The sequence below is a fragment of the Haliotis rufescens genome, unplaced genomic scaffold (assembly GCF_023055435.1).
Source record: "Haliotis rufescens isolate VD_foot unplaced genomic scaffold, xgHalRufe1.0.p SCAF_93, whole genome shotgun sequence".
NCBI classification, from domain to species: Eukaryota; Metazoa; Mollusca; class Gastropoda; order Lepetellida; family Haliotidae; genus Haliotis; species Haliotis rufescens.
Genome location: NW_025964387.1, coordinates 275098 through 382359, shown reverse-complemented (window position 1 = coordinate 382359; position 107262 = coordinate 275098). Strand labels below are relative to the sequence as shown.

Sequence of the window (107262 nt, the reverse complement as noted above, 5' to 3'; positions counted from 1 at the left end):
ACATTAATAAAACACCCTAAAGTGTGGGACTGAATGTATGAACTCTACATTAATAAAACACCCTAAAGTGTGGGACTGAATGTATGAACTCTACATTAATAAAACACCCTAAAGTGTGGGACTGAATGTATGAACTCTTCATTAATAAAACACCCTAAAGTGTGGGACTGAATGTATGAACTCTACATTAATAAAACACCCTAAAGTGTGGGACTGAATGTATGAACTCTTCATTAATAAAACACCCTAAAGTGTGGGACTGAATGTATGAACTCTTTACATTAATAAAACACCCTAAAGTGTGGGACTGAATGTATGAACTCTACATTAATAAAACACCCTAAAGTGTGGGACTGAATGTATGAACTCTACATTAATAAAACACCCTAAAGTATGGGACTGAATGTATGAACTCTACATTAATAAAACACCCTAAAGTGTGGGAATGAATGTATGAACTCTACATTAATAAAACACCCTAAAGTGTGGGACTGAATGTATGAACTCTTCATTAATAAAACACCCTAAAGTGTGGGACTGAATGTATGAACTCTTTACATTAATAAAACACCCTAAAGTGTGGGACTGAATGTATGAACTCTTTACATTAATAAAACACCCTAAAGTGTGGGACTGAATGTATGAACTCTACATTAATAAAACACCCTAAAGTGTGGGACTGAATGTATGAACTCTATATTAATAAAACACCCTAAAGTGTGGGACTGAATGTATGAACTCTACATTAATAAAACACCCTAAAGTGTGGGACTGAATGTATGAACTCTACATTAATAAAACACCCTAAAGTGTGGGACTGAATGTATGAACTCTTTACATTAATAAAACACCCTAAAGTGTGGGACTGAATGTATGAACTCTTTACATTAATAAAACACCCTAAAGTGTGGGACTGAATGTATGAACTCTTTACATTAATTAACATCCTTAAAGGTGGGACTGCTTGTATGGACTATGTGCATTAATAAAACGACCTAAGGGTGGGACTGAATGTATGAACTATTTGCATTAATAGACATTCATGCCATCCACAAACGGACCGACTCAAAACACCTGTGGGATGGTGAGTGAGTGAGTTGGGTTTATGCTGCTTTAAACTGTGTTCCAGTTGTATCAGTGTCAGCTTGATGTGGGAGGAATGCCCGAAGTGATGGAGGTCTCACATCTTCACCAGTTAGTTGTCGAGTAACCTAGAAACATGATCAGGGTGAACTAGGATTTTCGAACCCACAATCATTGGTATCTGGTGTGCATAAGGGAAGCAACTCTGCACAGTGAATTGCTGTCAGGTGGTGAGTGGGTCCTGGGTATTTAATAGGGATGTCACAATTGAAAAATACACCGATGATATTCTCATGCGATGTGCTAACTTATTTGTATCAATTCATATCTTCCTCCTGTACACTGAAATCAAATTATGAATGCATATCTGAGGTATTTCGTAAAAGGGAAATTGGTATTGTATGTAATTGGAAAATATTAGTTACCATTTTTTTATATATCTGAAATACATTATTGATTGTTATTTCAAATATGAGTCCAGATATTCAGAACGTTTAAGCCTTCTTAAGTGTTTATGCCCTATGGAATATATAAAATTAGGAAAAATTGCCACAAATGTTGTATCGTGACATCCCCAATGATGAGAGAGAAGTGACACTGAAAGTCTAAAAGTCAAAACCCATGCCTTTGAATTTCACTGATCAATGACCACACAAGCTTTTTAAAGACGAAAACCAATATTTGTTTAGGAATTCTTTTATTACTTGACATATCCCACACACAACATTCATTGGTCGATCTTACAACAATCATTCATGCCCTCAAACTAAAACAATCTCTAAAGTTCAGTCAATAATATTAGTTTAACAGATTCCCTGCTGGGCAGTAAAAAGTCGTAACAAAAGTATCCTATGTAGGAAGCGATTTGATTCAGCTTGACAATGGTGGTGAGACAATATTGATTGTGATCAAGATACCAGATACCCACTGATAATCAGGTACTTAATTCTCACCGGCCATATTTACCAAAAGCATTGCTTGCTGATAATAATTTAAAACATTTGCATTGAACAATTGTCAGACACCATTGTTGTGCTCACAGTTCCATCTCAAAAGAAATCTATAAAATAAATCATAAACTTACAAAATATAAGTGGATTTACAATACCCATGTATTACAAATATGAAACCCTCAGGTGCCTCAATCAGAATGAACCCAAATCAATTAACCTTACAATAAAGACCAATCACAGCACATTGTCTATGAAGAGAGCTGACTCAACTTCTTCAGTCTTTGCCCGCAAAGTTTTGGTAGCAATACAGGTACGCGATCAACAGCTGGGTCCTACACTGTCTCGTTCTAGATGAGTCTAATACAAGAGTATGCAATGTAAATCCTTAATTTTATACTACTGGTACATTACCACAACAATAACTTATTATGATGACAATAACAATAGTAAAATGTAACCACAAGAAGATAAAATAAATGCACAATACTGACCAAATATTGTAAGCAAATGGAAATTACCACTCCTGCATTTCCAGTGTGAAAAAACAATTTTGTAAAATATTACTATTCTACACAAATGATGAAGAGGCAGTATCAAACATGGATACCTATTTGTCATGACCAAAACTGTGACCATCGCCACTTATTCTGCTGCACATGAAGAAGTTCAAACAACAGAGGGGCCTATCAAAGATTCATGTTGATAAATTCAGCAACAAGTGTAATCCGATGCAAATAAATGACCTCATGACAACTAGTTCCAAAACATCCTTACTCACAGTGATAGACAAAACAATGGGAAAATATATGGCGACTTCCTTCATGGTCTTTGGTAAGCTCAGCTAGCAACACACGTACATCGATATGCTTATATGCATATAACAGGGCTCGATTTAACTATATAAAACGTCAGTGCAACCTATTATCGAAAAACGCAACCTAATGTTCATGTCTACATGTACCAAATGCATGTAAAAAAGAAATTGTGTCCAACTAATCCTTGTCCACACATCAATCTTTGAACACTCAATATCTCCTTAGCTTTATTTACCTTATTACGTCACTAATCCGTGTTGTTTGTAATTCATGACACGGTCATTGAGAGATCCGAGATTGTACATATTCAGACTAGTTTATGCACCTATGTTTCAAATTTGATCAATTTATGGATCAGGGTGCAACCTGGTAATGTCTGGTGTAACTTATTTTTCATGTCAACACGCAAGTTAAATCACATTCCTGAAATCGAACCCTGTTGTAACGATCCGTGTCACACAGTACCCTGTCGTAGCTGGATATTTCAAACCAGTATTACACAAAACAGTGTAAGTCTAGGGACATATTTATGTTTCACTTCTAAATAGAAATTACAAACATGAGATCCCAAGGATTCCATAAATTGTAAAAAACATGAATTTCACAACATATGGGAAAACACATGTTGCTATCAAAATAACAATCGGAAGCAGAATCACCAAAGCATTAGCCATCCTGACTGGTAAGATTCTCTCAAATTAAGTGTCGCTAATTAGTCATTACCACAAACAGATGGGCATTTGACAACCAACACCAGCTCTACCTCCCTGTACCAGCATTAGGCAACCATGGGCCAAAGATCACTCACAGAATCAAAGTCAGCGTGTTTTCTTTTCAGCACCTGTAGTGCAAGCAGTGAAGTGGAACGTTCTGTTGTATTCAAGTGATAACCTTTCAGCAGTTGTAAGACTGGTGCACAAATCTCAAGTTAGAAAAAGATTGAAATCAAGGAAAGGATATGTTTGTTAAAACGCTTAAGAGTAAATGACAAAATAAAACATTTGCATTAGATTGAAAGCTGGATGCATAATTCAACCCAAATCACCAACTTAAAGCTCATCCCTTATTCTCAGCTGGAAAGATGTCAGAATATTTAGGCGGTTTCCCAACTGTTCTTTCTTTTTGTCACTGACTTTTCCGTCCTTTAATTTTTCAACCCGTTCTATTTCTGAGTCAATAAACCCTTCCCCTTTTTCTAAAACCTTTTTCATTGTTTTGACATAAATTTCAGCTGAGGTTTTCTCGCTTTCATTTGAGATTGCCTTGGCGGAGGCCTCGGACTTCTCGATCACCTTCTTCTTGGCGTCACCACTAGCGGCGTGGAACTCCTTCACCAGCTGATCAAACTCCTCCAGGCAGGAGGGGAGACCCAGCCACAAACCTGAAATTCAACATTCAACATATTAGGCTCATTGTTTACTATTTTACGATGCCTCCCAAACCTTTTTGTCGCGAGAGAAAAAGAAGTGTGTGTCAGTTATGTCAAATACACAGATTTCTTGCATCGGGATAAACCTGTACTTATATAAAGACATCAGCATGGATTTTTCTGGTGCATGTGGAACGCCTACTGTCCTAAAACGATGTGTTCACACTGATTTTTCTGCTGCATGTGGAACACCTACTGTCCAAAAACGATGTATTCATACTGACTTCTCTGCAGGATAAGCACAGTCTCGCTTTACTACAATGCTTTGAAAATCCTCAAAAAATTATCCGTCTCCAATTCTGGGGCCATTTTAAGGACTTTTCAAGTCTCCTGCACACAGATTTAAGGCCCTAATAATGAAAAACATATTTCTAATTGTTGCCATGTTCAACATTCTCGTCATTCTGGCAAAGTCTGAAACAGCCGAGGTGATTTGAATGGCTATGTGGAAAAAGCCATTTGATGTGAATGGCATGCTTGAGTTTAGGCTCCTGTCCTAGCTGTCCATCTCGTAGCTGATGAATTGCCTTGTGTCTAAATTCCGGGCCTTTTCAAGGTATTGTGTAAAAATCCCTGGCCTTTTCAGGTTAATTTTGCATTGAGACTTTTTCAGACAAACATCTAAATTCCAGGCCTTTTCAAGGTGTGTGCGAACCAGGTATATTGTGTTGAAGGTAAAACCTGTTTAATACCTACCAGACTCCTTCATGATGAATTTTTTTACATCATCTGCTTTCTTATCTTTTCCCAGGAATGTGAGTGGCTTGTCTTTCCCTTTCACAAACATCTTGTAGACAGGATGATCCTCCTTCTTTATGCCAAATCTCTCGCCCAAGTCAGCGTTATCTTTGTCACCATAATCTGATAAACATGAGTCGAAAATGCTTCATTCGAATAATATACTTACATGAATATCGCCGATATTTTGTTCAACAACAAAGATTTATAAGGGACTATTTGCCGATCCACAGGGACTGACAGTCACATGAATTACCAGTCCAAGCCCTATTTCACCGGTAGAAATCTGGTAATTACTGGTAAATGGGAGCACTGATCTATGTTAATGTATAGGAGTTACGATCACCTTAGCACAAAGATCGCTTTGTACAATGACACCCTCGACTATAGATAGGTGGGTACTGACCAGGGACCAAGCAGTCATTCCTACACTGTGTGAAATCAATGACGTACCTGCAATTTGAACCTCTGCAATAAGGAGGTCCGGCTGGGAAAAACTTGCTTCGGCAACCTTCTTGAATTCATCTTGCTTTTCACCATAAGGATAGGTTTCATCAAACTTGACCAGAACAACTTGATGTTTGCTGATGATCTAAGAAAGGAAATGTCACTTTAAAAACTATATTGCTGTAAACAACAGAAATATGTAAAATAAAAAGCCCAGAATGATATTGGTGAGTTGTAATAATGAAACTCATGACGTTCTTTAACCCATCTGAAGTCAGTCCATGAGGCTAACCTGATTGGTGACACTTACTGGGTATGAAATTACCTCAGTCTAGAACTGAGACGGGTAACTCGGGTACTCAGTTCGGGTGGGTACTGAGTAGTACCTGCGTATCGACAGGACTACCCGGACCTATGGTCCATAATAAATCTAAAAAATTCACTATAACACCATGGTTACACTACCAGTCACTAATGTACACATTTATCTCTGACTATGCACGCAGTCCTTCGGAATTTTATATGTCGGAATACAGATAAAGCTTCAGTGTATGTTTGACCAGACCATTTTATACATGTACAAGTATCTGGATATATTTTGCTGGGGCTCATGGTGAAAAATCACAGGGAAGGGCTAGATGTTTCTAGTCCAGTAATGTCACTTTGGCACATTCATAAAAGAATGGGCCATTCACAAAAGAATTCAGCACCACAAAGTTTACAAACATGTCAGAATACCCTATGACGTAATTTGTGAATTTTGGTTCCAGAACACACCGGCAAAACAATGCCCTGTGACGTTGGTCAACAGAGTTGCTGGGGTCATTGAGTGTGCATAAATACCTCTCAATGATCCATCATCTGTACGCGCACTGTCAGTGTGTAAGCCCAGCGATGTTGAGTTTTCAATATATATTTGTTGACGAAATATAGCTTGTGGCTGGCAATTAATAGCAAGCGCTAGTTAATGAAAGCACTTTTATTTTCAATTAATACTCAATTCCAAAAGTAACGCAAACCCATGTATGGAAGTCGGCATCTGAGATGTAGTGCTGATGTATCGTGTGCCGATACAGGTAGTAAAGTACTCATGGAAATGAATAAAACCTGTTTTGCTGGATTTAATAATCGACACAAAGCATTACGTAGATGTAAATACGAAATAACAAAACAACTGGAAAAGTACTAGTTTGGATTTGCTAGTTTTATCTCAGTGTTCATTACAAAATGTACTTTACAGAAGGTAATTTGTAGGCACTTTCAACATTCAAAAATTAAACTAAGTCCAAATTGACATGGCAGAAACAGGCTATAGGCATTATGCAAATTAGCCTGGAAAAAGGTTATCAAAACAAGAAATAAAAATAACAGCTATGTTTATGTACATAATAATAATGACATGTAAGTTGTTTGAGAAGGGAATATGTTACTCTTACGTTCTGCTATTTTGACGATTCACTATCCCACAATGCCACTCACAAATCACTAACAAATCACATGCACGTGGGTTTCAAGCACCTGTTTTCACCTGTCGTCAAGGTGTCATAGGTCATGGACATTCACCTTGTTCTACTGACACCTGGTTGTGCTCAGTTTCACAATAGTCTGTTTTGTTCATATTTTTACACACTTTTATGTGTAAAAGACATAAAAACCTTTGATACGCTGTATTTGTGCCAAGGCCCAATTAGTACTAATTGAGTTGTTTGAATATTTATATATTTTGTATATTAACTGCATTTATTTAAAATCTGAGATAAAGAAAAAGAAGGTTTTTTTCATTTCCGTGAGTACTTTGTCTATAGTGCTGATGTATCGTGTGCCGATACAGGAAGCAGTGCTGATAGGTGGCATTTACACAAGTGAGAGTCATACCAACTTTGATCATGCCCAATACTTGAAGACAATTGTTTATGCCCAATCCGGGCATGGTGCATTCTGTGTCAATCAAAGAACTGACGGACATTTGTTGCCACATAACGCTTCTATGTGTACCTTTAACATTAAAAGCATGCATGATGTTCTCAGTATGGGCTCAGAAAGAAATGCACTGGCTAGTCTGTCTCTTGGATATGACGAGTCTATATCTTCAGAACTGAATGCAAAAAAGGATGAGCTGAACATTTCAAGACACGTTATTCTATCAATGTGTCTTTTGTTGTGCAATCAAAAATTTATTGGATATTGAGATCGGAAGTTGCAACATGAGACATCCGTTTCTTCTGGAACTTAGTACATTGTATATATTGGCTTCAGCTTCATTCATGGCACTAAACATGAGAACTAACCGTTAACACATGTTATTTTACTGATTCTGTAACTTTTATTATTATATACAGGAATGCAATTTATTAGGTATATAATTATTGATGCTGTACATCACGGTTGGAACACTATCAACCATGGGACATCTGTTGCAATAGTTTAAAAAGTTTATAGTATAATTTATAGGCTCTGGTTTTGTTATGAAAACAATGGTTAAGATCTGTGCTGGAGGTATAAACATTTGCTAAAAGTGTTGTACATAAATTATTTGTTTTAATTCTGAAACTAGTTTATAGGCTGTTTTGTCATGAAAACGATGGGTAAGAATTGTTCCAGGGGGTCTAAGGTGGTTGTACCCCCTTCTCATGTATTGTAAAGGATGTGAGCTCAAACACTGACATGGACAAATAAATGAACTTTTTATGTAGACTAAAGTCATGAAACACCATGACAACCTGTAACCTTCATAAGTGTCAGTCACCTATTCGACCCTTTCCGTTCATTTCTGTAATGTCTTAGGCATGACTAAATCAATTCAGATAGTCAGTTAGCATGGTTAGCTGCTGGGCTAACATTGCAACAACCCGAGGGTCGCGAGTTCAACAGATGTTCACAAAAGCAGGTCATTTGTCTAATTAGTGAAAGGTGATCTACGGCCGAGATCATCCTCACAACATGTTGTGGTGTTGTATTCTAAAGGTGCTCCAAATAGTAGTGGGATGATGCATCGGTGGATGACGATTCTTAAACTTCTCAATAAAAGTATAGATCACAATCGCACACTTAATAAAAATATCAATCCTTACCTTAAAAGTATTCTTTAATAAATGTTACACCAAACATTAATCACTAGCGAAAATGAGTTGTGAAAACTTAAATATGTTCATCTATTGTGCCATACTGCCAACTGTAAATCGTTAGTGTGCCAGGTTTTTGGCCATCCTGTGTATGAAGGAGATGGCTTATGCACCACAGATAAGAGCACATGCAAGCATTGTGATAAGGATCGGACCTTGAACACGGTATCATGAGTATCGGATTGTCCCAGGCCTAGCTCCAAAGAATAAAACTTAATATTTAAATTTCTTTTAAATGTAGCAGGAACTTGTAATGTATTTATTTCAACTTTTATTATGTGAAACCAACATCTCCATGAATCTTAATACTGGTAACTGTTCGGAGGCAGTGCACCATTATTTTACCCAGACACTCTCCAGGCCTTTGTTGAATTGTCCATTTAGCCTACCAACATTTGAAGTAACCAGGCCCATGTCGAGTATAAATACCATTTTTCATCTTCGAAAACACCGCTACATGAGGAAGTGGCCACACACATAATGTAGGTGTTACCCGTGCATATATTGCCGAAATAGAAGCAAATACTCTTCATAAAAGAGCTACAGCAGACGGCATTTCGGGTGTGATTATCATGATTACAGAATATTTTTGCGCCCAGCCCATAAACTAACGGAATATTGCAAAAATGCACAAAGCAAAGTTGGACAAAATTAACAACTTACTTTGTCAAACACTCCTGAATTAAGCGGTACCGAACCTTTAACAATGTCGCTTTGCACAAGGTGCAAAACGGTCAAAAATATTAGGAAAACACCGGCACACATGTTCATGTCAGCCATGCTAGTCTTGGCGATGAGGTGGCCCAATCAGAAGTCCGCTTTTATAGATAATGACAATACGCGTGCACTTGCCACGCCAGCTAAGTTCGGAGTTTTCATTGGTCATGGAGTTGATCGCGTATAAACCAATGGTTAGTGTTGTTAGGTACGCACAGGAAGTGAATACGTAAAGGCCGCTAACTCTAAAATTGACATTCCACAAACAAACTGTTTCAAAAGACTTTGTCGATTTATGAAAATCTTTTTGTCTTTAAATTGTTCGCACGTTCTTTATTCGTCAATGGCGAGGTGATCATGATTGTAGATGCCAGGTAAGAGGGATAAGGGCAGTTGCAACAAAACACTGGATCGAACCGATCAGTGCATGTTTGATCTGCGCCAACAAGTTTTATCTGGTCAAGATTTGATAACTTACATTCCACTGCAGCTTGTGATTTCGTTTATTCTTTATTCATTGGTAATGATTGATGGATGAAATGAGAGACACCCATAACTGCTCTTGGTGCGCTGTAGGTATAACCTGTATCATTGTGCGTCAAATCTCAACATTTGTGCGTACTGGATGCACATTTGTGCGCTGCATAAAACACTAATGTAAAACTTAGCGCTATTATATGGCAGTCTTCACACCATACCGGGTTGGGGTCGTACCCTTTTATCATATATCATAACATCAAATTATATTGGCAAGTATTTGCAAATGAATGCAATACATTTTCGCCTAGTTTGCAAGACATTGTCGTCGAAAAATCAGAAGAGCTGACTAAGTGACGTAGCTCTAATTTCCCATGATATGACAATCTTTTTGATGGCTCTATTGCATATCCAAAATGCCTTATATCAGTAATGGGTATATGACAAATGATAATAATCCCCTCATAAAGATTTCCATGCCCCATATATTACTAACTATGGCATAACACACCATTTATCCCACATTGATAGGGATATTGTGATTATATTGTGTTGTTACAAATGATGTGTGATCCTTTTGTCAAATTGTCAATAAAATCTTATGTACATTTCACAGATGACGACAGTTGGAGAAAATGTCTTTGACAAGAAGTATCCGGGTCTGGGTGAAGGCCGAGCCATTCAGCTATGGTGCCCTTCCGGTGGCACCACATCCCAAACTCACTCACAGTGTAAGATCAGAATAGTACAGGACACACTCCAAGCCCAACAGTCCGTCAATTTGAACAGTGTTCAGTTATGCCTCTGCGTGTCATCTTGATTGAGAAGGGGCAGTCTAGTGGTTAAAGCGTTCGCTCGTCATGCCGAAGACCCGGGTTCGATTCCCGACATGGGTACAATGTGTGAAGCCAATTTCTGGTGTCCCCCGCCATGATATTGCTGGAATACTGCTAAAAGCGGCGTAAAACCATACTCATTCACTCACTTGATTGAGAGGAAAACCTGAAGTGATGCAGATCTTATACATCTATTAGTTAAGTGAAAATGGTGCAAACAAACATAATATAGGAACATACTATGAATCAGGGAAAATCAAAATTCCATCATCATAGGTTCCTGGTGCACCCAAGGGAAGCAATCCTGCACAGCAAGTTGCAGCCTTAGATAACTGGGCCATACACCCTTCATGTCACTAGACATCAAGTGAAAGATATTACACTTTTTCACTCAGAAGTATGAATGTTATTTAGACTGCATCACCTCACCCCAATCAACATTGATAACTATAAGTCATCTTCCAAGGCAAGGGAATTAACTGACTATAAAAGTCCAGGAATTCTTGGGCTCAATCGTAGTTCCACCAGTGGTTATTACGGTTTATGTCCCTTCTGTGTCCCTCCTATTGACCAGTCCGATTCCACCTCTCATATCACTTGCATTTGCTTCAAACAAAATGGCGGTCCCCAATCAAGACGATCTGATCGATAATCAAAATCTATTTTGTAATGTTAACGGCTTTACTTCATGAAGTGCATCAAATCATGTGATCACCTTGATTAAAAACATGAAAAGATTTGGAAAATATCTGTTGACGCCAAATTGGCAGGACATGTTTTGCAATTGCAGCTTCCGAACCGAATGTCAGGTTTCAATACACAATTTTGATTGGACTATGCATAGACTCGTTAGTCCAGCCAAAATATGACTCCATAATTCCGGCCTAGTTCAGCAAGGGTGGATACTGGACTTTTATAATCAGTTAACTCCCTTGCCTCAGGAAGATGTATATAAGTAAAATTATAACACCTATATTTATTAATAAGTAACTTGAGATCTTGAGATATCTGTTAGTAATTTTCATGAGATATGTTAAACCCTGAATGTAGCATTCTAAACTCAAAAGATGCTGTTACAATGAGATGAAAAATACCTATCCTTTATTGTGTTTTCTTCCATCCAAAATTTGCTGATTAACTTTTATTTTCAAAGAGAATTAGCCAATTTATTAGTCGCAATTATCATTGATGTATGAAGTGAGCAGTTCTCTTTTAAAGTAACTTAGATTTAGTTAGAAATTTTGAAGTAGGCCAAAATAAAAAGATATTGGTTTGTATAAATTATTGGTTATATATATAGAGAATCTCACCCGAGTATCTTTTGATATCAAATATATCAACACGAGTTGATAAAAGTGGGAAAACTCATGAGGGTGAGATTTTATTTATTATTCAACATCATTCTTCCAACTTTTTCAGTTTGTAGACAGTAATAAGCAGTGTCTTCAGTGTAAAAAGTACTGCTAACAACTTCAGTAGCAGAGCCATTAGTGATGTTATTTGATTGTGACGTCATGGTAACCAATGACGTCACAATGGTCTGCAAAGCATTGTGATGCAATTTCATTGCAGCGATATCTACAGTATAGATATCGCTTGATCTCAACCTAGCGATATCTCCTGTGGGAGCCAGTTTTGGATGATAAATATAGTTGTCAACTGTCATGACATTCTTAATTTACCTGAAACAACAAACAATCAACATGGTGCTATTAATTGATGTTAACCATAGTTAACAAATCTGTTGCTATCTGGTTGCTATGGAGAATATCATAGCTCAGGAACCTTTTGACGACATCGCATAACTTGCAGGTAAATGTTTGACAGATGAACCTTGAATGAATGTTCTTGTCTTAATCCATATAATGATTTAATTATAAACATGATATATCATATGGGTTTTCTTGTCATATTTTTGACAGAACATCAAGAAGATTGTGATCTATGCAAAGAACAAGGGGTCTCCAGGATTTCCAAACATCAGGTACACTCATACAGATTAGAGATTTCTTTGCTGTGTGTTGATCAATTTAAAGGAATATTTAAGTAATTGTAACTTTCATTAAGTCTGCTTACAATCTCATTATAATCAGATCTAAGTTCTCACTGCCGCTAAACAAAGAACTGAGGACATTCCATTACGGGTCATGTCAAAACGACCTTTCGCGAACTTTGACCGAGAACTGAAATGACTAACGAGAAGTCGACATCAGCCAATTAGAAAGCAGCTTCCTCGAGCTTTACATCACTCGTTTCAACCAGGCGACTTCCATTTCAGACTACGCTTGAAAAATATGTTGACACAGTTCTCGATTAAAATTTTGAAAACTGAACAAACCAACATTCCGGAATGTCTAATATATGGTTGAGATTGTATGGCAGTGCTTCCCTAGTTCTGTGCAACGCCACTTCCGTTCAAATGTTTATCCCACAGAAGCGAGAGATAGATGATGATTTTGACGGAATCAGTCGTACGGGCTGTAACTGTCGTTCGGAATACCCCGTGTTAACGTTTTCGAGGTTGCATGATTCGAAAACACATTCCGACTGTCACTTTCGTGATCTGGTAAGCGACATTTTGATTGGTCGGATGAAAGGTTGTTCTGACGTGACCCCTAATGGGATGTCCTCAGATCTTTGTTTGGCGGTAGCGAGAACTAGGATCTGATTTTAATGAGATTGATCCGTGTACAACATTATGATCGATATCACATGACCTATTGTTGACTCTCAATGTGTGCAAAATGAAATGAATCAGATTTGTTGCAAGAGCAGAATTTAAAAGAATTTCTTGTATCTTGTACAAAGAAAAGACATTAAAAAACAATACTAACGAAAAAGGTATTTATTCAATGAGATTAGTATGCAGGTTATAGTTGTATTTTGTATTGTTATAAATCAAAACTATAAAATTAATTTTGTGTTTGGGCAAGTAGTTTAAAACTTGTTTGGAACAGTTCTTTCAAGGGATGTTATTTCCAGTCAGGTTTTCATGAAACAGATGAGAATGCAATATGTAATGCAGGTTAAGTATTAATATACAATAAAGTAGATATTACTAAACTGAATGTTTTCTTCCATTGCCAGCTACTCCGTATGGAAGCACATTGCCTGCAACAAGCTCCATCTCTCAGAAGACCTGGCCTGGATGTGAGTGGAATGTCAGCCTCATAATATCCGATCTTTTACCCCGAAACGTTACTGCTCTGCATGTAGATCTAAGGGCGCCTCCATAGGGGGTCTCGTTGGGTGAACTTTCTAATCAGCCAATCAGTGTTGAGGCTCCCTTATTCTTGGTACCAGTGAGTAAAGCATTCAGACCAGCATATATGATTTCTGTATCTTGAAAACGAACTAAAACTACAAATTCTGAATGTAGATAAATAAGGCAGTGCCAGTGGTTTGCTGTGGATATGTCTTTTCTGAGTGCCAGGGCATCGGCACCCAAAAGAAATGAAGCCCAATCATTTTACAAAGCTGACATCTGATTGGATGAAGAACCCATACAACCTTTATTTCAATTTGTTGCCCAAAGTACACTCAGGGTTAAGAGGTTGAATGGAAGAATGGGAAAATGATCAGGTGTTATTGAGTATTTGATGCCCATTATTATCATGAATATTATCTCTCCCTCTCCATGCATATTTTCAAACACTGTTTATCAGTAAATATGAGCTTCTGCTCCTGCTGTTAATGCACAGGTACTTCTCCCTGTGCCATCTGTTGTGTGATACCAAGTACCCCGTGGAACGTCTGGAGTGGGACGAGACGTACCTCACAGCAGAGTCGCGGTCAACCAGAGGTAGGAACTGATCGTCTCCCCGTGGGGATTCCAGGTTAGAGGTGGTCCCAACCATCCTGGTTCAGTGGGGTAGCCTAATAGTTGACTATCCACCCTGAAGGCCTGGGTTCGATTCCCACATGGGTACAATGTGTGAAGCCGATTTCTGGTGTCCCCTGGGGCACAGGTGGCCCAGTCGTCTAAGGCGCCGCGATTCGCTGTGCAGAGTTGCATCCCTTGGGCACTCCAGAAACCTATGATTGTGGGTTTGAATCCCGGTTCGTCCCGATTATGTTTCTAGGTTTGTCAGCACCATACCCGTGCTGGTGAGTTTCACCGAAGTGGTAAACGTCTAAGACCTGCAACACTTCGGGCTTTCCTCCCACATTAAGCTGATATAACTGGAATACTGTTAAAAACTCACTCACTCACTCTGGTGTCCCCTGCCATGATATTGCTGACATAGTGCTGAAGCGGCATAAAACAATACTCACTCACTCACACCCAAGCAGCCTATGTTGGTTGTCCAAGGTGAAATTATGGATCGGGTGGTCATGTTCAGTGACTTCGTTGATGGAATGAAATTCCGAGATAGTGTTGATTGTTGCTCATTATGTCAATCACTGGATTATCTGGTCCAAACTTGATAAATAAGTGCTGCTGATACAGTCGAGCAATTAGTTGGAGCTTTATTCATTTTTGAAGCAAAAACTAACCATAACTTTGTTCTGTTCACCAGAACAATGCCTTGATGAAATCAACAAAAAATACATATAATTTACATTTTTTGCTAAGATTCTGTTTGCGACTGATTGTAAAATAAATAAATAAATGTTATGAATAGTTGATTGTCGTGTGAGGTGCTGACTGTATCAGTTGGTCAGTTTCAGCAGTTTGGGGGTGGCGGAGGGAGTGGGGGCAAACATGAAGCCACTAGTGTGATTTTTTTTTTCTAAAAATGCGCCGCCGCTGATCTTGCCCCATGTTCCTTCAAGACTTTTATCAGTAGTTTTTTCATTATTTTCATCTTCTTTGGAACTAAACAGGTAATGTGTTTGCAGATGACCTGCAGAGCCGGCTGTGTGTGGACACGTACAAGTTTGTGTTGTTCTTGTACATCCAGCAGCTGTTCCGGGTGTCACTGAGGGCGTCGCTGGTCGCAGGAGACGAGTATCCTTACACAGACCCACCTTCATGCTATCACCCACTGGTTTGCTGGATCCAGGCTGGAACATATTACATGTACTTTGTAATGAACTCTGCTGAATAACACTTGACTATGGAGAAAAAATGTTACTTAATTACTCGTCTGACATTGGTCTGGCAACGTGTAACTGATGTGATTGTCCAGCTGGGAATCTGTTGTTTAGAACTTTTTTTAAGAACATTTCATAAAAGAAATAAACGACTCGTGGTCGTTGTTTATCGTGCAATAAAACACTGATGGGAGAATAAACCATTCTCCCTGCAGTGTTTTATTGACAATAAACAACGACCACGAGTCGTTTATTTCTTTTATGAAATGTCAACATGTACAGCTTCTTAAGGATATTGATAATATGTACAAGCTTTCAAAATATTTACCCGTATTTAAATAATGATGACTCCCAGAATACAGGCTGACTTTTGCAATGTCGGATATGTCCATTTTATGAACAGGGGGAGTAAGTTTGGTATTTCCCAAAGATTTTCACAATTTACACGCCCATTTTCTGTACCTTTTCTCCCCAATACAGATTGTCACATCTCTCCCACTTTGGCATGCGTTAGTTCTGCTGTAGTGTTCATTTGCCTTGGCCAGCTACAACTATGGGGGACAAATTATTGGACACTTCCATCTAAAAAATAATGTCCAATTTACAACGTCATCAAGTTGCGAGCGCATGTTCATGATAGGACCATGTTTTTTCTGCCCCGTGAAGATCCGGGTACACTATAGGTCTTCAGCAACCCATGTTTGCCATAAGAGGCAACTATGCTTGTTGTAAGAGACAACTAACAGGATTGGGTGGTCAGACTCGCTGACTTGGTTGATGCATGTCATCGTATCCAAATTGCGTGGATCGATGCTCATGATGTCAAACACTGGATTGTCTGATCCAGACTCGATTATGTACAGACCACTGTCATATAGCTGGAATATTGCTGAGATAAACAACAAACAAAAAAGAAAATATTTTTTCATAAAGAAAACCATGCTGCGTTCTTCGTTTGTTCTTTCCAATTTATCGCATAGCTATCTTATGTATGAGTATTAAATATGGGAATAGATCTTGCAGTGTATTTAATAGTCCCTGAAATGAATAAGAGCAGACTCTGGATTTATCTAGGATTTCAAATTTTGTGCCTTTAGCAATTTTGTGCAAAATTGGATTTTTGAAAAAGTTTTTACTTCTTATATTCAGGGTTATTTTGACATTGAATGCAATGATATAGTGACTCGTTCTCTTTATTGGGCCTGTATAGAAGCCACCTGTACAAAGATTTAACATTGGTCAAGACTTGGGAAATGTTTAATTCCATTTCGGGAAATTGACTGATATTATCTTCAGACTTGGGACTGAATATTGTCTTTGAACTGGATAAATCACAGCAATATGAGTGTGAAATAATCCTTGACAAATGCAAGATGGCCGTCAATGACTTCCTCTTCTGAGTTTGAAGGCCGATCCACTCCAAGAGGAACAAAGGTAGGATATTTCAAACTCAAGTGTTCAAAACTGACAGTGAAATCAAGGAGTCCTTGTCTGCTATGTTAAATTTTCAATAAATCCCATGAAGTAATTAATATTTTATGATCTCATTTTATATCTTCCTTGTGGTTAGATGTGACGTGCTGATTGTGGGTCGTCCGTCACCAGCTACCTGGTTGGTGCTCATTCTATCGATCACTGGTTTGTCTGCTCGGGAGTAAAACAACATTTACATTTGAGTCAGGGATTTTGTGCTGTTTTCCAGTCTCTAGACGACCACGGCCACATGGTGTTTGTCCTGTCACATCTCCCAGAGATTCTCGAGCTACTCACAGAACATGGTAAGTGGATCGTTTAGAAGACTGAACAAAGTGATGACAAATTTGTACAGTGAAATCCAAACCCCTCCCTACCCAAGACTATATTGAATATAACAGGACTCCAGATAAATGTTTGAGCCCTTGAGTATTTAATCACATGTTATGATTCATTTTGGGTATTGCTAGTTTCTTTGGGTAATTGATTATTTTTAAACTTATCCTATCTCACACAATACATTTCTCTTTCGATTTTGATCCTAAGGGGAAATGTCTCTGAAACAAAGGTTTCCAGGTTCTAAAATTAATTCACCCGTACGTACCTCCCATCACCATGGTCACCTCCCAACATCTAGGTCACGCAGGCCAGATACGTTTCCACTTAGGATCGAAAGAAGAAAGAGAAGTGCACGGTGTGATAGGAAGAATATATAAATAGGCAATTTATTGTAAAGTTTTCAATTATTTTATCCCCTTGGGTCCATCTATTGGGTATTTTTAAACCAATGAGTGAACCTTTTGTAAATATATTTCTGGTTGAAACTGTTTTGGGTGACTTCTAATATATAGCTGTTCATTTGCTGCCATGGACAATCACTTCAACAGCACTGGTCCTGTAGTCCTTACCAAACTCCCCAATAGTTAAGGTATCATATGGACTAATAGAAATGGATACAATGTGTGAAGCCCATTTCTGGTATCCCCTGTCGTGATATGACTGGAATATTGATAAAACCTCACTCACTCACTCACTCACTCACTCGCTGGTGGGCCGTGTATAACATTGTTTCTCCCTACAGAGGGATCAGGCCAGCAGGGTCTGGTTACTTGGCTGTGTATAACATTGTTTCTCCCTACAGAGGGATCAGGCCAGCAGGGTCTGGTTACTTGGCCGTGTATAACATTGTTTCTCCCTACAGAGGGATCAGGCCAGCAGGGTCTGGTTACTTGGCTGTGTATAACATTGTTTCTCCCTACAGAGGGATCAGGCCAGCAGGGTCTGGCTAGTGGGCCGTGTATAACATTGATTCTCCCTACAGAGGGATCAGGCCAGCAGGGTCTGGTTACTTGGCCGTGTATAACATTGTTTCTCCCTACAGAGGGATCAGGCCAGCAGGGTCTGGTTACTTGGCTGTGTATAACATTGTTTCTCCCTACAGAGGGATCAGGCCAGCAGGGTCTGGCTAGTGGGCCGTGTATAACATTGATTCTCCCTACAGAGGGATCAGGCCAGCAGGGTCTGGTTACTTGGCCGTGTATAACATTGTTTCTCCCTACAGAGGGATCAGGCCAGCAGGGTCTGGTTACTTGGCTGTGTATAACATTGTTTCTCCCTACAGAGGGATCAGGCCAGCAGGGTCTGGTTACTTGGCTGTGTATAACATTGTTTCTCCCTACAGAGGGATCAGGCCAGCAGGGTCTGGTTACTTGGCTGTGTATAACATTGTTTCTCCCTACAGAGGGATCAGGCCAGCAGGGTCTGGTTACTTGGCTGTGTATAACATTGTTTCTCCCTACAGAGGGATCAGGCCAGCAGGGTCTGGTTACTTGGCTGTGTATAACATTGTTTCTCCCTACAGAGGGATCAGGCCAGCAGGGTCTGGCTAGTGGGCCGTGTATAACATTGATTCTCCCTACAGAGGGATCAGGCCAGCAGGGTCTGGTTACTTGGCCGTGTATAACATTGTTTCTCCCTACAGAGGGATCAGGCCAGCAGGGTCTGGTTACTTGGCTGTGTATAACATTGTTTCTCCCTACAGAGGGATCAGGCCAGCAGGGTCTGGCTAGTGGGCCGTGTATAACATTGTTTCTCCCTACAGAGGGATCAGGCCAGCAGGGTCTATCTAGTGGGCTGTGTATAACATTGTTTCTCCCTACAGAGGGATCAGGCCAGCAGGGTCTATCTAGGGGGCCGTGTATAACATTGTTTCTCCCTACAGAGGGATCAGGCCAGCAGGGTCTGGTTACTTGGCTGTGTATAACATTGTTTCTCCCTACAGAGGGATCAGGCCAGCAGGGTCTGGCTAGTGGGCCGTGTATAACATTGATTCTCCCTACAGAGGGATCAGGCCAGCAGGGTCTGGTTACTTGGCCGTGTATAACATTGTTTCTCCCTACAGAGGGATCAGGCCAGCAGGGTCTGGTTACTTGGCTGTGTATAACATTGTTTCTCCCTACAGAGGGATCAGGCCAGCAGGGTCTGGCTAGTGGGCCGTGTATAACATTGATTCTCCCTACAGAGGGATCAGGCCAGCAGGGTCTGGTTACTTGGCCGTGTATAACATTGTTTCTCCCTACAGAGGGATCAGGCCAGCAGGGTCTGGTTACTTGGCTGTGTATAACATTGTTTCTCCCTACAGAGGGATCAGGCCAGCAGGGTCTGGTTACTTGGCCGTGTATAACATTGTTTCTCCCTACAGAGGGATCAGGCCAGCAGGGTCTGGTTACTTGGCTGTGTATAACATTGTTTCTCCCTACAGAGGGATCAGGCCAGCAGGGTCTGGTTACTTGGCTGTGTATAACATTGTTTCTCCCTACAGAGGGATCAGGCCAGCAGGGTCTGGCTAGTGGGCCGTGTATAACATTGATTCTCCCTACAGAGGGATCAGGCCAGCAGGGTCTGGTTACTTGGCCGTGTATAACATTGTTTCTCCCTACAGAGGGATCAGGCCAGCAGGGTCTGGTTACTTGGCTGTGTATAACATTGTTTCTCCCTACAGAGGGATCAGGCCAGCAGGGTCTGGCTAGTGGGCCGTGTATAACATTGTTTCTCCCTACAGAGGGATCAGGCCAGCAGGGTCTGGTTACTTGGCTGTGTATAACATTGTTTCTCCCTACAGAGGGATCAGGCCAGCAGGGTCTATCTAGTGGGCTGTGTATAACATTGTTTCTCCCTACAGAGGGATCAGGCCAGCAGGGTCTATCTAGTGGGCTGTGTATAACATTGTTTCTCCCTACAGAGGGATCAGGCCAGCAGGGTCTGGCTAGTGGGCCGTGTATAACATTGATTCTCCCTACAGAGGGATCAGGCCAGCAGGGTCTGGTTACTTGGCTGTGTATAACATTGTTTCTCCCTACAGAGGGATCAGGCCAGCAGGGTCTGGCTAGTGGGCCGTGTATAACATTGATTCTCCCTACAGAGGGATGAGGCCAGCAGGGTCTGGTTACTTGGCCGTGTATAACATTGATTCTCCCTACAGAGGGATCAGGCCAGCAGGGTCTGGTTACTTGGCCGTGTATAACATTGATTCTCCCTACAGAGGGATCAGGCCAGCAGGGTCTGGTTACTTGGCTGTGTATAACATTGTTTCTCTCTACAGAGGGATCAGGCCAGCAGGGTCTGGCTAGTGGGCCGTGTATAACATTGATTCTCCCTACAGAGGGATCAGGCCAGCAGGGTCTGGTTACTTGGCCGTGTATAACATTGTTTCTCCCTACAGAGGGATCAGGCCAGCAGGGTCTGGTTACTTGGCTGTGTATAACATTGTTTCTCTCTACAGAGGGATCAGGCCAGCAGGGTCTGGCTAGTGGGCCGTGTATAACATTGATTCTCCCTACAGAGGGATCAGGCCAGCAGGGTCTGGTTACTCGGCTGTGTATAACATTGTTTCTCCCTACAGAGGGATCAGGCCAGCAGGGTCTGGCTAGTGGGCCGTGTATAACATTGATTCTCCCTACAGAGGGATCAGGCCAGCAGGGTCTGGTTACTTGGCTGTGTATAACATTGTTTCTCTCTACAGAGGGATCAGGCCAGCAGGGTCTGGCTAGTGGGCCGTGTATAACATTGATTCTCCCTACAGAGGGATCAGGCCAGCAGGGTCTGGTTACTTGGCCGTGTATAACATTGTTTCTCCCTACAGAGGGATCAGGCCAGCAGGGTCTGGTTACTTGGCTGTGTATAACATTGTTTCTCTCTACAGAGGGATCAGGCCAGCAGGGTCTGGCTGGTGGGCCGTGTATGACGGAGCGGGCTGTCGATGCTCTAGGCTTCCTGCTAGCAGGCTCCATGGACAAGTTCAAGTGAGTGACTCCATCACATCTGTACAGACACTTATACATTTCTTATGATATACCCATGTAGGGATTCCGGGTTACAGGAGGTAGTATACGTAGACGATGGGGTTCTGCCGCAACCCACCCTGGACCAGTTCCAGCTCCTGAAATTGCTTCCATAGAGGTCAGCAGAATGTAGCAACTGCTTAGAATTTTGCTACATTTTGCCACATTTTGCTACATTTTGCTGACCTCAATGGAAGCAATTTCAGGAGCTGGAACTGGTTCAGGGTGGGTTGTGGTCATCTTCCCGAGACAAGTGAGTTAACTGACTATAAAAGTCCAGTTTCCACCCTTGCCGAACTAGGCTGGTATTATGGAGTTACATTTTGGCTGGACTAATGAGTCTATGCATAGTCCAATCAAAATCGTGCACCGAAATCGAAATTCGGTTCGTAAACTGTCATGCAGATTTCAGTCGATTGCAGGATTTGCAAAGCATGTGCACCGCTAACTCGTTGTCAGCAGATAATTTCCAAATCTTTTCATGTTTTTAATCAAGGTGCTCACGTGATTTGATGCATTTCGCGATGTAAGACCCGTTTTATCACAATATAGATCTTGATTATCGATCAGATCGTCCTGACTCAGCGCCACCATTTTGTTTGAAACAAACGCAAGTGATGCGAGAGGTGGAATCTGATTGGTCCATAGGAGAGGCTTAGAAGGGACATAATTGGTAATAGCCACTGATGGTGCAACAATCGAGCCCAGTAATTCCTGCCTAGTTCGGCAAGGGTGGAAACTGGACTTTTTAAGTCAGTTAACTCTCTTGCCTCAGGAAGGTGGGTTGTGGTAAGAGTCCCCATCGTCTATACTACTCAGTAGGTCCCCAGCAACCTGTGCCGATTGTAATAGATGACCAAGTGGATCAGGTTATCAGGCTCTGTGACTTGATTGGTGCATGTCAGCGTATCCAACTGACGTTGGTCATTACTCACACTATCAATAACGGGATTGTTTCATCCCTATGTATCAAATTAATATGATTATGATTGTTTGGTAGAACATATGTGTTTGTGGTTCCAGAACTCTCTCTCCACTGAAGGACATAGCATCGCTACAGACAGTCCAGTCAAGCAGTGGATACTCTAAGGCAATTCTACACTTAAACATTTGATGGTTTGATTTGTGTAATACACTTTCTAAAAGTGTCTTACAATCAGCAATATCACCCGGCTTGAGTCGATAGAAGTTTGAATGTCAAAGGCTCATCAAGATGTTTTAAGCTTTTTTAACGAGTGTTAATATATTTGATATCAAAAGACACTCAGATATAATTTTTAACTCTTTCAGTTATAACTAGTGTCTAGAGTGTCAAAAGTACAGCTAATCAGCTTCAGTAGCTGGGAGATTGTTGATGGCATGGTAACTGATGACGTCACAATGGTCTGCAAAACATTATGCTGCAATTTTCATTGCAGCAATATCTCCTAGGAGATCCCATCCAGGCAATATGTCCTGTGGGAGCCAGTTTTGGATGATAAATAACTGTTTCAGATGACCCGAGCCTTCACGGTGCGTCTCTTCCAGACCTGGATCAAGGACTGTCTTGTCCAGAACCCATTCGGAATCTCAGCCTGTATCGCCACAGGGATGAGGCTGTCCTGGCCATTTGCAGGTAAATACAACATACAACATAGCTAGGTGTAAAGACAAGTTCTCCATGGCTGTCCCGGCCATTTGCAGGTAAATACAACATACAACATAGCTAGGTGTAGAGACAAGTTTTCCATGGCTGTCCTGGCCATTTGCAGGTAAATACAACATACAACATAGCTTGGTATAGAGACAAGTTCTCCATGGCTGTCCCGGCCATTTGCAGGTAAATACAACATACAACATAGCTAGGTGTAGAGACAAGTTTTCCATAGCTGTCCTGGCCATTTGCAGGTAAATACAACATACAACATAGCTAGGTGTAGAGACAAGTTTTCCATGGCTGTCCTGGCCATTTGCAGGTAAATACAACATACAACATAGCTTGGTATAGAGACAAGTTCTCCATGGCTGTCCCGGCCATTTGCAGGTAAATACAACATACAACATAGCTAGGTGTAGAGACAAGTTTTCCATGGCTGTCCTGGCCATTTGCAGGTAAATACAACATACAACATAGCTTGGTATAGAGACAAGTTCTCCATGGCTGTCCCGGCCATTTGCAGGTAAATACAACATACAACATAGCTAGGTGTAGAGACAAGTTTTCCATAGCTGTCCTGGCCATTTGCAGGTAAATACAACATACAACATAGCTAGGTGTAGAGACAAGTTTTCCATAGCTGTCCCGGCCATTTGCAGGTAAATACAACATACAACATAGCTAGGTGTAGAGACAAGTTTTCCATGGCTGTCCTGGCCATTTGCAGGTAAATACAACATACAACATAGCTTGGTATAGAGACAAGTTCTCCATGGCTGTCCCGGCCATTTGCAGGTAAATACAACATACAACATAGCTAGGTGTAGAGACAAGTTTTCCATAGCTGTCCTGGCCATTTGCAGGTAAATACAACATACAACATAGCTTGGTATAGAGACAAGTTTTCCATGGCTGTCCCGGCCATTTGCAGGTAAATACAACATACAACATAGCTAGGTGTAGAGGCAAGTTCTCCATGGCTGTCCTTGGGTATAGCAACTTATGCTTGTAGTTGACAAATGGTTGTCCTAATTCAGGGTGGTAGTGAAGTGTACCATTGGTTGTCATGTGACAACCTCCAGACCAATCAAGAGCAATGAAAATTATTTATCTGTTGAACGAATATATGACCACTGGTCTAACGTCAGCGTAACACAGTCTGTTTGTTCCCAGGCGAGGAGGGCAAGGGAGACGTCCCTGCACGGAGCAAACGCGGCAAGATTGCAACCAACGCCAACATTATTCCTAAAGAACATATGAAAGGGTAGGTAGACTTTCAGGAAGTAGGTTGTGGCAATATTACTGTTTGATCAGAAGTTAAAGAAAAGGATTATGTATGATAATACTTAGGGAAAATGTTATTTAAATTTATTATCTATTCTGTGTACATTTGGTCATCTATTAATTTTGACTAATTGTTTCAGCAACAAGATGATCATAATGAGTCAAGTCAGTAAGGAGACCATAGCAAGGGTAAGTTGTCAACAAAGTGCTTTGAACGTCATCGGGTTATAATTGCAAGGGTCACGCCAATCTCATTAAGATCAAGGGTCCGTTGAACAAAACGATCTTAACGCTACAACTGTCGAAAGCCATGGTTAAAGTATGGGAGTTACGATCACAATAGCGCTAAGATAGCTTTGTGAAACAGGGCCCTGATCTTGAATACCGACTCGATACCTCTGTCACCATCAAGATCCGACAAACCCTTGGTAAATGTCCAAGATCTGCATCACTTTTAGTTTTCCTCATCATTAGAAGTAACCATGGAGCAGTTATTCCAAACGCTGCTTATCCCATAGTGAGGCGGACTTTCATATCACAGGGTTTATTTCGCCTTAGTCCCAACTGGTAGTTATTAAAACTGGGAATGCCATTGTGAAGTTTGTTTGTTTGTTTGTTTAAGGCTGCACTCAGCAATATTCCAGATATATGACGGCGGTCTGTAAATAATCGAGTCTGGACCAGACAATCCAGTGATTGATATCATGAGCATCGATCCACGTAATTGGGAGAGATGACATGCATCAACCAAGTCAGCGCGCCTGACCACCCGATCCCGTTAGTGGCCTCTTACGACAAACATTGTCGCCTTTTATGGCAAGCATGGGTTGCTGAAGACCTATTCTACCCCAGATCTTCATGGGTCTGAAGTTATCCAGATCACATTTTGGCTCGTGATGATCCGCGTTAGAATAGGTCTTCAGGAACCCATGCTTGCCAGCACTATTGAATTCGGACCAGTGCATGCAATTCCACATGCACAAGTGAAATAATTTTGAACATGAAGATCTGGCGCGGAATAGGTCTTCAGCAACCCATGCTTGCCGTGAAAGGCAACCATACTTGTCCTAAAAAAGGCGACAAAGGGATTAGGTGGTCAGGTTGGCTGACTTGGCTAATGCATGTCATAGTATCCCAATTGCCTAGATCGATGCTCATAAAGTCAATCATTGGATTGTCTGTTCCAAACTGGATTATTTACTGGTTTAAGCATGTTTAACAACAATCAACATCAGCAACAGATTGCATGTAAGTGGATCTTCCAGACAAAAGCTGTGTTTGAGCTGATATGACATTGACATGACTAATGTGCTGTTGAACCCAGTTCACTATTCAAGTGTCTAAAGCTGTGTGTATTTCTGACAGAGCTCCAAAACCCTGGAGTTGAGCAGCATGAAGATCCATCGCAGTCACCACTCCTATCTTTATCTGCTGTCACCCTTAAGGTAAGTAACCATGATAACACAAGTATCATGGTTCCCCCAAGTCTTGGAATCCTGGAAAAGTCGTGCAATTTTAGTTTGAGCTTCCCAGGTAAGGAATGGTTTTAGAAAATAGACAAATATGTCTGCCAGTGTGGCCATGTTTAAAGTCCGAATTCTGTGGGCAAATTTAACCAACCAATGGTATACCACCAACAATTTTATTACAAAAATCACTAGGTTTACAAATCAGTACATATTATTTCACAGCAGTTGGAATGGCAGTACACAATGGAGTGTAATACAATATTCAATGTTAGGGCAGTGGAAATGATAATGACAGGATTAATAATCACCTCGCTGCAACAGTGATCAAGCCTCCGAGATAGGCCTAGGCTGGGAATCAGGAGTGATAAGTGATCTTCACATGAAAGTTGGTCTCAATGTAAGGTCAGATGAAATGTGAGATGACACAGGCATGCACCCGCTCCACTTATATAGTCTAACTAGCTTCCAGCACTTTCCACACAGTGCTTGACCAGTCCAGTGTCACAAGAACATCACAGAATATTCTACATGTTTCTATAACGCTTGACATCCATCCATGCTATTCCATGGCCAGAGGTTAGCAGGTAAATCGTGCATCTCAATATGATTACTTCCTCACCAGTGCTTACATTAAATAGTACTACATTCCTGACAACTAATCATTGTCCAAATACAATGCAATGAACTTCAACTGAATCTTAACAGAAACAATGTAATACAGTTACAATCATTGTTTTATAATGAATTATATTTCCATATAATGCTCTGTATGAATGATCCCAGCTGTAGCGTCTCTGAAATTGCTTGCAGAATTCCAATATGACTTAAGACATTATTTATTCACAATTCAGGTGAGCTACAGAGCTTTGTGGCTTATTTTGAGATATTACTCACCAGGGGTTTGGATGAAGCATGTATTAAATGGAACATGTACTCCTCGGTTTCAAGGATTTAATCAGCATTTTCTGTTACAGATCAGTGACGATAGAGAAGTGTCGGAATACTACCGTTGTGTTGGGGCCGGTAGAGTCGTGTGTTCACCTGAGTAACTGTGAGAACGTCACAGTCATTGCCGTGTGTCGCTCTATCATGGTCAGGTGAGAATGTGACAGTCATTGCCGTGTGTCGCTCTGTCATGGTCAGGTTAGATGTTTGAAAACGTAACAAATTAAAGATTTTTAAGACAGTTAAAGCAAGTAGGCTGTGGATGCAAGACGACAAAACTAACACTCGCATCAACAGGGTTTATTTCGTGACGTTTAACGTAGTACAGTTTATAGTTAGAGCCATGGCTTTAGGAACAATTGGTGACAGTTGATGACAACGTCGACAAGTTGATGAGGTTCAGAAAACTACAATAAACAATAGCTTCCTGTAATTCAGAAACATTTACCAATTTTCCTAGAATTTAACACATTCAAAATTACATCCAAATGAAGCAATAAATACATTGACTACATTGAAATTAAGCAAAATTACCAAGCACACATTTGCAAATATAATGTAACAGTTGTGTGAAATATCTAAACATTACATTAAGTAATACGTTACCACTGTTATACCGAGGCTGTTGTTTCCCACAACTGCTGCTATAGCGAAATCTACCACAGAGATCTCAATTACCTCATGCAGCACGTGCGTAGCTGCCATGTGACACCCTTCACTCTTGTCTCTTTCGTCTGCGTAGCAAGACGTGTATACCTCCTGCTGAAGCGTTCCTTGACTATTTGGTGATATCTATTATAGTCTATTCTCTAATAAACTGCTTTTATGGGGCGTTACGGTCGCTACGCTTGGTTATAATTTTCCCGCCAAACGGAAAAATTTTCCCGCCCTTTTTTATATATACTTGCGGGGTTTGCGTATGCACGTTGTGTGTTACGTTTCCCCTGTTCTTGTATGTTTTGGGGGTTAACATAACTTATTTCTTTAATAAAAGTTATATTTGTATGTTATATGTTCACATTGCTCGTTTATTTTCTTGTGAAAATGCTCGTTTGTGAATCATTGTGGTGCGTGCGTTGTAACCATGTTTTGTTCTTTGTTTATAGCAAACAAACAATGTCTGACATGGATATGTCCCCAGTCTCCACCCCCTCTACCCCTGCTCCTCGGAGTTGCGGGGTGTGCCGAAATTACATTAAGTAATACGTTACCACTGTTATACCAAGGCTGTTGTCCCCCCCAACTGCTGCTATAGCGAAATCTACCACAGAGATCTCAATTACCTCATGCAGCACGTGCGTAGCCACCTAGCTGCCATGTGACACCCTTCACTCTTGTCTCCTTCATCTGCTTAGCAAGACGTGTTTTCTCCTGCTGAAGCGTTCCTTGAAGATTTGGTGATATTTATTATAGTTTATTCTCTAATAAACTGTGCTTTTATGGGGCGTTGCGGTAGCTACGCTTGGTTATTATAATTTTCCCGTCAAACGGAAAATTTTTCCCGCCCTTTTTTCTATATACTTGCGGGGTTCGCGTATGCACGTTGTGTTTTACGTTTCCCCTGTTCTTGTATGTTTTGGGGGTTAACATAACTTATTTCTTTAATAAAAGTTATATGTGTATGTTATATGTTCACATTGCTCGTTTATTTTCTTGTGAAAATGCTCGTTTGTGAATCATTGTGGTGCGTGCGTTGTAACCATGTTTTGTTCTTTGTTTATAGCAAACAATCAATGTCTGACATGGATATGTCCCCAGTATCCACCCCCTCTACCCCTGCTCCTCGGAGTTGTGGGGTGTGCAGAAAGTTTTTGTCGTCCCGGGATCCCCACGATCGTTGCCCGCGGTGCAGGGTTCCTTGCGGGGACACCCGGTGCACCCTGTGTGAAGGTCTGGGGCCTGCGGAGTGTGAGCGGTACCGGCTGTACGTACAGTCCGTCTCCACCCCTGTGGTGGCCGGTTCGTCCGGTCCGGGTCCCCGTGCGGGTACCACCTCCTCGGCTGCGGCGGATCCCCTTGCGGCCCTGGGGCTGTCTGGGGATTCCGTCGCCGCATTGTTGTCGAAACTTGTGGACTCCAAGCTGGCGGCCTTATCGCAAGATAGGCCGCTGGCTGTTCCGTCCCCGGCCTCTTCGGTGGCCGCGGGTTCGGACGCGGGGTCCACCGCTACGGCGGCGGCTGCCGTGGTTACCGGTCCTTCCCCCGAACCGTTGCTTCCGCTATCGGTTAAGGACCGCGTTGCCATGGTGTATGACCTCTTTGAGGACATGCCAAAGCCCCTGCCGATACTGCGGGGAATCCACGGTTCCGTGGGTTCCTCTGAGGTATACGACGAGACGTCCAACAAGGCTTTCCCGGCATCAACCTTGCTGCGCGGGATTAAGCCTTCTTTGGAGAAGGCCTTCACGGCTGCCTCCGGTCGGGGTCTCCCGTTACCTCCCCCGTCGTGGAGAAAAGGGTCTTTCCCAGTACATGACCTTGCCTTTCCCGAGGCTGGTCCTTCTGCGGAAGCCCATGTGGAGCGTTTGGGGGTCCGTGCCCCACCGGTTGCCACGGTACCACAAGGTACCTTGCAACAGCTGGACACCCTCGCTCGACACTCCATGCTGCCAACGTCTCACGGAGACACATACCTGGCTGCAGCGGCCAGTCTGGTCGAAGGTTCTCCCACGGACCGAGACCAGCGCATTTACAACTGCTTGCTCGGTTTGAATGCTTCCCTGGAGTACGTTGCCGGGGCTTCGGCCTTTGTTTCCGGCACGTGCCATTTTCTTCGGCGCCAGTCGTATCTGGTTGCTTCAGGGTTGGACGCTGCTAATCAGGAGGTGCTCCTTTCGCAGCCTTGGTCTGCTCGGACCCTGTTTAATAACAAGATCCCTGGGGTTCTGAAGGAACAACAGGCCGCTGTGTCTACCGAGGCCTCTCGGCACACAATGGATCTTGTGGGGTCCTTGCATAGGCGCCTGGGTGCCGCTCCGAAGCGGAGTGCGCCCCAGCATGCTGCGTCTGGCAGGCCTAAGGGGTCGGGTCCTTCCTCCGGGAAGAAGCCCCGCTCTGAGGGCTCCGGTAAGGGTTCTCAGCAGCCCTTTCGCGGGAAGAAGGGGAACTGGGGGAAGCCCAAGTCGTCTAAGGACGGCAAGGGCCCCTCCAGGTGACTCTCATTGGAGGGGTTCGTATGCCAACATACCTGTACATATCGCGTACCTGGACGACTCGCTAGTAGCAAATCGAATGACGGACACCCTGTCACGCCATCTCGTTTTCGCACATCGGCTCTTGGAGCAATTGGGGTGGATTGTCAATCTCCCCAAGAGCGAGTTAACCCCTTCTCAGAACTTGCAGTTCATCAGAGGTCGGTTCAACACGGTGTCCCATCGCCTATTTGTCCCCCCAGACCGGTGGCACAAAATTCAGGCGATGATTGCCAAAGTCTTAGCGGTGCAACAGACTGTTCACTTTTGGGAACAGCTGTTAGGGCTACTTGTATCAGCCCAGGACTGCACCGAACGGGGTCGTCTCCAACTCCGCCCGCTGCAACGGTTTTTAATCCAGTTGTTAGCAACGGAGGTGAACAGTGCGACCGTCGCCCTCCCGGATCGGCTCCGACCTTATCTGGAGTGGTGGACGCTCCCTTACAATGTCTTATCAGGAGTCTCTATGCGGCCCTACCGGGACGCGTTGCACCTATATACAGACGCCTCTCTAGTGGGCTGGGGCGCCCATCTAGAGGGGGAGGTGAGCTCGGGGCTGTGGTGCGTAGACGAACTAGGTCTTCACATCAATTGTCTCGAGTTCAAGGCAGTGATCAACGCAGTCAATCACTGGAAGCATCGTCTCGTCGATGCCGACGTCTTATGCTGGCGACCGACAACACGACGGTAGTGTCCTATGTGAACAAACTAGGGGGAACCCACAGTCACTCGCTACTCGATCTCACGTTCGAGTTTTACGCTCTGGTGGACAGTGTCCCATGCCAGATACGCGTGGATGTTGTCACCGAGCGTCTGAGGAGTAAAGGTTTTTCTCGCCGGGCGTCTCGGGCATACGTTAGTATGCATCGTGATTCTACCCAGAAGGTGTATAATGCACGTTGGGTTATTTTCACGAAGTGGTGTTGTAAACATCACATTCATTCGCCAGATAAGGTATCTGTGCAGGATATTGCTCGTTTCATGTCTCACTTGCGAGAGACCCGGAAACTCTCTGGGGGTTCCATTGCCAACTATGTCTCGTCCGTTGCTACGGTACGGGACGTTGCTATGGGTACCAGTCTCTCCAAAGAGCCGGTGATACGGGGTATTATCAAGGGTTTCAAACAGCACGATCTTTAGAAGGGCCGCCTTCGGGCACCGGCCTGGGATCTTTCCCTAGTGTTGAAATCACTTACGGAAGCTCTGTATGAACCCTTGCATAGTGCTTCGTTCCGGCATGTGACTTGGAAAACAGCATTTCTCCTCTCCTTTGCCACGGCGGCACGTGTATCCGAAATTCATGCACTCGATGTCGCCAAGGTACGATTCGATAGGGGTGACGAAGGAGCGGTCCGCCTGGGCCTGCTCATGGGCTTCCTCGCCAAGAATCAGAGAATCTGGCAAACGGAGAGAGAATTCACTGTAAGATCACTCAAGGAAATCTTACATCCTGCTGATACTGAGGACAGAGCGCTGTGTCCGGTTAGGGCCCTTAAGTATTATCTTAAGGCTTCGAATGAACGTAGACAAGGGCGTGACCGTCTGTTCATATCGTGTAACCCTAATCACACGGTTGACATAACTCGCAACTCGATTGCGTTGTGGCTTCGTTCTGTCATCAATCTGGCGTACCGGTCTCGGGGGTAACCGGTAGCGGGGTCAAACCCGCACGAGATCAGGGCGCTAGCGGCAACATTTGCCCTACACTCAAATATCTCTGTTCACAGAATATTACGAGGTTGTTACTGGCGTTCTGACTCGGTTTTTGCCAATCATTACCTCAGAAAGGTTTCTGATGAAGACGTGGAGGGGGTGCACCGTCTTGGGCCGCTGATCGCGGCACAAGCGGTCATCTAGGGGGTGTGTCCAGCGCAATTCCAAACTCCGCAGTCGTCAGTCCTTGCACGGTGGTCAATCTGGGTCGTCTCCAATGTTCCCACAAACCAGCGCACTCACACCACAGGTGAGGCAGCTTTTTGTGTGTTTTGTCCTTATTTGTATTTTGACAATTATGCATTTAATTGTCGTGTATTCCAACCTTGTGATACATGCTTACGAATACTGGAATTAGGTCACGCGCCTATTACATACTTTAAGTAGGCTTGCTCGGGGATATACGGTCGGAATGAAATTAATTTCCCTCTTTCGACTGTTTAACCTGATCTAAGATTTAGCTCACGCGGATACAGTGTTCTCATCCGCTGCGGCGATGAAATACCTATCGAGTGGGGCCGTTTGGAGTCACCAATCGTTTTGGCAATGACGATTGAGCCTTACGGTATGCGCTTGACCGTGCTTTGGTAGTCCTATAGGGTAACGCCTAGCTAGGTGCATGCGCATCGAGTGCTTCCGCCTTGATGTTTAATTCTGCTGGTCGGAAGGAACGCTAGCAGTCAGGATTCGGGTTGTAGGTGCTCCCCACCGCCTACTGTGGTAGTCAGCCTCGGTATAACAGTGGTAACGTATTACTTAATGTAATTTGTAGAATTTTCCTATTCGGAATATTCTATAAGTAATACATTACCACTGGACTGCTGCCCGCCCGTCCACCCCCGAGCACTTGCTCTCGCAGGAGACAAGAGTGAAGGGTGTCACATGGCAGCTAGGTGGCTACGCACGTGCTGCATGAGGTAATTGAGATCTCTGTGGTAGATTTCGCTATAGCAGCAGTTGTGGGTATAACAGTGGTAACGTATTACTTATAGAATATTCCGAATAGGAAAATTCTACAAAACATGGTGTTGGCCATCTGTCTTTGAGTCTCCAGGAAAACATGGTTTGATGAATGAAGTTGGTTATCAGATACACATTCATGATCTTGAGCAAAGTTATTTGAAATATTCCTATTTTCTGGCAGAAAGTCATTTGCATTAGGATCTAACCTTGGATGCCAGGACTGACCAGTGTTGTAATGTACAGGATTGGAACAAGGATTCGATAGTTGCCAAGAAGGCCGGTCAGTGCAGTGATTCGCAGGATTGGAAATCATTTGCTCATCGTGCATATCAGGTTTAATTTCGGATGTAAAAGGAAAGATCTGATTTATCTCATCGTGGTCTGTACCTCGTATCTTTACCTTCATCTCGGTTGTAGACTTTACCTCAGCATCGGCAAATATCTGATGGTCTTGGCGATCTCCATGTCGAGCTCGAGCTCATGCATGGATGTCAGGGCCTGTGTCATTGAATGCAGTATGGCCTTTTCTGCACGAAGCTCAGCAAGTTTCGCTTTCTCAAAAATATGAGCAGACCTAGTAGAGCTTATGGTAGACTTTTTAGAATTAACTGAACGCTTAGATAGCCCACTGATTACAGAATTTTGTTTTGAAATGGATTTTCTGTTAACTTGATCAGACAACTCACGTTCAACATGTTGGATCCAACTCACGACCAAATCCCTGAAACCATGAGCTTCATTCAGCTTAACCGCAGCATGCTGAATAGACTTCACTTTCTCCTCAGGAGTGTCAAGTTCACTGGAATAGAGCTTAGAGCTTTTTTCGTAACTGGAAAACAAAGCAGCAAAATTATCAAGAAAAGATTTAACTAAATGCAAATTATCACGATTGTTCATAAGAGAAACAAGTTCATTTTTGCACTGAGTCAACGCAGAAAGAGCAGCAATACTCTTGTTCCTTAGCAGACGTTAGCAGATGTTCACTTTTGCCTTTCTCCGTAAGAATTCTGTCGTACTGGACGTTGTGAAGTGTCCTTATTCTCTTCGACTCCCAGCATGTCCCAGTGTTCGTCCTCTTCTACAGGATTGGAAACGTCCGAGTAATCCCGCATGTCTCTTGTAGCCATGACTCTTTAACTACAGATGTCACTTTTCAACAATTAACACCTGTTGTGCGATAAATTGCTTTACAGTTAAACGTTAAATCCCTGTACTGTTAAGCAATAAACAGTTCAAAATCAACTTCAAATGTATCCCGGACTGTAACTGATAACCGTTTTGAACAGTCTAAGATGAGTGTGTACTGGCCTCCATTACGGTAAGACGTTCAATATTCTGCCATTTTACCAACAATTACACCCCACTGTCTGTATATTTTTCTGAACTAATGTGGATGCAAGACGACAAAACTAACACTTGCATCAACAGGGTTTATTTCGTGACATTTAACGTAGTACAGTTTATAGTTAGAGCCATGGCTTTAGGAATAATTGGTGACAGTTGGTGACGAGTTGGTGACAAATTGAAGCGTCGACAAGTTGATGAGGTTCAGAAAACTACAATAAACAATAGCTTTTTGTAAATTCAGAAACATTTACCAATTTTCCTAGTATTTAACACATTCGAAATTACATCCAAATGAAGCAATAAATACATTGACTACATTGAATTTATGCAAAATTACCAAGCACACATTTGCATAATGTAACAGTTGTGTGAAATATCTAAACAATTTTGCATTAAATTAATATTTTGGCATATATACAATTTCAGGGTGTTCAGAAATAAACATAAAACCTTACAATGAAAGGGAAAGGTACTCACATGTGTCTTTACAAAGTTCAAATATAGCAGGCAGTAAGGTGAGAACCTGGCAGCATGGAGGTCCAATACACACTGGTGAGCATGTGCTTCCAAATGCATGAGCTTTGAAGAGGTCGCGACATGACCTGTGAGCTTTGACATTGCACATGAAGGTTAAGGTCACGAGGTAGTGGAAAGTTACTGAGAACATGTAAACATTTTATACATGTATCTTAGAATTGATAAATATTACGTGGAAATTGAACTTTAGAATATTAGTGTAATAATAAAGTGTCTTAATCATTGGACCTCCATGGATAATAAGTTAAATCAATTGTAACAATTTTAACTTGATTTCATGTCATTTCACTAACAGTTCATACTTTGAAACATTAGGAAATCTTGCATCTACAGAGGCATCTGCAGTGAATCAAATTACCACCAACATTCGGTCACTCGGGCAGTTCAAACATTGACCTAGTGCCTTTGATTGCCATTATAAGCTTTGTCACTTCACCTGTGAATATTATGACAAAATCCTTATCGACTCATACGGCTGGAATATTATCTAGACCAACGCTGTGGGAATACCGAGGCAGAATGGGTCATCGACATCCATGTTTGTTATTTATATAGAAACGGGCTCTGTCCGTCCGTCCGTCACGTTTCGTTTCCGGAGCATAACTCATAAACCGTTCAATATTTTTTCATCAAACTTTGAAGGTCTGTCAGGTACATGCTGAACTGGTGCCTTTTGCTATTTAGAAATTTTAGAAATTATTATTTTTTACGTTTCCATGGCAACAAGATGGACTTAGGTTCTGTGAGGGTAGGGTTCATTTCCGGAGCATAACTCATAAACCGTTCAATATTTATTCATCAAACTTTGTAGGTCTGTCAGGTACATGCTGAACTGGTGCCTTTTGCTATTTAGAAATTTTGGAAATTTTTATTTTTTTACGTTTCCATGACAGCAAGATTGACTTAGGTTCCAAACTCTTCTTTTTTTTACAATTTCCATGACAAGTTCCACCTCGGTTAAAAAAGGTTAGGATTTGTTTAGATTTAATTATGTCATAAATTCTGCAACAGGGGCGGGGGATATAGCCACGTTAGTGGCAAACTCTTGTTGAGCTTTGTTTCCAACACTGCTACAAGAGTTACCTCCCATATACAATGTGCGGATGATACCGGAATTGGTATTAGTTTAGCCATGGTTAACAAATCAGTCATTATTCCTGCATCCTTTGATGACATCAACCGTGAAGATCCGGGGTAGAATAGGTCTTCAGCAACCCATGCTTGCCGTAAAAGGTGACTATTCTTGGGGTAAGAGGCCACTAACGGGATCGGGTGGTCAAGCTCACTGACTTTGTTGATGCATGTCATCGTATCCTAATTGCATGGATCGATGCTCGTGATGTCAATCACTGGATTATCTGGTCCAGACTTGATTATTTACAGACCACAGTCATATAGCTGGAATATTGCTGAGTGTGTCGTTCAACAACAGACAAACAAAAAACTTTGATGACCTTAATGATGTGATGCCAAGCTGGCGGCGTGATGAACACATGGTCCTTGTTCCAGTGGGTGTACTCTGTGTACCCTGCATCTGCTGACCCCCACACGCCCTGTGCTGCTCAGCGGGAACGACACCATCCTCCTGGCTCCGTACCACACATTCTACCCCCAGCTGGAGGAACACATGTCCCTCGTCAGCATCTCCGCATCACTCAACTTCTGGGACCAGCCACTGTGTGTGGGTGAGTACCCTTCTTTATCACAGTTACTTATCTAAAAAATCAGACCAGGACTTTGTTTTCTAGGGCTAAAAAAAATAATAGTCTTGGTTCTCAGGCTCTGCCCGCATCATTATAAAGTTCGCTGCACGTTTCGTTTTTATTACGATTTTGAAAAAAAAATTATCCTTTAATATTCCAAATACAACGGTAGTCAAATACTGTATTCCCGTATTTTACTCATCAAGGAATACATTTATGTAGGGAGGCCCTTTCCCAGGTTGATTATTCTTTGTTTATTTGGTTACAAACTAGTATAAAAAAAAAGAGGAAAAAAACAAACTCCGCCCGCCCGCACTATATTTTCAAAAAACATTGCCTGAGAACCAATTCTTTTATTTTTTTAAGCCTTGTAGTGTAAGGCATATATGAAGATGACCAATCTTGTATTGCAGGGCCTGATCACCGAGACGAGACACCCATTTGGGAAATAATGCCAGTCCACGAGTTCTTCACTTTCACTGTGCCCTTTGACATGGAAGGACCAACCAAGGTCAGTTGACTACACTCAGAGTAAGGATAGGATTTATGGATGAGCAACTTCTTTATTACAGTTAGGAGCGATGTTTCGGTGTAAGTTCTAACATCGTTATCAAGCAAGTGATGTACAGTTTTGGTTGTTTGGTTTGTTGTTAAACGTCACACTCAGCAATATTCCAGCTATGTGATGACGGTTTGTAAATAATCGAGTCTCGACAAGACAATCCAGTGATTGACATCATGAGCATCAATCTCGCAACTGGGATGGGATGACATCCATCAACCAAGTCAGCGAGCCTGAGATCCTGATCTTACGACAAGCATAATTGCCTTTTACGGCAAGCATGGTTTTCTGAAGACCTATTCTACCCCGGATATTTTGTGTAAGTTGTCATGTGTCAATTAGTGGTTCAGAAGAAGTCGTTTGAAACGTACGGACGACGGTGAGCAAATAATCAAATCTGGACCAGACAATCCAATGATTGACATCATGAGTATCGATCCACACAATTGGGATCTATGACATTCATCAACCAAGTCAGCGAGCCTGACCAACCGATCCCGTTAGTCGCCTCTTACGACAAGCATGGGTTGCTGAGACAAGAGATGTACAGAGTGTGGTTGACAAGTATATATATATAGAGGTAGGAGGCAGTGTTTATACATTAGAGTAGATATCAGATGTAGTTACATTGGAGTGGAGAGGCCTGTTATGTACACAAAAGGATTATGACTGAGTGGGTGTTTGATGATTTGAGTTGATGGTAAGATGTAATAACCTTGGTCACGGTTATCCGTACTTAGTACTGCAACTTCTGGGTGGCCCAGTCCTCTAAGGCGCTGCGATTCTCTGTGCAGAGTTGCGTCCATTGGACACGCCAGAAACCTATGATTGTGGGTTCGAATCCCGGTTCGCCCCGATTAGGTTTCTAGGTTTGTCAGCACCATACCCGTGCTCGTGGGTTTCACCGAAATGGTAAACGTCTGAGACCTGTATCACTTCGGGCTTTCCTCCCACAATAAGCTGACACGCTGCGTTATAACTGGAATACTGTTCAAAGCGGCGTTAAACCCAACTCACTCACTCACTAGTACTCCAACTTCTAAATACCTATCAAAGAAGTTACACTCAGGGTATAGGTTCCCAGTTGACACAGACCACTAAACTGTGCTGAGGACTAATAAGAATCTGTGATGGTAGTCCTCATTGACTAGTAGCTGACCTAGTATTCAAATCTCAATACTACAGTTTTGCTGCAAATTTGAACTTAATAAAACTGAAAATGAAAACCATAGTAAACATTTTTGTCCTGTTCAAGCAGGACTACCTACACACTCTGAGGATTAGTGAAATAAGTTTACAATAATCCTCTGGACTAATCTTTTATAAGACATATTTTTAGACTGCCTGGACCATCACCATAGATTGTAATGATGCAGCTGGAATATTGCTGTCTGACATAAAACAACATTCACTCACTCAATTTAGATAATAATTCAACAACTGCCGACCATTTAGCCCACCATCACAGAAGGTTGACAATGTGAGTGTATGGCACAGTATCCCTCGTAAACTTTCACAGTTTGTCATTTCCTCTGGAACCACAAGGCTATATGGTAATGATATCAGCAGAGTTTCCTACTTGTACAAATTTTGCACATTTTGTACGCTACAACCTGAGACATGATTATACTCCCTACCCACTTCACTGTACACCATGTTACTCTTGTTGCAAGGAAAGCAGTTTGTTTCGTTGTTCATTCTGTTTTGTTTCAGTATTTTGTGACTGGATTACTGTATATGTGCCTCTGTAGCATTTGGAAGCATTATCCTTATGAAATATGAAACTTGTATATTTACTCCAAACTTTTTAAGTAACAAAAGCTGAACATGCTAAATGAAACTGGTAGCAAAACAGTGGCATATGTGGATGAATTCGCATCTGAAAAGTCCAAATTATATGAAAGTTGTCTTCAAGCAAAAATTCTTTGAAAAGTATTCATTGATTCTTGGAGGACAAAGGTCGACGATTGTACAGAGTGGAAGGAGTTGTGGGTCGGCATCTCTGTTTCAGCATCAGGGGCAGGTCCTCCAGGTCACATGACACTGGATCTCGGCATAAAACCATACTGGAATTGTTTTTGTTATCGCATGTAGTCCATTCCTGGAGGTCTGCCCAGCCGGCACCAGAAGGCAGTCGGCCAGCGGCACAAGGAGATTGACCGCTGGCAGAAGATGGTGAAAGACGCGGGATTGACTCGGGACCAGAGGAAGGAGTTTCAGGGCTTGGTTGAGACCAGGTTCCATGTAAGTTTTGTTTGTTTGTTTGTTGTTTAACGAGGCACTCAGCTTTTTTCCAGCTATATGATTGTGATCTGTAGATAATCAAGTCTGGGCCAGACAATCCAGAGATTGACATCATGAGCATCAGTCTCACAATTGGGATGCGATAACATGCACCAACCAAGTCAGCGAGCCTGAGCACCCAATCTTATGACAAGCCTAGTTGCCTTTTACGGCAAGCATGGGTTGCTAAAGACCTATTCTACACAGATCCTCCGTGTGCGTTGTCATGTGTCATCAATACAGTCAGCATCATCAATATTTTGTAATCACTACGTTCCTCCATCAACCAGGAGTTATACCAAGTAAATGAGTGAATGAGTGTGTTGGGTTTAACACCCCTTTGAACAGTATTCCATTTTTATCACGGCATGTCAACTTAATGTGGGAGGAAAGCCCGAAGTGATCCAGGTCTCAGACATTTACCACTTCGGTGAAACCCACGGGCACAGGTATGGTGCTGACAATCCTAGAAACATAATCGGGGCGAACCGCGATTCGAACCCACTATCATAATTTCTGGCATCAAAGGGACAAAACTCTGCACAGGGAAGTGAGGTGCCTAAAATGCCTGGATCACTCATGGCCCTTCCATAGGAGGTGAGACAGCAGTCATGGCTGCCTGAGTAGAACTACTCCCTGCTAACTGATTGTGTTGACCTTACAGGTGTGGTTATCAGAGATGGGTCACAAGAAGGAACTAGACAGTCTGGTGCTGCCCCTGCAGTCCCAGGGCAAGAGATGAGGCTCACCTCAACAGTCCCAGGGCAAGAGATGAGGCTAGCCTCGACAGTCCCAGGGCAAGAGATGAGACTAGCCTTGACAATGATGTCTTACAGTCCCAGGGCAAGAGATGAGGCTCACCTCAACAGTCCCAGGGCAAGAGATGAGGCTAGCCTCGACAGTGCTGCCCCTACAGTCCCAGGGCAAGAGATGAGGCTAGCCTCGACAGTCCCAGGGCAAGAGATGAGGCTAGCCTTGACAATGATGTCTTACAGTCTCAGGGCAAGAGATGAGACTCACCTCAACAGTCCCAGGGCAAGAGATGAGGCTAGCCTTGACAATGATGTCTTACAGTCCCAGGGCAAGAGATGAGGCTCACCTCAACAGTCCCAGGGCAAGAGATGAGGGTAGCCTCGACAGTGCTGCCCCTACAGTCTCAGGGCAAGAGATGAGACTCACCTCAACAGTCCCAGGGCAAGAGATGAGGCTAGCCTCGACAGTGCTGCCCCTACAGTCTCAGGGCAAGAGATGAGACTCACCTCAACAGTCCCAGGGCAAGATATCAGGCTAGCCTCGACAGTCCCAGGGCAAGAGATGAGGCTAGCCTCAACAGTCCCAGGGCAAGAGATGAGACTCACCTCAACAGTCCCAGGGCAAGAGATGAGGCTAGCCTCGACAGTCCCAGGGCAAGAGATGAGGCTAGCCTCGACAGTCCGCGGGCAAGAGATGAGGCTAGCCTTGACAGTGATGTCTTACAGTCCCAGGGCAAGAGATGAGGCTCACCTCAACAGTCCCAGGGCAAGAGATGAGGCTAGCCTCAACAGTCCCAGGGCAAGAGATGAGGCTAGCCTCGACAGTCCCAGGGCAAGAGATGAGGCTAGCCTCGACAGTCCGCGGGCAAGAGATGAGGCTAGCCTTGACAGTGATGTCTTACAGTCCCAGGGCAAGAGATGAGAACCACCTCAACAGTCCCAGAGCAAGAGATGAGGCTAGCCTTGACAATGATGTCTTACAGTCCCAGGGCAAGAGAGGAGGCTAGCCTGGACAGTGCTGCCCTATAGTACCAGGGCAAGAGATGAGGATAGCCTCACATGTGTGAATCTCTACATTGAACAAGAAAACATTATACAGTGTATTGTTAGGAGTGATTAGCATGACATTGTGTATGAAGGCTTAGATCACAAACACCTGCTCATGTTCATTAATCAGGTTTCTGTCATTTTCACACATGATCTACCAAAAGAAGTTATATCATTTCACATAATTGCTAAGGAAATGTACATATGAAAGTCTACTTTGCCAAGGCAATGTTCATATAATAGTCAAAATAGATGATGCCCTGTTGAACAATGTTTACTTACTGTTTTAGATACATGTATGTTGCATGAAACGGCTGCATTGGATTGCACAAGTATGTCAGATGTCCTGATGTGCACAGAAACAGCATGTTGCTATGGGGTGGGCCAGAGTTGGATACATACTGAACAAAAAAGTTGAGGATCATCAATATTTGGGGGAATATTTTTTTGTAGTGAAGACTGAGCATACAATTTAAAAAATTCTAAACTTCTTTGTTCAGTATACTTGTTAGTGAGTGAGTGAGTGATTATTGTGTCTACATGCTTGAAGGTAAGGTAAATATCTCTGTCACAGTGATATAATTTCAACTCATTTCAAACGTTACCCCGGTATGTCTCATGAATACTATGTGATATATTGATATTTACATCATGTACAATGGCTACATTTGTCTTATACTACTCAAAAGAAGTTAAAGAACACCCTTTCTTTTCATATGACTACGGTTAATCGTCCGATTTTTATTGATTATAGTTCATCTGTCATGACCATTCAACTTCTTTTGAGTAGTATGATGCTGATGCAGAATGTTTGTATCTTATGCATGAGATTGCATCGAAGGCTGGTGAAAACTTGCACTTAGCTTGGTCTTGCAATTAAAGTTAATATGAAAATGTTCTTTGTTATTGTGTTTCCATAAGGAACGTGAAAACAGATTTAGTTATCAAATGCAGAAATTTCACGGGAAGAATAGCAGGAACAAGATAAGAAAATAATTGGGATTGATGACATGCATCAACCAAGTCAGCAAGCCTGACCACCCAATCCCGTTAGTCACCTCTTACGACAAGCAGTCGCCTTTTACGGCAAGCATGGGTTGCTGAAGACCTATTCTACCCCGGATCTTCACGGGTCTGTCCATGATTGAGAAACATCAGCAGATCACAGACAACAATATGTCCTGTCATTCAAATCATATATAATAGGAGCACTGTGATACCCAGTTTGCCATTTCATCAGTGAGCACTTTATCTGAGGCAGAAATCCCAAGAAAGCACACACCATCTCCTTGGACCCAAGAGTTGTGTCCCTTAGCTTCCAGGATCCGCTGAGCTTACTTGACATACATGATATACTGTTCCAATACACCATGACTCTATCTGAGTTACCATGATTCAATCACAACACAATATCACTGGGTTAGAAATGTCCCAAGCAATGTATGCTGGTCATAAGAGAAGATTAATGGATCAGATGGTCAGACTTGGGGACTTGGTTGATTGCGAGTTGTCATATCAATCACTGGATTGTCTGGTCCAGCCCCAAGCAACCCATGCTTGCCATTAAAGGCGACTATGCTTGTTGTAAGAGGCGACTCACGGGATCGGGATCGACTCGCTGACTTGGTTGAGGCATGTCATCACATCCCAATTGCATAGATCGATGCTCATGATGTCAGTCCCTGGAATGTCTGGTCCAGACTCGATTATTCGCTCACCATTGTCTGTATGTCAACAATTTTTTCCAACGACTTCTGCTTCTGAACCACTAATTAGAAATTAACGAAATTTGACTGGAAATATCCCTAGGTGGTGGGGATTAAATATTGTACAAATGGAGGGCCGTTATTGCTTTAAACGTCTTCTTCTCTGGAACTAAGAGATAGATATCAACCATATCTGGTTGGAAGCATTCTCCAATGGTGGGAATTCAAAATGGAGAAATGGAGGGACTGAACCCTTCTGTTCATCTGTCCGGCACTCTCAAAGGAGTTAGAACCTAGACCATAACATGCAAACCCATATTATCCCCACCTGGTAATAAACAGATACATTGTATACATTTGTTTGTTATGAAGAGTATAATACATTTATGCCAATGCCTAAGATCCAGGGCCCCGTTCCACAAACTGATCTTAGCGCTAAGTCGATCATAACTCCCATTCTTTAACACTGACTTACAACAATTGTAGCGCTAAGATCATGGAAACGGTTCCAATCTTTATGCTTCATTTGTATCTAGAGAAGTACATGTTCATGCTGTCAGATTTGCCATCCACCCATTTTAAATGCTGACAGTCAAAATTACGAAATATTTGCAGTATTAATATTATATACATGTACATTTTTTCATGATCGCGAAAATATCCGGGTGAGCGATACAGACCCTATGGGCCTCTTGTTTACAGACTGCCGTCAAACTGCTGAAATATTGCTGAGTGTGCTGCCAGACAACAAATAATCACAAGGAACATTTCAACTGTTTATTTCTTGATAGCACATTCATATATTCACACATAAATACAGGTGTAAGAAATAATAGTCAGTTATTCAATACTACTGGGTAATCCTTTCAGTGTCATCTCTCAGCAGTAATAAGAATATTCACCTCAATCAATCCTCATCATAGCACGTGCATGTCTGGTCAAATGTAACATTGTACATTCGTATAGAACTGAAATATACATTACGTCATGATTTTTACAAGTTTGATTTTGAATGAAAAGATGGTCAGAACTTCTGAAGTCGACTTGTCCATGATTTAGGGTCATCCCTGAAAAAAAGAAACAGAATATGCCGTTATAAACTTTATATCCAGTTACCATGGTTACGTTGATTTCCTCTGGTATTTCTGACTGGCCTTCTTAGGTCATTCAGTCTCTGTCGCAATGATTTCCTTCAACATTTTGGTTCTTAAACACTCAGAAATAATCCTCATAGAATCACATACAAGACCCTGTGCTTAACCTCTCCATGCATACTGGCATATTGCCAGCCTTGTACCAACGAACCTGACCACTGGGATATGAGAATCAGCAATTATTAGTCATCCCAACAATCACTACATCCCCATAGGTCTACGCATCAGGAGCAGCAGCAGCAGCAGCAGCAGCAGCATCAGCAGCATCATCAGCAGCAGCAGCAGCAACAACAGTCACAACAGTAGCAGCAGAAGCAGCAGAGTGGAAGACGCTACCACCTGGACCCATGTGTCTCTACTCCAAATTTAAAACTTTTCTCATAAGCTTCTCTTTCACTCAAAAGGTCTATATGATCTGTCCAGATTGTGTGAGACAGGAATACCAAAAGTACTTTCTCTCCTGGGTGACATGTGAGGTCACGGACCTATCAAGTCCGTGGTGAGGTCAAGGTAAATCACCCACACAATACAGTCGGGGCTTCTTACTGGTATCACCTGTGACTACCTTCTGTGTATGTGTAAATACATGTACCGGTATCCTCCACTTAGCCTCATTATCTCTGTGCTTCATTATAGTGCATGGAGTGAGGAGGTTGGATTTAACGTCGCGTCGATTATTGCACTTATACAGCGACATGCATGCACGTGTGTGTGTGGCTGCTTGTACTAGTCCGGACTGATGCTGATTTATAGTGCTAGCACACTGAGATACCATGCCGCAGTTTAACATGAATACCAACACTCAGACACAGTATACCGACCAGTCCTTGTTTTAGCCCTTTAATGCCGAGCGCCAGACAGGGTAACAACAAGTACCATCTTTTAACGTCTTTTGGTATGACGTGGCCGGGGATCGAACCCTGGACCTTCCGTTCTCCGGGCCACTAGACCACGGAGGCGGTCTTATAGTGCATGGAGTGAGGAAGTTGGATTTTAACACCGCTTTTAACAGTATTCCAGTTATATCACGGTGTGTCAGCTTGATTTAAGAGGTAAGCCCTAAGTGATGCAGGTCTCACACAAACAGCTCTCGTAGATTTCAAGAATATTTTTGTTGAAGTTGAGTTTGTATATCATCATATCGAGTGTATCAATTTTAGTGACCTCAAACGTTTTTTATCACTTTTGTTTATTTTTTTAAACTACTTTTTGAGTTGCAATTGGTGCAATGTCCCTCCTTGTTAGGTAGGGAGAATTTACGTTACAAGGTTTTACATTTGTAATGAAAAAAATAGAATCTCCGGTAGGCTACTACACAAAAAGTACATAATAAATAGGATATTTCATGTGTCAAGTGAAATACATTTCTTTCATCAAGTGACAGGGTGAAGGAAAATATTTCCTTTCCCTCATCACCAGATGAGTGAGTGAGTGAGTGAGTATGGTTTAACACCGCTTTTAGCAATATTCCAGCAATATCTCAGCGGGGGACACCAGAAATGGGCTTCACACATTATACCCATGTCGGGAATCGAATCTGGGTCTTCGGCGTGACGAGCGAACGCTTTAACCACTAGGCTACCCGACCGCCCCATCACCAGATGAGAGAAACATGATATTCACTTGACACATAAAATATCCTCTATGACATGCGAGTTTTACTGATCTACATGGTATTTCTGCCACATGATCTGTGTGTGACATGACGGTAAACAAACAGTTCCTCACTTGATCTCCTCCTTGGTGATGGTTCCCCCATTCAGCATCAGCTGGGCCGCCTGGGACACGATGGGGTCAAAGGCCAGGCTTGCCACTGCCACCACAGTCTCTCCTCTGAAGAAAGAAAGCAGTCAGTACTAACTAGCTTTACAACTAGCATGGGGAAAGTTGCCTGTGCATGACAGGTACTAGGAGCTATACAATGGAGCCTTCAGCTGGGTTTACCGCAGAACATGTGATGCATGAGCTGTAATTTTGGTGATCCCAAACCCACTATCACGCAGACCACACTTTGCGGCAATATGAGCACTATCTCAAGAATACAACACTGGTCAGAATACAAAACCTTCATAGTTTTTTGTTTGTTTGTTGTTTAACGCCGCACTCAGCAATATTCCAGCTATATGACGGCGGTGTGTAAATAATCGAGTCTGGAGCAGACAATCCAGTGTTGACATCATGAACATCAATCCACGCAATTGGGATACGATGACATGCATCAACCAAATCAGCAAGCCTGACAACCCGATCTTGTTAGTTGCCTCATATGACAAGCATAGACACCTTTTACGGCAAGCATGGGTTCTACCCTTAATCTCCATGGGTCACAAAACCTTCACAGCCGAGACAGAGTGTGTGTATTCCGATGATGCAGCTGCATCATAGACAGAAAAATGCAAAACAATTGCAGATGATTCCTTGGTATTTGATTGGCTATCCAAGCCAGGCAGTGAAACAACAAGTACCATATTTAAACATCTTTTGGTATGACAGGGCTGGGGATCAAACCAGAGACCTTCTGCTCTCCGAGGAGACGCTCAATCTGCTACACTACAAAGGCGGTCCGAAATTTAGGGTAGAATGTTGTTGCAGTACTTACTTTGTGTAGAAAGCAACAAATTTTGGTGCTTCCAGATCTCCATGGACAACGACATCGTCATAGCCAGGTCCATATCCTGAAGATACACAATGTCCATCAAGTCACACCCATCAATGTCAGTTAGTCACACCCATCAATGTCAGTCACAGTCACACCCATCAATGTCAGTTAGTCACACCCATCAATGTCAGTCACAGTCACACCCATCAATGTCAGTCACACCCATCAATGTCAGTCACAGTCACACCCATCAATGTCAGTCACAGTCACACCCATCAATGTCAGTCACAGTCACACCCATCAATGTCAGTCACACCCATCAATGTCAGTCACAGTCACACCCATCAATGTCAGTCAGTCACACCCATCAATGTCAGTCACAGTCACACCCCTCAATGTCAGTCACAGTCACACCCATCAATGTCAGTCACAGTCACACCCATCAATGTCAGTCACACCCATCAATGTCAGTCACAGTCACACCCATCAATGTCAGTCACAGTCACACCCATCAATGTCAGTCACAGTCACACCCATCAATGTCAGTCACACCCATCAATGTCAGTCACAGTCACACCCATCAATGTCAGTCACAGTCACACCCCTCAATGTCAGTCACAGTCACACCCATCAATGTCAGTCACAGTCACACCCATCAATGTCAGTCACACCCATCAATGTCAGTCAGTCACACCCATCAATATCAGTCACATTCACACCCATCAATGTCAGTCACAGTCACACCCATCAATGTCAGTCACACCCATCAATGTCAGTCACAGTCACACCCATCAATGTCAGTCACAGTCACACCCATCAATGTCAGTCACAGTCACACCCATCAATGTCAGTCACAGTCACACCCATCAATGTCAGTCACAGTCACACCCATCAATGTCAGTCACAGTCACACCCATCAATGTCAGTCACAGTCACACCCATCAATGTCAGTCACAGTCACACCCATCAATGTCAGTCACAGTCACACCCATCAATGTCAGTCAGTCACATCCATCAATGTCAGTCACAGTCACACCCATCAATGTCAGTCACAGTCACACCCATCAATGTCAGTCACAGTCACACCCATCAATGTCAGTCACAGTCACACCCATCAATGTCAGTCACAGTCACACCCATCAATGTCAGTCACAGTCACACCCATCAATGTCAGTCACACCCATCAATGTCAGTCACAGTCACACCCATCAATGTCAGTCAGTCACACCCATCAATGTCAGTCACAGTCACACCCATCAATGTCAGTCACAGTCACACCCATCAATGTCAGTCACAGTCACACCCATCAATGTCAGTCACAGTCACACCCATCAATGTCAGTCACACCCATCAATGTCAGTCACACCCATCAATGTCAGTCACACCCATCAATGTCAGTAGTATCAAGGCAACTGCCCTCACCCCAAGGGCATTTCCCAGGAGCGGTTGCCCTGTGATCAGGACACCCACAGGTCACATGCAGGTCACACGCAGGTCACATGCAGTATTGTGGAGAACGGTTACAGTCAGTGTTTAGTTATCACATCATTTCTGAATGCATACGCTCACCGCCAAAAGAAACATGAATATCATTCATGTTGGTTAATATATGAAGAATTTCTCATATTCAAGAGATATTAGATTGGTTTGATCCACAGACGAACAAACTGTTATGTTGTGTGAACTGATACTCATGATCGCATCACATATGATGTCATTGATCCATGACTCGTGATGTACCATTTGTCTCGTGCAGGATCAGCGTGTAAAGTTTCGAAATCACATGCAGTATATTGTGATAAGAATAAAGGTACACATTGGAAACATCTCTTCTTAACATACATACTTCTCTATATGTTTCAATGGTTTGCGTTTCTTTTGGCAGTGAGTATATATCAGTTCCCAACAGAGAAAAAATTGATTTATGATGTTAATTTCTCACAAGAATGATGATTATCTGTTCAATCACACCGGACTGAAGAACTGTTCTTGTCTGGTGTGTAGTTCAAATACAACAACAATGTAATCTACTCGCAGATTGAACTTTACGGTACACACGATTTCAGTCTGTATCGGGGGAACGCTTAGGATAACTGTTCAGTGACTGTTTCTTTATATATTTGTTTTCAGGAAATGAACTGTGACGCAAACGCATTCAGCGTTGCAAAAAACAACCCATTTAAATGCACTTGCTTTGCCTGAATGTTTGTGTTATATAAGCATGTATCTTTAAAGGAGTCTAGCTTTAACCATAGTGGTGACATAGAGGAAATACTACTAATTTCGTGAATGTTCTGCCTTTAATTGTTTTGGTTTTGTATGTAAATATGTAAAAATGTAATTGTGGGATATTAAAAGGTGAATAGAAAACTTAAGCATTTATTTTTATTCCACTGCAAAACACACATCCTACCCTTCTTAACACAAGCACAGGTGACCTGACAAGGATGACTCACCCGTATAGCGGACACTCTTGCCGTACTGCACCGTCCAGAAGAAGGGGACGCTGTGCACCTCGGTCGTCTTCCCCAGCATATTGAGGGCTGCTGTGTGACCTGGAGTTAACAGTTAACACCATCACTATCTGCTGGGGAATTATGTCTCATATACACTGTCTGCTGGAGAATTATGTCTCATATTTACTGTCTGCTGGGAAATTATATCTCATATTCATTGTCTGCTGGGAAATTATATCTCATATTCATTGTCTGCTGGGAAATTATATCTCATATTCATTGTCTGCTGGGAAATTATGTCTCATATTCATTGTCTGCTGGAAAATTATATCTCATATTCATTGTCTGCTGGGGAATTATGTCTCATATTCACTGTCTGCTTGGGAATTATATCTTGTATTCACTTTCTGCTGGGGAATTATATCAAATATTTACTGTCTCCTGGGGAATTATGTCTCATATTCACTATCTGCTGGGGAATTATGTCTCATATACACTGTCTGCTGGAGAATTATGTCTCATATTTACTGTCTGCTGGGAAATTATATCTCATATTCATTGTCTGCTGGGGAATTATGTCTCATATTCACTGTCTGCTGGGGAATTATGTCTCATATTCATTGTCTGCTGGGAAATTATATCTCATATTCATTGTCTGCTTGGGAATTATGTCTCATATTCACTGTCTGCTTGGGAATTATATCTTGTATTCACTTTCTGCTGGGGAATTATATCAAATATTCACTGTCTGCTGGGGAATTATATCTCATGTTCACTGTCTGCTGGGGAATTATATCTCATATTCACTGTCTGCTAGGGAAATATATCTCATGTTCATTGTCTGCTGGGGAATTATATCTCATATTCACTGTCTGCTCGAGCATTGTATCTCATATTCACTGTCTACTGTGGAATTATATTTCATATTTATTCATGGTATGCCGGAGAGTTATGTCTTGTATTCACTGTATACTGGGGAATTACATCTCATTTCCACAGAGTGCTTCTGTTGTGGATCAGAAAGAGAATAGTGTCTACATTATCAGCAGCAATATCACATTATGATCACAACAGCCTGCCATTAAACAAAGCTTGACCAGACAAACCAGTGGCTGACACAAAGACACATTCTTTTTAGTTGGTGTCCGCAAAACTAAGTATTTGTTATATTCAGCAACCATTGTGATCCATTCTCCAACTTATGACAAGAACAAAGTTCTCAAACGTTTTTAATTCACATCCCAGTGAGTCGGATCTTTAGGATCTGTATGTAGCTAGGCAACATTTAGATGTTAAAGAATTAGGTTTCATTTCCTGCAACTACCAAGAAAATGGACTTATTTTCACTTATGTTTTGAAGGTAATGAAATACACATCGGACTCCCTCACCATGTTGGTGCGCCATCTGCCAGTGCTGGATGTTGGCTTGCTGGTCCCCTGCTGTGAAGAGAGGGAACTCCACGATGTCCCCAGCAGCGTAGATGTCGGCCATGTTGGTCTGGAGGCTCTGTCAACCATGAACCAAGATACTCACATCGTCATCAGTACTTCATCATCAGTACTTCATCATCAATACTTCGTCATCAATACTTTGTCCTCAATACTTCATCATCAGTATACCAAATTCTACATGGCAGTTTACAAACCAGACGTCAGTTGCGTTACGCGATTTTCATTGGACGATGCATAGACTCGTTAGTCCAGCCAAAATATAACTCCGTAATTCCAGCCTAGTTCCACAAGGGTGGAAACTGGACTTTTAGTCAGTTAACTCCCTTGCCTCGGGAAGATGGACACATCTCTGCAGACATCCATTCCACACATCTCCACAATATCAGGGAACGGGAAGGCAACGTGCATACACAGAGTAAGACTCATTTGACTTTCATGATACACGGCCTCCTTTCAATCCCCGACTACATAACACTGAGAGTGTCCGGCCTTCTCAGTCCACTCTCACTGATCAGTGCACTGTATCTCTCAAATATAACAAGCAAAACATACTCATATCCCCCGCCAATATGACATGTCTGGTTGTGTGCAAGGCATTAGCCCTCCGGAAACAAGCACTACATTTTCAGTCTGAGTCAAAGTCGTTGCTATAGAAAGTCGAAAAATATTTTTTTCAATAATCCCAAACTATCAAAAGGTACAAGTTTACCACTAGACCTATCTATGTGCCAAAGTTGGTGAAGAAATATTGTACAGCTTTCAAGATCTGCTCCGGAAAGGAGCACTACTGTCATTTTCAGGTTTAAGTCAAAGTTGTTGCCATTTAAACTCGAAAAATACATTTGTAAAAAATCCCAAACTTTCAAAAGGCACCAGTTCACCATTAGACCTATCTTTTTGCGAAGTTTGGTTAAGATATCTCTCATGGTTTTTTTTATTTCTGCCCAGGAAACGAAACATAGCAGACAGATGGATGGATGGAAAGATGGAAAGACGGAAGGACAGCACCCATACCTATATTCCCCTTCCAATTCATGGCGGGGGATAATAGATACCTTTAAATCATTCACAACCATATTTGCATATTTGATTCAGTTTCAAATGACAACACCAATAGTGACCATCCAGTAAAAATCAATTGTATGCATGAAAAATTCCCTGAAAAATTAAATTACACTTATACAAAAACAGCAAGCAAAACATGCAACATGTTGCATTCAATACATTAACTCGGTGCAAGTTAGTGATTTTAGAAGTCAACATCGGGGAGTGTATGAATGTCAGTTGAAGTGGGTTACAAGTTCTGACGTTACGTCACAGCAGGCTCAGTAGCCAGTTCAAAAGCTTTCAAACACTAAACAACCCCAGCCATGCATGCTGGTAACCCTGGACGAGGCATGGATGGATGTGATAATTCATAAGCTGCAGTAAGTTATTCGAAATGTAAATCCAGAGTTCTCTTAGTTTTCGATCATGAACAAGTTGATGCCAGCCATGTATACCACCACTGGATGACGGATGGATATAGAATATTTAGCATGTTGCAGTTATGTATTTGGAATCAAAATCCAGAATTATGTGACGTCTGAATTCCATATCAGCATGTGAATGATTGACAGGAAGAACGACCGAATGAAAAATACAATGACAAATGAAAAGCTGAGTTATTTATAGAAAAACCTTAATTCCTTATAGCATTACAGAACACTTAATACCCTCTAACAGGCTTCCCTTATGGGTAAGGGGTGGTCGGGTAGCCTAGTGGTTAAAGCGTTCGCTCGTCACTCCGAAGACCCGGGTTCGATTCCCGACATGGGTACAATGTGTGAAGCCCATTTCTGGTGTCCCCCGCCGTGATATTGCTGGAATATTGCTAAAAGCGGCGTAAAACCTCACTCACTCACCTTATGGGTAACAAGAGTTATATCTCACCTTATCCACAGTAATGAATCCTCTGGTTGTCATGGTGATACCGGAATCCTTCAAGAAGTCTGTTGCAGGCACGACCCCTGGAAAGATGCACAATTGCAGGACAAATGAACACAGAGATGACGGTAAAGTGTGCTCTCTTGCCGGGGCACATGGTCATCTACACTGATGCAAGCAGGAATGCATCCCTTCATCCTCCTGAGGCAAGGGAGTTAACTGAGTATAATAAGTCCAGTTTCCATCCTCGCCAAACTAGGCTGGAAATACTGAGTAACATTTTGGCTGGACTAACGAGTCTATGCATAGTCCAATCAAAATCACGTTACGAACTAGACATCCAGTTCTAAACATGGATTTTAATGTGCAGATTTCCGTTGACTGCTTGATTTGCAAAGTGTGGGTACGTCAACTGGGCGTCAACAGATATTTCCAAAATCTTTTCATGTTTTTTATGAAGGTGCTGTAGTGATTTGATGCACTTCCCGAGGTGAGACTCGTTTTATTACAAAAGAGATCTTGACTATCGATCAGATCATCTTTGACTGGGCGTGGCCATTTTGTTTGAAGCAAATGCAAGTGATATGAGAGGTTGAATCCGATTGGTCAATAGGAGAGACATAGAAGTGACGCTTAATGAACACTGGTAGGGCTACAATCGAGGCACGCAATTGAAGCCAGGTGGAATCTGATTGGTCAATAGGAGAAACATAGAAGGGACGTGACTCTTAATGAACACTGGTGGCGCTACAATCGAGGCACGCAATTGAAGCCTAGTTCGGCAATTGTGGAAAATGGACATTTATTGTCAGTTAACACCCTTGTCACGGAAAGAGTCCTTCAGTCATGGCAAAAACTTGTGATTACAGGTTTGAATAATAGATTCACCAATGTACGAGGGGCGTTCAATAAGTTTTGCAACTTCAATATAAGACCAAGTCACAGAATATTTTTTGCACCAAGCTTTTAATACCACTTTAATAGAAATCCGCAGAGTGGCACTACAGAAAGACCTGGTACTATCTACATAAATAGTGGAGATATTCCACTTCCTGGCCTACCGATTCCAAGAACACAGAGACAAGTACTACAGAAAGACCTGGCACTATCCAAATTTAGTGGAGATATTCCACTTCCTGGCCTACCGATTCCGAGAACACAGAGATCTGCTTCCAGCTTGGTTCCATCGGACAAGATGGCCTCCGTCACCTTCCCATCTTCCCCTACAAACTCCTTGACGCTTCTCTCGAAGTAGAACTTGACGCCTTTGTCTTCATGCATCTAAAATCATAAAAGAAAGCATACTGACCAATCAACTACTTGCAATCAACTTGCTCCTTTAACAATGTATGGAAAAATATCATTGGGCCTACTGTAACAAAATGATAGGATTCAGATTGTACGAATGCTACAAGGTCTCAGGTCTCTCTGAAGGTCTCTCTGAAGGTCACAATGGTTCTTTGAGGAAATTAATATTGGAATAAAGGATAAGGATGTGTCTGTCGTGTTTTTGACAAAAGTGTTGATATAACTCATATAGTTTATACCTTGCTTAAACTTGTGAGTAAATCCATCATTAGAACTTCTTAATAAAAGCGACATATTCTTTCCATTGTCATAAGAAATTTCGGCTAAAAGCTGAGTCAATTGTACGATTCCGACCATATCATGAGCATGTGTTTCTGAATCACTATCAAATTAACACTTTTCCCCCTCATTTATGTAGACTCATGTTATAACGGTTATACTGACTGAAGAGACAAACATTCTATTTCACATGATGTCATATACGACTTTTACAAGACTGTTATTCCAAATAATCATTTATTACGTTAACTTTAATGATTTGTTGAAAATTAAACCACATAAACAAATTAGGGCAAACATTCAAAGCACAAGTATGGCTCAGCACGGCCATTTTATTTTTTACAAGAGACTCAAGAAAATAGAAGAAATTTAAATCATCATACAATGTTTAGAGAAGTTAAGACTATGAGTGAGTATTGTTTTATGCAGCTTTTTAGCAATACCACTGCAGGAGTGAGTGAGTTAAAGTTTAACGTCACATCAGCAATATTTCAGCCATATTGTGACGAAACCACTGCAGGAAGACATAAATATCATGAAGTTTCAAAGAATCATAACAAATATTACTCTAAGATTGAGAGATTGTGCAAAAAAAACCTGCTTCAATATACTTGAATGCAGAGTGACTACCTTTTGAAAAACAGCTCCTATTTTCGTCCCAAATATATTGGCTAGGGGAGTAGTGCTTCGTCCAATAACATGAACAGACTTGGCCTTATCACTCAAAAAGCCAGCGACTTCCATACCTATAGTTAGAAGCAGCAAAACACTTGCTTTGTTAAAACATCAAACAAAACAATCAACTAACTGTTATCAGAAACAGAGGGTTTACACATGCACCGGTAACCATAGCAACATTGCATCAAGATGCTGGAGTACCAAGAACAGGCTGTAAGAGTTCAACAGAAAAGCATTAGTGTGTATTATGGGGGGTTTGCTTTAGAGGGGGGATGTAGTCCTGAGGATGTGCAGTGCAAGGGCTACAGAAATTGTCATGGCAAGCCTTGTAATTTAGTCGTTAGAGAATCTCACCTGATTGTCTTAAAAAATATTAACACAAGTAGACAAAGTTTAAGTTTTTGAGGCTTGCCAAGGAGTTCAATACTTTATTGACAAGTGTTGATATATTTGATATCAAAAGACACAAGGGTGAGATTCTATTATCATAAATAATCAAACTTCCAACTTTTTCAGCTTGTAAACAGTAATAACCAGTGTCTTGAGTGTGAAAAGTTCAGCTAACCACCATCTTCCCGAAAAAAGTCCACTTTCCACCCTTACTGAACATGGCTGGTATTATGGAATTATATTTTGGCTAACGAGTCCATGCATAGTACAATCAAAATCGTGCAACAAAATTGAAATCCGGTTCATAAACTGTCATGCAGATTTTAGTCGATTGCAGGATTTGCAAAGCATGTGCACCGCCAACTTGTTGTCAACAGTTATTTTCCAAATCTTTTCATGTTTTTAATCAAGGTGCTCACGTGATTTGATGCATTTCGCGATGTAAGACCCACTTTATCACAATATTGATCTTGATTATCGATCAGATCGTCCTGACCGTGCTACCATTTTGGGTGATGCAAACGCAAGTGATACGAGAGGTGGAATCTCATTGGTCCACAGGAGAGGCTTAGAGGGGACATAAATGGTAATAGCCACTGGTGGCGCTACGATCGAGCCCAGTAATTCCAGCCTAGTTCGGCAAGGGTGGAAACTGGACTTTTAAAGTCAGTGAACTCTCTTGCTTCGGGAAGATGCGGGAAGATGGCTAACCAGCTTCAGTGGCAGAGATTAGTGATGACATTTGTTTGTTACATCATGGGTCCCAAATGTCAGGGTCAGTGTGGCCGCTGTCTTGTACGTTGGACGCAATAGTATGTAAACAAATTTCTGCATTTCTAAAAGATTTTTATGTAGTATTTATTTCGTTTCACATAAATATCGTCCGTGGGTTCGTATAAGCTGGGTTTACACTGTACTTGCCGGTTTCATATGGGAGGAAAGCTGAAGCAATGTAGGTCTCTGACGTTTACTACTTTTGTGAAGCCCATGAGCACAGGTATGGTGCTGACAAAAACCTGGAAACAATCGGGGTGAATCTTGGATTCAAACCACGGTCATAGGTTTCTGTCATGTCCAAGGGACACAACTCTGCTTCGCTGACTGGACCATCAGTGTCAAATCTGGGATTCAAACCCATGATCATAGGTTTCTGGCAAGCCTTATGGAAACAACTCTGCAAAGCTGACAGAACCATCCATGCCCCTATCCCCAATCACAAAACAGATGCCATCACTAAACCTCGCCTAAAATGCCAATCAAACAGTCTAACAACAGTCTAACAACAGTCTAACAACAGGCTCAAAGCAACAGATATAAATTAACAGGCTCAAAGCAACCAATCTCATAGAAATCAGATTTTAGTGCTCGCTAGTGCTAAACAAAGACCTGAGGACATCCCATCACAGGTCACGTCAGAACAACCTTTCACAAACTTTAACCAACCAATAAAATGACTGACAAGAAGTCAACATTAGCCAATCAGAAAGCAGCTTTCTCGAGTTTTATGGCAATGGTTTCAAATTGGTGACGTAACACTTTGAAAAATATAGTGACACAGGTCTCGGTTCAAAATTTGAAACCTGAACAAAAGGACATTCTGGGATGTTTAATCGACATCCAAGATTGTGTGGCAGTACTTCCCACAGGCCATACAAAGTCTCTTCCGTTCAAATGTTGATGCCATAGAAGCGAGAGATTGATGAGGATTTTGACAGAATTTGTCGTACGGCCTGTAACTGAGGTTCGGAATACTCTGTGTTAACATTTCCAAGGTTTCATGATAACACATTCCAACTGTCACTTCCCTGATCTGGTAAGCGACGCTCTGATTGGTTGGATGAAAGGTTGTTCTGACGTGACCAGTAATGGGATGTCCTCCAATCTTTGTTTAGGCTTGAAGCTACAGGACATACCATGCAACAGACTGAAAGCAAACTCAGGGATATCTCAAGCAGCCACTCCCAGGAAGGGTTAACGGAAAAGCAGGAGGGTATATCTCGGAGGGTATATCTAGAAGGGTATATCTAGGAGGGTATATCTAGGAGGACACGTGCAAACCCTGACTCTACCTTCTGCAATGCAGCCCCTACTTTGTCCCCCAACGTCAGCTGGAAGGGCACTTTAATGAGATCTACAACAGACACACTCTCGGCTTTCTCCGCCAGACAGGACGCTACCTCCATCCCTGAAGAGTCAACAGTGAGTGAGTGAGTGAGTGAGTGAATTTATGAAAATATTACTCCCCTTGAAAAATGTATCAATGTGCTAGAGTGATTGAATGTTGTTTTATGACAGCAGTTTTCCAGCTATATCAAACCAGGATGTGAATAGTCACATTTGGGCCAGGCAAACCAGTGGTGGACAGCATGAGCAACTATTGCTGCTATCTACATACGAAATCACACGTTCAGCCAGATCATACATGTCTTATTGTAGTTGGCTCTGGCCACAAGTTTCGAGTGCTGGGGTCCTGTTCGGAACCGAAACTCCACACCGAGGACAAAGTGCATGACGAGGTATCCAAGAATGGGAAGAAACACGAAGTGCTGATCATCAAGGAACTGTGACATCAACAGAGAAACTAGGTGTGCACCGTTGGTGAAAAGAGAACAATAAATACAATCTAAATACTTTCTTGAAACCACTATTCTACAGCTACAACCTGCTGGTATTTGTCGTCAATGCAATGAGATTATATATATGTGCACTAGTGTAAAGCCCTACACTGTGACCTATGGATTACAGACAGAAAAGAAAGAACTTCCGTGCCCCAAAAAGTATGTGTCCTTAAACCACGCTAAAACTATTTCCTGCATCCAGTTCTGTTTGTGTAAGGTGTAAATAGTGAAGCTAGAAAGTTGCAGAAAAAAAGACACAGATGTTAGTAACAGTGAACACCTCTGGGTTCAGCAGCATCAATAAAACACTCAGATTATGCATACAACAAGAATACTTCAATTCTACCATACTGTATTCGACGTAATAAGCGCCCCGCTCTAATAAGCGCCCACGGCGACATTTGCTAAGATATTGGTTCATGAACAATCCCAATTAGCCCCCCTTTCGATTGATCAATGTACACAACACTTATTTATTCGCGTATAAAACGCACTCGTGTGTTATATGCACCCTTAATTATGAGCATTTAATTCTGGACAAATATATCTGTCGTACATAAACATTTCAGGCTGTCAGCATAAACCACGAAATGTATCTTTCAACTCTGTTTTTTTCACCACAATAACATTCTAACAAGAGCCCCCTATTTCTAATTTTGAGAGCGCCCTGGGCGCTTATTACATCGGTACTTTTCATAATAAAACACAGTGTGAGTGAGTGAGATTGGTATAACGTGGCTTTGAACAGTATTCCAGTTATATCACGGCATGTCAGGCTTAATGTGGGAGGAAAGCCCGAAGTGATGCAGGTCTCAGACGTTTACCACTTCGGTGAAATCCACGAGCACGGGTATGGTGCTGACGAACATAATCTGGGGAAACCAGGATTCAAGCCAACGATCATAGGATTCTGGCATACCCAAGGGAGGCAACTCTGTAATTGTGGTGCCCTAGACAACTGGCCCACTTGTGCCTCCAAGGAGTGCATCAGTGAACATCAGTTTTATAAATGTGATCGAGTCAGATGTTTGTAAATTCACCTGACCGAAGGCAGCAAATGAAAGTCATGAACATCAAACACTCCGCAATGCTTAACTTCAAGGGGCGGTGGGGTAGCCTAGTGATTAAAGCATTTGCTCGTCATGACGAAGGCCTGGGTTCGATTCTCGACATGGGTACAATGTGTGAAGTCCATTTCTGGTGTCCCCTGCCATGATATTGCTGGAATATTGCTAAAAGCAACGTTAAACCATACTCACTCACTGAACTATATCATGAATAACTACATCAGGTGTACAACATGATACGTTTTAATGCATTAAACCTTTAAAGCACCCCTCTTTGTCAAATATGAAAGGCTGGCTTAGTATTTAATATTAATAAGTCAAACTTTACATCACATCGGCAATATCTCAAGGATTTTTACTCCTCAGAAAAACGTACTAATTTAATATTTCTAGAACAAATATTGTGAATACCAGGAAAAAATACAAAGATACTCACCAATGAAGGATGACCCGATGATGACAACCTTCTTGCCTTGGGCAGCACTGGCGATGTAGTTAGCATCCCCCGGTGTGCGGAGTTGACACACGTTCTGAAGGTCAAGGCCAGGGATAGGCAATGTTCGGGGTCTACAGAGGAATTATTTCAATGTCAGAACATTATGGCAGATATTTACCCAAATGGCAAAAACAATACTCACCAAGTGAAAACAATCATGACACATGTGAAGATAAAGATGTTGCTTGCGTTCTGGGTGAGGAAGACGTAGACAGAGATACATTTTAAATATAAGATGTTGATAAAATGGTTTCTTTTATGCCGCTTTAGCAATATTCCAGCAATATCACGATGGGGGACACCAGAAATGGGCTTCTCACATTGTACCCGTGTTGGGAATCAAACTCAGGTTATCGGAGTAATGAGCGAACGTTTTAACCACTAGGCTACCCCACTATCCCATAATTATGTTGATCTTCATCAACATTACATCTTCAACATTAAAAACCTTATTAAATACTTTAATGGGATGCTCATCATTAAAACCTTATTAAATTCTTTATTGGGATGCTCATCATTAAAACCTTATTAAATTCTTTATCGGGATCTTCATCATTAAAACCTTATTAAATTCTTTATCAGGATCTTCATCATTAAAACCTTATTAAATTCTTTATCGGGATCTTCATCATTAAAACCTTATTAAATACTTTATCAGGATCTTCATCATTAAAACCTTATTAAATACTTTATCAGGATCTTCATCATTAAAACCTTATCAAATTCTTTATCAGGATCTTCATCATTAAAACGTTATTAAATTCTTTATCAGGATCTTCTGCATTAAAACCTTATTAAACTCTTTATCGGGATCTTCATCATTAAAACCTATTAAATTCTTTATCGGGATCTTCATCATTAAAACCTATTAAATTCTTTATCGGGATCTTCATCATTAAAACCTATTAAATTCTTTATCGGAATCTTCATCATTAAAACCTTATTAAATTCTTTATCGGGATCTTCATCATTAAAACCTTTTATTAAATTCTTTATCGGGATCTTCATCATTAAAAAAACTTGACTAAATTCTTCACTGAACCTTTTTTATAAAATATAATGAAGGTCTATGATGACCTTTGTCAGGATATTCATCATAAAACTTTCCTTCCTCGCCACAATTTACTTCAACTATCTTCACTCTCCTAAACCTGTGGAGATTCTGGGTTAAATTGGTCCCCGGCAACCTATATGTTGGTCCAAAGTGTCAGCTTGACTGACCTGGTGATCGTCATACAACGGTGGTAGGATCATTGCTCACAACCTCAATCACTGGTATGTCTGATCCAGACATGATTACTTACAGGTAGTCTTACAGCTGGAATACTGCTGATTTAAGATAAACAACAAACAACTGACTCTCCAAGTGTTGGTGACATCAATCACTTTCTTCAACGCTCTATTCTACTCACTTTCCTCCTGTTGCAATGAGAAGTTTATCAAACTGGACGGAACCACCATCGCTCAACTTCACAGATTTGCCGCTGCTGTCTACACTAACAACCTGACAAGAAATATACATTTTATTACAGCCTAGTTTCAGTAAGTGAGTGATCAAATTTGGTTAAATGCTGCTCTGTATAGCAGTTGTGTTATATTAGTACAGGCCATGTTAGAGGATGGACATTGAAGAGTGAGTGAGTGAGTATTGTTTTACGCCACTTTTAGCAATATTCCAGCAATATCACGGCGGGGAACACCAGAAATGGGCTTCACACAATGTACCCATGTCGGGAATCGAACCCGGGTCTTCGGCGTGATGAGCAAATGCTTTAACCGCTAGGCTACCCGCCCCCACAGACATTGACGAGGCAGGGTGTGGCGTTGAAATTAGGGGACAGACATTGAGGAGCCGGGGTGTCATACCAAGGACCATGTTCAGAGTAGATTAGACCTTCGAACCAACCACCAGTGAACAAACACAGCTCTGCACAGCAAATTGTTGCACCTTAGACATGGGCCACGATGGTCCAAACATATTTATCGTCACCATAAAAAACAATGCGTTTAAGAATCTCTAAGTGCATATACCGCAGCCTGAGATATTTTTCAATTGTTTCCCATGATTCATGGAAAATATGTCTGAAACATAAAATTGTTGATGAATGCTTCAGATTTATTTTGTTTTTTTTCAGCTAGAAAAAACACTCCCCTTGGGTTTCAGGAGGTTTAAAACCTGAATCCAAGGGATAAAACCGAGGGTCGCCCTCTGCGTGTTTCCGCCTACACATATCAATGGGCCACTAATGCCCCCTGATTGTTGGGGTGTGGTGATCTCCACTCTGGTTAATAGTTGACTGAAGTCTCCCTAATCTCTAGTCGACGATGTACCTACCTCCTTCTCCATTTGTATCTCGATGTCATGTGACTTGTAGAAGTCAGCATCCCGCAGAGCAATGGCCTCCGGTTTTATGTCCATAGCCTGCAAAGAGTGAGTGAGTGAGTTGGGTCAAACTTGGAACAGTATTCCAATTATATCACGGCATGTCAGCTTGATGTGGGAGGAAAACTCAAAGTGATGCAGGTCTCAGACGTTTACCACTTTGGTGAAACCCACGAGCACGGGTATGGTGCTGACAAACCTAGAAACATAATCAGGGCAAACGGGGATTCAAACCCATGATCATAGGTTTCTGGCGTGCCCAAGGGACACAACTGATTCAGACTTCTTGAAGAATGCCAGATGTGCTCAAAGAATAAAAGAGAATGAACTCTGACTCTAGGCAACAACACCAAGAATACATCCTGTATATTTAGCTGTGGCCACGTGGGAGTAAACCCAGAGCTGACCATCATGAGTGACCGCACTGACCACTGAGCCAACACTCGACTGCTATACCGCCAAGGTCTATATTTTTGTACAAATTCAAAATACATAGTTATCTAGTAAATTAATAGAAACCCATTATAAACCTCTTTTAAGGTGATGGTATTAATGTAATAGATATTTATTCCCCCTGGAGATTCTTCGAATGAGAAAGTAACATCCTAGGTAAAAACAAGCACAAAATTTAAATTTTGCAAAATAAGGAATATTTGTGTTGAAACTAAACAAATATCAATTTCATTACATTTTGAAAATAAATAATGGATGTAAAGATCATCAAACAGTACATACAATATACAATATATATAATACAATATAAGCTGTAGCAAAATCACGAGGAGTACATGGGGCTTTAAGCTATTCGATAGAGGTGAGGGTCACTTCAGCTATGTCATGTGACTGACATTGACTCGGAAAAAGTGTGTGGCTTTTTGCTTTAAAGCGAGGCAAAAGGGATTTTTTCTGCCTCAGAAATATATTTCCCTCCAAGGCGGGATACATTGTATTTTTGTCAAGATCAGATGGACCAATCAGATCTCATCATTCTGACATGGCGGTATGATAATGACTGATATTCTGATCACACTTCTATTCCACACACAGACACACTCTGACAATTTCATCACCAGCTGTCACACATACTCCATTGTTTTAGTCGTATCACAAAACCCAGGATATTAATGAGGACGGCTGGCGTTATTTTCAATGCACATATTTCCAAAGCAATGTTGATTTCCATCCACTACACCTTACTGGATTAACAAGAGCAAGCTAGAGGAGTTTTTGTTTTTTTGTTTTTTTGTTTGTTTGTTTGTTTGTTTGTGTGTGTTTGTTGTTTAACACTGCACTCAGCAATATTCCAAGAGTATGACAGATGCCTGTAAATAATCATGTCTGGACACATCAACAAGTTATCATTCACATTAGATATTGGGTATTCAACATATTTTTACTCACACGGGTCCAGTCTATCAGGGTTTTTTTTACACCAATGAGAACTGGTGGACATTTCTAAAAATAATTCTCTGAAAGTGCTGTATCGGGGATTTCTAGTTTGTACCTGTTCATGTGCTGCCCCAAGTGTGTAACACGCCTCCTAACTCACACCAGAGAAATACATATATCCATGACAATAAGCAGGATGTTGTACCTTTTGTGGCATTATTCGCTGCAATGGAGTTTATGTCGGTGTGATGGCCGCATTCAGTCAGTGATGAAGACATGTAGCGACACACAGGTACACCAGTTGAAACAGATACATTGAGATATTGCACCGTGTTGGAATACTGTTGGGTTTTGAAATGTTTCATGCATATTTGTGTGCAAGTAACTCAAATAAGATGGGTAATAGGGATTTCGTTTGTGCATTTTACATAAATAGGAAGCTGATCAAGAGCTCTGACTGACATTGCTCCAAGTCTGAAGCTTTGTGTATTCGTGATCAGGGTCCAGATCCACAAAGTGGTCGTAACTTACACAGATCGTAAGAGTAAAAAAAGAAAATATGCCGCAATCTTGATGCAAAAGATACGACAGAAGTTATTATTTACGATAGGTACCAACCATTCAATTTTTTTCTCTTAAAATTTTTGTCATAAAGTTACGACAGGTTTTACAATGTTCGTAGCGGTACAAATACTTTGCGAATCGGGACCAGCTTCTGTCAGAGTGTCGTTAAAATGCATTTCGTGTAACTGACCTTGCTCAACTTTGGTCTGTCATACGGCAAATGTTTCTCTCTTGTTACTATGACAACCTTGCCAGTGAAACCTTCCTGCCGCAACGTCTCGGCACATTCAACTGTCGCAGGTCCTGGAAGAACAGAATTGTCATGCACTGAAAGGGCGAGGTGGGATGGGGTTTAACGTCACATTCAAGATTGTTGCACTTATATTGCACAGGAACAAAACTCCTGGTATATCAATTCCACCAGAAGAAATGTTCAGGGCAACATATTTACTCTCACACATACACATCACAATATGCACATGTGTTTGTGGCTGCGCAAGTAGACTATAGTGCAGACTTATGCCGGTTTTATAGTGCTAGCCAACTGAGATATTTTGCGGCAGTTTAACATGGATACTTTGGAGAAAAGCATGGGGTACTGGGGCCTACCTTACCCCAGAATCCTCACAGGGAGACAAGCATGGGGTACTGGAGCCTACCTTACCCCAGAATCCTCACAGGGAGACAAGCATGGGGGTACTTGAGCCGACTCCGCCCCAGAATCCTCACAGGGAGACAAGCATGGGGTACTAGGGCCGACATTGCCCCGGAATCCACACAGGGAGACAAGCATGGGGTACTGGAGCCTACTTTACTACAGAATCCACACAGGGAGACAAGCAAGGGGCGAATCTCTTCTTGCACTGGAGAATTGGTTGCTGAGGACCTTTAGTCATCCTTATCATCAGGATGCAGCTGCCGGACTTGAAGGTATCACTGTGAGCTACTGATGACGCAATCACTCACCTCCACCCACCAAGACGAATGTCTGCTTGTTGTCTGCCACATGCTTCACCATGGACTTCACACGGGACGCTTTCTTCACAGTCTCCGCATCGGCCTTCACGTACACCTTACTGTCTCGCACCGACACCTGCCATGTTGCAATGTGCACAAGCTTTAGTACTAAACAAATCTCAAGGACATTTCACCTAAATTATTAGCTCCCTATCTAAACTAAATTTTCAATTTATCTATCAGAATAGCTTAAATTATTTTAAACAATTTTATGCTAAAATACAAAATATGTATTCTCAATCAGCAACTGAAAGGTGCTGCCTTTTAAATGTCTTTTTTTTGCATACAAAGTCATTTTTGGTTTTGAAACATTATCTCATGGACGCAGCCAATTTACTCCTTATAAGTTCATCACAGGAATATTGTAAGAAATAAGCGTGGAAGAAATCGGGGTTGAATAAATGTGCGTATTGAGGCAGCCATGTCATACGCAAGAGACTGAATGATATAACAGATTGTAGCACCATGTGACAAACATGTCTGAAAAACTTGGTATCACTATGAATATGCAAATGAGTAATCTATCAGGAACTACTTTCATCAGCTACAGTTTACTGATGTGAGGCTTGCATGCTCCACTACTACTCAGTGTTCTCACCGGCTTTTGAAACAACCAGTCCTGGTTGCCTGGCAACTCTAAAAATTACCAGATCCCCTGTAATTTTTGTCAGTCCTAACTTTCAACAAGTAAATTTTTTTAGTTGGTTGGTTTGTTGTTTAACGCCGCACTCAGCAATATTCCAGCTATATGACAGCGGTCTGTAAATAATCGAGTCTGGACCAGACAATCCAGGGATCAATATCATGAGCATCGATCCACGCAATTGGGATCGATGACATGCATCAACCAAGTCAGCGAGCCTGACCACCCAATCCCGTTAGTCGCCTTTTACGATAAGCAGTCACCTTTTATGGCAAGCATGGGTTGCTGAAGACCTATTCTACCCCGGAATCTTCACGGGTCTTCAACAAGTAAAAAAACGTATGAAATTTACCTGGTTTTAATTCTTTCAACAACATGTTCAATGCACATTTCTCTCTCTCTTTTTGGGGAATATTTCGAGACTAAGTTGCTACAAATATATATTTAACCTTGAAGCAAATCGAAATGTTATTTCCTTGCACTAAAAATAGACAAGGGGAAACCCTGATAGTAAAAGACAAGCCGACTTTGTTCGAAAAATATACTTATATGAATATCGCTGATGTTTTGTTCAACAACAAAGTCAAAAGGTACTTTATTTGCCGATCCACAGGGACTGGCAGTCACATGAATTACAGGTCCAAGCCTAATTTTACTGGTAAACAGGAACACTGCTGATGCCTGACATTCCCTGTCAGTTTAGATGGGAGTTTCCTGAAGTGCAAAAGCCTCTGTAAACAAACATGGTTGCCACCACATGGGTACTATATACCGTATTCGACGTAATAAGCGCCCTGCTCTAATAAGCGCCCACGGCGATATTTGCTAATATATTGGCTCGTGAACAATCCCAATTAGCACCCTTTCTGATTGATAAATGAACACAATACTTATTTATTCGCGTATAATATGCACTCGGGTGTTATATGCACCCTTAATTATGGGCAATTAAATTCTGGAAAAATATATCTCTCGTATATAAACATTTCAGGCTGTCAGCATAAACCAAGAAATTTATCTTTCAACTCTGTGTTTTTTCGGCAAGATAATATACTAATAAGAGCCCCCTATTTCTAATTTTGATAGCACCCTGGGCGCTTATTACGTCGAATACGGTACACCTAATGGGGTCAGGCCAAGGCTTGATTCGTTGGTTACCGACTGTGCATTGGCCAGCGGCCATGTTTTCGTGGGTGATGGAGGAACATTGTGTATACGACCTTGACCCCATCAAGTAACACATCGTTCTCACATTTACCTCAAATGTTGGCAGTGAGTTGAGACCTGGGAAGTCTTCGATGTCCCCTGTTTTGACGTTGAAGCAAGCTCCATGCCATGGACAACGCACCCGGCCATTACACAACACACCTGACAGAGATAACTGGACATTAGCAATGACCACATCGGATGCAATGGCCGGCGATGCAGAAATCATTCAAGAGATTAGACCATAATATATTAATTGCTAGATTATCATCCCCGCCCGACTCATGACTAAACCCCCCTACAAATTAATATAATTTGTCCAGATTGAAATGTCAAACGGCCATTCATGTTTACAACATTCAGTAAACTGACCTACAACTGACACTTGGTATGTGCCTGACAAGTTAGCATCAATTGACAATAAATTCATAAATCGCACGAGTAAAAGTTGGGGCAGGGAAAACGAAAATAGGTTTGACAGAGACAGATCTGACTACTACAGTTGAAATCAATGTTTATTTATTATCTTTGTGATTTAAGTCATCTATTGTTCCTACCAAGGTGTCCAGTCTTCAACTTGATGACTTTAATAGGAAATTTTTTAAAATAAATAAAAAGCCTCCCTAACCTCTTTGGGAACACAAGCAGATGATAATCTAGCAATTTATTTATAAGATCAGTGTTGTGAGTTTTCAGATTGTCATATGATTCTATCAACATTGTACAAAAGTTTTCAGTAATTTTCCATAGCACTTTCTGTCACAGTTGTGAGGTAGCCATGATGTCACTCTGGAACACGCTGCAGTGCCGTGACGTCATGACGCATCCATGACATCTTCATCAAAACTGTTCTGATAAATATTGATCAAGTTTAACATTTAATTACTGTGGTATCCATGTCACCAAGTTACAAGTCACAAGTATTGTCAAATTTGGGATAGAAAAAAGTAATTACTTGTCAAGAAAATTAATCTTACACAGTGAACAGTCCAAAAGGTTTGCGGGATCCATCCCTATTCAACCAATCAGATTACAGCACTCACCTCCATTCATTATACAATCATGAATAACATATGTAGTCAGCTAAAGTTTAAATTAAAAATTAACTGTTAAAATTTAACTGCACACTCAGGAATGTTTGTTTGTTTGTTTGTTTGTTGTTTAACGCCGCTACTCAGCAATATTCCAGCTATATGACGGCGGTCTGTAAATAATTGAGTTTGGACCAGACAATCCAGTGATTGACATCATGAGCATCGATCCATGCAAATGGGATACGATGACATGCATCAACCAAGGCGGCGAGCACTCAGGAAGGAAGTGAGCATGTCCAATGAAGTGCTGTCACAGGTTATGAAATATATACAATAGGTTGTAAATATTGTGTATCGGTCAGGTCGGTCTAACTTACCATTGGCCAGAGGTGCTCCATAGTGGGTACATTTTGGCCCCACGGCGTAATACTCCCCCTTGTCTCTGGTCAGCAGCACCTTGCCCCCGGCCACTTCTACCTCCCTCATCCTACAACAGTGAGTGAGTGAGTGAGTGAGTGAGTGAGTGAGTGAGTGAGTGAGTGAGTGAGTGAGTGAGTGAGTGAGTGGGTGGGTGGGTGGGTGGGTGAGTGAGTGAGTGAGTGAGTGACTGAGTGCTTGGATTTTGGTTGGGTGGGTGGGTGGATTTTGGTTGGGTGAGTGAGTGAGTGGGTGGGTGGTTGAGTGGGTGGATGGGTGGGTTGGTGGTTGGTGTGGTGGGTGTGTTGGTGAGTGACTGAGTGAGTGAGTGGGTGGGTGGTTGAGTGGTTGGATGGGTGGGTTGGTGGTTGGTTGGGTGGGTGTGTTGGTGAGTGACTGAGTGAGTGAGTGGGTGGGTGGTTGAGTGGTTGGATGGGTGGGTTGGTGGATGGTTGGGTGGGTGTGTTGGTGAGTGACTGAGTGAGTGAGTGGGCAGGCAGCTGGGTGGTTGGGTGAGTGAGTGAGTGGGTGGGTTGTTGAGTGACAGAGTGAGTGGGTGGTGAGAGAGCGGGGTAGTGAGTAAGTATATCAGCATTTGAAATGTCAGGAGTTTCCTGGGGTCATTTAGGTATGCTGCAGTATTATGTAAACCCAGGAACCCATCCGTATGTTGTTATATGCCAGCATGTTTATGACAGGACTCCCGAATTTCATCCTTACTTTCAAACACTGAGTGCAAATTCTACACCTTTAAGTTTCATTTATCTTGCCTTAGAACATGAAATGTTCGGTGATGGATGAAAATATTTCTTTTATTCAGTACACAACATTCCTCTGACACATCTTAACATCTTTATGAAAGTCCTGTCACAAATACATACAGGTGATACTGTGAATAATACCTTCAAATAGACTCCAGTGGTGGGTCACCTATATTTGTGTCAGTGTTACACATGTAATTGGTAATTAATTTCAACTACACAGAGCCAGTCTGTAATATTAACTATTATCAAAAACATTTTTGTTGGACTGACGTTTGAACCAAGTTATTTCACTACCGCTCTAATTCTGAAAACAAATTTAATGTGTTGCGTACGATTTTAATAAGCGGCCTCCTTTCCTTGTCAGTTTTCTTAGTGCCAAGGATTCCTTTTACTTTGAATAAGTTATGTATATTTCTGAAAGCAATCAAGTTTTGGATTGGTCACTTACTCTCCATCTTTCAGATCGCCTTGGTTACAGACAAACACATCATTAGCTGCCATCTTGGTTTGTGACTTTGGTTGCTGTGGTGATGACCTTGACCCGTTCTCTTCTGTAACCAGATATGTCCCTCTTGTTGGTGCCTGACTAGATGGTGCAGTGGGTGTTGTTACCGTTGATGCTGCAAGTTAAAATGAAAAATTATCAGAAAACAATTGTCATCAGTACTGCTTGAGTTTGTCATATAATCATTTCATGAAAAGAAATAATATTGCAGCAAGGTCCTGACCTAACTGTACTCAAGTGTTTTACTGTAGTAGTTAGGAAAACTGTATTTCTTAATCAACAATCACTGAGAGAGTTGATTATGCATGTAAATATTCAGAGTTAGAACCAGCATTAGTTACAACATGACATACCGCATTCAACGTAATAAGCGCCCCGCTCTAATAAGCGCCCACAGCGATATTTGCTAATATATTGGCTCGTGAACAATCCCAATTCGCACCCTTTCCGATTGATCAATGTACACAATACTTATTTATTCGCATATAATATGCACTCGTGTGTTATATGCACCCTTAATTATGGGCAATTAAATTCTGGAAAAATATATCTCTCGTATATAAACATTTCAGGCTGTCAGCATAAACCACGAAATTTATCTTTCAACTCTGTTTTCTTTCGACAAAATAATATTCTAATAAGAGCCCCCTATTTCTAATTTTGAGAGCACCCTGGGCGCTTATTATGTCGACTACAGTAATCCCCAAACTTTTTGTGGTTTAATGGTCCTGAGAATCACATACAGGTAACGCTTGTTAAGTCTCAAATACAGGGATCTTCAGTGTTTTATCTCAAAATGTTCAGAAGCCGATATTCAGCCCCAAGTTTCAGCAACAAGTCAGTAAAACTTCCCAAATTGGAATAAAATCCTTCATACTATGGTAAGAACTAATGTTATAGCTTTGTAGAAGTGAGTTGTTCACAACAGGACCAGTGAAGAGGAACAGGCTTTAATACATAGTCCTACATTGTTGCTTTGATAAAGTTATCATGATATAACATTTATACTAAGTTTTCCTATAATAATTAGATCCACATCAAGTGCTTTTATGAGTTATCATGGTGTAATATTTATACATCATTTCATATAAAATAGTTTAGCAAGTAATACTTATCATCAGGTAAAATGCACACATAAAATATCAGTAGTTTCAGTTACAGCTTTTTAGATAGATGCTAGCCTAAAGTAATGGGAGCGCATCTCCTAGACATACTATCATGATAACTCATAAAGCACTTGATGTGGATGTGATTATTATAGGAAAACTTAGTATAAATGTTATACCATGATAAAATACTTCTGAATTTAAAAAAGTAAGACATTTGAAAGACTCAAAAATCCAGACATGTAACAAAAACATGACCCCCTGATAAACCCCTGACCTAGTTAAGACAATATCTGACCCAGCTTGCCACTTATCAGAGATGGTAGTTTCCTCGTCCATTACCGGAACGTATGCATTAAATTTCCTTTCTTGGTAAACGATTAATTTGCCTATATAAAATAACCAGGGATATATAGCTACACATTGTTTTCTGCTTGAGTACACGAGTGATGTCTCTTCAAGCATGGTGTATTGTGAATCAACAGGCATGAGAAAGTAATTGACTAAGTGTATCTTGTGTATATATTTTATTGATGTCTATCGACTCTATTCACAGTTTAGGAGGGGTTGCACTGAAGCTTACTCTTGACAGCTTCACCTGTCATTAATGCATTGCCAACAGGCCACAGATAAATATGATGTATCGGTAGTTAAATCTATCAGTACACACTAAGGCCATTCAACTTTTATGAGTTAGTGTACTGATTATTTTTCTCAAAAACCTAAGCCTGTGATAATATAAATACATTAGACTTTCCAATTACTTTTGTTGTGTATGACTGTTTGTTTATTTGTTTGTTTGTTGTTTAACCCTGTACTAAGCAATATTCCAGCTATATGATGGCTGTCTGTAAGTAAAAGAGTCTGGACAAGACAATCCAGTGATTGACATCATGAGCATCGATCTAAGCAATTAGGATACGATGACATGCATCAACCAAGTCAGCAAGCCTGACCACCCGATCATGTTAGTCGCCTCTTACGACAAGCATAGTCGCCTTTTACGGCAAGCAGGGTTTGCTGTAGATCTATTCTAACCCGGATCTTCACGGGTCGTTTTGTATGAATATAGGGTTGGTAGGAAGAGAAATATATACAATTTCAGCTTCTCTACTTTCAGTGTGGATGTTTTATGACGTGACAGGAATGTTAACAATTTTCTAGCATGAACATGGGAACATGGCACATACTGCTCGGTGTCCTGGTGAAGCTTGGCATAGTACTGGAGCAAACAATTTCAGGTCATATTTTTAAAACCCAACAAGACAGTCGGGCAGGTGACCCATGAGAGTTACCTGCCCATCTTCAAAGTTACCTGCCCGCATTCAGGTATTATGCATATTGAAAAATCGCAAAAAAATAAATCATGTTTTGATTTAGTTGAAACATCGCAAACAATCTCTTGAGAAACTACAAGGAGTTATAATAAAACTGAATGCATAAAGAGTCATAAAATTATATGTCATACAGTGCATGTTGACACGAAAACCAGTTGCACCAGACAAAATCAGGTTGAGCCTGACAGAACCCAGTTGCACCAAACAAAAACCAGTTGCACCAGACAAAATCAGGTTGAGCCTGACAGAACCCAGTTGCACCAAACAAAAACCAGTTGCACCAGACAAAATCAGGTTGAGCCTGACAGAACCCAGTTGCACCAAACAAAAACCAGTTGCACCAGACAAAATCAGGTTGAGCCTGACAGAACCCAGTTGCACCAAACAAAAACCAGTTGCACCAGACAAAATCAGGTTGAGCCTGACAGAACCCAGTTGCACCAAACAAAAACCAGTTGCACCAGACAAAATCAGGTTGCAACTGATTTAAATACATAAGATCTCTGATGTCTGATTTCTTTGATGTCAATCATGATTGTTATTACTGTCAGTACTTACTGCTGCAGTACTAACGTGGCATTGTCACCAATGGCAACCAGCACATTATGCATCATGATTATCATCAGTTGGATTATGTTGGTGTCATATTGTGATACAGTGGTCAGCTTCAGCAATGGATGTAGCTACAGGACAGGACACAATCTTTAAGAACCTACAATAGGATGACATTAAGCCCTGGAAGAGAGTATGACAAATTACACCGAACACAGGGATTAGTGATGTAGTATGGTAATAAAGCTTGGAGAGTGTTCAAGGGTCGGTGTTGTGAGGACAATAAAGGGGAAGTCAAGACGCAAATGTGAAATTTCTGGCCATGCACTTTGTGCATGTGGACATAAATATTACCGTATTCGATGTAATAAGCACCCAGGGTGCTCTCAAAATTAGAAATAGGGGGCTCTTATTAGAATATTATTTTGGTGGAAAAAACAGAGGTCAAGGATAAATTTCTTGGTTTATGCTGACAGCCTGAAATGTTTATATACTACAGATATACCTTTTCCAGAATTTAATTGCCCATAATTAAGGGTGCATATAACACACGAGTGCGTATTATATGCAAATAAATAAGTCTTGTGTACATTGATCAGTCGGAAGGGGTGCTAATTGGGACTGTTCACTAGACAATATATTAGCAAATATCGCTGTGGGCGTTTATTAGAGCGGGGCGCTTATTACGTCGAATACGGTAGGTTGCGCTTTTCAATAATAGTTTCCATCGGTGCATGTTATATATTGATCCCTGTAGCTTCTAGTGGGTTATTACAACGTCCTTATATGAATGTAATTTCATATTTTGTGATTCGTATTGATACACAATCAATTCAATATCGATTGGGTAAGGGGGATCTATTAGCATATTTGACACAAATACCCAGCTTATCAGGAGCTCTGGTTCGATGAACAAAACTATTTATCACTGTTATCAGTCTGCGACTTTCAGCATATCATTCATATATATATATGTTATCAAGGCCTACCAGTGAAGGACATACTATACATGACACAGCACATATCTTGTTTACTATGTCAAATGACTCAGCACATATTTCAGTCACACGCCCTGGCTATAGATAGACACTTCATCGGTCACTGAGGATGTTTAACATGTCGCTCCGATGAACTCAGTAACTCTCACATCAATAATGTATGTGTCAGGGTCCATGGGTCGCGGATCACAAGGCAGGAATGCTGGTCCAGTCCCATAGGACGTGGAATGAAAATATGGTTAAGATCTCTTGCATAAAGCCATGTAACCTAGATGACTTTGAGTGTGAGTGAGTGAGTGAGTGAGTGAGTGAGTGAGTGAGTGAGTGAGTGAGTGAGTGAGTGAGTGAGAGTGAAAATATGTTTACAAGTTATGGAATCCAGCTGACTTCGATTGAGTGAGTGAGTGAGTGAGTGAGTGAGTGAAAATATGTTGACAAGTTATGGAATCCAGCTGACTTCGATTAAGTGGGTGAGTGAGTGAGTGAGTGAAAATATGTTTACAAGTTATGGAATCCAGCTGACTTCGATTGAGTGAGTGAGTGAGTGAGTGAGTAAGTGAAAATGTTTACAAGTTATGGAATCCAGCTGACTTCGATTGAGTGGGTTAGTGAGTGAGTGAGTGAGTGAAAATATGTTTACAAGTTATGGAATCCAGCTGACTTCGATTGAGTGGGTGATTGAGTGGGTGAGTGGGTGAGTGAGTGAGTGAGTGAGTGAGTGAGTGAGTGAGTGAGTGAGTGAGTGAGTGAGTGAGTGAGTGAAAATATGTTTACAAGTTATGGAATCCAGCTGACTTCGATTGAGTGGGTTAGTGAGTGAGTGAGTGAGTGAAAATATGTTTACAAGTTATGGAATCCAGCTGACTTCAATTGAGTGGGTGAGTGAGTGAGTGAGTGAAAATATGTTTACAAGTTATGGAATCCAGCTGACTTCGATTGAGTGGGTGACTTCGATTGAGTGGGTGATTGAGTGGGTGAGTGAGTGAGTGAGTGAGTGAGTGAGTGAGTGAGTGAGTGAGTGAGTGAGTGAGTGAGTGAGTGAGTGAGTGAGTGAAAATATGTTTACAAGTTATGGAATCCAGCTGACTTCGATTGAGTGGGTGAGTGAGTGAGTGAGTGAGTGAGTTGTTTTCCGCTACTTTTAGCAATAGTCCAGACATCATATCACAGTGACGAAGACTGGAAATGCCTGATCTTAAAGGGCAAATAAAGTCAACATAGCAACATTGCAGATTTTCATATTTAGGGTATACTTAATCACAAATGCTTGACCAAAAAGGCTTTTGAAAATATAGTGCAGGCAGGCAGATCTTTTTTGTTGTTGCTTGTTCAAACTAGTAAGTAACTGCATGCTATATTGGATCGCATTGTTTTAAAGTGTTAGGATTTTTATTTTTGGAAATTAAAAATAAACATGCGGCAGATGATGATGATGCGGGGAGTGCCTGAGAACCAATTTTTAACTATTATTTTTTTTAGCTTAAGCAACATAGTTTTTGTTGTTGTTTTTTTTTGTTTAATGCTGCACTCAGCAATATTCTAGCTATATGACAGCAATCTGTAAATAATCCAGTGATGACCAGACAATCCAGTGATTGACATCATGACCATATCACTCCATGCAATTGGGATCGATGACATGATTCAACCAAGTCAGCAAACGATCCTGTTAGTCGCCTCTTACGACAAGCATGTATGGGTTGCTGAAGACCTATTCTACCCCGGATCTTCAAGGTTCGCAACACAAGTTAATGTTGTCAAGAAAACAATTATTGTTAATTTCAAATAATATTTCACATAAAAATTGTACAGAATAAATTCAAAATTAAAATGCAGTGAGGATAGCTAAAATATAGACCATAACATTTTTTATGGTCTGGCTAAATGAATAACATGAATAATTAAGATTGATTAAACTATTTTATAATTTATTAGACCTACTAAAATAGATTTTTAAAATCTTGAATATGAGCTGTTACATGACTAGCAACATTTTAAAACGGAACTTTGCGCAATCATCTGACAACGAACAGCGTTCAGAAACATGCGTTCCGGTCGATTGTTCCCTTGGACGCGCAACCACATATACAGCGCTGATTTCCCACCATATCCTGATGTGCCTAGTGATTCGATAACTCAAAATCCATGGTGTCGTTACCTATTTTATGTCATTTGATGAAGAAACAAAAGCTCAACAGCAACACAGGCTACATTCTGAATGACAAGGGATGAAATGAATCAGTATTCATCAACTGTCGACAGTCGTAACGGCTGTACAATTCTGGGCACACACGAGTCAAATACAACCCTGCAAACAGCAAATTTGTATCAAAACACTGACAACATGCGGACTGTTATGATAGACTCTTACCCTTTGCGCCCCAGGTAGAATCTCCGGAATTACCTCGTGTCAACTGCTGGATGTCGGTCAAATTCAAGTGCATATCATTCTTATCATGCCGGTCACTTAAATCATGTGACTTGTCAGATCACGTGATCTCAATTGCCGCAGTGTCGCTTGGAGAATTTAAAATAATGCTGGCAGCACCATGGAACACAATGCGTCTATAAATACCGTGAATAGATAACAATTGATAACGGTTGAGTTTATGGTCATGCTGAAAATGCCTTATTGATTCTTCAGTGTCTTAATAAATACAAATCCAACATCGTCATAATGTACGCGAGTATATATCACTTATATATAGAATACTAAACTCGCTCCCGTGTAATACCAATTTTGATAAAGGAGTGAATAGTTCTGGTATCTGACGAACTGAAGTTTAGTTAATGTTATTACTTGCCATTTATAACGTTTGTAGAATTACACTGTCGTATGTGAATAGGAATGCAGACACCTCCACGATCCACTGCATGATCCAGTTGAATTTAACAGAATAATAATTCAAATGTCAAATGTGGACAGGTCAGTCAGTAATATTCCAGCTACGTGACGGCATCTACATCCTATCACGTGGCCATGATGAGACAGGAGAGTACAATGGGTATCTGGTGGCCACAATGGAGACTGGAGAGCACAATGGGTATTTGGTGGTCATGATGGAGACGGTAGAGCACAATGGGTATTTGGTGGTCATGATGGAGACGGGAGAGTACAATGGGTATCTGGTGGCCACAATGGAGACAGGAGACTACAATGGGTATCTGGTGGTCATGATGGAGACGGTAGAGCACAATGGGTATTTGGTGGTCATGATGGAGACAGGAGAGCACAATGGGTATCTGGTGGCCACAATGGAGACAGGAGAGTACAATGGGTATCTGGTGGCCATGATGGGGGACAGGAGAGTACAATAGGTATCTGGTGGCCACGGTGGGGACAGGAGAGTACAATGGGTATCTGGTGGCTACAATGGAGACAGGAGAGTACAATGGGTATCTGGTGGCCACAATGGAGACAGGAGAGCACAATGGGTATCTGGTGGCCACAATGGAGACAGGAGAGTACAATGGGTATCTGGTAGCCACAATGGAGACGGTAAAGTACAATGGGTATCTGGTGGCCACGGTGGGGACATGAGAGCACAATGGGTATCTGGTGGCCACAATGGAGACGGTAGAGTACAATGGGTATCTGGTAGCCACAATGGAGATGGTAGAGTACAATGGGTATCTGGTGGCCACGGTGGGGACATGAGAGCACAATGGGTATCTGGTGGCCACAATGGAGACAGGAGAGCACAATGGGTATCTGGTGGTCATGATCGGGGACAGGAGAGCACAATGGGTATCTGGTGTCCACAATGGAGACAGGAGAGTACAATGGGTATCTGGTGGCAACAATGGAGACAGGAGAGTACAATGGGTATCTGGTGGCTAAGATGGAGACAGGAGAGTACAATGGGTATCTGGTGGCCACGGTGGGGACGGGAGAGCACAATGGGTATCTGGTGGCCACGGTGGGGACAGGAGAGCACAATGGGTATCTGGTGGCCACAATGGAGACAGGAGAGTACAATGGGTATCTGGTGGCCACAATGGAGACAGGAGAGTACAATGGGTATCTGGTGGCCACGGTGGGGACGGGAGAGCACAATGGGTATCTGGTGGCCACAATGGAGACGGGAGAGCACAATGGGTATCTGGTGGCCACAATGGAGACTGGAAAGTACAATGGGTATCTGGTGGCCACAATGGAGACGAGAGAGCACAATGGGTATCTGGTGGTCATGATGGGGGACAGGAGAGCACAATGGGTATCTGGTGGCTACAATTGAGACAGGAGAGCGCAATGGGTATCTGGTGGCCACAATGGAGACAGGAGAGTTCAATGGGTATCAGGTGGCTAAGATTGAGACAGGAGAGTTCAATGGGTATCTGGTGGCTACAATGGAGACAGGAGAGTTCAATGGGTATCTGGTGGCTACAGTGGAGACGGGAGAGTACAATGGGTATCTGGTGGCTAAGATGGAGACAGGAGAGTTCAATGGGTATCTGGTGGCTACAATGGAGACAGGAGAGTACAACGGGTATCTGGTGGCCATGATGGAGACGGGAGAGTACAATGGGTATCTGGTGGCTAAGATGGAGACAGGAGAGTTCAATGGGTATCTGGTGGCTACAATGGAGACAGGAGAGTACAACGGGTATCTGGTGGCAACCATGGGGACAGGAGAGTACAATGGGTATCTGGTGGCTAAGATGGAGATAGGAGAGTTCAATGGGTATCTGATGGCAACCATGGGGACAGGAGAGTACAATGGGTATCTGGTGGCTACAATGGAGACAGGAGAGTACAACGGGTATCTGGTGGCTAAGATGGAGATAGGAGAGTTCAATGGGTATCTGGTGGCAACCATGGGGACAGGAGAGTACAATGGGTATCTGGTGGCTACAATGGAGACAGGAGAGTACAACGGGTATCTGGTGGCTAAGATGGAGACAGGAGAGTACAATGGGTATCTGGTGGCAACCATGGGGACAGGAGAGTACAATGGGTATCTGGTGGCTAAGATGGAGACAGGAGAGTACAACGGGTATCTGGTGGCTAAGATGGAGACAGGAGAGTTCAATGGGTATCTGGTGGCTACAATGGAGACAGGAGAGTACAACGGGTATCTGGTGGCAACGATGGAGACAGGAGAGTTCAATGGGTATCTGGTGGCAACGATGGAGACAGGAGAGTTCAATGGGTATCTGATGGCAACCATGGGGACAGGAGAGTACAATGGGTATCTGGTGGCTACAATGGAGACAGGAGAGTACAACGGGTATCTGGTGGCTAAGATGGAGATAGGAGAGTACAATGGGTATCTGATGGCAACCATGGGGACAGGAGAGTACAATGGGTATCTGGTGGCTACAATGGAGACAGGAGAGTACAACGGGTATCTGGTGGCTAAGATGGAGATAGGAGAGTTCAATGGGTATCTGGTGGCAACCATGGAGACAGGAGAGTTCAATGGGTATCTGGTGGCAACCATGGGGACAGGAGAGTACAATGGGTATCTGGTGGCTAAGATGGAGACAGGAGAGTACAATGGGTATCTGGTGGCTAAGATGGAGACAGGAGAGTACAACGGGTATCTGGTGGCTAAGATTGAGACAGGAGAGTTCAATGGGTATCTGGTGGCAACCATGGGGACAGGAGAGTACAATGGGTATCTGGTGGCTAAGATGGAGACAGGAGAGTTCAATGGGTATCTGGTGGCTACAATGGAGACAGGAGAGTACAATGGGTATCTTGTGGCAACCATGGGGACAGGAGAGTACAATGGGTATCTGGTGGCCACAATGGAGACAGGAGAGCACAATGGGTATCTGGTGGCCATGATGGAGACAGGAGAGTACAATGGGTATATGGTGGCCACAATGGAGACAGGAGAGCGCAATGGGTATCTGGTGGCAACAATGGAGACAGGAGAGTACAATGGGTATCTGGTGGACACAATAGAGACAGGAGAGCGCAATGGGTATCTGGTGGCTACAATGGAGACAGGAGAGAACAATTGGTATCTGGTGGCCACAATAGAGACAGGAGAGCGCAATGGGTATCTGGTGGCTACAATGGAGACAGGAGAGAACAATGGGTATCTGGTGGCCACAATAGAGACAGGAGAGCGCAATGGGTATCTGGTGGCTACAATGGAGACAGGAGAGCACAATGGGTATCTGGTGGCCACAATGGAGACAGGAAAGTACAATGGGTATCTGGTGGCCACAATGGAGACTGGAGAGCACAATGGGTATTTGGTGGTCATGATGGAGACGGTAGAGCACAATGGGTATTTGGTGGTCATGATGGAGACAGGAGAGCACAATGGGTATCTGGTGGCCACAATGGAGACAGGAGAGTACAATGGGTATCTGGTGGCCATGATGGGGGACAGGAGAGCACAATAGGTATCTGGTGGCCACGGTGGGGACAGGAGAGTACAATGGGTATCTGGTGGCTACAATGGAGACAGGAGAGTACAATGGGTATCTGGTGGCCACAATGGAGACGGTAGAGTACAATGGGTATCTGGTAGCCACAATGGAGACGGTAGAGTACAATGGGTATCTGGTGGCCACGGTGGGGACATGAGAGCACAATGGGTATCTGGTGGCCACAATGGAGACAGGAGAGCACAATGGGTATCTGGTGGTCATGATGGGGGACAGGAGAGCACAATGGGTATCTGGTGTCCACAATGGAGACAGGAGAGTACAATGGGTATCTGGTGGCAACAATGGAGACAGGAGAGTACAATGGGTATCTGGTGGCTAAGATGGAGACAGGAGAGTACAATGGGTATCTGGTGGCCACAATGGAGACAGGAGAGTACAATGGGTATCTGGTGGCTACAATGGAGACAGGAGAGTTCAATGGGTATCAGGTGGCTAAGATTGAGACAGGAGAGTTCAATGGGTATCTGGTGGCTACAATGGAGACAGGAGAGTTCAATGGGTATCTGGTGGCTACAATGGAGACGGGAGAGTACAATGGGTATCTGGTGGCTACAATGGAGACAGGAGAGTACAACGGGTATCTGGTGGCTAAGATGGAGACAGGAGAGTTCAATGGGTATCTGATGGCAACAATGGAGACAGGAGAGTTCAATGGGTATCTGGTGGCAACGATGGAGACAGGAGAGTTCAATGGGTATCTGATGGCAACAATGGAGACAGGAGAGTTCAATGGGTATCTGATGGCAACAATGGAGACAGGAGAGTACAATGGGTATCTGGTGGCAACGATGGAGACAGGAGAGTTCAATGGGTATCTGGTGGCAACCATGGGGACAGGAGAGTACAATGGGTATCTGGTGGCAACCATGGGGACAGGAGAGTACAATGGGTATCTGGTGGCTAAGATGGAGACAGGAGAGTTCAATGGGTATCTGGTGGCTACAATGGAGACAGGAGAGTACAATGGGTATCTGGTGGCAACCATGGGGACAGGAGAGTACAATGGGTATCTGGTGGCCACAATGGAGACGAGAGAGCACAATGGGTATCTGGTGGCCATGATGGAGACAGGAGAGTACAATGGGTATATGGTGGCCACAATGGAGACAGGAGAGCGCAATGGGTATCTGGTGGCAACAATGGAGACAGGAGAGAACAATGGGTATCTGGTGGACACAATAGAGACAGGAGAGAGCAATGGGTATCTGGTGGCTACAATGGAGACAGGAGAGAACAATTGGTATCTGGTGGCCACAATAGAGACAGGAGAGCGCAATGGGTATCTGGTGGCTACAATGGAGACAGGAGAGAACAATGGGTATATGGTGGCCACAATAGAGACATGAGAGCGCAATGGGTATCTGGTGGCTACAATGGAGACAGGAGAGAACAATGGGTATCTGGTGGCCACAATGGAGACAGGTGAGCGCAATGGGTATATGGTGGCTACAATGGAGACAGGTGAGCGCAATGGGTATCTGGTGGCTACAATGGAGACAGGAGAGAACAATGGGTATCTGGTGGCCACAATAGAGACAGGAGAGCGCAATGGGTATATGGTGGCCACAATGGAGACAGGTGAGCGCAATGGGTATCTGGTGGCTACAATGGAGACAGGAGAGAACAATGGGTATATGGTGGCCACAATGGAGACAGGTGAGCGCAATGGGTATATGGTGGCCACAATAGAGACAGGAGAGAACAATGGGTATATGGTGGCTACAATGGAGACAGGAGAGAACAATGGGTATCTGGTGGCCACAATAGAGACAGGAGAGCGCAATGGGTATATGGTGGCCACAATGGAGACAGGTGAGCGCAATGGGTATATGGTGGCTACAATGGAGACAGGTGAGCGCAATGGGTATCTGGTGGCAACGATGGGGACAGGAGAGCACAATGGGTATCTGGTGGCCGTGATGGAGACGTGAGAGTTCAATGGGTATCTGGTGGCCATGATGGAGACAGGAGAGTACAATGGGTATCTGGTGGCCATGATGGAGACAGGAGAGCACAATGGGTATCTGGTGGCCATGATGGAGACAGGAGAGTACAATGGGTATCTGGTGGCCATGATGGAGACAGGAGAGTACAATGGGTATCTGGTGGCCACGATGGAGACGGGAGAGTACAATGGGTATCTGGTGGCCATGATGGAGACGGGAGAGTACAATGGGTATCTGGTGGCCATGATGGAGACAGGAGAGTACAGTGGGTATCTGGTGGCGACAATGGAGACGGGAGAGTACAATAGGTATCTGGTGGCGACAATGGAGACGGGAGAGTACAATGGGTATCTGGTGGCGACAATGGAGACGGGAGAGTACAATGGGTATCTGGTGGCTAAGATGGAGACAGGAGAGTACAATGGGTATCTGGTGGTCATGATGGAGACAGGAGATCGCAATGGGTATCTGGTGGCCACAATGGAGACAGGTGAGCGCAATGGGTATATGGTGGCTACAATGGAGACAGGAGAGTTCAATGGGTATCTGGTGGCAACGATGGAGACAGGAGAGTTCAATGGGTATCTGTTGGCAACGATGGAGACAGGAGAGTTCAATGGGTATCTGGTGGCAACGATGGGGACAGGAGAGTTCAATGGGTATCTGGTGGCTACAATGGGGACATAAGAGCACAATGGGTATCTGGTGGCCATGATGGAGACGGGAGAGTACAATGGGTATCTGGTGGCCATGATGGAGACGGGAGAGTACAATGGGTATCTGGTGGTCACAATGGAGACAGGAGAGTACAATGGGTATCTGGTTGTCATGATGGGGACAGGAGAGTACAATGGGTATCTGTTGACCACAATGACATTAGAGTACAATGGAGATCGGGTGGCCACAATCGGCTAGAGACGATCGTTACACGCAAAACTTCGCCTCACTGCTACAATCAATTTAATCAGTTTAATCAATCGAACGGTTCTGGAGTTAAAAAACGTGAACATGTGACCACTAACTCAACAAAGTGACCCGGACACAGGCCTGACAACGGACAATAGTCTCCAACACCTGGGGTATATATATATTGTGATGTGCATCAAGTGACATACATCGTCAGTACTTGGTATACATTTGGTATACATTATCCGTTTCTTCATCACCACCTCGTCAGTACACAAAAGGTGTGTATACACTTTACGTTCCTCGTCACCCGTGAATATATACGGTCACCCGTGCACTGTGCAGTGTTCCGTTGTAGAGACCATGGTCTCTGATCGTAGTCGCCATTTTCTTGTAACCAAGAAATCAAGCCATGGCCTGGTTCCATCAATGGGGAGCCAGCGAGTTCCCTGACCAATGAGCGCTGTTGTGTTACAGTAGAAATTGTTTAATTGTAGTGGTTGCCAGTGGCAGCAAATAATTGAAGCGCTGGTAAAATGTCGGGAGCTGGCGCGGCAAGATGGCAACAGGAAGTGTGATTTAGAGTTACCTGCCATGGTTCTTGACATATGTCTTCACTTCGTTCGAGAAGTGTCTGGATGAGGCAGTTTCTTGAAGGCTGGCTGTAACTACATAAGAGCGACACGAGGCCTTGTTGACTGACTTGCGTCCTTTCTAATGGCCTTTCTACGTTTTCAACCGCGGACGGGATATCTATCCGAAAACAGTGAATTTCTACTAGCTCCTAACACTATTCCTGATTTAAGAACAGAGACAGGTCTGTTCTGTTTCAAGACACTCAACAGTGACAATATGTTGACTGTCGCGAGGGCAATCACACATATTATAAGGTGAGGTGAAATGTGATATAACGTCGCGTCCAAGATAATTGCACTTATATAGCGATGTGCATGCACGTGTGTGTGTGCGTGTGTGTGTCTGCTAGTACGGACTAACGCCGATTTTATAGTGCTAACCCACTGATACACCATGCCGTAGTTTAACATGAATACCCGATTTTATTTACAGACCGGCGTCATATCCTGGGATTTTGCGGCGTTAAACAACAAACAAACAAACCTGCAGGGTTGATGTCGAACTTGGAGTGTTTCTTCCCCATGGTGTGGTGCGTAGCTGTTCCGGCAACAAGATGGCGGATGGAGCTGGCAGAGTAGCAAGATGGCGGGTTTATCTGACGGAGATTTTGTCACAGTCGCTCAGTCACACACCAGTCACAGGGGGAATCTGGAAATAAACAGAGTGAGTGAGTTTGATTTTAGCAATATGCCAGCAATATCACGGCGGGGGACACCAGAAATGGACTTTACACATTGTACTCATGTCGGGAATCGAACCCGGGTCTTCGGTGTTACAGAGGAACTATGTGTGTGTAGGTTCTCTTCAGTTGAAAGCTTTGTTTGTTTGCACACAACAATATTCCAGCTGTATGACGGCGGTCTGTAAATAATCGAGTCTGGACAAGACAATCCAGTGATTGACATCACGGGCATCAATCCACGCAATTGGGATCCGATGACATGCTTCAACCAAGTCAGCGAACCCGACCACCCGATCCCTTTAGTCGCCTCTTACGACAAGCATAGTCGACTTTCACGGTAAGCATGGGTTTGCTGAAGACCTATTCTACCTCGGATCTTTAAGGGTATTCAGTTGTCAGAAAACGCAGTCAGAAATATGCTAGCAATATTATCAGTCCGTAAATCGAGTATGATCCATTTTGTAAGAGGGGACTAGCGGGATCGGGTGCTCAGATTCGCTGTCTTGGTTGATGAATGTCATCGTATCCCACTTACGTAGATCGATACGTATTATGTCAGTTTCTGGATTGTCTGGTCCAGACTCGTTTATTTATAGACCGCCGCCATATAACTGAGTATGGCTGAGTGCGTCGTTAAACAACAAACAAAAAAACATTTTACGACAAGTATACATGGTGTACTTAGCCATGTGGTGACCTGGAATCCGAACAGGGCTAAATGGACGTCATTGTTCGTAATATTGCTGCTACATCATTTCGTAACTGTCGAATCTGATCCCGACAAACTATAGGTCGATAGTATGAGCATCAATAAAACATGGTGCTACGGAAAGGATCAGTTCACAACTGGCAGCCCTTACAGCAAGTCGTTATGTAGCTCAATGGCGGATCTAGATGGGTGGGGAGTGAGGGTGGTTTTTTTAGTGTAACAAAACCAGTGCTCGTGGCCAGGCCAGAAGTAGTAGACATCCTTTGTGTCTCAGACCCATACCCGTTCTCGTGGCTAGAACAATGGTAGTAGAGATCCTTGACCCGCGTCGCCTTATCCTGTTTCTGCCCCCTCCACAAATCGTAAATAATAACAGACTAGCGCTAGGAGCTGAAAGCAAACCTACCTCCACTTGAGCAGGATACTGAGACAGTAATTTAAAACAGATGAGCCGCCCTTGACATCTATTCTCACGTAACATGAGTGTTCAGGTCAGTATAACTTGAAAACAAAGTCCTAAAAAATGAACCCCTCCGGCTTGCTAGCTGCGAGTAAACAAACCCAAGCCTCAGTCAGCTTCTTGACCGCACGTTACATGTCTCTATATCGAGTCAGTCTATCCACGCAGCAGTAGGGTGTACAGTGAACGAGCAGCAGTCTCATTCAGTCCGCAAGTGAATGCCTAGACGTCACACAGTCAAACATTGTTATGTATTGAGGTTAGATAAAAATAATTCTATAAAGGAACCCTCATGTCTCCTCCCCTTAAGACTTGAAAAGGGGAGTGTAGTTGCTGCTGAAAAGGGGATATGTGTGTGTGGGGAGGGTTGTGTGGTTGTTTTAAGGTCCACAGTTGATACTATTCCAACTATATCACAGATGTCACTGAACGGGTGAGTGAATGTCGTTTAAGGTCGCAATTTGAAATAGCCCAGCTACACGACGGCGGTCTGTAATTATTCGAGTCTATCCCATGCAGGGAATCGAACCTGTTATTCGGTGCGACGAGCGAATGTTTTACCCACTGGGCTACAAGCCATAACAATTCAATTTTCTTCAACACCCACTTCAGTGAAACCCACGAGCACGGGTATGACGCTTACAAACCTAGAAACATAATTGGGGCGAACCCGGATTCGAACCCACAATCATAGGTTTCTGGCGTGAACAAGGGACGCAACTCTGCCAGCGAATGGTGAGGTGAAATTGGGTTTAACGTCGCGTCCAAGATTATTGCATTTTGTGTGTGTGTGTGTATGTGTGTGTGTGTGTGTGCGCGCGCGCTAGTCCGGACTGATGCCGATTTATAGTGCTAGCCCACTGATCATGAGATACCATGCCGCAGTTTAACATGAATACCCCACTCAAACACAGTATACTGACTCTGAGCCGACCAGTCCTTGTTTTAGCCCCTTAATGCCGAGCGCCAATCAGGGTAACAACAAGTACCATCTTTTAACGTCTTGCCAGCGAATGACGGCGCCTTAAGGGGCATTCACACGGTACAACTAGTTGTATACAATTTGTTGCATGCAACACATTGCATCGTGTGAACGGGCAAGTCGGTCCAACTTTTGACGCATGCAATTTGTTGGACGTGAGTTGTACGGACATGCTCTATTTTCATGCGACAAGTTGTATGAACGCAGCCAATCAAAACGCGTATGAAAATCACGTGACATTTACACGTCAATTTGTAAACAAAAATGGCGACGCCGATTCACGTCGCTAACTCGTAGAATACCACTGTACCAAATTATATATTTTGACATTTGCATCGGTCTAGTTCTCCTGGTTAAACTGTTCATGGTGTTATTTGAAACGACAGGCTATGTGACTGTACACTGTAGTGTAGACCAATTGCAAGATGAGATTAGGTCCATAATACGTTTCTAAAACTTAAAATACATCATACACACAAATACACGTCACAGTTTTAGATTCTGTGGGAAAGTATCTATAATATGATGACATTAACAACTATTTTAGCCCAAGCATATGTATCACTAACGACATCTGAAAATAGTGTACAACGAAAAAAATGCCATTTTAGCATTTTACCAATTCACTGTTCCAAATGTGATTAGGATTATTTATTCAAATAACGTATAGCTACATGAGAAGTTCAATTACAAAACCATTGGGTGTCTGCCCTTTGTCAAAACACCAATCATCATTCCGAAAAGACTCCCATACCCCTATATTCGTTTTCGAAACATAAAAACTCTGGACCGAACCTCAACGTTGGATAGCGTTGCAAAATCACGGTTCTTTTCGCGTCAGGCGAGATGCCTGTCACATCACATGTATTTCACACTCAGCTACGATACATACATCCCTGAATTCATCATACCATTAGGCCTAACAATCAATTGACATTTTGTCTAAGTCACTAATACAAACGGTCCAAATGAAATCAACCGCAATATTCAAGTGTGAAACCAAACCCTGTGCTCTGAAACCTACCAGTGGGCCTTCTCATTAAAATGTAAACAAAGCAAACCTCTAGTTTTGCTTAACATTTTCTACTATTCCGAGAGATTCGGTCGTCAATTTGTTGCATACATTAGCTCAGATTATTACGAATATGCATGGGTCGATAATCGTTGCAAGAATTGAGGGATTAATAATTAGAGTCCAGATACTTATTTGGAAAAGTCAACAGAAATCGTTCAACGTGCCGCCATGATTGACGCAAAATCACGCACACTGACGACGGTATTGGTCTGCCTTTCCACGTTGTATCAAGGCGAGAATGGAAACGTAATAACAAATAGAACTAAGTTGATTTCAGATTGATTCTGATTACTTAACTTACATGACTCATTTATGTATAGATCCCAGCATCACGGTAAAACCTACTCCAAACATTCCGGAACTGCTATCACTGAACTCGCTATGTTATGACGGGACGTTACCGGTAGTGATGTCATATTATATACGTCAGCATCAACATCGTTGTACAAATTTGTTATTTTCTTCGAGGTGCTGGTGAACTAGTACACAAGGCATTCAGTTCATGAAGTAGTTTACTGTTTCAGTCTTGAATTATAATTTGAATATCTCTTCAATATCGTTTCACCCAGTAAAAAAATGTACTGCTGCAAAATGGGTACATGTATGCAGTACTGTTACTTATATAATCTAACATGCCATAGAATTTATGAAACTCATAATACTGCAACATATACATATTTCCTTTGGAGAATTGTGAAATATTAATTGTGGCAAATTTATATAGATAGGTTAAATAAAACATGCATTTCCTTTGGAGAATTGTGAAATATTAATTGTGGCAAATTTATATAGATAGATTAAATAAAACATGCACTTCATTTCTTAAATTAAAGTAAATGTATACCTGAAGGAAATTCGTCACGTTATATTTTTTATTAATGTATAACTCATGTTTGGACAACTACTTGACTTACATTTGAATTTTATCGTTTAATTGGCGGAACATTGACAGCTAAAGATTGCATCAGGTGCGCGCTTCAAAATAGAGGCCGACCATTTGAGATTCCAGGGTGGAGGTGGGTCATGGTCTGTTGGGGTTTGGGTGTGCGTTGCCCAATAAAGCCCAACATTCTGTTCTTTTAATCGAAATTTTCTATACTATAACCGAATATGAGTGGTAATATACTGTTACTTTTTTGTGTTACCGATTTCAACGTTTCTTATTAATTGGGAAATAAGCTAAAAGTATCTGGTTTCAACTGGCCAAAGGGCACTTTCTGGATTTATATAGTTCATTCTTCTATATTATAACAAAATCTGAAATATGTCTTCAGGACATTTTGCATGACAATCATTCAATGTCCCAGAAAAGGAACCGATGCGGTTATTAAAATCGATAGCTGTGTGGGAACTTTGTAGATACACATGAACAAAAAGATACTAGAATGTATTGTCCTGAGCCAAAGCAGATGCTCACCACGGACATGACGGAAACTGGGTATTGCTATGACTAGGTGAAGAATTGGGGAGTTATGCCCCTTTTTGTCTTTGTACATGTGGACATTGCCCTCGTGTTTTGACGTCATGTAACGGAAATTTGTTTTCGCCACATAAAACAAGTACGTTTTCATATCAAATGTGTCACGTTATACATTTAATTTTCCATCATTGGGTTAAAAATTCAATAATATACAAGTACGTTAAATTGCAAAGTCAGAGGTTGGTCCAGTACCGCGCGACCGCAATTCTCGCACAGCGTTGATTTTTCAAAGCGATGCGTCTGAACATTAACTCAGCAACCAAGATTCCAGCGATAATGTAGTGAATCACAAGTTTTTTGTCAGAGATCTCGCGAGACCCGAGTTGTATGCAACTCGCCGCCGTGTGAATGCCCAGTTGTATACAACTTCAGTTCGTGCAACTAATTGTATACATTAGAAGTGGCCAACCACATTACGTACGTTGGTGGTACTTCTAGTCCTACCAATGTAGAGATCGGCGCTTTCTTTTTTCAAGAACGGCATATTTTACCTTCTGAATGTTCTAACCCACATGCGAAGAAAGTTAAATAGTTAAATAGGTACCGTCCATGGACTTCTCATAGCAATTCAGAGTCACTGCATCAATTTCACTTAAAACACAAATCACGTGCATCACGTGCAGGTTATTACGCCACCGACTTTCCAGCTAAACGTTTTCCCCCAGAATCGTGTTATCCTTGCTAGCTCAATATACAAGATATGGGTTACCCAAGCCTATCCGTAGCAGTGAGTAAGTGAGAATGGTTTTACGCAGCTTTCAGCAATTCTCCAGCAATACCACGACGGGGGACACATAAAATAGGCTTTACACATTGTACCCAAGTGGGGAATCGAACCCGGGCTTTCATAGACCTCCGTGGTCTAGTGGATAGAGCGTCTGCCCGGAGACCGGAAGTTCGATGGTTCGATCCCTGGCAGCGTCATACCAAAAAGATGGTACTTGTTGTTACCCTGCCTGTCGCTCGGCATTTAAAGTGATAAAACCACGGATGGTCAGCTCGGAGTCAGTATTCTGTATCTGCGTGGGGTATTCATGTTAAACTGCGGCATGGTATCTCAGTGGAGTAGGACTATAAAATAGGCATTAGTCCGGACTAGTACACGCAGCAACGCAGCCCAGCAGCCACGCAGCCACACAAACACACACGTGCATGTACGTTGCCATATAAGTGAAATAATCCTGAAACTATTCTCCATTTCCACTCACCTCCCCGTTCACTTGCCTGTGTTGGTAATCACCAAGCGCCCAATTAGTTTTAGGGCGTCTTCGTTAAGGACGCCACCACTGCGGTATGCACGAGCACATTTGTCATCCACTATTACGTAACACACAATCCTCAACTCCAGGGTGTGACTTGCCGGTGATGTTGCCGCCCCCACAGACATACCTCTGTGGGCCTCTGACCCATGGCGGACAAAGTATCCAGGCTAAGAATCATGACAAATGGCTGTTCTTGGTAAGCGTATATTTTGCCCATTACTGTCCCGTGTTGAATTGGTCCCCAGTACCCCATGCTTGCCATTAGAGTCCGCGACTATGCTTGTCGAAAGTGGAGACTAACGGAATCGGGTGGTCAGGCTCGCTGACTTGGTTGAAGTATGTCATCGATCCCAATTGCGTGGATCGATGCTCATGATATTAATCACTGGATTGTCTGGTCCAGACTCGATTACTTACAGACCGCCGTCATATAGCTGGAATATTGCTGAGTGCGGCGTAAAACAACAAACCAAACAACCAAACCAAATCATTAGAGCTCGATGAGGGCGATGGAGTGGCCTAGTGAGTGAGTGAGTGAGGATGATATCACGCCGCTGCTAGCAACATTCCAGCAATATCACGGCGGGGGACACCAGAAATGGGCTTCACACATTGTACCCATGTCGGGATTCGAACCCGGGTCTTCGGCGTGACGAGCGAACGCTTGAACCACTAGGCTACCCGACCGCCCGTAGTGGCCTAGTGGTTAAAGCGTTCGCACGTCAGGCCGACGTCCGGGGTTTGATTCGGCATGGGTACAATGTATGGAACCCATTTCTTGGACTCCGCGGCGTAATATTGCTCGAATATTACTAAAAGTAGCGTTAACCAAACCTATTCACTCCTAAAATGAATACCTGGTAGTTACCACGTGTTTGAAATCGTAAATCCCGATTGAGTTGTCGTTGATCGTGCTATCGACCACCGGCTCGTCTGATCCAGACTCCGTCTGACCGACCACCGTCATGATGCTGACTGCACCAGTACAGAATACCTTTACTTAAAGGAAGCCATCAAGCCACACCCACAGACAGGAAGACCTTCAGTAACACGTGTACTTGACGCGTGTGATTTGGAAATTTGCTTTGAGTAATCATGTCATTTTGTTGAAATAGGTTTAGGTTTAGTTTTAGTATACAAGAGTGAGCGGGTGAGTGAGTGAGTGAGTGAGTATGGTGTTACACTGCTTTTAGCAATATTCGTGCTATATCACGACGGGTGACACCAGATATGGGCTTCACACATTGTACCAATGTGGGAATCGAACCCGGCCCTTCGGCGTGACGATTGAACAATTTAACCACGAACCTAGCCTCGTCGTATATGGCTGACATAATGCCGACGCGACGTTATATTTTAACTCACTCACTAGGCTAGCCCATCACCCCCTAAGGTACCAGAAAAGCCACAAAATTCCCGAATGTATAAATGTTAAGTATGCAACGAAGGTTGTAGGCAACCCCACAGAGCCACATCCCAACACCTAGACAGACACACCCCACACAGCCACATCCCCACACCTAGACAGACACACCCCACACACCAGCGCTTCCTACCTCCCGCACCCGCACACCAACACACCCGCACACCAACACACCGAGCCCGTGAAGATCCGGGGTAGAATAGGTCTTCAGTAACCCATGCTTGCCGTAAAGATCCGGGGTAGAATAGGTCTTCAGCAACCCATGTTTGCTGTAAAAGGCGAGTATGCCTGTCGTAAGAGGCGACTAACGGGATCGGGTGGTCAGGCTTGCTGACTTGGTTTGATGCATGTCATCTTACCCCAATTGCGTGGATAGATGTTCATGATGTCAATCACTGGATTGTCTGGTCCAGACTCGATAATTTACAGACCGCCGTCATATAGCTGGAATATTGCTGCGTGCGGCGCTAGACAACAGACAAACAAACAAACCCCACACGAATGCAATCTGCCAACAGGCATTCCGGAAATAGCCGAACGTGAGATTGCCATAACAGTATACTCACAAATCAAGCCATGGCGGGGCTACCGAGGTTCCGAGGGTATGACAGATACAGTTTTCTAATCCAATACATGTTATATAACAGTTCACGTGTAACTTCTCACGCTATATATAAGCTTCGTGTAACACTTCAAGCAACAAAAACAACTCTAAATTTCCACTGACCTGACACGACGCCCGACAAGGATGCAGGTTGGACGTAAACATGACGAGCCCCAGGCGGTGACGAGCTAACAAGTCACATAGTTGACAAGCCATTATAAATAGTGTCTAGAAGGGTGATGCATTGTTGTTGTAGGCTGACAAATTCAAAAGATGTATGGACATTTTTTTTAAATCTAAAACGAAATATACTCGCGAAATAATACTTGTTACCGATTTTCGAAATATTGTTTGGGAAGAGGATGCTGAAAGATGCGCCCATAACATCGCCCGCATCATCTGCGGTTAGCATTCAGAGAGCGATCTCAGCTACGATTGTTGAGCGCCAGGCAGGGTAACAACAAGTACCATCATTTAGAGTCTTTTGGTATGACGCGGTCGGAGTTTGAACCTCCAGGCCGACCAGTCCTTCTTTTAGCCCCTTAGTGCTGAGCGCCAGGCAGGTTAACAACAAGTACCATCATTTAGAGTCTTTTGGTATGACGCGGGCCGAGTTTGAACCTCCAGGCCGACCAGTCCTTCTTTTAGCCCCTTTGTGCCGAGCGCCAGGCAGGGTAACAACAAGTACCATCTTTTAGTGTCTTTTGGTATGACGCGGGCGGAGTTTGAACCTCCGGGCAGATGCTATAACCACTAGACCATGCTGGCGGCCTCTCAACGCTAAGACATCGTAATTTCCACACGTAAAATTGAACACATAATATGTTGGGTCGTTAAGATCGCCCGTGGAACCTAGAGTCTGGTCTACGGGGGTCTTGTTACTGAAACTGTCACAACTTTCCTTCATCCACAGCGACATAAGCCTGTCCTAGCCCTAAGATCACTTTGTGATGTCGGTCCAGCCTCGACAAGTTACAGTTGTCACTGGAATGTATTGATGTACAGGGACTAATTAGTTTAATGTCCACCATTGAATGTGTTAGTAGTGTTTCCAATACCGTCTTTCTTTTCTTCCATGTATGTATAATCGTTAAGGTACTTTTTTATTTATATATGACATGTTTTTTTTATTTATTTATTTATTTATTTATTTATTTATTTATTTATTTATTTATTATTCATGTGCTTTTATCTGTTAATGTTTTTTGTGTGTAATATCTGTCCATCTGTCTGCCTTATCGCCATGCCATGTCTTAGAATGACCTGCTGTTTAAGCTTATAGATTATTTTCAGATGCTTTGAAATTAAAACATTTACTTTAGTTATACGCGATTCCCTTCAAAATATTTGCCATTATAGCAACAAAGTCTGAATGTGTTCGCATAGTTCTAATTTATTGAACCAGATGCTATCGAAAGCAATATGCAGGCTGTCTTCAAGCGTCGTGTTTAACCGGTCATGGCGATGTAAGCTAATTGATTTGAACCAGTTAACTGGCCTATCGGGCATATAGTCACGTGTGAAACGCAGTGCATCTAAGGACGTTCACATTGCAGTGAATACCTCGGGGCGTTTATCAACTCTTCATAATTCATTATTATTGTTGTGAATCTCAATACGTGAAGTGGCTGCAATTTGACACATTAGTTATACCTCCCTTTTTTACCTCCCCTCCCGAGGGGATTTCGCGGCAGTAGATAGCCCCGGTACACCATACTCTCGATTAACCAGTGTAGTATATTTCAGTTCTATTAACACCAACACCCTGGAACCGTTCGCCTCCAAAGCGTTGTTCCGGAAGTGACGTCATCAGCTACAATTTGTAGTAGTAGTAGAAGAGGTAGTTGTAAAGGGAGTAGTAGTAGTAGTAGTAGTAGTAGTAGTAATGGTATGAGTAGTAGTACTAGTAGTAATGGTATGAGTAGTAGTAGTAGTAGTAGCAGCAGCAGAGGGAGTAGACGTAGTAGTAGACGTAGTAGTAATGGTATGAGTAGACGTAGTAGTAGTAATGGTATGAGTAGTAGTAGTAGTGGGAGTAGTAGTCGAGGGAGTAATAGTGAGTGAGTGAGTGAGTGAGTATTGTTTTACGCCGCTTTTTGCAATATTCCAGCAATATCACGGCGGGGGACACCAGAAATGGGCTTCACACATTGTACCCATGTCGGGAATCGAACCCGGGTCTTCGGCGTGACGAGCGATCGCTTTAACCACTAGGCTACCCGACCGCCCCAGGGAGTAATAGTAGTAGTAATGGTATGAGTAGTAGTAGTAGTAGAGGGAGTAGTAGTAGTAGACGTAGTAGTAATGGTATTAGTAGACGTAGTAGTAGTAGTAGTAGTAGTAGTAATGGTATGAGTAGTAGTAGTGGGAGTAGCAGTAGAGGGAGTACTAGTAGAGGGAGTAGTAGTAGTAGTAGTAGTAGTAGTAGTAGTAGTAGAAGCAGCTACAACCCTCGTAGTTCAAACGTTGCACAGCCAGACTTTTTCTCGCCCCTGCGAGTAGTTTGACTGGACGCTATTTTCAGCATCGTGCCTTACGAATCGGACTCGAAACGAAGCTGTGATGGTGAATGGCATTAATCATAATAGATGGAGATTTAATACCCTGATAAGCGAGGACGTAGCTGACACGTGTTGCAAACGTTGATAAATGAGATAAAGAGGTACATGTTTATCCCGTCTCGTTATATGACAGCGTGTCCCGACGGCGTCGGCCCGTGCTCGTGGAGTCGCCTTCTCGTTTGGCTGGCTCTGAGAAGATTAGATACTGATGTAGCTGGAATATACCCGCCTGCGGCACGACGCAACATTCACTCTCATTCGCTCTTTACCTTCAAGATAGTTCCTGCAGTTGATTCCGCAAATACATGTATTATAGCACTGTCTCCAAGGCAACGTATGTTTTGATATCGAGATCACGGCGAACGAGGATAATCAAATTCTCCCTTCCAAATGAGCTGAGATTGCGAAATAACATCATACAAGCTAATGCAAATTTATTTACTTTCAGATAGCCTTGGCAAAAGACACCGTTATAACGGGGTAGGATGGTATACATTTGCATGTGACAGTGACATGCACGATGTCATATCATGTGTATTTAAAGTTTCTTATCCGAAGGGCAAAACGGTTTTATAAAATTCACATTGGCTGGTGCTAGTAAAAGTGGTGGTAGAAGTAGCAGCAGCAGCATAAGAAGTAGTAGTAATAGTAGTAGCACTAGTAGTAGTAGTAGTAGTAGTAGTTGTAGTAGTAGTAGTAGTGAGTGAGTGAGTATGGTTTACGCCGCTTTTAGCAATATTCCAGCAATATCACGTAGGGGTCACCAGAAATGGGCTTCACACATTGTACCCATGTGGGGAATCGAACCCGGGTCTTCGGCGTGACGAGCGAACGCTTAAACCACTTGGTTACCCCACTGCCCCAGTAGTAGTGGTAGTAGTTTGTTTGTGTGTTTGTTTTTTTGTTTAACGCCGCACTCAGCAATATTCCAGCTATATGACGGCGGTCTGTAAAATAATCGAGTCTGGATCAGACAATCCAGTGATTGACATGATGAGCATCAATCCACGCAATTGGGATCGATGACATGTATCAACCAAGTCAGCGAGCCTGACCACCCGATCCCGTTAGTCGCCTTTTACGACAAGCTTAGTCGTCTATTACGGCAAGCATGGGTTGCCCGAGACCTATTCTACCCCGGAATCTTTACGGGTCAGTGGTAGTAGTAGTAGTAGTAGAAGTAGTACTACTACTAGTAGTAGGAGTAGCAGCAACAGTAGTAGGTGTAGCAGCAGCAGCAGCAGCAGCAGTAGTAGTAGTAGTAGCTGCAGATGTATCTCCGAGCATCACCTGATATTTATACGAGCATCGACATCGCGTCTAAAACCACTATTTTAATTCATTTTATGTGCGTATTATTTCTGCAATCCTACAATTTCAGCAATAGCACATCTTTCGGGGTGTCGAGCTTTGCAATGTTAGGGGGATAACAAGATAACCAGTGTGTCGAAATGGAGAATGTGTCAAAAATACCATTGTGTGGAGAAATGCTGTATGACGATATTAGCAATCGGCCTTGATAAAGCAGCATGTCTAAATAAGCTGGTTTTTGATATTTCAAAGGTTTTATGTCCCCACGGACGTGACAGAACAGTTTTAAATAACAATATGGCATAAATCCCGCATTGTCTCGTAAACTCTCTGCGTGATCACCGCGATCTCATAATGCAGGGGATCACGCGGCAGCCCGTACAGAGAGCCAGACATGTCGCCATAAACATGACTTGAATATGTCAGCTTTACGAGAATCTCATGATGTCATATATTCAGTTAATTTTAAATATACGTCGGTACTCAGGAGATAAGCTTACCTTTTGGAGGTGATCGTGAGGTGAATCGGCTTTAACGTCGCCTTCAAGGTTATTGCAATTTATAGCATCGCGCATGCACACGTGCGTCGGTGTGTGCTTGTACTAGTCCAAACTAATGTTGGTTTTATAGTGTTTGCCCACAGAAATACCACGCCGCAGTTTAACATGAATACCCCACTCAGACACAGTATACTGACTCCGGACCGACCAGTCCTTGTTTTATCCCGTTAATGCCGAGCGCCAGGCAGGGTAACAAAAAGTACCATATTTCTAACAGCTTTCGTATGACGCGGCCGGTGATCGAACCACCGACCTTCCGCTCTCATAACATGTACAAACTGTCCCCTGAAGATCGAATGATTGTTTTATGTGACCTGGCTGTGTGTCACCTTGCCCCGGCGTGGTTCGTTGCTCATGATATCAACCACTGGTTTACCTGATCCAGACTCAAGTGTTTAGAAGGCCGTGGTGGCCCGTGATATAGCTGGGATATTATTGACTGCGGCTTACTTACCCAGTAACGTTTTCCCGCAGAGTCCCGATGTCCCCCACTAAACAATAGGGTGTCGTCAGGTAAGTATTATCACATTACGTATTATATGCCTAATGAAAAAGGAAAAACTGGTTGTTAATCACCTGACATAGCTATTGTCTGTTTGTATATTTTTATTTATGTATTAGTGAGTGAGTGAGTATGGTTTTACGCCGCTTTTAGCGATATTCCAGCAATATCACTTGCGGGGGACACCAGAAATGGGCTTCACACATTGTACCCATGACGGGATTCGAACCCGGGTCTTCGGCGTGACGAGCCAACGCTTTAACCACTAGGCTACCAGACCGCCCCTATTTCTGTATTAGGTATGGTTAATGTTCCTACTGGCTTTTGGTTTATTTGTTGCTTAACGCTGCACTCAGCAATATTCCAGCTGTATGACGGCGGTCTGTAAATAATCGAGTCTGGACCAGACAATCCAGTGATTGACATCATGAGCATCAATCCACACAATTGGGATCGATGACATGTATCAACCAAGCCAGCGAGCCTGAGCATCCGATCCCGTACCGCCTCTTGGTCGCCTACTACGGCAAGCATGGGTTGCTGAAGACCTATTCTACCCCGGATCTTCACGGGTCTCCTACTGGCTGCGTGTATAATGTTGTTTTTTTGTATATGGCTTGAGGCATTCATGCGAAAAAACTTTTTTCTTTTATTACGATACAACCCACGTGAATACATGCATCACACAGTCAGTCAGATGTATGTCGTCATAATGACAGTCATGATTAAGTCCTTTTTTATAGCCCACGGCGTCATATTTGAGCTCAGGAGAACAATGACATACGCACATCGAGGGTGTTGGCAGTAGAAGAAAAACTATTTCATTTTAAATATATTAATTTCATTTTAAACATGCATACATATTCTGTTTGGTTTCTATTGGTGAGACTTAAGCATACGTGTGGTAATGCAGACATTAATATTTAGGTCAAAGCAAAACTTCAAATGCTCTCAATAAATTCTGTCAGATCAAATTGACATGCGCCGTTAACCATGCGCGTAGCTTTTCTTCATGGAGCTACTTGTTTATCATAAAGCACGATGTATCAACGGTGCATATCGCACAGATTATGTATGCATTGCCTGTTGCATTGTTGAATTAGCAAATTTTGTTTTCGATTCAACAAAATGTGTTAATATATTTCACTCATATCTCACCACACTGGTAATTATATCTTAATACGGAGAGTCAGTTCCCATTCGAGATAATGTTTGTTTGTTGTTTAACGCCGAACGCTGCAAAATAATCGAGTCTGGACCAGACAATCCAGTTTTGACATCATGAGCATCGATCCTGGTAATTGGGATACGATGACATGCATCAACCAAGTCAGCGAACCTGACCACCCGATCCCGTTAGTCACCTCTTAGGACAAGCATACTCGCCTTTTACGGCAAGCATGGGTTGCTGAAATCTATTCTACCCCGGATCTTCACGGGTCTCGAGATAATGGGAAAGGCTTGTCACGCTGAACATTCCGGTTCGCATGTCGGATACTCAGTGTGACGCTTAGTTATACATTTTCTCGTAATTCATTCAGACCCAAAATGCTGACACTGCAAAAGAATCACCATTATAAAAGCTATCTACAGTAAACTACGGTTATAACGAACACGCTTATAACGAACTGGTGGATATAACGAACTGGTTTTTAGGTCCCTGCCATTTGCTGTATCTCTGCTGTATATATGCTTATAACAAATTACGGTCATAACGAACTAGAATTTGTGGTCCCTTTCAGTTCGCTATATCCGTAGTTTACTGTATACTCAAGTCTTCACTGTGACATGCAAACATGAAACACAACGCGGACAGGTATAATCCAGGTAATATGCTAAGTGTCCTGAACAAATACTCCCAACTTACCTGTTGATTCCGCGTTACAAGCACATCATGTAAACATCCACAGGTTCCCACGTAAGTATTACATAAGACCCACTAATTAGAGGTAATCAAGGTAGCTCCAGGTGGGGTCAGGTGAGAACGCCGCAGTGATGAATGATTCACGAAGTTTATCAACGTGGGGAGGGGGCGCTTCACCGTGTCCCTGTGCTTCAGGCGATAGGAACATGTTTTTATTCAACATTTGACAGATACCGTAGTGTCTCCTGAAGGAGTTATATCCCAGCTTGTAAGAAATAGACATTCCGTAACGGAAGACGCTCGTCGTAATATGCTGCAAGAAGTGTTTTGTGTTTGAATTAAATATTAAATATCTGTTTTTTTTCTGATGTAGCTTAAAAATGTCTAGTCTCCATACAAACACGCACACCCTTACCCCGAATATCAAACGGTCGGTCAATTACTCATGTGTAAATTGGTCACCATTTGTAGATTTTGGACAAATATGGATTCAACCTTGCAAGTATAAAATATTACTACTACAGTGATATATAAAACCTTTTTTCATCATCATCATCATCATCATCATCATTATCATCATCATTTTATCATCATCATCATCAACCATCACCATCATCATCAACAATCACCATCATCATCATCATCATCATCATCATCATTATATTATCACCGAAGTGGTAAGCGTCTGAGACCTGCATCACCTTCGGGCTTTCCTACCACATTAAGCAGACACGCCGGCGATATATCTGGAATACTGTTAAAAGCGGCGTTAAACCCAACTCACTCACTCACTCGCTATTATTATTAAGCCTTTATCTACCCCCTATTGAGAATTTCATGGTTTCTAAGATATTTATGTATTCACCTTGGAGCAGGATTCACACGGGTAATAAAACCGTATTTCATCATGTACAGTACGGTAGTTGTGACACTGTCTGACAGTCTCGCTGAGTCACGCATTTTCTCGCAGCGACGTGCCATTGTGCTTGTCAATATTTGTATCGTGCTTCAACCCTCAACATCAATGCTATTTATAATCGCAGCAGTCGTCCCACGTCGGGGCCTAAAAGGTGTTTTTTTTTAGGTAAACAACGACAAGAAACGCAATACGCGAAGCACACACTCATATTCGGGATTTTAATGCATAGAGACCCTGGGGAAAATTCGGATACAGCACATGTAAAACAATTGTTGTATCCTAACGTGTGTATGTCGACCACGTTTTGCTTACATTGTATCGGAAACAAAAAAGGTTTCTTGAATTTAACTTTCAATTATAGATCTGCTTGTTTATATGTCCTTTGTTTACCCTCTCCAGCGTTCCATCACGCGCTTTGATATATGGATCGTAGATCGAGCTCTTGGTGTCACTGACGGAAAAGTCGCACTCAGTCACTGACTGAGCTTCACAGAAACAGATGCTGTGCTAATTCCCTTTAACTGAGTGAGTGAGTGAGTTTGGTTTCACGCCGCTTTGAACAGTATTTCAGTTATATCAGTTTGTTTCATGTTGTTTTCCGCCGCACTCGGCAATATTCAAGCTATGTGACGGCGGTCTGTAAATAATCGAGTCTGGATCAGATAATCTAGTGATTTACATCATGAGCATCGATCCACGCAATTGGGATACGATGACATTCATCAACCAAGTCAGCGAGCCTGACCACCTGATCCCGTTAGCCGTCTCTTACGACAAGCATAGTCGCCTTTTGGGGCAAGCGTGGTTTGTTCTGTTATATCACGGCGTGTCAGCTGGTGGTGGGAAGAAGACCTGAAGTGATGCGAGTCTTAGACGTTTACCACTTTCATAATAATGCTGACAAACCTAGAATCATATTCAGAGCGAACCTGGGATTCGAACCAACGACGATCTGGGGTTCTGGCGTGCCCAAGGGACGTAACTCTGCACAGCGACTTGATGCGACTGAGCCCAACGTGTCCCAAGCTGTTTGTTTGTTTGTTGTTTACCGCCGCACTCAGCAATATTCCAGCTATATGACGGCGGTCTGTAAATAATCGAGTCTGGACCAGACAATCCAGTGATTGATATCATGAGCATCGATCCACGCAATTGGGATCGACTACATGCATCAACCAAGTCAGCGAGCCTGACCACCCGATCCCGTTAGTCGCCTTTTACGACAAGCATAGTCGCCTTTTACGGCAAGCATAGGTTACTGAAGACCTATTCTACCCCGGAATCTTCACGGGTCCACGCAATTGGGATACGATGACATGCATCAACCAAGTCAGCGAGCCTGACCACCGAATCCCGCTAGTCGCCTTTTACGGCAAGCATGGGTTGCTGAAGACCTTTTCTACCCCGGATAGTTACGGGTCCCAAGCCGACGAAAGAAGACAGATATGATGTTCGACCGGATTTATGTCATGGTGGCGCGACGGCGTCGGTCGTTGTGGGTGTGGACTCTGGTCTGGTTTGCCTGTCAGAGACAGATTATTTGCAAGCCGTCGTGATAGAGCAACAATATTGCCGACTGCGGCGTGATGTAACATTCATTCTCTCTTTACATTCCGGATATTTTAGGCAGTTGTTTCCGCAAATATCTGTATCATAGCTGTCAGAGAGTGGACGACAGTCGGAGATGCTGTGAACGGGTGGATGAGTCAGTCGGAGATGCTGTGAGAGTTTGGGTGGGTGAGATATTGTGGGAGAGGGGCAGTGAGGGAACGAATCAGTCGAGTGAGCGAGTATGGTTTTACGGCCCTTTTAGCAATATTCCAGCAAGATCACGGCGTGAGACACCAGAAATGGGCTTCACACATTGTACCCATGAGGGGAATCGAACCCGGGCCTTTGGCGTTACAGGCGATCGCTGTAACCACTAGGCTATCCCACCGCCCCAGTAAGGAGTGGATGAGTGAGTGTTTCCTGGGATGTCTACATCTTCTTCAACACACATCAAGCATGGACTTTATTTAAGTATGGATGTTACCTGAACTGACTGAATACCTTTAATCCTTGGAGTTGATCTAGCATCGCCAGATTGCAGCATCACCATGGCGACCAGTCATTTGTTAATATTTGGTTTTATTTGTCTCTAAACATGTCGACGAATTAAGTTTAATCAAACGTTCAAGCACGGTAATGAAAAGAGAATATTTCCAATCGAAGACAGTTTGTTTCTTTTATTTTACGAGATTATTAAACAGTCATATATAACTGGATATTACATTTAAAGACAATCGGTGCATGAATAAAAAATATGTCTATTTAGCTATCACTATATTTCATCAACAACCAGACCTGTTCGTCACGGGTGGAACGAGCATTCATTGTAACAGCCATCTGCATAAGGCTACCGCTGCGTCACAGGGCCATATGACACAGTTGAACCAATCAACTAAACTCGAAAGGGTGCACGGGAATCACGCACGTTGAGACTCCCTACGCTAACACCGTATTCGTGCGTGCGTGATTTATATGATTTATGTAATATCCAGTTATGTATGACTGTTTAATAATCTCATACCAACTTTGACTGGAGTAGGTCCGATAGTTTTATAGATATTGTAGTAAACGTCGGTACCTTAAATTACCTTCCAGACTATACATTTCTTAGCGGGGCGATTAATATTTTTGACCTCGTCACGAGCAATGCAGGCTGCACGTGTATTTCTGAGAGGCAGTATAAATCCCTTATACCCCCCCCTCAAAGCAAAAAGCGGCATCGCACAAGTTAACCTCAGCTCAATCGAACAGCTGGTTTTTTTTTAATCAATTTTGAATTGGTGTTAATTCTTTTACAATGTCAAATTAAAACATGTGGGTAAGATAAATTTGTTGTAGCAGCATCACGAGGGGTACATGGGGTTTTGTGCGTCCCTCGTTATATTTTATCCCACTCGCCTCCGGCACGTGGTATAAAACCCGTTAAAACTTTACAAAGATCTTTCTGTTTAGTTTGAGACTCAAACTCCTGCTCTAAGATTCTCGTGATAGTTCAGTGCGCTGTCACTTCGGGCTATGAATACATATGAAACTGAATTATGCAGAATTTGGGATATATGATGGCGTCAGTTTGATCGGGGCAAAAAGAGAAAGAAGCGCCCATACAATGCCTTCCCAAGCACACTATTTATGCAAGAATTATCGTTCTTAGGCGACGTTCATAAAACATAGAAAGAAAAACACACACGGGATTTTAAAACTAGCGTGTATTCCCGACGCAGTGGTGTGCGGGTATTTTCGATAAAAGATGCCATCGCTGACCTAGCTGAGTGAGAGCTTTATCACTAGTTGGATTTGATTTCAAAACATAAAGTTCGACTTAACTAAAATGTGAGGTAACTTCTTATAATTACCACCCCTTGACGAACAAAAGTGTTCTGAAAGGGAAGTGCAGTCGACGTATATCAAAACGAAAGTTATCAGGGGATACATGTTAGTTCTTTGGTTCAATATCGGACTTCTAACTGTTACCCTCCTGTGAACAATAATAATCGGGGTCTTGTTTGAAAGTCTGGCAAGCAGTTTATTAAAATAAATACCTAGGTTTTCGAAACGCTTCTTAATGAGGAATAGATGGCCACACACTATTTAAGTGAGTGAGTGAGTATGGTTTTACGCCGTTTTAGCAATATTCCAGCAATATCACGGCGCGGTTACCAGAAATGGGCTTCACACATTGTACCCATTTCTGGAATCGAACCCGGGTCTTCGGCGTGACGAGCGAACGCTTTAACCACTAGGCTACCCGACCGCCCCACACACTATTTAAGACCTATACAAGTAGATTCACCTAAGTGAAGATGCGACCAAGAAATGTCTGCAACCCATGTGTGTATTAGGATTGTAGTTGATGCATGTCATCGTACCCCAATTGCGTAGATAGATGCTCATGATGTCAATCACTGAAATATCCGGCCCAGATTCGATTATTTACAGATGGGTTAACGCCGCTTTGAACAGTTATTCCAGTTATATCACGGCGTGTCATCTTGATGTGGGAGGGAAGCCCGAAGTGATGCAGGTCTCGCATGATTACAACTTTGGTGAAACCCACGAGCACATAATCGGGGCGAACCGGGATTCGAACTCACGAAGATAGGTTTCTGGCTTGCCTAAGGGGAAAAGCATAGTTTACGGCAAGCATGGGTTGCTGAAGACCTATTCTAACCCGGATCTTCACGGGTGAAAAGCGCGTATAGGCACGTCACAACATTGATGGGGTCACATATATTAATATTGCCCATTTCAAACAAAGGCACCACAGGGCATTACCGAACAAATGTTGAAAGCAGCATAAAAACTCTCGCTCGCTCGCTCACAAAATATACAACGCGCGTATAATCAATAAGGAGGCTGCAAATATATCTAGTAGCTCTTTTAAACAAAGGAACATTAATTACCAGGTTCATGTGGTTTGAGTAAAATAATATTGTTATACGCCGCTGCCAACAGTATTCGAGCCACACCAAGGCGGCATGTAAATACTCGAATTTGGGACAGACAAACCAGTGACTGAAAGCATGAGCAGCGACACATGCCACCAGGGAACCACGCCACCAGGGAACCACGATATCAGAGAACCATGCCATCAGGGAATCGCGTTATCAGGCCACCAGGGAACCATGCCACCAGGAAACTAGATAACCAGGGAACCCAACTCAGATCACCAGGGAACCACGACGTCACCCAACCCCCTGAGCCTGACCCACGATCCATCTGAGCGGACTCGGACAAGTTCAGGTGACTTGCCTTCTATTTACAACCGCCTGGGTTAACCGGAATAACACGAGCGATGCCGAATGATTACCACTTTCAAGCACACTAAAGTTTCCACAAAATGCAAGAAACTGAACAAATCTTTTTTCTATATATTGTAAATATTAACACGTTTGTATATTTGCAAAAGATTCATACGAACGGCATTGCTTAAGATAATAAACAACTGTTACTTTGTGAGAACCATGTTAACATCAACAGTTTACTGCAGTAGAGATGTGAGCCGGTGTGTGTGTGCGTGCGTGTGATCAGCTTCCCGCTGAACTCTTCCTGGTTGGTGTCGGAAATATTGGCAAGTAGTAGAGGTAGCACGAATAACCTGCATAAATACTTTCCCACAAATGTTTCTCTGAAGAAAGAACGCGCACAGAAATACGAGTGTATACCAACTAGTAAAATAAACTAGAACCACTCGCGGTAGTTTCATTAGTTGTTTTTTTGTCTGTTCAAGCCAGTGTTCTCATCTCACCTTCCCATCCCCCGCCGCGGGAACCACCATGCCAGTGGAGCTATGCACGACTTGCACGTGTAAGGAACATGACTGCACGTGGTGGGCCACGGAATGCACGTGCACTCACCTTCAGTTGGCATTCTGGCCGACTGTAAAGTGGCATGAAGTTCACCTGCCACTCAACACAATTCGGGATTGTCTTGATATGACGTTACAATCTATTCTTACCTCAATCCCTGTACAACGCATTGTTTTAGGGGTATGGGGATAAAAGGTAAATTCTTGGTTAAGATATTACAAAGGACGAAATAGGATAAGGGTCCTTGTCAAATTTTAAGGTTCTTATATGAATATGAAAAAATATTCACATGTTCAAGCCTAACAACTAGCTTTTCTTTTTTCACTTTTATTAACTTGCAATTGTTTTACTTCTGAATTGATGAAATGTATAGATGTGGCAAATATGACTAAGAGCAAGTCTGAGACTCAAGATTAATATTTGCCGTATGGTTGTGCTGTCTACATCTGAGAATCAGCTTGGGTGCGCTTGCTGGTGTTCAAATGAAAGAAAAGCGTTTCCCGGAAACCCCTGAATATTTTAAAAATAATTTTCGCTCATCTAGTCATTTAGCGTTGTAATGAGTACCAAACATACAAGTATTGAAGGGAACCCGTGAAGGTCCGGGGTAGAATAGGTCCTCAGCAACCCATGCTTGCCGTAAAAGGTGACTATGCTTGTCGTAAGAGGCGACTAACGGGATCAGGTGGTCAGGCTCGCTGACTTGGTTGGTGAATGTCATCGTATCCCAATTACGTGGATCGATGCTCAGGATGTCAATCACTGGCTTGTCTGGTTTAGACTCCATAATTTACAGACCGAAATTTACAGCTGAAATATTGATGAGTGTGGCATTAAACAACAAACATACAAGTGTTGAAATGAGTAATTCATATCAACAAGAACACATCTGTTTACTTTTATAAATATTTGTAAACATGATCCTCATTTTGTAAATGATATTTGTCTAGTGGTCCCAAAAAGTGGCCCTATAGCGTTCTTTGTTGATTTTTGTGACGTTCTCCCTTCGAAAGGAGCGTGTGGTAAAAACCTTCGCTCGTCTCGCAAAAGGTCTGGGTTCGATACCATGTTGGTCTTAAGCACTTTCTTAATATTGCTGGGATATTGCTAAGCCTGACCTGACACTACATACTTTTCGATTAACACTATAATTTTCCGCTAAAAGTATTTTTGTTCACCCTAACGTGATAACCAATTTATACAGACAGACCTACACATTTTTTTTCACTTTGCAAACAAAGCAATTATTTTTTGTGCAATACACAGATCAGAAACCACTCAGCACATGCGATGAATATGGCGTCCCACAGGGCACCCCGCACTATCATATTCCATTCAAATGCAAACAGTAAAATTGTTTTAATCTAAATGCATCTGTTTTATTTCCCAAATCGCCCTGTTCGAATCTTTCAAATAAATTGCTGAGATGCCCTCTGCTATTGCGTCTGGAGCTGGAGAGCGTGATAGTTGGATAACAGTTGAGGCAAGCCGTTTGTGTAATGACAACCGCCCACGGAGCATAATTTACATATATATCTGCAATGCTTCATCGTCACGTTCTTGCCATAAACATGTTGATTAAAGTTGTAATTATGTACGTGGTGCTGTTGAAACAAGACAGTTGCCCTCCGGTTGCTGCGTTCCTCCCCCACACCGGCCCGTCGATGTGCAGTCATCATCTCGCGAGACCCGTACTCGACATGCGGGGCCTTCTGGGTATTCTGCAATTCGTAGACGCGTCAGTAAGAGGGAGGGGGTATCTATAGAACTGTTGCACTCGTGTGGAGGGTAACTCGTATGGAAGAGATTTTAGGAGAATGAAAAAGAGGAGAAGAAAACAATTTAGTTCGGGAATGGGACTCCTAAGTAAACATTATCACCATACATGTGTGTCTGTTTCAATTAAATGATATCGTGTTATTGAAGTCTTTGAAGATCCATTTCCAGTGTACGTTGATCAGTGCCTTATCTTCTCAGTAGCTAAAACGAAAGTGCTTACACTAAAATCGTTACAAAATAAAAATGATATATTTTTAATGGCCACAGTGTGTTCTTTCGGTTGCTTGTTATAGGTAGACTCGGCTGCCAGTGTGGAACTTGTCGTTCATGAGTTCATGTTTTTTTAGGATTTTGGGGTTTGATCACGATGATCAAACTGTTCTACACCTACAGTTTGTTAGGTCCGGAACGTGGTAGGGACATCTTTGTGGTATCTCTATTCTAAATAATTAGTCGCTACATGGCTGAGATAATGCCGATGCGACGTTAAATGTTAACTCACTCACTAATTTATTTTTTTATATTAACATGGGGGAAATGGACAAAGTTGTACAAATATTTTATTAGGATACAGGCGATATGATACAGATTGAAATACGGGAATTATACAAACTAACGAACCACGTCAAATATCCTAAACCTGACAAGGTCTGAGACCTGCATCACTTCGGGCTTTCTTCCTACATTAAGCTGACACGCCGCGATATAATTGGAATTCTGTTAAAAGCGGCCTTAAAAACCCAACTCACTCACTAAACCTGCCAAGGGAAAACTCGATAACGCTCTTCGGACATATCCAGTGCCAGTATCTCCTGATCACTGGTCAGATAGAGTATCTACGGCCGCGTCCATCATCGAAACTGATGAAGTCACATACCACGCATTACATC

General features: G+C 42.5%; 4 protein-coding genes across 19 annotated transcripts; 2 read left to right on the top strand and 2 right to left on the bottom strand.

The window, feature by feature from the left end:
- Positions 1 to 1763: 1763 nt before the first annotated feature.
- On the bottom strand, positions 1764 to 9409 carry LOC124131995 (endoplasmic reticulum resident protein 29-like). Its single transcript, XM_046495551.2, has 4 exons — positions 9251 to 9409; positions 5472 to 5610; positions 4977 to 5141; positions 1764 to 4232 (listed from the first exon to the last, which is right to left on the bottom strand). Exons 1-4 carry the CDS (start codon positions 9365 to 9367, stop codon positions 3901 to 3903), a joined length of 753 nt encoding a protein of 250 aa, XP_046351507.2. The 5' UTR covers positions 9368 to 9409; the 3' UTR covers positions 1764 to 3900.
- A 102-nt stretch (positions 9410 to 9511) lies between these two features.
- LOC124131996 (TBCC domain-containing protein 1-like) lies at positions 9512 to 41793 on the top strand. 9 transcript variants are annotated; one of them, XR_007219767.1, is made up of 22 exons: positions 9512 to 9678; positions 10398 to 10512; positions 12540 to 12601; positions 13705 to 13767; positions 14319 to 14419; positions 15460 to 15568; positions 17028 to 17088; positions 17357 to 17432; positions 21329 to 21428; positions 22491 to 22557; positions 22962 to 23082; positions 24277 to 24367; positions 24528 to 24576; positions 25753 to 25832; positions 26831 to 26953; positions 36062 to 36237; positions 36669 to 36766; positions 38912 to 39061; positions 39765 to 39809; positions 40002 to 40068; positions 40115 to 40147; positions 40420 to 41793. XR_007219767.1 is itself a non-coding variant. In XM_048391624.1 (21 exons), exons 2-20 carry the CDS (start codon positions 10417 to 10419, stop codon positions 40032 to 40034), a joined length of 1701 nt encoding a protein of 566 aa, XP_048247581.1. In that variant the 5' UTR covers positions 9512 to 9678; positions 10398 to 10416; the 3' UTR covers positions 40035 to 40068; positions 40776 to 41793. The 9 variants fall into 9 exon arrangements, 8 of the variants coding, with proteins under 8 accessions (XP_048247581.1, XP_048247580.1, XP_048247579.1 ...); XM_048391624.1 differs by lacking the exon at positions 40115 to 40147 and having other exon boundaries at positions 40776 to 41793; XM_048391623.1 differs by having other exon boundaries at positions 40115 to 41793.
- Positions 40110 to 41793, top strand: LOC125377689 (cell wall protein RBR3-like). The gene is made up of 2 exons (XM_048391625.1): positions 40110 to 40221; positions 40269 to 41793. Exons 1-2 carry the CDS (start codon positions 40110 to 40112, stop codon positions 40772 to 40774), a joined length of 618 nt encoding a protein of 205 aa, XP_048247582.1. The 3' UTR covers positions 40775 to 41793.
- A 1575-nt stretch (positions 41794 to 43368) lies between these two features.
- Positions 43369 to 98524, bottom strand: LOC124131997 (apoptosis-inducing factor 3-like). Of its 8 annotated transcripts, none has more exons than XM_048391611.1 (18): positions 98321 to 98524; positions 83326 to 83490; positions 68894 to 69065; positions 67642 to 67751; positions 66283 to 66392; positions 64331 to 64457; positions 63555 to 63667; positions 61364 to 61450; positions 60441 to 60532; positions 58969 to 59099; positions 56917 to 57032; positions 53338 to 53473; positions 52199 to 52275; positions 50204 to 50321; positions 48815 to 48913; positions 46359 to 46434; positions 45488 to 45592; positions 43369 to 43672 (listed from the first exon to the last, which is right to left on the bottom strand). In XM_048391611.1, exons 2-18 carry the CDS (start codon positions 83363 to 83365, stop codon positions 43630 to 43632), a joined length of 1752 nt encoding a protein of 583 aa, XP_048247568.1. In that variant the 5' UTR covers positions 83366 to 83490; positions 98321 to 98524; the 3' UTR covers positions 43369 to 43629. The 8 variants fall into 8 exon arrangements, with proteins under 8 accessions (XP_048247568.1, XP_048247573.1, XP_048247572.1 ...); XM_048391616.1 differs by lacking the exon at positions 98321 to 98524 and adding an exon at positions 91643 to 91664; XM_048391615.1 differs by lacking the exon at positions 98321 to 98524 and adding an exon at positions 91482 to 91596.
- Between the last annotated feature and the right edge of the window lie 8738 nt (positions 98525 to 107262).

Excerpts from the sequence above, each read along its gene's own strand:
- LOC124131997 (XM_048391609.1), bottom strand. The coding sequence starts at position 75,387 with ATGCACTTGAATTTGACCGACATCCAGCAGTTGACACGAGGTAATTCC. Across the intron at positions 67,752-68,893 it reads GGCGATCTGAAAGATGGAGA|GATGAGGGAGGTAGAAGTGG; the intron begins GTAAGTGACCAA and ends TCACTGTTGTAG. Across the intron at positions 63,668-64,330 it reads ATTCGTCTTGGTGGGTGGAG|GACCTGCGACAGTTGAATGT; the intron begins GTGAGTGATTGC and ends CTGTTCTTCCAG.
- LOC124131995 (XM_046495551.2), bottom strand. The coding sequence starts at position 9,367 with ATGGCTGACATGAACATGTGTGCCGGTGTTTTCCTAATATTTTTGACC. Across the intron at positions 5,611-9,250 it reads ATTCAGGAGTGTTTGACAAA|ATCATCAGCAAACATCAAGT; the intron begins GTAAGTTGTTAA and ends TTCCTTTCTTAG. Across the intron at positions 5,142-5,471 it reads TGCAGAGGTTCAAATTGCAG|ATTATGGTGACAAAGATAAC; the intron begins GTACGTCATTGA and ends CATGTTTATCAG.
- LOC124131996 (XM_048391618.1), top strand. The coding sequence starts at position 10,417 with ATGTCTTTGACAAGAAGTATCCGGGTCTGGGTGAAGGCCGAGCCATTC. Across the intron at positions 10,513-12,539 it reads ATCCCAAACTCACTCACAGT|AACATCAAGAAGATTGTGAT; the intron begins GTAAGATCAGAA and ends TATTTTTGACAG. Across the intron at positions 12,602-13,704 it reads CCAGGATTTCCAAACATCAG|CTACTCCGTATGGAAGCACA; the intron begins GTACACTCATAC and ends TTCCATTGCCAG.
- LOC125377689 (XM_048391625.1), top strand. The coding sequence starts at position 40,110 with ATGAGACTCACCTCAACAGTCCCAGGGCAAGAGATGAGGCTAGCCTTG. Across the intron at positions 40,222-40,268 it reads CAACAGTCCCAGGGCAAGAG|ATGAGACTCACCTCAACAGT; the intron begins ATGAGGGTAGCC and ends TCAGGGCAAGAG.